We start from the raw sequence: 126,982 nt of genomic DNA, 5'->3' as shown, positions 1-126,982 counted from the left end.
CCCTGCAGGACACAGAGCCAGAACCTACTTGGCCCTTACTGTTGGCTTTTAACCCTGGAGAACACAGGCCTCTGAGGACCCAAGAGGGAATGGCCTTATTTACAACATGCTTTTGCTATCTTTCCCTCCTAATCTGAAAGAAAAGGGGACCGCAAAAATACCAGCCTGGTTATTAGTGTCTGGCTCCATCTGAGGGGTATATTTTAATTCTTAGTTCAGTTAGTCAGGAAGTTCAACACCGGTGGGAACTGAATCCATAATTATCATAAATTGTGCCTAACTCCCATGGGATTAGGCTGAGGAAAATCAGCTTTCAAAAGATCTGAAGAGCATGTGATTGTGCACTCTGCCAAGCACCCAGTCACCCTGGTAGAAAAAATTAAAAAAAAAAAAGGAAAAGAAAAGAAAAGCAGCTGGCATCTGAGTTAACTTTATTGGTGCTATAATAACCAAACAGTACACATTCCCTTACTCTGGAAGGAGAGAAAGCGCAGGTCAGAAAGCCCGCATGGACCAGTCCGCGGAGAGGCAAGGCCTCTACGACACACATTGGTACTTCTTCCAGCACAACTTCGGCTGCAGGGGCTGGCCGCTTCCTGCTCAAGGGGAGGCCGGATCGGTTCTACCGGCAACCACACTTGGCCAGGAGGGACAAAGGGTCTGCCCGAATCCCACTGGCAGCCCCAAAGCAGGAACTTCACAGCCAGAAACCAAGGCCTGTATGTCCTGTCCAGGACACCTCTCTTGCAGGGTTTAGTAATTTCTCTTTTCCAAGAACCTGGACTAGAAAGGCACAATAGTGTGTTCTGTGTCACCTCCAACTGAAAATGGTGAGCTTAAGTTAAGGGAGAATCTTCACTTCTCTAACTGACTCCATTTGGAAGGCAGGAGCCATTATGCCGTATTTTTTAAAAGTTTCTGTTTACTTTTAAAATAAAAGTGAGAGTTGAGTTGGTCTCTGTTTCCTGGGACCTGACCTTCCCCAACCCATGAACTTGATTTGTTTTTGAGAATACCCTTACCCTCCCTGGCTTTCCCTGATCACTCCCAAATAACATGATGACCACATGAAGGCTTTTAAAGATTTTTTTTTTTTTGTATTTCCTTATTGCCCCCATTGTTTCCCTTCTGTAAAACTACTGTGATTTTACTCCTTAAAATGGGCCCAAGAGATGGTTTTGGGGCTGCTCTCTTCAATCCAACTTAGGAGGCAGTCACTGGCACCCCAACTGAAAAAAAAAATCAAGCTTGCTTCCAATTTGGCTCAAATTGTGGTAGTGGTCTCCTTCTCACCGTTGGGATTAACAGGATCTGCTCTGTCATCCCTTTCCCTATCACAAGCAACAAAAGAACAGAAATAGACACATGGTTCAATAATAACTCAATATGAATTATCTCAACTCCTCAATAAAGAGACGTATGTACAGATGGCATCAGAAAATAGGATCCATCTTTTCACTGTCTCCAAGAAACACACCTCATGACCAATGATCTGAGAGCTATCACCTGAAGGTAAAGGATGAAAAAACAGACTATTCTAATATCTGAATAGACTTCAAATTAAAACTAATCAAAAGAGATACAGAAGAATACTTATAGGCATTAAAGGAAAATTTGTAACATATGTACTATACTGACCAGTTTTATGTCTACTTGACACAAACTAGAGTCATCAGAGAGGATATGGAGCCTTAATTGAAAAAATGCCTTCATAAGATCTGGCTGGAAGGCATTTTCTTAATAAGTGATCAATATGGGAGATCCTAGTCCATTGTGGATGCTACCATCCTTGGGCTGGTGGTCCTGGGTTCTGTAAGAAAGCAGGCTGACCAAGCAAACCAGAAAGAGAAAGCCAGTAAGCAGCATCCCTCCTGCCCCATGGTCTCTGCATCAGCTCCTGCCTCCAGGTTCCTGCCCTCACTGCTTTTGATGCTGAACTGTTATAGGAAACTGTGGGCAGAATAAACCCCTTCCTCTTCAGGTTGCTTCTGGTCATGGTGTTTCATCACAGCAATAGTAACCCTAACTGACAGACTGACCCCAGCACAGTGATAGAGGGTGATTCTAATACCCAGCCTCACCAATAAACAGGTCATCTGGGGGAAAAAAAAACTAAATTAGAAACTGAAGTTAAATGGTATCATACCTCAAATGGATCTCACAGACATTTACAAAATATTCCACCCAAACACTAAAAATGCACTTTCTTCTCAGAAGACCATGGAACTTTCTGCAAAACTGATCATATATTAGGTAACAAAGCAAGTCAGAACCAATCTGGAAAATTTGAATAGCAACCTGCATTTGATCAGACCACAGTGGACTAAAACTGAATATGAACAACAGGAAGGGCAGGATGCACAAATTCATGGGAGCTAAACAACACATTACTGAATGGAAATCTGGTCAAGAGGGAATGAAGAAGGAAATCCAAAATTCCCTAGAACTGAATGAAAATGAAAACACAACATGCTGGTATCTATGGGACACAATGAAAGCAGTCCTAAGAGGAGTATCTACAGTACCAAGTATCTCACATCACAACATTTGGAGTAACTTCATGATGCACCTGAGGGACTTGAAAAATCAAAAACAAACAACACTTAAGATGGCAAGAGATAATAAAAATCTGGGCCAAAATTAATAAAAACAATTAAAATAATAAATTACTAAAAAACGAGAAAAGAAATGCAGATAATCAGTTAAGAGCTGGTTCTTTGAAAAGATTAACAAGATTGCCAAACTTCAGGCAAATTCTTGCTGGCCCAAATTAATAAAATCAGAGATGAAAAATGCTGTGGGATGGTCTGTATGTCAAATTGCTCTGGTTGGTCAATAAATAAAACACTGATTGGCCAGTGGCTAGGCAGGAAGTATAGGCGGGACTAACAGAGAGAAGAAAGGAGAGAACAGGAAGGCGGAGGGAGAGACTGCCAGCCACCACCATGACAAGCAGCATGTGAAGATGCCGGTAAGCCACGAGCCACGTGGCAAGATATAGATTTATGGAAATGGATTAATTTAAGCTATAAGAACAGTTAGTAAGAAGCCTGCCACGGTCATACAGTTTGTAAGCAATATAAGTCTCTGTGTTTACTTGGTTGGGTCTGAGCGGCTGTGGGACTAGTGGGTGACAGGATTTGTCCTGACTGTGGGCAAGGTAGGAAAACTCTAGCTACAGAGAGAGATACTACAACAGATACTGAAGAAACTCAGGGAATTTTAAGGACACACTTTAAAAACCAATATTCCACTAAACTAAAAAATCTAAAAGAAATGGATGAATCTTTAGATATACATGGACTATTAAAATCAAACTAAGATGAAGAAAGTAATTTAATAGAACCATAACCACCAATTCAAAACAATAATTAAAAATCATCCAACTTAAAAATCCAAGGACTAGATAGACAAAGCACTGAATTCTATTCGACCTTCAGAGAAGAACTAACAACAATACACCTAAAATTATTTCATACAATAGAAAGGGAAAGAACATTTCCAAATTCTTTATGTGATCCAGAATCAGGCAAAGATCTAAAAAGAAAAAAAAAAAAAAAGAAAAGAAAAGAAGGGAGAGAAGGAGGGAGGAAGGGAGGAAGGAAAAGAAAGAAAATTACGGCCATCATCTAAGGTGAACATAGACACAAAAACTCTCAATAAAATATCTGCAAACTGAATTCAAGAGCAAATAAAAAAAGACTTTCTACCATGATTAAGCCAGCTTTATGCCCCCAGAAATGCAGGTGGTTCGACATCTGTAAATCAGTAACTAAACTCATCACATAAACATACTTGGACAGAAAAAAACATGATCATCTCATTAGATGTAGAAAAGGCTTTTGACAAAATAACAACATCCTTTCACAGTAAAAGTTCCAGACAAACTAGAGATACAGGCAACAGACCTCAATATAATATGGAGACATACAAATTCACAGCCAACATCATGCTAAGTGGAGAAAAACTCATAGGCATTTCCTCTAAAACCAGGAACAAAACAAGGGTGTTCACTCTCTCCATTTCTGCTCAACACAGTACAAGTTAGAGTAATAAGACAACAGAAGGAGATTTAATCAGGAAAGGAAGAAGTCCAAGTATCTTTATTTGTAGATAATATGATTCTACACTTAAAAAGACCTCAAAAACTCCAACAAAAAAAACCCTAAAACTGTAAAGTAGCAGAATACAAAATTAACACGCAAAAATCAGTAGCCTTTCTGTATTCACACCACAAACAACAACATCAAAACATGTCTTAGAATAAGTCTAACTAAGGAACAGAAAGACTTGTATAATAAAAATCCATTGAAGAAGATACCAGATGGATTAGTAGGAACAGCAGTCCCAAACAATAAAAGAACTGTTGGAGTTATCATCATCTCTGGTTTTAAGTTACATTTTGGAGGTACAATAATAAAACCAGCATGGTATTGGCATAAAAAGACCAGACACATCTATCAATGGATGGGAATTGAAGGTGCAGACATAAGACACCAAAACTAACACTGAAGAAAACACAGTCTCTTCAAACTGTTCTGGTCAAGCTAGATAGCTGTAGGTGAGAAAACAAAAGTCGATGTTACCTACCAACCTGCACAAAACTCAACTCCAAATGGATCAAGGACCTCCACAACAAGACCTGATACCCCAAATCTGACAGAGGAGAAATGGAATACACTTGAACTCTTTGGCACAGGGAAGGACTTTCTGAACAGGACCAGAGAAGTACAGGCATAAGACCTACAACTGGCAGATAGGACCTCATGAAACTACAAGCATCTGCACAGCAAAGAACATTCGAGTGAGGATGAAAAGTACAGACTGAGAAAAATCTTCACTAGCTATATATCTAGTACAGACAGAGGACTGGGTCCAGAAAACACAAAGAACTAAAACTAAACCTCAAGAAAATAACGGAATAGAAAAATAAGGCATGGCACTAAACAGGGCTCTCAAATTTTGAAATATAAATGGCTGAGAAACAGTTTCCAGTATTTAATACCCTTAGCCATCAGAGAAATGCAAATTTAAACTACTTCGAGATTTCATCTTGCCCTAGCCAAAATTGCTAAGTTAAACAAACAAACACAAATTCTGGTGTGGATGTGGGGAAAAGGAGACACTAATTCATGGCTAGTAGGAGTGTAAACTGGTACAGCTCCTATGGAAATCAGTGTGGAGTTTCCAAAAGAGGGAGGGAGGGAGGGAGAGAATATTGATCTACCACAGTCCAGCTATACTACTTTTGGGCATATACCCTAAGGACTGTACATCTTATTATAAAATACTTGCTCGTTCATATTAATTGATGCTTATTCACAATAGGCACAATATGGAAACAGCGTAGATGTCCATCAAGTGATGAATGGATAATGAAACTGTGGTATAATTTATACAATGGAGTGTTAGTCAGCTTTTAAGATAAGTGAAATTTGCAGGTAAATAGATGGAGCCCCAGGGAATCCTCCTGAGTGAGGTAGCCTGGACCTAGAAAACCAAACATGACATTTCCTCTCCTATGTGGATGTTGGCCCTAAATCTTTAACTATGTGTAGTTCATTTGGAATACACCTAGAGGTTAGAAAACTAGTAAGAGGCCATGGGGAGAGATATGAAATGGAGTTACCTTAGAACAGGGGACAATACTCAATCAGATACCACAAATAAAAAGCCCAGGCACCAAAACTAACACTGAAGAAAACACAGTCTCTGTGAATGTAGCCATGAATGGGCTACCTCTTTTTGAGTTATTAGCCAATGGAATCACTTTGATTCCCCCCAAATATAACAGACTATTGCCAAATCTCTCGGCTACCCTCCAGAACTTGTTAATAAGACCCTATTGCTAAATCATGATTTGAGTCATAGAACATGGACAGATCAAGCTGTGCTGACCTGAAGTTTCATCCCTACTGGCTAGCTTTCATAGTGCTGAAAGGTGCTATGCAAACTACTGGAAAAAAAAATAATCATCATTCCTATCCAGCTATGAACCCTGCAAGCTATCATAATGATTGTTCTACCAGATTTGCCTACTGGCCAACAATGCCATGAATGTTGTGGGAGTAACTAACTTCTGATTGGATATAAGATTCACTCCATGAGACAGAACCCATGCATAGCACTGTTGATGGAGCCAAGAACCTGTGGCTGGTTAGGTTACAGGGCCTAGGGTAGAACCTACTACTATTATTCTGATAGTATTAGAACAACTCCTTATGACTCAGTGCTATGCCCATTGATTAGTGCATCCCTCAACCCTCATCAGAGAACCTTCCTCTTGCAGCGGATGGCAGTTTAATTTACTTAGCGATCCACAACTCGTCATTGTGCAGAAAAGAAAAGATTTCTCACTCTTCAGCCCTAAACGACATGTCTATATTCTACCCCTCCTCTCAAGGCCCAGGGGTCATTCTGGAGGACAGACTGTAAGAGTCAGGTGTGTTAGACGGCAACAAGTACACTGTGTTTTCCAGATATAATGGGACAAGCGTACACACAAACTAACTGGGATTGTAACAGCATGTACAAGACCTGTGTCCCAACTCAAGCTAGGTACAATCAGAATAGAGTAGGGGGGTGGGCAAAATCCCCACCCTTCGCTGAGGAGCCGTGGACATTTGACAGTTGCTTTGACAGGAAGAGTTGTGGTCTTTAAGTTGATGATCATTCCCCAGGGCAGGTGCACCCTAGAGTATCTGAGCAACACAAACCGCACTCCCCGGCTTTAAAACAAAGGAAATGGAAAGCTAAGAGGGTAGGGAAGAAGGGTAGATGGGGGAAAACTATGATCAAAATGCATTGTATGAAATTCTCAAAGACTTAATACCCATATTTGAAAAGCAAAACAAACACTACTTGAAGATGAAATATTTCAAGCACACGTTAGTTGGGCTGTGCCCTGGGAGGTCTCTGAAGAGTCAGTTTGAGAACTTAAGATTGCTTTCCTTACCTTGTGAGGTGCTCCAAGAGGGTGACATCAACTGGAGAACTATTATGTGCTATGCACATTCCCTGGGCACAGGTTTTGTCATTTGTTTTCTTTATAAAGGTCAAATGATTCAAATAAAAGTTAATCTCCAAAAGGTTTCAAAAAACATTTTTTTCTCAAATATCTTCTTTAGTTACTTAACCCATGAGCAATTAATTAGAAAGCATGTTTTTAAGCAGTTCCATCTGTGAGCTTGTAGAGTTATTGTTTACATGGATAAAAATGTCAATCCACTTTTATCAGTTTTGGAAATGTGAAAATCTGAATGCTGAAGTCCAAAAGTACTAGAGTTTGTGACATAAATGTTTATTAGGAAAAAGATGTTACTTGCACGAGTGGAATGATCTAAAACTGGAAAAACTAAAAACACGAAAAACACTGAAGAAATAAATTTTGCAATAAAAAATTGAAACAGCTTGACTATTTGTGTTCTAAATTTAATACACAAGGAAAATATTTCCCTTACACTTAGCACTTATGTACGTTACTAAATGTTTATTGAATGGATCTAAGCATTAAAAAGCTACTGTTCTCCTTACTACTTGTATTTTATTTTTTATTATATATATTGGTGTGTGTGTGTGTGTGTGTGTGTGTGTGTGTGTGTGTGTGTGTGTGTGTAGGCATGCACATGCCATGTCACACAAGCAGAAGTCAAAGGACAACTTTCGGGAGTTGGTTCTTTCCTTCCACCAGGTGGGTCCTGAGACTGAATCAGGCTGCCAGGCTTGCTGGCAAGTGCCTTTACCCACTGAGTCATCTCACCAATTATTACTTCTAAACCATCTATTTAACTCTGTCAAAAATGCATCATACTTATATTAAATTGATTGAAAATACTTTCCAGATGGGCTCCACACCCAGATTGTGTACGTGGGCTAATACTACTCATTTGAATGAGATGACCAAGTCTGACTCACTTCTGTGTCCCTTCCTCCCACTCTCTGCTATTCAAATGTCTTCTCCTGTCTCCACTGTTACTTCCTCAGTGTTGTGAGCTGCTGACTCACATTCTAACTCCTCTAAATCACAACATCCGCATCTCACATTTTCCAAGTTCATGTCACATCACTCCAGTTCCAGATCCTTGGACACATCTTAGGGAGCCACTCACAAAAGCTCACTCCCAACTCTAGGCCCTGAGGTCCTCCTTCCCTCTCAGTTCTTTTTGCCATTATTCTCTTCCCTCTGATGTACCACTCAAACTCTCCCAGGCTCATCCCTAAGTATTCTCCCATGTCTGAGCATTTGCCAACTCCTCTCCCTCTCTGGGAAATGTTATTTGACCATTAACAACCTTTCTCTGTTCCCATTCGCCCCATGGCTTTCCTAGCTTGGAGAGCACTTGGCTCCACCCGCTTTCGGCAGGCATCATTCAATTCCCACAAATACAATACAAAACTGTTTTAAGTTAAAACACCAAATTTATTGGATAATATTGAACTATATGCACACACATAGAAAATAAACATTTCATATAGTTGTGTATCTTTTTTAAATGTATTTATAAGGACTGAAAAACTACCAATTTAGCAATTGGAATAACTTTTAAAAACAAAAAGAAAAAAGCTAAAATCTACATTCCTTCCATCAAGACTCAATGCTGCATCACAATCTATATGTACTTCATTTTATATAAATAAATCTTTTCTCTAGCTACCACATATTTAAAATTAGAATTACATGAGTTCTTTGATCATGTAGAATTTTTTATCCAATGATAAGCGGTTAAACACATAATTTTTGAGACACATGTATGAACATTTACACTGAAGTGAACATTTCAAATGTGATAAACAAAAACTCTACCATAAAGAATGTCTTCATATTTTAACAGTTAGAGACAGAGGTTAAAAAAAAAATCTTACAAAATTTAAAATAAGAAAGACAGCATGCATCCACTAGAGGGGAACCGATTTAAGTAGGAAAGACAAGGAAGAATAAGAGAGCAGAGGAAAGGAAGGGATGGGAAACACAGGAAAGAAATGCAAGAAAGAGGAAGTAATAAATATAAAGTAATAAAGAAAGGTACAGAAGTTTACTAATTATACCATTCTTGGGCAATATGTAGACAAGAAAATGCAACTTGCTTCAAAAGCAAGGTAAAGGGGTCTACTAATTCATTGTCTATCCAGGTGTGATGGCTAACAATACACATGCAGCCCACCTGCAACCTGAGGCTGTTGTATGTGCCTTTCGGGAGGCCTAGGCAGTGGGCAGTCACAGAAGGCTGCTATTCCTTCATGACCTATTTTCTTTAAGCGGGGTGTGTTCACAAAGGCTCCCATATAGTCTGGAGAGCTATGACAAGTAATGGACCCAGACTCAGCGCTTTGGTTGGAAGTTCTGAAGAAGCCTATTCCGTCTGTGGGTTGGAGTGGGCTGCAAGAAGCCATGCATTTCCAAAGCTGCAGAGAAAGGGAATGCTCTGCATGGCAGGCAGGAAGGGTTATGCCAGTCCGCCATCTCTGCAGAGGAGAGAGAAGCTAGGAAAAGAGCAGGGAATCATGGAGAAGAAACATCAGGGTTGAGTCACATTTGGGAAACAAAAGCTTAAAAACCTACTGCCATTTAATCCAGCAGATCACAACACATTCACAGACGAAGGAACATTAGGTACCTTGGTTTAAAACAAAAAAGACAAAACAAAATCCAATTCACCTCCCATACTAAAGCCAATGTTTTGGCCAATCCCCAATCTCTGATTTTTCAAAAAGACTATTTACTACTGAACCCCAGAAACATATTGACTGGGATTTAGGATTCAAAAGTCTCAATCCATTAGACAATAAAAAAATAGAAATCACTCCCCATGATATTTTGTACCAGCTGCAATGTGGCCACTGAGAAAGGGAAGGGTGTCTTGGGTAAGCTGGGGAACCTTAGGCCAAACTGAAACCCTCATAATTGTCAAGGGCCTGGGTCAGCCGAGCCTTCATAATCTCTTTGCTGCTATATTTAGGGAGGTCAAGAAGGTTGTAGCAGGTGTGGGCCACAGGTAAGTACTCCTCCCCAGTGGTTGTGGACTGGATGATAATCTGCAGGCTGGCCATGCCGTAGATGGGAATCCGGTCACTGCCTGTCAAGAACACTGAAGAAAAGAAAATGGCATCAATGACTAAGCAAACAGTCTTCCAGGTCACAGATGAAGGCATGACACCCTGTGGCTTCCACGGGAACTACACTATTGTTTATGGACCAAAATGGCTGCACCAGGAGAGGGGATGCTCAGGCACGCTCTAGGGCCTCTATAGGACACATGTCCTCATGGAGGAGCCTTCACAGAAGCAAAGCAGAAAAGAACTGTCATAAGAAAAGAGGGCCTTCCTGTACAAGAAAACGGCAAAGAACTCAAGTCTCTGTGACCTCAAGGTCTCCTCTTACCTCCGATGTCTGAGAACAGAGCCACTCAGGCTGCTGTTTCCCTCCAGGGATCTACTTCATTTCCACCCCCCCTTTCAGAAACCAGAAGACCTGACTTACACGTTCTTTAACAGTTCACTCTTGTCATACACTGTTACTTGGCAGAAATAATTAAATTCTCCTGCACAAAGTAGACAAGCACAGCCGTCCTCCCCTGTGTCCTAGTATTGCAGAGTGCTCTCTGTCGCTGTTTCTGTTTTGTTTTGTTTTTTCACTGTGGACTTGCCAGAAATTACCACAATGAAATCATTAACTATTTCTTTTCCATTTCTTTCTTTCTTTTTTTTTTCTTCTCTTCTTTTTGTGGTGGTGTTGGGGTTCGAATCCAGGGCCTTTTAGGTGCTAGGCAAGGACTCTGCCACTGTACACTGTACTATCTGGTAGCCCTCATCAGCCATTCCAAACAACCTTCCATGGCTAAGGCATATAAACATATAACCATTCTTGCCAAGCTTCCAGAATTAATAACACAACAACAATGAACAGACAACAAATGCCATAAATTGAATGCTCTCTAGAACTAGAAATGTCCTTTTTCTAAGGAAACTCCCAGGACCAGAAGGAATGCTTCACCTGAAAGTAACAGCTTTCCACATTCACTTGGCAGCCCACACCCTTCATCAACGTGCATGGCTCTGCTTCTCAACAGCTTATGAACACGAGCAGGAGCTCTAGTGTGAGATACCGTTTTTTTTTTTTTTTTTTTTTTTTTTTTTCTCATCTTTACTCCATGCGAGCAGGTGAGTAGCAGAATCTGGAGCTAAGTCTTGCATTAATATTAATATCTGCTCGTTCTTAGAAAGCAAAGAAGTTGCTTGTTAAGCCCCTTTCTTGTTTCATGCAGATAAAAATTGTATTCTATTCACTGATTTATGAGCATGATTTCACAGATGTAGACAGGGAGATCCAACCATTTCTAAAAGGCTGGATTTGATCATGGAAACTACCTCCACTTGACTCTCTAAAGCTAATGACCTACTCAGATGTCATGCAGCCATTTACAAAGGGCTACATATGGTATAGTTCTATTTCCAAGAATGTCTGTAACAGATAAACTTAAGATGGGATGGGTGTGGGGAAGAAATGAGGAACGATCCCGACAAGTATGGAGCTTGTTATTTCTGAGGTGCTGAACTTATTCCCAAACTGTTCTGTGATAGGTTTACACTAAAGATTGTCTACACTAAAGCCTGCTTACACTACCCATGCCTGGACACTGTAAAGAGGGAAACGGCATGTTAGGTTATTCATATCACAACAAAGCTTTTATAATCAAATCTTCTCAGTTTTATCTAGAATCTTTCCATATTAATTTTTTTAGATTTGGGAGGGCAGGCTATCAATATGTTGCTCAGGCTGATCTTAATCTCTTGGGCCAAAGTGATCCTCCTGTCTCAACCTCCCAAGTAGCTGGGGCTATAAGCATGAATCAATGCTTCCACCTAAAGTGACTATTATTTTTAGAGAAAGTGAAGATCAGCGAAATGACTCTTCAGTTACTTTTATCTTCTTGTTTCACATATGTGTACTAACAGCCTACAATACATTTTAATTAATATACTGCAAATATATTGAAGCTTAATTTTATTATCTAGCCATTTTAGAAGTTAATTTTTACCAGTGAAATATACCATCCTACATGATGTCACGCTAAAATAGGGACAACTCACTGACGTGATGAATACTTACAGAGAAACTTTTTCTTCTTCTCTAGTGGGAACTCATGGAATGTTTCCCAAAATAGTTTCACAGTGGGATGCGTGCCTGAATAATCACCTCGGTAGACGGCAGTCTGTCCAAAAGAGGAAAACAAAACAAACAAACAAACGAAACATGTATCTTACAGAATCAGGACAATGTCACAGTGCACATCATATACCACTTGTATTTGAGATGGAAATGGCCGGGAGGCACAAGACCCCTATCAACTGTTCAACAGCAGCACATCTGAAGTGAAGCAAACAGATCCCTGGCACACCTACCCGGCTGCTGGTGCTCTCCAGAACTCACCTCTTCCAGTTCTTCCCAGTTGTAGTTACTGTTCCCCACCATCATGGCCCTCAGCTCCGCAGGCTGGAAGAGCTCCAGGACTTTGCCCCCACACACCTTTAGGAAGCCACTGGAAAAGGCTGTGTACCACTCGTGAATGGAGACGTGGAACACATAATTCACATACGCATCCACGAATTCTTGCCTGCAGGAGGACCAGAGAAATAGGATGCATTGTAGAGGTGGCACAGAGTCTCACAGGCTTTCTGAAGCCACCTTGCGATCCTGAAGTTGAAAGTGGTGACAATGACCTTTCTTCTTCATCAGGTGAGGGCCTATCGTGGTGATCTGGGGCAGGGGAGGCAACGGCATAAAACCAAACTTCAGACCTTACCTGAGGAACTCCAATTGTCATCTCTTTAAGGTCTTGCTTAGAGTTTAGTTTAAGAGAAAGAAAAACACTGTTTAAAAGATGCCCAAGGTTACAGTCACCAACTAACTGCCCTGTCACTGAAGTTGCCTGGTATTTATATCCTTGTGTGTGTTTTTTTTTCTTTAATTTTTAGGTTTTTATTTTTATTTTCTTTATTTTTATTTAAGTGCATTGGTGTTTTGCCTGCATGTACATCTGTATGAGGGTGTCAGGTACCCTGGAACTTACAAACATTTGTGAGCTGCCATGTGGGTGCTGGGACTTGAACCCAGGTCCTCTGGAAGAACAGCCAGTGCTCTTAACCACTGAGCCATCTCTCCAGTCCCCCCCATTGTGTATTTCTTTTGTTTGAGTTTTTATGTACGTATGTGTACATGCACGTGCATGTAGAAGTCAAAGGACTATCCCTGGTATCATTTCTCAAATGACATCACCTTATTTTATGACTCAGAGTTTATCCTTGCCTGGGACTCTCAGAGTAGGACGGTTTGCCTGACCAACAAGCCCTGTGGCTCCACCTGCTTCCATCTCCCCAGCACTGGGCTGCAAGGGCGCTCTCATGCCCAGTATTTTTATGTGGGTTCTGGGGATCAAACTCAGGCTGCCATGTTGTGAAGCAAACACTTTGCGGACCGAGCCAGCCTCCCAGGCCTACCTCCTCGTGTATTTTAAAATATAATGTGCTTTATAAATAGAAGTTTATTCAACATTTTAAAATCTACCAGAATAAAGATTATTTTGCATTTGGGAGTAAAAAGTAACTACTAAAGGGCTAGAGGGACAGTTCAGTTAGCAAAGTATTGGTTGTCCAAGCAAGAAAATCCAAATTCAATCTGAGCAACCAAATGGAAAGCCAGCTGGGGTATCCCCAGCAGAGACTAGCATTTGCCAAACAACAGGCTGACTGGTGAGCTTAGATCCCAGTGAGAGAGCTAAGCCCCAAAAGCAAGGTAGACAGTGCCTGAGAAGGACGCTTAAAAGTATCCTTTAGCATGTCTCTCTCTCTCTCTCTCTCTCTCTCTCTCTCTCTCTCTCTCTCTCTCTCTCTCTCTCACACACACACACACACACACACATGATGGGGAGGGGAAAAAAAAGAAAACGACACAAATCCTACAGTATGCTTGGCCCAGGAACACAATTCTGTAACTGTTTTCTTTCATTTTGTTTTTGCTTTGCTTTAGACTAATTACGAATTTGTGCCACCACATCTGGCTGTACCTCCTTTCCTAACAAGTCTTTTCCGTACCTCAGGAAACAACTACTCTATCTCCCAATAATTAGGCCAATGCAAATGAAAACGGCAGTGAATTACCATCTACATGCGTAGTAAGCTTCAAAATGAGATACCATCAGTGGGAAAATGGAGCCTCAGAGCGGAGCCACGGCGGGGAGAAACTGCGGAATGTCAGGAACCACACATGGTTACTCGGGAAATGAATGAGGAGCAGCCACAGGAGAAGAGCAAAGGCTATTTAATCAAATCTTCTGTAGCAAAGGAGCCAGCCGCTGTTACCTGTGTGACTCAAAAGCAGGCATGGGAGGGAGCATCTCACAGCAGAAAAAGGGACCGCTTCAAGAACAACCCGATTAAGAGGAGGCCTTTGTCACATGCAAGCTGTGGCTGCCTGAACAGATGTGTGGCACCCTAAGCAAGTATTTAGGTGTGCACATTTGGTTTTTCTCTGTTTAGTACTAAATTGGTAGTTGGGACAAAAATTAGGAAGACTGTCAAATGTTCAAAATCCTGGCCATTTTGATCTGGTTGTTATCAAGTTACCGAGAAAAACAGAAAGCCCACAGAGCAGGCAGGCCTCCCGCATGGCTTACTGTATAAAGTTAGATTTCCTCTGCAAATTATGGAACAAAATTCTATTTTATAGATTGGCAGGCCACTGCGCATGTGTTTATTTTAATCTCTCACAAACAGGGGCATAAACTAAGAAGTGAGACATAAATCCTCAAAGGGAGAATTTGTCGGTATCTGGAAGAGTTGAAAATATAGATTCCTTTCCCGCCTGCCCCTCTACGAGCTTTCAAAGAGACCTGGAGATACTGGAGGAACAGGAAAAGGAGCTGGGGATGTCTGCTGCAGCACGTCCCTGTTACCAAGAGAATTGAGAGAAACAAAACCAATGATCCACTAGCATAAGAATGACCAAAGAAAAGACGGTACAGCCACAGAACAGAAATCCTAAAGCAGAACAGCTTTAGAGAACTAACTAGATCTGCATTTCTCCAAATAAACACAACTCAGGAATGCCAAGCTTCTCAGTGTGTGGTAAACCACGCCAGCTTTCATGCAAATTGCTTCCTTCGCCTCCAATGAAAAGCAAGAGCATGGTTACTTACAGCCCCCACCCAGGCAAATTACTTATTTTGTCTTTGCCTCAGTCTTCCAGTCTGAGAAAGGAGTTAATAACTATAAAGGTACTTAGGACCAAGACTAGTTTAAAACAATTTGGGAATAAAAAGATAAAAAGCTCACTAAATTAAACAAAAACCTGCATGGATAGTATCATCAATTAATATGCCAGGCAGAACAAAGAAATCCGGATGGACAACAAGGCTGAAGAATGACTAATTCAGAGAGCAATCATGGCTACAGTATGTAAAGACCTCTGGGTCACAACCAAGAGATCAAAACTACAAATCTGTGATGCGGAAGAAGGAGAGAGATACGGAGTGAATTACTGAATCATTTTTTTTTCCCATACAATTCTCCAAATCTAGGGAAAGAAACAGACACCCAAGTGCCGCAGGTATTTACAAACCACAGACAGACAGGAAGCTCTTTGTGTTATATTATGGCGTAACTGCCGCAATACAGGACAGAAAAAGATCACCGAAAGCTGAAGGGGAAATCTCAACGACTTGTGAAGACCAACCTATCCAAATAACACTCTCAGAATAAGACCTCTCAGAAGACACTCTAAGGCCTGTAGAAAATGAAATGAAGTAACTGCCTATCATTACTGTATCAAGCAAGGCGATCCTTTGTACTAGAAGGAGGAATAAGGACTTTTCTGGACAACCACTAAAGCTAGCATTTCAAAAGACACTTAAAGGAATACTTTACACCACCCAGGCGAATGGTATTCACAAGCTTAAGAGCTCAGGAAGGAATCCCATAAGTCAGTAAACCAGCAAACCTCGAAGATGAAGAAGGGAGATGTTATTACATACTTTGCAACATTAACCACACGTGTAAATGGTCTTAACTTGTCAATTAAAAGACAAGATAGATTGAAAAAAAAGATTCGCCTATTTTCTCCTTAGCATAAACAGACTGGATGTGAAAGGAGGGAAAATAACACCCCTGGCGAAAAATCTGAAAGCAAGTAGAAGCAGCTGTATTTACATCCAGCCTATCATACCTCAAGTGAGAACTGGTCAGAAGGGATAAATAAGTTAACTCTATACCAATAAAGAGAGCACTCCTTCAAGAGATAACAATTAAAAGTACATGTGTGCTGAACAAAAAACAAACAGTATTGAAAGCAAAGGGACCCAGAAATTCAGATAAAATGCAAGTGGATGAATGCAGTACTCACTACCATCAACACATAGGTCATCCAGACAAAAGCATGAGCAATGAAACACCAGTTACACTGTACCACGGAACACATGAACTTAACATTAGCACCTACAGAACAGTCCATCCAACAGCTGTGGAATATACATTCTTCATAGCAGCCCACAGAACTTCTTCTAAAATCAAATAATTTGAGGCCATAAAGCAAATTAATAAATATAGAAGAAATTGAAAGTTTTTCTTGTATCTCATCAGATAACAGAAGAAACTCAGAAATCAGTAGTAAGAACTTAAACTATAGAAATTAAGCCAGTGCATGGAGATTGAACAATACACTTTGAATGATCAGTGGGTTATAGAAATCAGAGAGAAAATTAATAAATTAACAAATTTAAAGGAAAACCAAAATACAACTTACCACAACCTGAGGGACACAGCAAAACTAGTTCTAAGAAGGAACTTTGGAGCCATGAGTGCCTACATTAAACTTCAGAGATCTTGCTAGGCTGCGGTGGCACACACCTTTAATCCCAGCATTCGGGGCGGCAGAAGCAGGTGGATCTCTGAGTTCAAGGTCAGCCTGATCTACATAGTGAGTTCCAGGACAGCCAGAGCTATTACACAGAGAAACCCTATCTTGAAAAACCAAAACAAACCAAACCAAAATAAACAAACAAACAAAAACAAAACAAAACAAAACATTTCAGAGATCTCAAGTAAATAATCTAACATTGTAGGAAAATAAGAACAAGACAAATCCGAAATTAGCAGATAGGAAAAAACCAGTAAAAATCAAAACAGAAATCAATGAAGTGAAGACTAAAAACAGCAGAAAAGGTCCCGTTGTGTGTGTGTGTGTATGTGTGTATGTAACAGAACTATAGCCAATATTATGTGGAATGGGGAAAAATGAAAGTATTTATTCTATATAATCAGGCATGAACCAAGGTTGGCCACACTCCTCACCTTTATTCAATATAGTCTGAAATCATAGAGCAAAAGGCAAGAAGGGAAATAAAAGGACTATAAATAGGAAAGGACAAAGTATCCCTATTTTCAGACAATATGATCCTATCCTTAAAATGTTATAACTCCACTACAAAGCTCAGATCTGATAAATACTTTCATCAAAGCAGTAATATACAAAATCAATGCACAAAAGTCAGAGGCTTCTCTATATACCAATAATAGACATATTGGAAAATAAATCCAACGGAAATGAAATTGTCAAAGAAATGCCTGCATTGCCATATTGACTGTGGCACCACCCAAAAAAGCCCGGTTACAGATTCAGCCTTTGCCTATGATTACTTTCCTTGCCTATTGCTGTGATAAAATTCCCCAACAAAAGCAATAATAGACATGAGAGCAGAAAAAGCACTATTTGGGAATAGAAAAGGACACGTGGGAGTGAGTGGAGAAAGTAATGGGGTACTGAATATCACCAGAATTCACTACAGACAAGCCTGAAAATGTTACCTTAAAATCCATTCATTAAAATGTACAAGAAAAACATGTTTACTAGAGGTTGTAAATATAAATACAGTTGCTGTATTATTCCTTGAATATTTGCATTTTTTAATTTTAAAATGTAACAATGGTAGCACTATCTCATCATGAAGGTAGGTGTTGTCCACTGGATCACCTGCACTCTCCTGAGTCCTCAGAGCTATTCCAGGTCACAAACCCCGTGCTTCTGTCTAGTCTGAGTATTTGCTTACACCATTCCCCCGCAAGGCTTGGCTCCTTTTGCAAACCCACCAGCTGATTCTTATCAGCCCCAAACACACTGTTCCAAATTCCTAAGCCTTACTTCAGTTTGTACAGAGTCCTAGACCGGTGATGTCCAAGAACTCAGCCCACCCACAGCACCACCTCAGTCCTAGGCACAGGTTGGGGAGCAATGACTGAAAACCGACCTAGGCAGATCCAGCTACTTGTGCCATTTCCTCCCTCCCTCCTTCTTTCTTTCTCTTTTTCAAATGTTTTCTCAACCTAAAGCTTCCCTCCCCCGTTCCTTTTAGAAATTATTATTTTATGGGTATGGGTATTTTGCCTCCATGTGTGTCTGAATACTTGCACACCTGGTGTCCAAACACAAAAAGAAGGCATCAAATCTCCATGGAACTGGAGATGTTACAGATGTTACAGGAACTCCATGGATGTTACAGGTGGTGTCAGCCACAATGTGGGTGCTGGAAATCAAGCCTGGGGGCATCTGAAGGAGCTGCTGGTGCCCTTAACCACCGAGGTGTCTCTCTAGCCTGGACCATGATTTTTGGCTGACCACTGACTTGGAATCACTCCCATTCAGCTAATCCATAGGCAATACTAAGCATCAACACTAACTCCTCATACCTGACTTCAAGTCGGTCAAACTTGGGCAACAACACAACAAGCTTCCTCTAAACAGGCGGCCTAGAAACTCACATTAGACACACAACTGATGAGAGAGGTCTACATGCCCAGGTCTCATAGCAACATCACAAATATGGAAGGCCAAGGCAGTAACTCCCCTCTCAATTCCACCTGTCCTGTAGAAGCGTTCTCTACCGAAAAGTGTCTAGATGAACCCCAGGACACAGAGTGTAAAAGAAAAATCATAAACTTCATGAAATAATTCAAAGAGAGACCGAATGACACCACACACAAATGGAGAGGAGAGAGAGAGAGGAGAGGGAGGGCACCCATGCTAACTGGGAATGCTCTGGGCTTCAAAGTCCACACCCAGTGATATGTCTCCTCTTCCTCCTTGTCATTTTGCTGTTGTTAGAAATGGTAATGTAAATTTTTTGGAGACAGAGGTTTGTCTTGGGGGTCATGACCCACAAGTTGAGATCCTCTGTTCTAGAGGCCCGGAACTGATCGAATGAATGAATATCCATGAAAGAGGGACTTATTAGAGTAGTTCACAGGCTGTGATGCCACTAATCAAACAATGGCTATCTCCAAATGGAAAGAACACAGGAGTCATTCAAGTCTGCAGTCCTAACATGGTGCTGGTGTCCCAGAGGATTCCTAGAGAACCACTGAGCAGTCTACATTGGAATACCATCAACAAGATGCCACTAAAGCAGGAGAGATGAACTTGCCAGAGAGAGAAAGAGAGAGAGAGAGAAAGAGAGAGAGAGAGAGAGAGAGAGAGAGAGAGAGAGAGAGAGAGAGAAAGCAGGCAAAAAGCAAAACCTTCCTTCCTCCATGTCCTTTTATGTGGACTGGCACCAGAACGTATGGCCCGGATTAAGGGTATCATCCCATGTCAAATGATCCAATCCAGGAAAATCCCTCACAGACATGCCCAGCTCCTTGGATTTTCATTGATTCTAGATATTATCAGGTTGACATCCAAAATTAGCCATCACAATAACCAGTTAAACTGAGGTCATTATGATGAGCCACATAGAGAATGGAACCTTAGAGAAAGGACCTATCTGTATCTATAACACATGGAAAAGTTGCTATGAAGAGATGAGAAGGCATCCAGCACAAGCCAAAAAAGAGAACCGCTCTTTCCCTCACAGCCCTCAAAAGGAACAAACCCTGCCAAGACCTGTGTGGACTTTGCCTCCTTAACTATTAAGCAATGGACTGCTGTTGTTTAAACTGCCTGGTCTGTTAGACTTCACTGCAGCATCCTAGCAAACTAACACATACACTCAAATCCTGACATGCCAATTCTAATAGCATTACTATCAATACTCTTAAAATAATGATCCTCAAATTGTTTCAGGGTACTTACTAATGAAGAAGTTCCAGGATACACATTAACTCAATGAATACTTTGAGCAAACTGCATAATAAAGAATTATATGTCAATAAAAATTAACATACCAAAAAAGCCTTTGAAGTAGACATAATTATTTGGAATTAAAAACGGAGATTAAAAGGAACAATTAACATATGGGTAAGGCAGGAATTGAAACTCGGCTCTAGCATGGACTGGAGAACACAACCATTTCACCTAGCTGCTGCCTGTCCCTCCCCCCCTCCCCCTTTCCTGTATGAAGCTTCATGAGAGGTCAGACAAGAGCTCATCACATACCATCTCATCTATACTATTCCTCACTATGTGTTACTGTATTCCCAATTGAGTACCAGAGTGGGTAAAGCCCACCAAAAGAGACATGCTTATACAAGTACTATATGTACTGTCCACACTTTTTAGAAGTCTTAATCTAAATCATATTAAGGGTCATTTTTAAAGCATGTCAAAGGCAATGTGGCAGATAAAGTAGTATTGTCCATAAAAGTCCATAAAAGAATATCAAATGCATTTGCTTGTGAAAATGACAGACTCCAAAAGGCTACATGTGATTTCATTCATGACAACTTAAAAAACACAGAATTATTAAGACTCTAAACGCTCAATGTATCCTATGCATTGCAGGAGAAGGGGCCCCAGGGTATTTTAGGGTACTGAAGTTACTGTATCTTGATTACCATGAGGCTTACATGAATGCATTTATTTGGGGAAGCTCTCTCCAAATGCTGAATTTTATTACTAGCCTAGCCTGAGTTTTAGGATCTTTTGAGTGAAAAAGAAAAAGTCTTAAAAGAGGGCCAGCAAGATGGCTCAGCAGGTGAGTGAGTCATTTGCTCCTAAGCCTGAAGATCTCAGTTAGGTCCCCAGAAAGCATATGGTGCAAGACAAAACCAACACACCATAGAAAACGTAACTACTCCATCAAAACATAAATACATAAATGTAATGTAAAAAAAAAAAGAGGGAAGTAAAAAAAAAAAAATCAAAGGACTCATGAGTACATTAAAATACATTTTGTAAATATTTACTTCCTTTGATCAGAGGCACAAAGATGTTTGCTTTTTAAAGACATAGTGCATAATTATCATTTGCATATTAATGCAATAACTTTATAAAAATTATTCAGTGTTTACTATGGACCAGCACTAAGTGATTTACATATAATTAATTGACTAAATATAACCAAAAATTTAGAAATTCCTTTCAGCATAAAACTCTGGCAAGACCCAACATAAAGAAAAACACCTAAATCATTAACAAATGCATCCTCTACAAACTACTTAAGATTTGTGCCCTGCCCTCTATTCAAGAAGCTCTAAGGAGGCAGGAAGGACCCAGAGTTTAAGGTCATCATGATCAGGAGTTAGAAGGTATCCTGGGCTGGTTAAAAAAAAAAAATACAAAAAGAAAAACAACAACAACAACAACAAAAACCCCAAAAAACTCTAATTCTGGCTTGAATGGGTAAGAAATTAAAGTGTCCAATCACTTCATTATCAGAAAACAAGCGTTTGATGTTTATCATCTTTCCCAACGCTCTCACAAGCAGATCCGAAGAGCAGATGGTTAACTGTGAAGTGTTTAGTGATGAATGGTTGTATGTGCATCTGTCGGTCTGGAAGGAAGAGTAAGACTGAACACATGCTTTTCAAGATGTATTAAAAGAATCTCTTTCCTTATGAAAAGAATCCCCGATCCTTACGAGCATGTCTAACCTGCCACCCAGAGGCTTCATGCCTCCCAAGGTAACGATGAATTGGGCCCTACATATTTGGAGATGATGGCGTCTTTTCATTAAATCACAAGACCGGACACTCCCGGGTTGTTTTTTTCCCCCCTCTTCACTCCCGCTTTATTCCTTTTCATAGTTGCCTGAGTGGACCCTTCGGCAACATTACCAGGATGCTTACGGCGCTGAGATTTCCCACACAAACACTTCTAGAACTAATTCCAAAGTCCCTCCTGTGACAATTTGCCACCAGGATATATGTAACTAGATTTAACAGTGCTGGCTGGCTGGGGTCTCTAAGACCCCAAGAGGGCTTGCGCAGATACACGCAGATACTGCGGGTCTGCAAAAGAGCGGGAGGGAAAATGGTTCTCCCGCATTTCCGTTCTCTGAAAGTGAATTTTTAAAGACGCAATCAAGATTTGGAAAAGAAGGTACCCATAACCAAGGCTGACTAACATCAGCTATGGCGCACTTCCGACAGAGGTCGACAGGTGCTCAGCGGATTCAAAGAGCTGAGATGGGAGGGGGGCACCCAGTAAACAGACTGAGGCTGTACAAACAGGTATGGAAAAATACAGCCTCAGCTTCGAGCTGGTTCCAGCCAGTTCTGCGGGGGTGGGGGCGGAAGTTGGGGGCTGGGTGTCTAAGTGGCTTTGAAGACCTCAGAGATAGGAGCATAGCAACAATTTGGTGCAGTATGTGCGCACAACCATCAGCTGATAGCGGGCAGCCATTCACTTGCCGCGAGCCACGAAGCGGCGGCGCGGACGTCACCGCAGCCGTCAGCGCTTGCCGCATCTTTAGGCTCACTCTGGACCAGCCGCAGACACAGCTGCAGGACCTCTCTGGACCAGCTCAGTCGCAGACTGCGCCATCACCGGACCACTGCGGCAAACCAGCCCAGCCGAGCCGAGCACTAGCCATGGCCGACCCCGAGAAGCAGGGACCCGCTGAGAGCCGCGCCGAAGACGAGGTAATGGAGGGTGCCCAGGGTGGCGAGGATGCGGCAACCGGCGCCGACGGTGCCGCTGCGCCCGCGGCCGAGGAGCCCCAGGCCCCCGCGGAGAACGCGCCCAAGCCCAAGAACGAATTTATCGAGAGCCTGCCCAATTCTGTCAAGTGCCGGGTCCTGGCGCTCAAAAAGCTGCAGAAGCGCTGCGATAAGATCGAGGCCAAATTTGACAAGGAGTTCCAGGCTCTGGAGAAGAAGTACAACGACATCTACAAGCCTCTTCTCGCCAAGATCCAGGAGCTCACCGGGGAGATGGAGGGCTGCGCGTGGACCCTGGAGGAGGAAGATGATGATGACGACGACGAGGAAGACGACACCGAGGACGAGGAAGAGGAGGCAGCGGCTGGCGCAACCGGGGGTCCCGACGACCTCAAGAAGTGAACACAGCAGCTGACAGGTGATAAATCCCCTGCCCCTTTCATTTCCGATGTCGGCAGACTTTAAAAGGCTCAGGTTTTGCCCAAAAATTAAAATGTGAATCTATTCTGACATTCCTAAATTTAAATTGAATCAAGTAGATTTTGGCTAGCCCGTTTCTAATCTGACTTTTACTTGTGTAAAAACAGATGCCAAAAGACGTTTTTAAGAAAAAAAGCCTAATTAAGCTTAATTTTTTTTTCTCCCTGCTCTTCTGTGAGAACTGGACTTGAGACTGATGACAGGTTGTCAGATAAATGTGAAGTGCGTCACACGTTGAAATCCATTCATCACACTACACCTGAACACCTAAGCTAAGACTGAACTCTTCTCAATGCTTAATTCTTCAGTTTCTTTACATTTCTCAGCGCAGAGGAAAAGGATCCCAAGAAAGACGTCATCTTTTAAGACTTTTGCGTTTGCAAACCCAGACATCAGCTTTACACTCCGGAGGAGACGTGGCATGGAGGAAGCCTGGACTGATGGCATGACACTACTGTTTATGAGGCTAGGGAAACTGCCATTTAAAATTATGGAAAATGTTTTGAATATTTGAGTTTACAGAAAGAACACGGTTCCAAGACAGAGGGTGTATTACATGTACAATATTGTCAACACGTGTTCATTTATTGTGGTCTCATGTTGCCTGTTTTCTTGGTAGTGTTGTTTACAAAATTGTGAAAATTACCCCCAAGTGTTTTAAGTATTAAATCACCCTATAGCATTTTAGAAATATAATTTACTTGAAGAGATGTAGAATGTAGCAATCCTGTAAAGCATGTGTATCCAGTGTTGCGTAGTTTGACCTTTGTGAAGTCTTTTTTGTCTTGTAGCTTTTAGCAAGCAGCTGTGAAAACCATCAGAACTCCTCAATGAAGCTAATGTTTGGGAAAAATGTATACTTGAAGAATAAAACCAAGTGTGTATCCCCACCCCCAGCTCAGAAATAGAAAGGGTTTAAGTTTGCTTGTATTAGCTGTGCCTTCATTATTTTGCTATGTAAATGTGACATTAAATGGTGCACAATCAAATTTTATTGCTTAAGGAAGAATGGCATACAGGAAGGACTTCTGGGAAAGACATTTAATGTAAAGGCCTTTAGCTTCTTTGTGAGTTTTGAATTATCTGTGAACCAATGTTCTGTAAAGAGTACAAACATAACATTGTTTACCACTGTGGTGTTATCAAAACAGTATTTTCAAAAAATAAAAAGACTTGTTATTCTGACTGCCTGTATTCTCATCTATAAAAGTGGGTGGTAACAGTCCCTACCTCACAGGTATTATGAAGAGAAAATGAGTTATTATACTTATAGCCCACACAGCAGTGTCTGACACTTAAGAGTAATTTCCAGCTATTATTGTTATAATAAAGACAAAAGACCCTGATAGAAAATTCAACTCTCTTCCTCTCCTGCTACGCAAGAAAAAAAAAAAAAAAAAAAAAAAAGGTACCTTTATTAATCTTTACCTTGGTGATTCCTTATTATCAACAAAAAAAATATGGCTTTTAATTCAGAAATACAGGACATTCAAAAACTATCTTGTTTTGGTTTCCTTCATATAAAATCTGGTTTTAGTTTCCTCTAATAAAAGGTAAGACTTTAATGAGGCATTATGAATCACACACACACATCAGACGCCATTTTCTTCCACTTGCTGCAAGGGTTAATCACACTGCAGCAAAACCTGATGACGACGTTGGAAATGGAGGGCGACGCTAACCTGTTGCTAATGACAACAGCTGACCATGAACAACTCTAAGATAGTGGTAACCTTCCTTATGGCCTGACTAACCCAACAAAAGGAGTATATTACATACATTATGATTATCATAATCATATGATTACTTTAATAAGTAAAAGGGGTAATGAAAACATTCACTCATCTTTAGAAATGGAGGAACTGCCATTTAATATTTCCCTAGGTCTAGTAAAAATTAAAAAATAAATAATAAAGGGTCTAATCATTTGGAAATTTATTTTATAATTATATAGTTACTTATATATAGAAAACCCAAGAGAATAAACTAAAAAAACCCATTAGATACAAGTTTGATAAACTGATTGGTTATCAGACAAATGTAGTAAATCAATAATTATTTCAAGGCATTAAAATATATAAGAAAGGTTTCTCTTATACTAGAAATAATATATACATACATAACCATCAACTAGCCTATAATAAAAAGTGTATAATGTATATGACAAGAGGGGGTTGCACAAAAATAAGCCCCTGACTTAGAAGATATCACTAAAATAGTAATTCTTCAAAAATTAACTTATAATTTATCAGAATTCAATTCAAAGCCCAAGTGGGGTTTGGAACTTAATACTATTTCTGTGTTGTTCACCTATAAGAATAGCTGAGACTGCCTTCAATAATTTAGAGACAAATCAGACTTTAATAGACTCAAGGAAACATTTTTAATGAAGAAAATACACAAAGTATTTATCAATTATTAGGTACAGAAAGGCTAAGATTAGGACACATACAGTCAAAATAAATAAACAAACATGACAAGACAAAAGTCAGAAAACAATCAAGTTCTGAGTATATAATTCATTTCAAATGCAAACAGGAACTCTGAATTATATCTACAATAGATACAGACAACAAAAGGTTCATGGTCTTAATAGTTTGACAAATCATATGGAAATTAGTCCTTTTAGAGATATACATGAAGATCCTGAGCTGATTATTTTAAAAAGAAAAAATACTGGGGAGGGAGGTGTGTTCCTATGCCCAGCACTAGGTAAAGCAGGGCTCTGGCAAGGCTGGAGACACACATGTCCCAGCTGCGTGCTCGGGCCAACAGGCATTACTTTATAATATATATATGACTAGCAGTTTTTTTCTGGCCAGCAGCCACACCACCATGCCACGGCTGGTTACTTGTTTTAAGAACTCAGGGATGTTTGGGATGGATGTCAATTTCCTTTCCTCACTGAGCTGATCCTAACCGTGCGTCTCCTGAACTGCTTATTTGATAGTGCGTCACAGCTGCACTGTCATGTCGGCAGGACACCATCTCCTCCGGGCAAGAAAAATACTGCTCTGCGGCAAACCATCTTAACCCATGAAAGGCCAGATTCAGCAGAGCCTGAAGTAACCAGCAGCCCGCATTACACATTCAGGGCACACTCTCAAGAGTGTGACGCAGAAATCCGCAGCGCTTCAAGGCTCCTAGTGTAAGCTCAGGGCTGCAGCTCTGCTCATCTGAAGGTTCCCACACATGCACACACAGGCACTTCTTCATTGTACGTACATGTAAACAAATGCTGTTTTTATTGAGCTGAAACTTACATAACATGAAACATATTCTCATACACAAATAGAGATGAATAACCTAACAAAATTACTTGTTAACAGATTCAAAATGTCACACTTTTATCCTTGGAATTTTATCATTAAAAAAGCAATTTTAAAGGCAAAAAAAGAATCCCTTTTTATACAAAACACATTTGAGACACTTTTAATAAAAATGGGGGAGGCTGAAAGAATACAGAAGGGTGGTAAAAAAGAACATAGAAACCAACCAAATACCCAAAGAAAACACACATTTACATAGCAGACTACATAGTATTACAGGTATCCAAGAGAGGTTCTTGTTGTTATAATTTTCGTGGTTTTTTTCTATACAGGGCCTCAGTATATAGCTCTGGCCTATCTTGGAACTCATTATATAGTCTGGCCTCAAACTCACAGAGATCTGCCTGACTCTACCTCCTGAGTCCTGGGGTCAAAGGAGCCACTATGCCCTACCCTACTCATGAGGGTTTTTTTTTTTTTAAATCACATCTTAAATATTGCATACACACTGTACTCCCTGGTTCAAAATTTAGGCATTCAATTTCACACATTTATAGTACACTTTTAACTATGCCAGCTTTCCTTTTTAGAAAATTATACAATCTGCCTGAAAGGAGAAACAGTAAACTCTTCAGTCACTTTCTTCCCCTGGGGGACAGGACAGGAACCCTCAAGCACCGCTGGAGGCTCTCAGTGGCAGGATGCACTGGTGGAGCACAGGCCTGGATCAAGTCCTTTTCTTCTAGCTGTCTAGCTGGGCCAAATGATATAATTCCCTGGGTGTCAATTCCATCATCTGCAAAGCGGTACGGTTTGCATGTCAAGGCCTTAGGAGAGTGCCTGACACATGGTAAGCACTCTGGAAACACGACTAGTGTTTTCTTTATCTTTTTGACCCTGTAACAACCCAGTACAAATATAATGTGGATCTTGAAGCCTGCATGCACCCCTCACCAATGTTCATGAGGGGTCAACAGAAGTCATTTAGAGTCACGGCTCCATTCTTGAGTTCTCTCTATGGATTTCGATGACCTTTAGAACAAAACTGGAATTTAACTGCATCAATTTAAGATCTTTTTCCATTTTGTGGTAATAACATGCTATGGAATATAAAAAATACTTCATTATAAGGAGTGAAGCAGTACAGTGTAATCCAGATGTGACTACCGCTATGGAGAGACTCAGCAGACAGCTGTTCTCATCCCTGGATGCATTTAACTCATCTGAGTGGGATCTGTAGTCCTCTGGTTCTCTCATCCAAAGCAGTCACAACAGCAAATATCTTATTATTGACAGAACCCAGAGTTCCAATCCCAACACTAAAAAAATCACAACAACCCATAATTCTTTGACCAGGTCCCATAATGGGTCACAAGAACTCCATTTCAAAGGTGTTCTGCCCTATACTCTAGAGCAGTGGTTCTCAGGGTGTGAGTCATGATCCCTTTGGGGGTCGAATGACCTTTTCACAGAGGTCTAAGACCATCGGAAAACACAGATATTTACAAGTCATAACAGTAGCAAAACTACAGTTATGAAATAGCAATGAAAATAATTTATGGTTGGGGGTCACCACAACATGAGGAACTATATTAAAGGGTCACAGCATTTGGGAGGTTGAGAATCACTGCTTGAAAGGAAGAAATTCTACGTAGTCCAGGAAAAAACTGAACAGGCCTCAATTGGGTTTCTCCACTCAGTATGCTAGCATTAGATTGTACCCTCTTCTTCTTGTTCTTCTTCTTTTTTTTTTTGAGACAGTGTTTCTCTGTGTAGTTTTGGTGCCTGTCCTGAATCTTGCTCTTTGGACCAGGCAGGCCTCGAACTCACAGAGATCTGCCTGGCTTTGCCTCCCGAGTACTGGGATTAAAGGCGTGCACTACCACCACCCGGCAAGATTTGTACCCACTAAATTTTCTACACAGTTGGCTAGGCATTCGTGGCTATAAAATAAATACTCCATTAGACCCCAAAAGGATAGGGTTTGGATAGCTATGGGATGGCTGAACACGTGGGAGTTCCTGGAAAGAGATGCAACCTGAGAAGAGGCACATGCTTCTTCCATACCTTACCTCTCACATCCCTCACCCGAGGCATCAATCTCATGTGTACCCGTGTAATGTCTTTTACAATGATTAGTAGAGGTAACTATTTCCCTGAAATTTGTGAAACATACCAATAGAAGGGGGGGGGGGCAGGGCTATGAGAACACTGATTTACAAGCCAGTCAATCAGAAGCCAACCAAGGTAAAAGAACTTGAGGCTGACAACTGGCACCAGATAGGGGCCAGGGGAATCTTGAAGCGTGAGTCCTCAGCCCGTGGGATATACTAGTATTGCCCATCAAACGGTGAAAGAAATGAGCTGGGTTAGAGGGCTGCCAGTCATGTTTGCTCTGGAGCCGACGGCTTGCTAACTCCTGCAACTTTAGGAGCCACTAAAGTAACCTGCATTATGAGAATGCACAAGACGAAACAGAATTTGTGTGTGTCGTCTTGTAACTGCTCTTACCTAGGTTTATGCCCTCTCTTTCTGGTCCCGTCCGCGTACCCCACAGCGGCCATTTTGGGAGAGCAGCACGGACGGACGTCAAAGGGAGGCCAGCAAGAGAGAAAGAGAGCAGGCATGCCTTTGAAACAAACAAGCTCCCCTCAAAGGGCCAGTGGTCACTGACCCTGAGAAGCACCGGGCTCAGCAAGGCTCATTAGGACACCTGGCCAGCAACAGAAATAAACAGTGGATGGAGAAGGTAAGGCACAGTAAATAGTGTATCCTGGACACGCTTCTGTAACGCAGCTGCTCTGCTAACAAAACACCAGTGACTCTCATGGCCTGCAAACGGAAACCTAGCTTCTCTGCTTTTGCAAGCCTTTTACAATGTAATCCCCTACCTGAGCCACGTGAGCTGTGCAAGCGAGGCTTCCCCAGCAATGCCTCTCGCCTCTTTTCCGGAACAAACAACCCAGGTTTATCCATCACTGTACAAAATGCACTTTCATGCCTAAGTGACCTCTTCTCCACTTTCCAGTATCCCAGAGTGAACAGGTCTCCTACCAGATCTGCCCCCCACCCCACCCCATATGTGTGTGTTTAAGATGACCTCTCTGACTGTCTTCAGATGAAACCACGGCAATGCAGTCTTCCCTCGCCTAGTTAGAGTGGCACGGGAGAACGCACCTCTCCCTAAATAAACAGTTCTATTTCAGTGTTCCCACACAGTTTATCCTGCAGTTGTTGACTCAACTGGATTGCTGATTCAGAAAAAAAATGTCTGCTAACTAAGGAAATTGCGAGAGAAATAATTTAATAACAGTATAAAAAGGATTTATAAATGCCTAAAACTGCCTCAACTACAGACTATATTGCAGAACTGCCTGTACTTACTGCACTGGACTGTTTTTGTCCTTCAAGTGCACCCAACACAAAGTGCACTTGGAAGACTCACCAGAGTGTGAGATATTCCAATGCCCCTTTCCAGGCTTCTTGTCTTCTTGTTGTTAATTTCCAACAAATCACACACACACATTTTCTTGTCTGAAGCCAAGTTAATACAAAAAGTAAGACATCTTGTAGAAAGACTATCTAGCCATGCATTTGGGGATGCCTCGATGGAACACATTACATGTTACTTCATCAGTGGGTGAGCTTCAAAGTGTGTCCTTATACAGGCCAAGTCACACACACACCTGATGACTGAGGTAGCTGCCCATGCAAAGGAGAATCAGAATTTCCAGAGAGAAGCTGTGTCTGCAAAATCTGACTCACTGGTTTGAACAGCAGTGATGTGGAGAGGTTAGAATATGGTAAGTCCAGAGCCCGATTACAGTTTATCTTGGGCTAGACTTAAGCCCTTATCCCATTCTGTGATTAACGTTGGGTCTACCATCCTGTGATTAAACGATAAAAACCCTTGGAGTAAAATAACTTAGCAGACAGCATCAGAGGCCTACAGAAGAGATTTCTCCATCTTGCTGCAACCTGCCTCTCTAAGGTTTCCACCAATGTATTTATAAATTGCCGTGTGGGAACATGGAACCTGGGATGACTGAGTTCCATGCTTCCCATGCCTTGGTCACTCATTTGGCTCTATAATAAACTATCTCTTACTCCCTTTGAGGTGAAACCAGTGGTTTTATTTTTTATTTTTTATTTTTTTTTTTTTGTGCGTGTGTGTTTCTTTTTTTTTTTTGGTATGTCAGTAACACTCTAAAATAATTACATAAAACGGTAACATGCTTGGTTACTATCATGAATTATTTCTGCAGGTGTCATTCCTGCATGCAACTTAGACTCACAAATATAGCATAAATAGGATATTTTCTCTGAATTTGCCAAATATAAATAAGCTAGATATTGTAACTATAATTCTTGCTTGATAACTGTTTTGTTATAAATAATTATACTATGTTAAAGTCAAAACTCTGTGTGTGTATGTGTGTGTGTGTACACTTACAAATACAATCTTGTGACTCTACAACCTTACTCAGAGCCTAATTGAAGGCCAGCTTCCCTGTGTCCAGGCTTCCCTCATCCACAGCCTTCCCCGTGGAGACAAGCATTTTCTCACCCCCACTTCCTCTGCTCTTCGCCTACAAGCTTTACTGCTAGCCAGTGTGGGAGGTAGCAATGCTCAAATTCCCATCTCAATGGCTTGCAATGCACTCTAATTATACAGCTCCACCTAGGAATGCACATTCCCTTTATTCTTGTTTTTTAGCATTTCTATTGAACACTTCAAGTGACTTCAGTCTCACTGGTGACTAAGGCTGGCATGCATAACCAAAGGAAAGACTTCTAATGAGATTTCTTTCCTGAGACCCACATAAATCTCCTGCTTTAAATAATTGCCTGGGTATCAAAGTAACAGAACTTCCCTCAATGAACTGGCTCTATTTATAGTCTGTTACATGTTATACAGCTACCCATATGAGAAACTGTTACCAATTCAAGCCTTGCTCCCACATAATCAGACACCTGCTGACTGTGCCACTCACACATAACCAACTTGATATTCCTACAGCTTCCATCCTGGCCCTTGCCATTCTTTACCAGATTAGACTCAACGGCCACCTCTCAGGTCTTTGTGAACACTATCTATTTCCATAAGTTATCGTTCTAAAACTAAGATCGATTATCTTTCAATCCAAGCACTATTCAAGGCTATGCTAATCTTCATTCTAAAATTCTTGCACCCACCATGTCCTGGCCCACTCACAAATCCTTGCCAATTTCTATTATCTATCAAGCCTGAATATTCTGACTCACATATCCACTCTGCCTAAAATGTGCCCCCACATTTACATTCTTAAATATCTTATAAAAACCCTGTTGCTTCTCTCCTAGCTCTATGACACATGATATAACATATACTATAATCTGTTACATATTCGTGTACATTCCCAAAACACAGATAGAAGGATATTAAATAGTCATCTATTACAGTCTGTAATATGCCTGGCACACAGTAAACACTCAGTGTCTGTAAAATGAATAAATGTCTGTGCAGATTATCATAGTTCAATGCAAAACTAAACAAAATCTAATCACTTGTTACCTTCCTCTAACAAGTGAACTCAAGGACTGAGATTCATCCTGACAACTCTGCTAAATCTTTAAACTTGAATCATAAATCTCACCTTAAATATACTAAGCCATCATTGTGATATTCTGAAATGTGTGTGTACCATTTTATTTTGTCCCAAGATCCCTGGTTACAGTCCCTGTCTTACTGTGACCTACCTTGGCTTATAATAGATAATAAGATACCCATTTCAAAAGGAAGTCTGATCCACACTAAGAATGCAACACAGGCTAAGAAGAACCATACAGTCAGGCACTGCTGGGTTTCCCCATGCACTCTACTAGCATTAGAGACACTAAGAAAGTCTCTCTCTACAAACCCCTGACCAGACATGATTTAGAGGCAAGTCACTGGAAGGTGACCCAGAAACAGCACAAAAGTTTGTTTCCCCATACCTGACCTTATGCAGCTGTTTATCTGTATCCCACCATAAGTGAGCATTTCTCTGAGTTCTGTGACCCATTCAATTAAACTAATCAACATTGGGGAGGGCATATTGAAAATCTGATTTATAAGCCAGTTAGTCAGAGGCACAGGTAAAGTAACCTGAGGCTTGGGGTGAGTGTAGGATGGTGTGAGCTTTGAGGATTAAGCCCCAAGATAAGTTTGATACTGTCCCTCAGATAGAGATGTTTGAATGATGAACTGTCCCTTCAGAAGGCACATGTATTGAGGCTCAGTCCCTAGCCTGTGGAATTCCTAAGACATGAGTGTGCTATGGGATGTCTTTCTGTATGCTGTGAATATGTGAATATGCAAGAAACCTTCCGACTACATGAGTGGGTCACAACAGTACTAACTTTATCCATGGGTTAGTTAACCCATTAAAGAGTTCGTATTAAGTGGGCGATGAGGAGGTAGCCCTAAGGGAGGAAGAAGGCCAGTAGGGCTTATCACTGAAGGATGTATTTTTCTCCTGGCCTCTCCCAGCCTTGTTGCAAAATATTTGTTTACACTGTGTGAAGATGCGTCACTGTAATCGGTTTAAAAAAAAGAGTTGAGTGGCCAACAGCTAGGCAGGAGAGCACAGGCAGGACTTCTGAGCAGAGAGAAAAACTCAGGATGAATCTAGGCGTGCGAGAGACACAAACAATACAATGAAAAAGTTGGATGTGCCATGCTGAGGAAAGGTAAAAAGCCACATGACAGAAGATACATTAAAAAATATGGATTAATTAAGTTATAAGAGCTAGTTGGAAACAAGCCTAGCTTAAGGCCAAGCTTTCATAATTAATAATAAGTCCCCATGCCATTATTTGCAGGCTGGTGGTCCTGACAAGAAAGTACTACCTATACAGCCTCTTTGCATGCTTGGCTACTATGGCAGAGACAGTTTTTCTCTACCATACCATGCTACCACAGTGCTCTACCAGCTCAGGTTCCACTGTGAGCCAAAAATATTTACTCTTTGTTATTTTTCTCAGGTTATTTGTAGTGATAGCAATAACAAGTCTGACTATCAGTACAGTGCAAATCAGAACTGAGCTGGATCAGTGAGCACAGAGGAGCTACTGTCTAAAATGGAGTTAAAGATGCCATTCCCCCACCCCTAAGACAAGAGAAAGCAGTCTAGAAAACACGATGTCCACATTCCCAAGAGGTGGAGTGGGTAGTTTTGGGTCATTCAATGGGTTATGGATGTTTGTCATCATTTAGAGGATTGGTTACAAATTGTTACTGGTCTTGTTCAGGTAGAAAACTAAACAAAGGAGATTAGATTCAGGATCTCTTTCTGAAGGGAAAAAGGGGGATATAGTATAGAAATGATAGGATAAAAGGGTGGATTGTTGAGTCTACTTTTGAACAGCCATTAGTCTTAAATATTTTATATTGGCATGGATTTATGTATATTGATACAAATTTAAGGTTATTTTTATTATACTGTATATAAGTTTCCACTCTTATTTAAGGTAATGTATCTATGCAGCTCATTTAAAAATGTAAATTTCTAGTCCTTAAAAGTTATTTATAGCCATGTTAGGTATGTTTTCAAGGTCAAACAGAGATATATTTTAATAGACAGACACTCTTCAAACACTTCAGAGATGTACAGAATATGGAATTTCAGCACCAATCTACTCCAGAGAAGATGATGGGCATCGAAGAACCTCCATATGGAGTTTGTTTTCTTTGTGGCAAAAGCTAGCTACTGGGCAAAAAAAACTGCCCTTGTCTCAACTGCTGACAGTATGCTGACCAACTTGTTCAAGCAGGACACAAAAGAAGGCAACTGCAAAACTCTGTCAAGACAAAGTGGGATAGTTTTTCAAAATTCCTGCTTCACAGAAATGTCTGTCAGATATTCTAGGCCTGTAGGCCAAAGATGGACGCCCCAATGTTACAGAGTACTTCCTGTTTACTTAGGTAATACTATTTTTTATTGTATATAATTTTTTTTAACTGTGTTAGAGTTAAAACATTTCTTTTTTAATTTAGACAAAAAGGAGAGAATGTTGTGGAATATTCCTTTGCATTGTGTGAAGATGTGTCACTGTGATTGGTTTAATAAAAACCTAAACGGCCAATAGCTAGGCAGGAGGTATAGGTGGGGCTTCTGGGAAGAGAGAGCTCTGGGAGGAAGAAAGGGGGAGTTGCTAGCAGGACACGGAGGAAGCAGGACATACAGGTGGAGAGGTAAAAGCCATGAGCCACGTGACAGCACACAGATGAATAGCAATGGGTTAATTTATGAAAGCTTGCGAGAAACAAGGTCAAGCTTTCACAATTAATAAAAAGTCTCCATGTGGCTATCTGGGAGCTGGCAGGCGAGACAGAGAAGAAGCCATTACATCCATGTCTTGCCCTGCTATTAAAAATTCTCTGTAGTCTTCCAGTTCTTGCTCTACTGCCCTTGCCTTCTCCGTAGAGAGATTAAAATATCACTTCAATCCTGGCCTAAAACGTCAAACTTCAGGAAAATAAAGCAGCCAAATCTCCATCCAGCAGCCCAAGCTCGGGACTAACCTGTTGTCCTTGCGCACGGCAACTCTGTCTCCCCCGGGTATCAGCTTCTTCTGTTTGATCACCCCGTAGCTTTCCCGGCACACCTTAACACAGAAAAAGATGTGTTTTCATTTTTGTTAACTAATTTGCCTTTCTAGAACCCAAATGATGCAGAGAAACTGGGAGTAAATGTAATTTCATGACGTTTACAGGAAACGGGGGTGTAGAATAAAAATCGGGGTCAGAAGACCTCAAAAACACCTTAAGTCATGGAGTTACCAATAAATGGGATCCAGGGGAAAGCAACATGAACTGTAGAAAACAGTAGCTTGTACATGTCAAAAGTAAAGAAGATTCATGTTTTGGCAACTTTCCTAAGTACACAGATAAACACAGACTCTCCCATACAACACATTTACTGAATTCAAGATATGAAGGCTAAAGTAGTCTGACTCAAGTCTCTGACTGGGTTGTTCTGTAGGAAATCTAACGTCAATTACAAATTGTAATCACCATGAGGTACAACCTCCATCATAAATACAGGAATGCGTACCGTGAAGTTGAGGCAGAAAGTCTCCTCCACATCTTCCCCCGGGTAATCCAGAAGCTCTTGAAGACTCCTAGTCACAGAAGAACAGGAAAAGAGGCAAATCAAATGTTGCAATGGTGTTTCTCCCTTAATTACATCTTTGCCAAGAAAACTAAAGAAGAAAAGTCTAGAGAATTTAAATTCAGAAAACAGAAAGCCATGCGCCTAAACCTTAGAGAATTATGGGAGCAGACTATACAGACTCCCTTCCCTGCTGACACATATTCCTAAACTGATGATGAAATTCAGATGGATTTACGTCTGATGGGCTTGTGTTTGCACCTCCTTAGCATTGCTCAGTGTGTGTGTATGTATATATATATATACATACATGAGAACATGGTGTTGTAAGGACTCCATAGACTGGTTTTACCCATACATATTCGTAAAATAATCCTTTTGCCATTAAAAAAACAAAAACAAAAACAAAAAACAGGGCCACAAAGTCACTGTGGTGGCATAAATGAGCCTGGCCTCCATGGGCTCATGTGTTTGAATACTTGGTCCCCACTTGGTACTGTTTGGGAAGGTCTAGAAGGTGTGGCCTTGCTAGAGGAGGTGCCACTGGGGGCAAGCTCTGAGGTTCCAAAAGCGCTCTCATTCCCAGCTTGCTCTCTCCCGTTCCTGGCTGAGGCTGGAGAAAGGAGCACTCTGTTCAGTTCCTGCTGGCTGCCATGACTGCTGGCTGCCTCTGCTTCCCTGCCACAAGGGACTGTTAGCCCTCTGAAACTGTAGGCCCAAATAAATTCCTCTTGGCTTTATATCACGGCAACAGAAAAGTTATTCAGACAGTCTCCTTACCCGGATAGGAATCTAAAGGGTGGGCGAGGACCTAATCTCTCAAACCACAATTCCAAATCTTGAAATCCTCAAATATCAGAATCCCTAATGTCTAAAATCCCCCAAGTCCAAAATCTCAAATTCAATTCTAGAAAAACTAATTTAAAAGACTCTTTGGGGGGTGGGTGGGTGTAGCTCACCCACTTAGCAGAGTTCCTGGTTCGATACCAATTCCTAAAAAATAAAAAAAAAAATAAAAAAGAACAAAACATCCTTCTCAAGCAAACCTCAGCAAACAGAAAAGTCTCTTAAAGCTATTTGGAAAACATAACAACACAAGATATAACTTATGATACCACTTCAAAACACAAAATAGGCAACTAATACAGAAATTTTCAGAAGCATAAACACTCAGAAACACAAATCACAGTTATAAAGATACAACAGTTAAGAGCCACACGAACAATAGTCACAAATGAATACATCAAGAAACTGATTGTAGAAACAGACAGCACTGCTTGGTAGGCGTGAGCAGCAGCTTTAGCAGTCTGGTTGTCTGAAATAAAGAATAGCCCAAATCCTTCAAAACGATGGTCAAACTTCACAATGGCTCACCACCAGATATACAGTCACCCAAAGAACTAAGATCTTGAGAAATTTTACCTTTTATAAAAAATGCATTTGTATAAAAAGGAAATATCATTCCTATTGAGCAAGTTTTAACATTTTTATACACATGCACAAAGCCAGCGGTAGTATAACAGACTCTCACTACGGCAGATTTACAAAAGTTCGACAAGATTAAAAACAAAGAGACAAAACCAACCAAAGAAAAAACTTTGGAAGGCTTCAAGTAATTTATGTCCAGTATTGGAAACTATGCAAAGATCCACTCAAACTCACACTAGCCTATGAAAACACCGTCATAGACACAGTTCTCTGGGTCCTCACTGTACCTATGACAAGGCACCTTCACCACATATGATCACAAAAGTACCAGCCCTTCTCCAGAGTCCTTCTTTCTGGCCCTTTGTAGCTTTAATCTCTGGAGGCTGAAATTTTCAGAATTTTAGACTTTGGAGATTTTGATTTTATCAAATTTGGCTATTCAGCATCATGATGTTTAGGATTCTTTATAGCATCAATTCCTTTGTCACTTACAAATGCAGATATTTTATTATCTGTCATGCTGAGGAAACATATTCTTCAGAACGCATTTATGGTGGTTTGAAAGAAAATGACCCCCAAAGAGAGTGGCACTATTAGGAGGTGTGGCCTTGCTCGAGTAAGTATGGTCTTGTTGGAGGAAGTGCGTCACTGTGGAGGCAGGCTTTGTGGTCTCATAGATGCTCAAGCCACGTCCAGTGAGACACACCACTTCCTGTTGCTTGCACAAGATGTAGAATTCTCGGCTACCTCTCCAGCACCATATATGCCTACATGCCTCCATGTCCCACCATGATGACAATGGATTGAACTTCTGAAAACGTAAGCCACCCCAATTAAATGTTTTCCTTCATAATAGTTGCCATGGTCATAGCGTCTCTTCATAGCAATAAAAACCCTAAGACAGTACTTATATAAACAATCATCGTATGTTAGCTCCAAATAGAACATACTATTATAACTAGACTGCTTCACACTTTTTTCTTCAGAGAATCTAGCCCTGCAATTCTATCAAGATTTATCAAAGTGACAAGACAGAATGGGTGAAGGCACCGATACTAGAAGAGTCAGGTGTTGGGAAACGTTCGCTAGTCCATTTTCTATACCAAAATCAAGTCCCAGGAACTCCCTCCCTGAGTATAGGCTGCTCAGTTCATGACTACAAAGAAGAAACCTCCAAAGATCTACTACTTAGAAACAGGGGATGTTTGGGGCAGCGCCAGCATATGAAAGTCATCACTGTACAAATGGCATAATTTTAGTACAAGACATGAAAAAAGACGTTATCCTTAAAACTCCTGATGCTGGAAGCTCTCAAAAGGGACACACCACACGGGCAGTCTGAGTGATTAAGGGAACGATGATGGGAGACAGTTTAAGTTCTAACTAGGATAGCTTTCTTGGCTGAAGACTTCAATGTAGAGACTGATTTAGGTTGTCCAAATCCATGTACATAGCTGCTGGTTCTTCCAACGATGTCAAGCTCAGTAGGTTTAAAAAAACATATTCATTCATTCATTCATTCATTCATTTATTTATTTATTAGCACGCATATGCCATAGCATATGTGGAGGTCAGTGGACAACTCTGAGAGTAGGTTCTTCCCTACCGGGGATCAAACTCACGTTGTCAGGTCTGCTCACAAGTACCTTTACCTGCTGAGCCATCTTGGCAGCCCCCCCCTTTTTTTTTTTTTAAAGATTACTTTTAATTTTACTTATGTACTTATTTTTTAGGGTATGTGTGCGTCTGTTCAGCAGGTTTCTCTGATAAGGTCAAAGAGAAGAGATAATCTCTAAGAGAAAGTAATCAGATTCTAAGTGTTCCTGATCAAAAAACAGCAGGACAGATTTAAAAAAAAAAAAAAAAAACTGGGGCAGACATTAACAATCTTCATGATGACAGAACCGCACTCATCCTCCGTAAGACTGGCTGCACCATGGCAGTTTTCACGCTTTCCTTGTGCTGGGTCAAATCATTCACACGCCAGCCTTTTGAGAAACATATCATCAAATGCTACCTTCCAGCCTCAGCCTCCCCAGGTAAAAGGTAAGAAACGACAATGCAAGCTCTGGACTTCATGCCTGCGGTGCCCTGTGCCTTCCTGCCCCTGCTCACAGACTAAGCCAAAGTCTCCTGGAAGTGTGAGCTAATGTCAAATTGATGGGGCATCAGCGGACAGAGCGCTCTAGGGAAGACAAACAAAAGTACCACTGAGCTATACTGCCAGCCCATGCCCCATCTGAAAACCAGCACCTTTTCCCATTAAAAAAAAGAAGCCACTCCCTTCCTCTCAAGCCAGCTGTGTTTAACTGTTTGCTGCCCCAAATCAACACAGAAAAAACTCAAGAAAAGGGGGACTCCTAAGAGCTCACTACCCCCAAAATGAGAGTAACATAAAAAAATGTGGCTTGAGTCGGGCTGTGATGGTGTACACCTTTAATCCCAGCACTTGGGAAGCAGCGACAGGTAGATCTCGAGTTCGAGGCCAGCCTGGTCTACAGAGCTAGTTCCAGGACAGTTCTCTGTTACACAGAAAAACCCTATCTCGAAAAACAAAACAAAAAATGTGTCTTAACTACTGCAAAAAAGCACTCTGATAGTTCCTCAAAAAGCTAAACATGGAATTAGCATATGAATCAGCAATTCTGCTCCTAGGCATACATCAGAGTAACAAAAGTTTGTGTCTACACAAAAATTTGCATGCAAATGTTCTCAGCAACACTATTCATAGTACTTCCAAAGCAGAAAAGCTCCAACTGTCCATCAACGGAAGAATGGAGAAACAAAATGTGATGTATGTGTACACAGGAGTATTACACAGTGGCCTATCATAGAACGGTATGGCAGACAACAGAATGTTACACAATGGAATATTACCGGCCAGTGTGAAAAATGAAACACTGATTCATGTTATAACAGAGCAAATCTGGAAAACATACCAAGTGAAACAGACAAAATGAACCACACTGTAAGATTCCACTTTTTAAAAAATATCCAGAGTAGGTAGCATGGGGTGGCACATAATTTTAGTTCCAGCACTCAGGAGGCAAAGATTGTGAGTTGAAGGACAGCTGGTTCCGGGCTACAGAATGGCACCTTATCTCAAAAAAAAGAAAAAAAAAAAATCCAGACTAGGCAAACTGATGGGGGCAAAGGAAGGCAGACGAGTGTTCACCTAGGACTAAGAGTATGGAGAGCAGGGATAAGATAACCAACTGCCCGGCTGTTCTTTAGGTGGTGAAAATGTTCTAAAAATTGACTACGGCAACAGTCACACAACTTTAAACACACTCAAGTGTATTTTAAGTATTCTTTACGTGGGTCAGTTGTGTAGTATAGGAACTATTTATCACTCTATCAATGAACTTTTTGAAAATCTCTCATTTCAGTAATCTCCCCCACTGTTATCTCTGGACCCTGACAAGGCTCAAAGTTCCCTTTTGGTAGGTGGGCACATGATAATGAAAGCAGAGATTATTCCTGAGGAGCTGTGCTCCCTCCCCTTTTATTTTCTAAAGATTTCTTTCTTTATTTTAGGTGTATGGTTGTTTTTGCTGGCATGTTTGTCTGTGCATGCCTGGTGCCTGTAGAGGCCAGAAGAAGGCATTAGACCCCCTGAAACTGGAGTTACAGATGGTTGTGAGCCGCCACATGGGTCCTGGGTACCAAAGCCAGGTCCTCTGAAAGAGCAACCAATGCTCTTAACCGTTGAGCCACATTTCCAGCCCCAGGCTGCTCTTTTAATTTCCTCTCTTGTCCATGCAGTAACATGCTGTGGGATGTTCTGTATGTCCTGTGGGAGCCAGTTCTTGGGTTCCTTGTGGCTTTACTCAGCAGGTCCGCATAGAGGATGATTAGGACCACGGGTCTGAGTGCAGGTGTCTGAGATGGTCTGCACTTGACTGTGCTGGGGGATGGTCTGTACGGCAAATGTGTTGCTCTGATTGGTCAATAAATAAAACACTGATGGGTCCCTGGCTAGGCAGGAAGTATAGGCGGGACTAACAGAGAGGAGAAATAAAAGAACAAGAAGGCAGAGGGAGTCACTGCCAGCTGCCCGCCAGGACAAGCAGCATGTGAGGATGCCGGTAAGCCACTAGGCAAGGTATAGCTTTGTGGAAATGGATTAATTTAAGCTATAAGAACAGTTAGCAAGAAGCCTGCCACGGCCATACAGTGTGTAAGCAATATAAGTCTCTGTGTTTACTTGGTTGGGTCTGAGTGGCTGTGGGACTGGCGGGTGACAACGATTTGTCCTGACTGTGGGCCAGGCAGGAAAACTCTAGCTACAGTAACACAGGCAGTGATTCAAGCAAGTGCTGTACAATCTACCAAGCTTCAGTACAACCAAACTTGCACATAGGTTGCTCTCCATCTTAGATCCCTGTGAGAGAGCAATGAGAACGGGTCCCCACATCAGCAGCCTAACTTTTAGCTCTTTACCTTCCTTCAGCTGGTGACAGCTCCTTTAAATCTTCCAAGCCAGGTTTTACATTCAGCAACTTCTTGTAGAGAGCCAATGGGAAGTGGAGATCAACCACAGTGGAGTTGTAGATAGCTAGTCCACATGTTATGCCAATCAAGTGAAACCAGTTGCGCTCTACAAAACACTGTGGGGGGGCACGCAAATGTATTAGAAAGAAATGGTGTTGGAAGACCTTGAAATACTCTACCACCTACTCAAAATGATTCAGTATATTAGAATGAAGCCCATATTTATATTTATGCTCTGAGGCAGAGAAACTTCCTGATCCAAGTTAGTTACTGTTAACAGATGCAATGCAAAGTGAAGTACCCGTAACTCTTTGGATGGTACAGAAACAGCTTCCTATGGTCTCCAGCAGGGCTCTTCAGAGACCGTTCTGTGATGATGGAACCCTTCGATTCTGCACCAGCCCTGACCGTAGCCACTGGCTGCTACATGTGTTGACTAAATGCACATGAAGTGAATCTTTATTAGTGAATTTTAACTTCAATCATCAGATGTGACTAGCTACTACCATTGAGGACAATAAATCTAAGGAGAAAACTCTAGGAGCCCCAAATCCCTAAATTATAGGCTGGATGAAATAAGAGCCCCTGAAATGCAAGAAATCTAAACCAGGTACTACTGCATGCTAGATTAGTGCTCTACCATGGAGCCACACCCCCAACTCTAGCAATAGCATCTAAAACTTAGCTCTCCTATTGATTTTTTTTAAAGTAAAAGTCTATGTGTACATATCCAAACACAAACTACCATATGCCTTTAATCCCAGCACTTGAGAGGCAGAGGCAGGCAGATCTCTGAGAGTTTGAGGCCAGCATGGTTCACAAAGCAAGTTCCAGGACAACCAAGACTGTTACAGAGAGAAACCTTGTCTCAAAAAAAAAAAAAAAAAAGAATATATATAGTACTACCAATGCCCAACACAATATAAAACCATTTTTTCTCTCTCTTTTTAAACTTTTCACTAAAGCATTTTCCTGGCCTTTTAGATAGAAATTATTAGTTGTAAAGGATGATCCCATCATGCCATCATACTCTGATTAGGATCATCCCATCACTTCCATTTCACTGACTCTTAGTTTGGTTCCAGACCAGCCTATCCTGTGCTTCTTATCTGTGTTATTGAAACCTGGTTTACCCAGCACTATAGAGATGTCCAGGCAATGGACACCAATGCTCAGGTCTATTTGATACCCAGATCAATATGTTTCTGGGTCTCTGTGGTCTCTGTGATGATGAATCTTGTTAACCTGGCTGGAATTAACTAAGAGACATACCTCAGGGTGGGTTTATGAGGGCATTTCTAGGAAGGATTAGCTGAGAGCAAAGACCCTCCCACAGAGCTGGTAGAATCTTTCAGAGTTCTGGGGGAAAAACAAGCTGTCTTGTTGCTTTTCTGTCTTGTTGAGATTGCCTACTGCTGCTGCTGTTGCTGCTACCATCAAACTCCAGCTTCTTTGGGTTCTACTGTAGACTAAAAAGCAGTGGTCTCCAAGAATCCTCCAGGCCTTCCCACCAAACTAGAACAGCTGAAGCATCCAGTCTCAAGGACTGACCAGCTGTTCTACCGTACAGACATCCACTGTTGACTACTCAGTCTAATAAAACCTTTTATACAATCCATATTCATCTTGTTGGTGGTGGTCCTCTAGAGAAGTCTGACTTCTTCAATCCCTAGGCCAAAGTTTCCAGTACCCAAGGGTTGCTTTTTCCTAACTCATTCTCTGGAATCTACAATTCAGGACTTCTTCTGCCTTGGCCCACAGACCATATAGTAGGTGGTATTTTTTTTTTTTTTTTTCATTTATCTTAATGCTCAAAGAACCCATAATATATCTAGCATGGGAAAACACTAGTGTCTGGCCTGTGAGCTGCTCTAATACCTGAGCTGACCAGGTCAGTGTGCATCCACTGCCCAAACATGTGGAGTTCCATGTGGGTTCCCCCTCTCACCTGGATCCTGTGCTATTACAGAGAACAGGAAGAGCTAAACTAATCTTTTAAATTATTTTGGTTTGTTATGTGTATGAGTGTTTTGCCTACATGCATGTCTGTGTATACATGCATGCTTGATGCCCGAAGAGCCCGGAGAGAGCATCCCCTAGAATTGGGGTTACAGATGGCTGTGAAGCATCATGTGGATGTTTGGAACCAAAACTGGATCCTATGTAAGAGTACCCAGTCCTTTTAATCACTGAGCCATCTCTCCAGCCCCTAAAACTAATTTCTTTATCAGACTTTTCCTTTTGCCCTTCATGGATACTATGGACTGGACCTTCCCTACTAGAAATGGCATGGCAGCTCATGGCTAACAAAATGTACTATGAGTCTCGAAAGCAGGTCCAGTCTGAAGGATGGACGTGTTAGGCATTTTAATGGTTAATTTTGCAATGTTAGAAACCAACAACAACCTGACAACAAACAGGAAGTTTAGTGCAAACAGTGTCCTGAATTGTGACGTTATGAACTTACTGTATCTGAAAACCACAAGAGATGTGATTCTTGATAGTAGGTAAACATCCCATAGATGGGATTCAAAAGTTCTTTTAACAGCAAAAGAAAGAACTCCTTTGTAACACCACCAGCATCGACTGCTTCTTCCCCATCAAAGACCACCTTGAAACATGAAAACAGAAATGAATACTTCAGGGAAAGCAATGGCCAGCCTAAGACTCAACTATGCTACCAAGCAACAGCCCTGTTTGAATAACTGACTGAAAACAGGGGCTGTGTGTAATAAAACCTGGAAGTTCTGGGGAGAACAACCAGACAGACTGGTAGGATTATTAGGGCTTTTTAAAAGTATTTGTGTGTGTGTGTGATTCTAGTAGTTGAACAGAAGCTATACACATGGCAAGCAAGTGCTCAACAGTGCTCTTTCACGGGAACACACACAAGTGAATCCAGCACTCTCCCACTGAGCTACACGTCCAGTCCTTGTTACACTTTATGCTGAGATCAAATCTATCCAAGCTGTCAGGAATGCTTGTGAACGTCCCATTCCCTGACTGCAGCCTCCTGATTAGCTGGGATTAGAGTTGTATGTATGTGTCCTTATAAGAACATTCTGGAGACCGTAACAACATGAGATAATCAGTTCAATCTGTTGCCGACTATGGTTCCAAAACTTCTGAAACCAGCATTTATGAAGTGATTTGCAACAGACATAGAAGTCATTTAATCTTCAACAACTTCAAGTAATTCCTTATTTATTTCTCAGGATACCTGTCATAGAACCAAGTTTCACACAGAGCCTAGAGCCTAGTAAGCAGTCTTATGCACTAATGCACAGTCTATGGGAAGAGATACTTTATCACTAATTACATACTGCTAAACTTGCTTATACTAGGAAGCCAACAGCTTCGTAGATGACTTCACACATTTCCATCTCTCCATTTCTTCTTGACCTTCTGTCTCTTAGATCCTGGGCATCCTAATCTTCCTAGGTGAGATCTTAGTTGTTGTGTTTTGTCAAAGTTACATCTTATATGACTGTTTTTGGTAGTCTAGAGCAGGCACACTCCAGACAGCAGAAGCACAGCCTAATTATCTCTCAACAACCCAAGATCATTTAATCTGATGCTCCAATGAAATGTTCCTCCTGGTGATTTGACAAAAGGAGGTGATTAGATTCTTGTAAAAATAGTTGGAGCCAACGATGAATGGCTGCCCTCTGCATCTTAATAAGATCTCCGTTGCCATATGCTCACGAAGGAACAAGAGGAGTACATTTAAATTGGCTCACTTTGAGAGGTTTCTTCAGGTCAATGTCAGAATGAATGCTCAGCTCTCTCAGAGCATCTCCAACAAGGTGGTTCCTGCGGACATGAAGGACCAGGAAGGGGCTTCTGGCCAGCAGAGGCTCCAGGGTGAGAAGCATGAAGACATTCTGCAGGTTGGCTCCATTGACTGCCACCTGGAACAGAATAATCAAACCACTCTGAAAACAGCACACGGCCTGGATGGACAATCTCGGAACCACAGATACTGACTAAATTTCCATTTGGCCTTTTCTCCAAAACCTTAACTTTTTCACTACTTATATTTACAGGTCACATAAATCTTTCTAATATGGACACAACAAGATTACCTCAAGTAATTTATGAGTCATATGATCAAAATAACTAGGCTCAGAAAAGTAATTTCAACTCATCAAGAATAAAGTAACAATGTGCTTGAAGAATCATGGCAGAATACATGAAAACACGATTCTCAAAACAGCAGAAAAAGATACCAATAGTCACTGAAAAATGTCCATTTCACTAGAAAACCAGCAACTCAACAATGTCATAGCTGTATTCATATGAAAGCAGACATACATAGACACAAAAGTGGAGAAAGATATAAAGAAATGGAGAGACAGAAAGACAAATGAAAACATATCCATTAACAGGAGGGTTTAGTAGACCTGCATTGCTAATTCACCAATATCTTTACATACATTCAAACAAAATATATTTTATAATAAAATCAAACTATTAAACAAACCTTTCTGGATTCATTAAAGACCACCAGGTTCCATTTGATTATTCCCTTTGCATCAGGTCTGCAAATTGTGGCCCCACAGCCTGGGGCCTGTTTTTGCATAACTCTTGTGCTAATAATGGTTTTCTAATATTTTAAATGCTTGAGGGGTAATATTTACAATACAAAAAATTATATAAAATTCAAGCTTTTGCTGGGTGGTAGTGGCACACGCCTTTAATCCCAGCACTTGGGAGGCAGAGCCAGGCGGATCTCTGTGAGTTTGAGGCCAGCCTGGGCTACAGAGCAAGACCCAAGACAGACTCCAAAGCTACACAGAGAAACCCTGTCTCGGAAAAATAAATAAATAAATAAAATAAAATAAATAAAAAATAAAATAAAAATAAAAATCAAGCTTTTAAATATACATAAAGTTTTGCTTTGATTTTGGGGTGTTTTGATGTTCTTAGATTTGTTTAACTCCTTTTTCCTTTTTTGAATCTGCCATCTACAAAAGAGTTAAATGGCTCTTAATGGAGACACAGGCCTCAAGTGTTTACTACCTGGCAGAAACAGAAAATAGCTATGACTTCAAGTCTATAATAAATATGCATTGAACATAAAATTACTGAACCTGGCTTGATGGTACACACCTGTAATCTAAGCAACAGGGGCCTGGAGAAAGTCCAGTATTCAAAGTAACCTTGATTACATAGTGAACACAAAACTAGCATGGAAAGAAACTCAACTCAGGAGGTGAAAGACCTTGACAAAGAAATGTTTAAGGTAATGGGGAAAAAATGAAAACTATTCCAGAAGATAAACAGAACTGATACAACAAAAACACCAATCTCTCAAAGCAATATTGAGATTCAATACAATCTACATCAAAATTATTTTTCAAAATCACATTTTGTTTTCTGTATATTAATACAATTTGCATATTAAACAACCCTGTAACAGTATGATTTAATATAGCTTGTGCAGAAGAATAAAGAAAAAAAATTTCAGATTACCGAAATAAACCCACATAGCTACTGACTCCTCATCTTTGACAAAGATGTCAAAAACATACATTACAAAAAAAGATAGCCTCTTCAAATGGTATTGGGAAAGCTGGATATTCACATGAAAAGAAAAACAAAAAACAAAAAACAAAAAAGACCCTAGATCTAAATCTTTCATCCCTGTACAAAAATCAACTCAAAATAGATCAAAGTAACTTTAATATAAGACTTGAAAAACACTAGAGGAAAAGGTAGGTTAAAAACTACTTCAACATGGAGATACTGTCAACAGCTTTCACAAAGAATAATCCCAAGAATTCACTGATGGAGCTGCATGAAAAAGGCTTTTGCACGGCAAAGCAACCAGCAGACAGCCAAAGGACTAGAGAGAGGGTTCAGTGGTTCAGAACACAGGTTGCTCTTTCCAGGGGACCCATGTTTAATCCCCAGCATCCTCATGACTCTGGTCCCAGGGGATCTGACGCCCTCTTCTGGGCCCATTGGGCACCAAATATGCATGTGGTGCACAGACACACAGTCAGGCAAAGACTCATGTACACATAAAATTAAAATAAAATAGCTGGAAAAAAATGGGAGAAAAATCCTTGTCAATTACACATTCCACAGGAATATCTCGTATTAGTTTTTTGGCTGTTGTTTATTGTTGATTTGTTTCTTTCTTTATTTTGACATGAACTAGAGTCACCTGGGAAGAGGGAGCCTCAACTTCAATTGTTTCTATCAGACCGGCCTAAGGCCATGTCTGGAGCATTTTGACTAATGATTGATGTGGGTGGGCCCAGTCTACTGTGGGTGATACTATCCCTGGGCAGGTGGCCCTGGCTCATTTAAGAAAGTAGGGAGGAAAGGGAAGAGGGGGAATAATAAAATTGCATTTTAATTAAAATTTAATACAAGTAATTTTTATATACAAATAACTATTAGAACTAAAAACACAAAAAAGAAAGAAGCCGAGTAGGCCACGGACAGCAAACCAGTAAGCAGTGTTCCTGCCCTGACTTTCCTCACTGATAGACTGTGACCCGGGAGTTGCATATACATAAAACAACTGAGTGTGGACCATGAGAAGAAGTAAAAGGAGGAAAGGACCCTGAAAACGCGACTGCTACCTGCATCTGTAACTCCGCATCGGTCTGAAGCATTTTGGTTTTGGCTTGCGCATCGAAGACGAAAGGGTAGGCGCAAAGGGTTACAGTATCCTGGAAGAAAACATGTCGGAACATATGATTACAGAAATCTACAGAGAACACTGGAGAAACATCAGTATGTCCAAAAGGCATCATTTACCTGTATGATAGACGCTCTGTTCTTCTGTGGAAACAAAAAACAAAAAAAAGACAGACTCTTACTTGAATTATAAAAGCACAATTTTAACACCCTCCCCCCAAATATAAAATATATATAACAAATCTTTTCACATTATCTGTTTTTTCAGTCATCAACCTAATACTGTTTCAATAGCTGACAATGTTTTGATAAGAAAAAAAAAAAAGATGTTTTGATGGACACAGACTGAAAAAAAAGGAGCAAAAATCTTAAAAAAGAGCAAAACCTCTTTTTTTCTTTTAAAATTGTTGAACATTTTCTTTCTTTATTTTACACATTGGCCACAGTTTCTCTGAGCAAAAATTTCTTAAAGATATGAGATGTTTAAAGCAAGTTACTGGTTCTTCATAATTCACAGAACCGATTGAATTCTCTCTGTAAGAAATCTAACCCCAGTTGGCAGAGTGGCGCGTACCTATGTTCCTAGCGCCTGTGAGGCTCAGGTGGGAGAACTGCCAACTGGAGGCTAGCCTGGGCTACATGGCAAATGTGAGGATAACACTTGAACTCCAGCCACAGCTGCTCAACCTGGCATACAGGAAATGCGTTCTCATGCTCCTGCACACGTGCTTAGGGGAAGCCCACAGTAATGCTCATACTAGATAAAAGCATTTTGCCCATAAAAGCTGCTCTATAAGGCCAGGCGGTGGTGGCGCACGCCTTTAATCCCAGCATTTGGGAGGCAGAGCCAGGAAGATCTCTGAGTTCGAGGCCAGCCTGGTCTACAGAGTGAGATCCAGGACAGGCACCAAAACTGCACAGAGAAACCCTGTCTTGAAAAACAAAAAACAAACAAACAACAACAAAAAAAAAAAAGCTGGTCTATAAATTTGGAGATGATTCTATGATTCTGAGTTATAGTAAACAAATTCAGCGATGATGAAATGTATGTAACAGGTACATTATTGTTTTTCTGTCAGGAAAAGTGTGATTTGTGGAGATCAGGCTGTACTGCACTAAATTCCTCCACACTGTGAGCAGCAGCGGCTGTCAGTTTTGTCTTGCCTGGGGGGACTCCATTTTACAAAGCATCAGCTGGCTTCATTCTGAGTGTAAACACAGGGCAGGAAAACAAGGACGCTGCCATCACCTGTCCGGCACGGTCCACGGTGTAGACTGATAAATGATTTATACGAGTAGACAGCACTTATCAACACAGGTTATGAACGTAAGCACATGGTGGAATAAAAACTTTATGCACAAAATCAGGCCCAAGAACTTATTAAACATGACAGATCAACAAAAGTATAACATACTTCCCTGGACCCCACAAAAAGAAGGGTATCTAACAATAAAGTGACAGGATCCCACTCACAGAGCACCCTGTGAGCATTTCAAGGGACTGCCAGACAAGAGAACTCCCAGCTATCCCTGGGGCTTCAGCGCAGCTCAGCCATAGCCCGCGTCATCTCAGCTGAGTCCCAACTGTTTGCCATGGCCCACTTTGAGTTGCTAACTGTCCATCCAACCATCTGTCCACTTGTCTGTTTACCCATCTATCTGGACCAGGTCCTGTGCCTCACCTTAATGATCCTATAACCCTGCAGCTGGGCTCCATGCTATGACTCATTTTCAACCCTATGGCTCAGTTCTGCTGGCCTCCAGCAACAATCCAGTTGGGTTCAGCAACCCTGGAGGCACCTGTAATACAGTTCTCTGCATCTGCTTCCCATAACGCCTCTGAACTCTGTGACTTTTTGAACTCTTTTGTAGCCATTATGTAACCTGCATGCATACTGTGTAAAATGTAATCTGGGATTTCGAAAGGAATACTAGTAATTAGATTAGAATAAAAGAACTTGTAATTTGCTAATAATGATCTGCTATCACGTGAGAGCTAGCTCTTTTGGTCAATTTACAATCTTCAGAAAGGCAGACCTTTGAATATATTGGTAAGGGTGTTAAGAGGGGCAATGACCCACCCTAGAAGTGGACGGCATCGTTCTATGTGGTGGGATCCTGGCCAGATCAAAAATGAGAATTTCAGACTAGAGGTACATATAGCTCAGTAGAGTGCATGTCTTGCACATATAAAGCCTTGAGTTTGATTCCCAGCATTGCATAGAGAGAGCTGGTGGTGCATGCTTATAATCCTGGCACTCAGAGGTGGAAACAGGGTGATATATATGAGTTCAAGGTCATTCTCTGATACATAGTGAGTTCCAGCCCAGCCTGGGCTACAGAAAACCCATCTCACAAAAAGAAAGCCATCTATGACAGAATTCCTGAAAGATGCTGTGGACCCAGCTGTTCCCACAGCGTGCCTCCGCCACCATGAGGGACTGCATCCCTCTGAACTCCTTTAAGTTGCTTTTTTCAGGCATTTAGTCACAGCAATGTGGAAAATAACCATAAAAGGGGATCTATTGCTTATCAATAAATGGACACTGTGGAAAGACACAAACATATCCATCTATGTTTCTAGCATGGTATGTTCATGATAGTTATGCAATAAATATTATTAACAGAAATGCAAAAACCAGCAATAAAGATCATCTTGATCTCCAACATTTGTCAAAACAATGAACACATTATTCATGCTTAGAGATCCCACATGCTGCTGATACTTTAATGTCTTCTAGAATGTCCTGTGTTTTTAAATGATTTTCTAAACAAAAACACAATCTGAAAGATCTCTTCTTATTGTGTGTTATCACCCAATCTACACTTATCTGTTAATAACGGCACAGGTGGGTTGTAAACTCTTAACTGTGTAAGCACAGTGAGAAAAGAAAGAGCCTTTTTTTTGCCTGGTAGATGCTCTGTTTACTAAGGAAAAAGCCAATACTTCCCTAGTTTGCTGCATGAATAAGATTTAACAGCGCAGGGAGAAAAAAAGCCGAGTCATCCCTGAAGGCCTGTGAGAGAACTCGAGCTGGGCTTGGGCCTGGTGGCTGTAGTCCTCATCTACAATGCTGGAACATTCATTTCTGGGGGGCACACGCCAGCTCACCACACTGAGTCCATGATACTCATAAGCATGTGATTGACTATAATATTTCCTTATTTAATATGTACATTTAATTTGGCTTATGTATATTGTATGAATAAGAACTATACTTCCTTTTGCGTTTATGCGTATTTAAATGAAATCATTTAACTGCAACAATAATTAAAATCCATCCTATTGATCCCTTAGAACTATATTCCTTTAGGGATCTTGTAACATTTCTCTACACTAAGAAACACAAGAGACAATCCCAGCCCGGTGGAAGCAAGTCTGGAACATATAATGCAGGTCAGTGCACACATACGCAGGTGGGTCTGACTCACTCTCATGCTAATATAGCAAACTATTTTGAATTTACCATTGAATTGATCACCTTTTATAACACTGTTTATCCCGGGATACCCATTCCCCAAAAATGAGTCTCACAAACTACAGGTTCCATGCTACCAGTGAACAGTATTTCAAGGTCTCTGCCTGCAACAGACTTGCATCTATGGCATAAATTCATTTTTCAGAGTATATGAAACAGCAAGATTTCTCAGATTTTGTCTCTGAAGGCCTTTTGCAAACCACTGAATGCCTCACTTGCACTGCCCTCTATGGGAGCCTACAGGGACATTCATCTGAATGCTTTTTTAGTTTTCAAATGAAGACGAGGGTACATTATTAGCAAATAAAATAATCCATTATTGCTGCTTCTTAAAATGAACCAAGTCAGTCACTTCAGAACCATCTTTGTCTGTGCTTTCCCCGTCAAGGTAGATAAACATAAGGCTGTGTTCCATCCCAGTGGCTAGTCAGGTAATAATATGTGTAGGTGTTCAAGAACTGCTTGTGAAAAAAAGTCGCTCCTGATGTGCCAGGCACAGCAGTGGCCCCACTAATCCTCACATACTGTCACAACTCCCACTGCCAAATGAGAATGCCAGGCCTAAAGAAATTAACTGACTAGTCGAAGGCCAAAGGCAGCAGATCAAAGCTGGAAATTTAATCCAGTCCTTTTTGTCTCTCTCTCTTTTTTTTTTTTTAATGGATAAAGTTTTGTTATATAGCCCCACTCCCTCTATGGACCAGGCAGGTCTTGAACTCACAAAGATCTGCCTGCCTCTGCCTCCCAAAGAGCTGGGATTAAAGGTGTGCTCTACCATGCCTGTGGAAGGCCTACTGCTCACAGATAAACCCCGGAAAAACCAGGAATGCTACTCACACAGGGCTGTCTCAAGGGAGGAATTACACACCTGCTTTCCACCCAGAAGGCTGGGAGTGGTGTTAATGACCTTCACTTTTGCTATCTGTAGAGCCTGACCTCACCCAAATCCCCCTGAATGGTTTTCTCAGACTCTCCCTCCCTAGACCTCTACCCTTAGCTTTGTTTCTCAGGCAACAGAACCCATCCTTAGAGGAGATGTCACGTGTACTTTATAGCCTGCTGACCTACACGCTATCTAGGTGAGAGACCACACCACACCCTTAAGCTATAGAACCCATCTTCATGGTCACATGCACTTTGCAAAGGAGTTTCGGATGCAGTCATGACTTAAACTTATTATGCACATGGGACTGAGATAATTGTTACCAGGAAACCTTTTTTCCAAAATTGTACTGCATGTACTTAAGTGTGTCTAAAAAAAAAGTGCCCTGGCATCAGACTACAGAAGTTTGACCCAGCCAGGCCAAGGTGTGCTGAACTGAGTTTCTTTGTTGCCTCTCCAGGGTCCATTTCTCCGCAGGCATTAGCATTTGCAGGGATCCCCACAAGTGCCGGTTCTCTTAGAATGTGCTTTATCTTATATGCTATGCTAGCACTAGGTTAAAATATTAATACAGCAAACCAATTACTCACTATTTTTAAAGTAATTAAAATAAAAACTATATGAAATACCATTTTAGTATTTAAAGCAAAACTTCAAGACATCAAGAAACTTAAACTTCAATTTCTATTTACACTGTACCTTATACAACAGAAAAATTTCCACAGAAAGCATAAAAAGTCACACACTAACTCTAGCTAACTTTCTACCCTGTTGTAGTAATGGCATTAATTACCAAAGAGGAGATGAATATTGAGATCTGGTAAGATGTGTGTTTACCACATCACCTTTGTTTATCACAGAAAAAAACTGGTAAAATCGTTCATTTAAGCACCTCTACTCAGAGACCACGGTCATGACCATCGAAACTCTAATATGAACAGTTTCCTTCTTAGGTCCAGAAATGAGAACTGAATGTCAGAGCAAACCGAGCTACAGAAAACCTGTTCAATGTCCCCAGGTCTCTGTGTTCTACCTAGGTACAAAGTAGTAATTACCTGAAATAACTCATTCAGACTCATTTCTACCTCTAACATTTTATAATTTATGAACCGACCTTTCATAATTTCTAAATTAAGTAAAACTAGAGCCCATTAATGCCCCTATGTTAAAATTCCAGTATGAACTCTTTAAAAACACTTCTGTTGAAAAGCATTTTGCTTTTCAAAACAATAACAAAATCTCGCAAAACAAATACAAGTGTCTCAATTTTTTAAATTTTCCATGAGAAAAATATTTCCATTACTTTGACCTTCTACCATTTGACAAACGAAACTACCTTTGCTATTTCGTTAAATACACTAATGTAAATAATTTGCCCTTAGAGACGACTGCAAAGCAGCTCACAAACCATACAGGGAAAATGCTATCCTGATGCTGGTGATGAACTCTGTGCCAGTGGTAAAGGACTCACCTCAGATGTATCTGCTATACCAGCTGCATTAAAAACAAGTACCAAATGACTGCCTGTTCTCTGCATTCAAATTTGCATAAATCCTACAACCCTCCCATAGATCCAGGCCAGTCTGCTATTGCTGAGCAATTGCTGCCTTGCCTAGGGTAGCAGACAGGAATCCATAGTCCCTAGAGTGCTATGTCAAACATCATCAGAGTTGGGTCAGGAATGTGTGACATCCTTATTGAGTTATCCTCAAAGAGAGGTGGCCACAGGGTCTGGGTAGCTCATGTAAGAAGAGTGAAGTAGGCTATCTGTCAGAAAACGATGAATAGCAAATGATTCCCCAATGCCAGGGGTAAATCAGTAGGGATGGTAGCACATAGAAAGCCTCATCTAGAAGATGCTCTTCCACCCAGGCAGCTGGTGACTTCTGGAAGGCAGCTGTGTGCTGGATCTTCCAAGATCCAAGAGATGCCAAAAGTTTATATATTAATGTCCAGTTATCTAATTTGTGGTTCAAAAAATAAGTATATAATATACAATATACCATCCTCACTCTTTTCAAATGTACAGATCAGCAGTATTAAGAATATTTGCATGTACTGGGGACACAGTTCATTAGGCAGGGGTTTGTCTAGTTGAATGCAGTCCTGAGTTTGATACCCAACAATACACAAAGAACAGGTACAGAAGCACACACTAGTAATTCCAGAACATGGGAAGAGGTAGGGAGGCCGGATGACCATGGTCATCTTTGGTTATATAACGAGTCTGAAGCTAGTCTGGGATACATGAGATCTTATCTCAGAAACAAAACAAGGTCCTGGAGAGATGGCTCAGCAGTTAGGAGCCCTGGCTGCTCTTGAAGAGGACACAGGTTCAATTCCCAGGACTTATACGGCAGCTCACTGCAGTCTGTAACTCCAGAAGATCCAATGGCCTTGCCTGGCTTCTGTGGGCACCAGGCATGCACATGATGCACAGACACACATGCAGATAAAACATCCAAACACTTACAATAAAATATTTAAAAAATAAAATTAAAAACAACCCCTGAAATAGTCACACTGTTTTACAACAGAATTCCAGAACTGTCGCACCTTGTGGAACTGGAGCCTAAAATGCATTAAAAGACAACCTGAATTTCCCACTGCCTCCAGACCGCCTCTGCCAACCACCAATCTACTGCTTTAGATATTTTGGTCTTCCTTCCTTCCTCCCTTCCTTTTTAATATAGCACTGGGGATCACACCTAGAGCCTGAGCATGCTAAGCACACAATTCCCCACTAAGCTAATCCCAGCCCCAGGTACCCTATGAACCCTTATGACACTTAGGGTTACCTAAAATATTTCAGAGTTTCAAGATCGCAGAAGTTAACTGAGTGCAAGACAGGTGTGGCGCCAGCATTAGCGTCCAAGAGAAGGTATGTGGCTCAAGTGTACATTTTACAAACAAAACCACAAAAAGGCCAAAGCTGTTTTAACATGGGCTTTACATGAATTCTTACCATCCCCGCTTGATGCAGAAACCACAGGAGGTAGTCTTCCTGAATGTCCACAAGACTAGAGATCTCGGGAATATAAAACGCATCGTATTCCACATGCTTCACTCTCAGATTGACCTGATGAAAGCACAAAGAACGCACAACTAAAACCAAAGAACTGAAAAGTCTCCCAGAGAAAGAAAGCCCCGGCAGGCTTTTCCTCCTAGCAGCCCCTCCGTGTCCCCTAGTCCCCAAGAGTTACCCTGTACAGTTTCTTCAGAAGTTTGAGAGCCGCAGTCACGTAATTGTTAAACAGTACAGGGATGAGGAACGTCTTCCTTCCCTTTAGGAGATAAAGGACCGCATCTTTATAGAGGTTTATCAGCTTCAGGAAATATTTCGGGCATGACTGAGACCACCAGTTATCTTAAGAAAGAAAGAAACAAGACATGTGTTAACACATAATCTCGGGCAGGGGTTCTTGTCTTCTTCCTGATAGCTAAAACTCCTACGGCTAGAAGATAAATTATTATTAGTCTACAATACAGCTTCCCAAAACTGATTTTTTAAAAGGAACCATTGAAACACGTCTGGAGAAAACAGCTGTACAAGAAGCCCTAAAACTCAACTCCTTTCTTTGTTCCTTCCCCCGCTCCTGCCCTCTCCCCAGCCGATAAGACAAAGACAGTAAGTCCACAACCAGTGGTATTCAGTTTGATGAATTCACCTAATACTTTGCTAGGGTTTATATCCAGACGCAGAATGGCCATCGCCAGGGGAATAGTCAGCGTGATGTAGTACTTAGAATCCTGAAGCAGGGGAAACTCTGGCAGTATTAAATAGATTCTCATAGCTTCAACATCTGGGGGTGAACTTGACAACTGGGGAATGAGGCAACTTTCAAAGCTGTTTAATATCTGTAAGAGAGGAGAAAAAAAGCAGTGAGAAATGGAAACACATCCGAGACTTAAATAACTCGTCTCCAAATTCCTAAGTCATCGGATGAGCTCACAACTCTTGCTCACTCAGTGAGCACTGAGCAAATAGGAAGAGTCAGGCTCTGGTTCAGACTCCTGGCTTCCCACCCACAAAGACCTGGTACTTCAGAGAGGCCACTCCTTAGGATCTAAGATATAAGCAAAAGACAGCCAACCCCCAACACTAATATTTACAAGATTAATAAGAGTTGTACAAGACTCTCATTTCATCTTGCTGTTCCTGTTGTCTTAGAAGCTGAACTCAAAGGAAACAGCATTTTATAATAAATACAAACAACATACCTGTTCTAGAATCATGGAGTGCTGAGAGTGCATTAACTTCTCAAATAAAACCCTAGTTGAGTTCAGGTCAATCCCAGGGAATCTGGAGCTGGTTTTAAAATGTTCATCAATTCTAAACAGACAAACAAACAAAAATTCATATGTAATAAAAGAAAACAAAAAGCAAACACTTATCCATTCTCAGCAGATTTAAATTGGTCCCAGTAGAGAAAATATTACAGAACACTAATTTGGGAAAAACCAGCAGAATAAGCCTTACAATGATTCTTCCCACCCCAGTTTGGTTTGGTTTGGTTTGGTTTTGAGAAATGGTCTTAGAAGGTAGCCCTTGCCAGCCTAGAACTCTCTATGTAGACCAGGCTGGCCTTAAACACAGAGGTCCACCTGCCTCTCTCTGCCTCCTGAGCACTGAGAGCAATTCCACTTTTAAACAGGGCTTAAAATTTTCAAATCTGCCCACCGCTCCAAGTCAAAATATGAAGACCACCATTTCAAGCTAAGCCTTTTACAAAGCATAAAAGCAGGTCCCTTGACTGATCCACTTCAGTATCTTTTTGCTAGATGTGGATGTTGCAGCTGGTTGCAAGCAAACACGCAAACACACACACACACACACACACACACACACACACACACACACACACACACACACACAAACACACACACACACATTCTTCCCTTATGCAAAGGGGCCCACTTATGAACAAATGGTACATAGACTCTCTTATTCCAAGCCTTCCTCAAAAAAGTACTTAAAATAAAAGTTAGATCTAGACAACCCTGACTAAGACATCCAGACTTAGAAAGGAAACTCCAGCACGTTTTCTCTTATATATGGATCACAGCTTTGACTCTTTAGATCTGTGTGTTTAATCTTGGAATACCTGTAGATGCCAAGAAACTAGAAAGGGATCATTTCTGAGAAAGAAATATCTTTTTTTTGTTGTTGTCTTTTTGGTTTTTCGAGACAGAGTTTCCCTGTGTGACAGCCCTGGCTGTTCTGGAACTCTGCTTTGTAGACCAGGCTGGCCTAGAACTCACAGAACTTCCTCCCTCTGCCTCTGTCACCCTAGACCTCCTGAGAGGCAGTTTCTCTCTGCAAATCTGCCAGTGAGAGGTTGGTAAACACTGCCACCCTGGGGTCCTCTAATTCACCATTACTGGATATTTCAATTGTATGCAAATGTCAGCTTTTCCCCTTCAATCAAAACCAACTACTACCCAAAAGAAGTCTTTCACGGCCTTTGTATTTATGTTACACACGGGTTTGTAAGCTTCTAGGTCACTTACTTTTTTTCCAGAAAGCTTCCATTCCAACAAGCTGCAGAAGACAGTATCTGAACAACACCACTATGAAAGACAGAAAAGGAGAGAGAAGAATTACAATCAGTACTTCTATAAAGCTCCAGCAGCAAGCCAGTCATCTGACCAGCCAGGCCCTTAGGTCATTGGAGCAGCTAAGTTCCTCCAGCAGGTGCATACCCGGTCTAGAGAACAATATGCTGCCCACAAAGGGACAAGAACAACTGTCCCACAAGTTACTTTTTTTTTTTTTTCAAGTGTAAAAACCCATAAAAGAAAAACTGCCTCTAACAAAAAGCTTGGACATTTTCTCACTACCATTTCTAACAAACAAAAACAACAACAACAACAAAAAAAAACAAAACAAAAAGTGAGCTGTTATTTCCCAAGTACAAAAGTTAATAAATGCTCCATCACATCTTCCTATTCAATTGACCTTCTGAGAAAGATGGGTAAAGACTAACTCCTATTACCTAAATTTTGCAGAATCTATAGAGGTGCCTGCTTTCTGAGGACCCAGGATTGCCATGAAAGTCAAGGAATAAAACAAGCAAATGACTAGAAGGAAACTATGGTGGTTCAGGGAGGAATGGTCCCCAGACTCACGTGTGTGAATGCTTTGCACATAGGGAAGGGCACTATTAGGAGGTGTGGCCTTGTTGGAGCAAGTGTGTCACAGAAAGGAAACTATTTTCCTTTAAAAACTAAAACAAATTCAACAAAAGCTTCACATTTTATTGTGCCTTTCCCCCAGAAGACTCTGAATTATCACTAATCACATTAAATGAAAAAAGTGTAGAAGCTATACAAATTAACTAAAAATAAAAGGCTGTTAAAACTCAAGATTCTTACTGGGTGGTGGTGGTGGCATATGCCTTTAATCCCAGTACTCTGGAGGAAGAGGCAGGTGGATGGATCTCTGTGAGTTTGAGACCAGCCAGAGTGAGTTCCAGGACAGCCAGGGCTATACAGAAAAACCCTGTCTGGGAAAAAAAAAAAAAAAAAAAGATTCAAAATTCTTTGACATATCAGTGTGAAGAGAACCCTTCTACAGGTAACAAAATACAGAGAGCTCTCAGCTGGAAGACCAACCTGGGCCTTCCTCCATGAGATTTCAAAGATCTTGCAATGAGGAAGCCAAGATGAGTGAGAATTGGCAAGGAAACCACTGTGTTAACGGGGGCTAATGAGATGAGTCTCCAAATAAATTTACAAGAATGATTCCATAAATGCAAAACTCCGTTTATATTCACAGCCTCTGTAGTTGCAGAGAATATCAGCTACTAAGCTAGAAAATTCCAGCACATTTTGGAAGAGGTGAAATGAAGCACATACTTGACTGTGTTTGCGTTGTTGTGTTCTGAGAGTTTTTGTCTCCAAATTGCTATGGTTTCCTCATTTATCAACTTGGTATAACATGCTTGATTCACAGTCCTGAAGTCAACAGCAGGAGAAGAATTCTGGAGAAATAACAAGAGAAAAGAGAGATGATAGACACCAATCTTCTCCCCTCTCTTTCCCCAGGGTGGTCTCCACATTGGACTTCATGAACTGAAGGCACTCATAACTTCCGGGAGTTCTCCCTTGGAGCAGAGACATGTACCACTACTGCATCTAGGAGGAGCTTCCCTAGGCCACTGATCCACTCTACTGTACTTGGGAGTAGGTAGCTATGGTACCAAAGTTCCGCTCCCCTGCCTCAACTTCAGGGCACCACACCGGACTGGGTGAGACATCTTTTGCAACTGATCGAAGCCCAGCATTTCACTCCATCAAGCCCTGTCTCCTTCACCCTTGAGGAGGTGTTCTTTAGAGAGCCGGTTTCAACCCAATGACAAGTTTTCTAGGTCTCCTTTCCCTTGCTGAGTCACCACAACATGGTACCAAGAGGTACCAGTTATTTGCTGTAATTGTTCCCTCAATTCCAGTAAAATGTAGCATAAAATGTTTAAGCCAGACATGATGGTACATGCCTGTAATCCCGGCACTTGGGAGGTGAGGAGAGGGAGGAGAAATCAATAGTTCAAGATCATCCCTAGCTACAGAGTGAGTTCTCAAGGCCAGCCTGGGCTACATAATACTCTCTTTAAGTAAGTTTTTTTTTTTTTTTTTTAAAGCAGAATTAGTTATAATCTATAGTGTAAGCAATTTCTGAAAATTCAGTGTCATGTGATTTCCCCCCCCCCCAACCGTCTGTGTGTGCTGTGCATCCCTCTATGGGTGTATTTTCACATGTGTAGGTATAAGTGTATGTACAAGGTGTGCACACATGTGCAAGTACAACCCTGTGTTGGCCAGAGGTTGACTTGGTCACTCTCCTGATCACTCTCCACCTTGCTTAGTGAAACAAAGTCTCTCTCTCAAGTGAACCTAGATCTCACCGCGTGGCTAGTCCAGCTAGCCAGCTTGCTCCCGGGAGCCTCTGCCTCCACCTCCCAATGATGGGATTAATGCCACACCCACCTGGCTTTTACAAGGGTTCTGGGGATCTGAACTCTTGTCCGCACACTTGCAGGGCAAGCATTTTCACTACTGAGCCATCTCCTCAGCCCCAGGGACTCTTAATTTCTGGCTCCAAGTATATACCTATAAACTTATGAAAGAAAGTATCGAAAAGGATGTTAATAATAGCCTTGAAAATCCCAAACAACGCCCACACTGTACATTCTTTCTCTAGTGATACATATTTTTTGACTTTTATTTTTTATATGTATAAGTGTTTTGTCAGCATGTATGTCCATGTACCACTTGCATGCCCACTGCCCACAGAGTCCAGGAGGCGGCAATGAATCCCCTGGAAATGGAGTTGCAAATGATTGTGAGACACCCTGTGGGTGCTGGGAATTGAACCTGGGTCCTCCTGCAAAGCAGCCAAGGAAGGTTCTTCACCACAGAGCCATCTCTCCAACCCCAAGCCCAGTGATATTGTTTTAATTACAATGATCTGTTAATTTGTGTGTATGCGCACGCACGCACGCACGCAACGGTACATGTGTGAGGGTGAGAGCACACCTTACAGGAGTTGGTTCTTTCCATCCACCATGCTGGTTCCAGGGATGGAACTCGGATTGCCCACTTAGTGGCCACACCCTTACTCTCCGGGCTGTCTTACCAACCCACTTAGTGGTATTTTTGTAGAAACATTCTCTAAACCTGCTGGTTTTCAACCTTCTTTCTCCAACAGCTATTTCTAATCCAGAACTAAGAAAAAGTTGACAGTGCTTTTTGCCTTCTAAAGGAGGGAAAGTAACATCCAAGCGGTCAAAACATCAATTCATAAAGCATTGTTTTCTCCTCTGTACTTGTACATTAAATAGCTTTCAAAGGGAACTTGATGGTTCTCCTCTACAGTTGTGAGTTAGCATTATATAAAGAAAAGCCCTTGTAGCACACAGCAGATCATCTTGTTCTTGATAACTATTCTAAAAAAAAAAAAAAAAAAAAAAAAAAAAAAAAGGACTACAGACATATACAAAAAAAGAGCATATGTAATATTGAATTACATCAAAGAAACTCTTAAATCAACATGGACAACTTAGACACACACCCAGCTGCCTTTCCCCCTGTCACGGTTGTAAAGCACTATTACTATTAAACTTGAATTGCTTCCTAAAAGGGACAAATGCACACCAACAGTACCACACACTTACAGAAAATATGTAGGTTTCAAACTGTTTTTCTCGTTCTTCATTATATATTCAGTAACCCACAGATACAAGGAAAAGCATAATTTTCCCCTCTGTGGGTATGGGAACCAAACATGAAAATTACATTTTTTGAGTCACCTGGGGGATGTTAAAAGCTCACCTGCTGCTGGTGGTCTAACTAAATTGGCCTAGAGTATGCATTGGCAATTAGCCTGGAATGTGTGCTGGCCACTGGGATTTTCTAAGTTCCCTTAGGTAGTCCAAAGCCCAGCGACATTTGAGAAGCACTGACCTCGAACAGTATTTTTCTTTTTTAGCCTGTATATAATCAGCAAGTATGGAGGCCTGGGAGTATAGCTCAGTGATTCAGTACTTCTCAGCATGTACTGAGCTTTGACGTCCCCCCAGGCAACTCTAATGGACATCTAAAGTTGGGATCAGCATATCACCATTCAGTTTCACACACACACACACACACACACACACACACACACACACACACACACACACACCAGAGAGACAGAGACAGAGAGACAGAGACACAGAGAGACAGAGACACAGAGAGAGACAGAGAATATTATAGCTAACAGGCTTGAAGCAAACACACTCATCTAAGGATTCCACCCACATTCCCTCTTCAGCCCTATCCTGAGAACAAGGTAAAAGGGAAGGGAAGGCTGTGATTTACACTCAGAACCCCTGACTAACACAGCAAAGGACTATGTGAGTATAGGTGGAACATTCAAAACCTGAAAGCTTCGAAAATCCTAAACTGACATGACACCAGAAGTGGAAAACTCCTAGCAAGAAGCTTTATTCACGCACACAGTGATTTAAGATGTCCTGTTAACACACCTTCGTGGTGTGTCTGAGCTGTGGTATGTTACACGGTTCTGCAAACAGTGACTTAAGATGCCGTATAACGTGCCTTCAGTGTGTTTGAGTTCTAGTGAGCTTCATGTTCATGTACACAGTGACTTAAGATGCCATTTGGCATTACCTCCATGATGCACTGGAGTTGATGCAGTGAGTTTCTTGTGTAGACTCGGGTTCCATCTTCAAGATACTGTATGTACATGCAACTATTTCAAAATCCAAACGAATGTGAAACATTGTTTTTCTAGCTGACATTTCACACATTAAAGTAGTGATACATTAAGCAGGTAAGCATATAATTTTCAATCTCTGGATCTAAACTAGTGTGTGTGTGTGTGTGTGTGTGTGTGTGTGTATAATATAACATATGTAAATCTGTATGGCTTTGCACTTGGAAAGGCAGGTGTACCAGAGCTGCAAGGATGGCACTTGGGAGCCCAAGACAAAGGGCAGTCGGCAGGGAGCCGCTTAGGTAAGCCTGGCTATTGTCTTAAAGTGGGTGGGAGGAACATTCCACTGTGAACTTGAAACTTTAAATAGAGGACACCTCTCCCCAGTTGAAACTCTAACTTACTGGCTAGCACTATCATATAACTTACTTCCTTTTATCAGTGGGTTGTTTTCCATACCCAACACGATTAATACATTTGAAACTCTGCTACATAGATCGTATTGTATATTTATTCAAGGAGGGAAATTTAAGTTTTATGTTTAATTCTCAGAAAAAAAAAAAAAGTCAGTTTCTTACACAAATGAATTCCTCTAAGTCTACTACTTGAAAACAGAAAAGTTACTGATAAGACCCTGTGTTTTTACCGTTTGTGTTACTGGCATAACCTCAACTTCCTCTAAGGTTTCTCTGTGAAGTTATAAAGCTGAACCTAAAATAGGTCCGAGGCAGCAGCAATTCCACATCATCCCTGGGAGGGCTAGGGTACACAGCCTTCCGCAGGCTCCTGACCTGAAACATGGCTGACCAATCGCAGCTTCCAGCCTGGCCAGGACCTTTTCTATAGGATCACAGAATGGTAATCGGGAGACAGGGCTTACATATGGCAGCATCAGAGCGATGGAGAGACTTTCCCAAGGGAAAAGGCCTCTGTTTTTCTTCCCAACCAAGTCTCCCGCTTTTATAATTACTACCTTGAGTTTATCCCCATACAGGGCTGGTTAAATAGGAGTGTGAGAAAGAAAAAAGAAGAAACCATAGCTCGGCACTCTTTTCAGATGACTGTCCTTGGCCATGAAAATTAGAATGAATTAGATAAATGCCATAGATTCTTGTATCTATACCAGGCCTTGAACCCTGAAAGACAAAATGTGCTGTCTCCTTCCCCCTTTCCTTTCTTTTCCTTTGAGACAGGGTCTCGTGTAGCTCAGGCTGGCCCAAACTGGCCACGTAGGCAAGGATAACCTTGAACCGCTGTCTCTACCTGACCAGTACTAGAGTTACAGGTGTGCACTGTGGGCCCATGTATGCCACTGTTCTTATGGCTTCTTTGGCAGAGTGAAGGAGCAAGAGAAGGGGAAATCTTGGTGTGCTGTCATGAGCAGGTGATGAATAATAAAAGATCTGAACTTTTTTGTATCTCACCTATATGTTTATTATACACTCAGTCAGATCAAACAAGAAAACCAACCCCCTATGTCAGCAAACATCTAGAAGGCATTTGGTACAACACTTAACAGTGACGAAACAGAAAAATAGTAACACAAATGCTCCAAGCCTCCTTAAATTTCTTTTAGAACAAATATAGATATAAATAAGTAATTCTACACTATAAATTAGAACGATGTTCTTGACAATGTTAAGAACAGGGTAATTATTAGCAATTTGAAGGAGCTAAGTGGAGATAACGTCAAGGCTTAGATTGTTTCTTTTGGTAAGATAAAATCAGTAGAAACAAAGAGCCACAAAGCTTTTGTGTAACTATTAAAATAAACATTGACTACCATCATTCTACTGTGAATGTGAAAATTAAAAGAAAATTTTACCTCATACGTGGAGAAAAGCACAAACGTCTGGTCCCCCCCAGAGAAGATCTGCTTAACGACACGATACTTAAAGCGATCTGTCAAAAAAAAAAAAAAATTTTTTTTTTTAAAATTTCAGTTTGTTTTTCAATGGTTGCTCCCTTCCATATTCCTCTGATTTTCCAAATTATGCTTCAGAGAGGGGGAGGGGATCTTATCTGTTTTAATTGTGTGCAGAGAAGAGGCCTTCTCTCCTGGTTTGTTTGCCCAGGATTGTTTCTAGATCAGTTAAAAATAAATATAAGAACCAGTGCCCATACCCTTCCCTCCTGCCTCCCTCACAGCCAGCTAACTCTGACCTTGTCTCTACTTCTCATGCTAATTCGGTCATGCCACTGGCCTAAATTCTAAAACGGGCACCACTATAAATGGTAACGTGCACGGCAATCCCACATCTGCATGTGGCCCTCTCCATCCCCGCAGGATGATGCTAGCAATGCAAAGACCTCTTTTTCCAGTCCCAGGTAGACACCCCATCACATAGCTTTTTTACTTATTTAAAATGTAATTGCTTCATTTCCCCCTTTTGCTCTCCTCCCCTGACCCATCATATTCACCCCTACCCTCTCCCTTTTGAAAGCATGGCCTCTTTTTAATTGCGACTGTTACATGCACACACATAGAGACACCTACACATACACAAACCTTCCCAGTTTGTTTAATGCTACATACATACTCACACATCCCCTTCACACACTCCAACCCCCAGCTCTAACCTCCTCCCTTCCCCTGTGGACTCATAGTACCCCAAAGGGCCCTAAGTCTATAGCATATGACATGGACATTGGAAATTTCCTTATTTCTACCATATTTTGTCAAAAACATGGGCATAAATTTACAACCACTTAAGTCAAGCCAGATTGTGATTCAATTTCAAAAAACTTGTGGTTTCAAATTAAACTTGAGTTTCTTGATTCGATTTTTGTTGTCTAGGAGGAGGAAGGGATTGAGACAAGGGTAACTACATAGTCCATGCTGGCCTAGGACTTGTGATCCTGGAGGTCTGTATCACAGGAGTGCACTACCAGATCCAGGAGCACACTTGCTAAGCACATGTATTCCAAGTATGAGAAGAACACCTAGAGAAAGATATTTACAAATGACCAAGAAGACGCCAGGCTATTTTTTTTTTTTTTTTTTTTTTTTTTTTTTGCTTTGGAAAATATTAATGCAGACAGTCCCGTTTATTTTATATTTTCAGCTTCCTACATCTCATAGATATCTGTCCCATAACTGTTTGCTGAGTGACAGGCTTGTAGCAGCTCTGTGCTGTACGTACGCTAGGTTTACAAGGATTATTCATTCCCTGGCCTTCAGTTTCTTAGCATGCAGGAAGGAGGGGGATGAACTCAGGAGTCACTGGACTCTTTAACTGTTCCTCTTCCCAATGTGGCCAACTGAATCAACCTCTTTCCTCTGCTTTTCCACAAAAACAGTTACAGTAAGGGCACTTATAAGTGTTATTTTTAAATCCATACCAAGTTCTCACTTATAAGTGTTATTTTTAAATCCATATCAAGTTCTAAGTTTGTCAGTTTAAAATTCAAAATTAAATTTGATTATTAAATTACATTTCTATTTAATAACTTGGCAGTTCAATTTCTAGCTCTGGATACATTATTTCAGGGTGAAGAAGTTGGTCAATATGAATGACTGTCTTACTTTAGTCTCCAATAAAATAGTCTGCTAACCCAATCTCCTCAAGAGAATCTTCAGAAAGAAGTCTCATCCCACCGTCACCAGACAGCAGAAGCAGAGCACAGGCACACAGAGCACAGGCTTTAGGCCGAGGCAGATCTGGGTTCAAATCCTACCTCTAGAATTTTTTTTTATCTTGAGGGATCAGCTCTTTGCTTCTGACAAGGGAGTGATGGCCAATAGTCCTGTGCTTGCTTTTTAGTGCTTACCATGGTAATGGAATTTGTTAAACAATCAGTTATACCTTAAGATTAACTTCTTCGCTACTAACAACAATAAGATATAATCCTCAAGACCCAATAATTGTTCTCTAGACTCCGGATGACAGAGCTTCATGCAGAGCAAGTGCTCAAAGGATTTGATGATAAATATCCAAAAAGGCAAAGAAAAAAAAAAAAAACAACTCATGTTTATCACCTCCAAAATAGTTCAAGACAAGTAACAAATACATATTGAAATAATAGTCATGATTACTTAAAAATATAATTAAGTGCAACAAAAATCACTCTTACCGGCCGTAGCTGAAAGCTGACTACTGTGGGCAGCCCAGTACCCCTTCACTGGAGATGGGGACTTAACGTTACACGTGTGTCCGGTTCCTAGCTGACCTCTAGCTCCACAACCAAACGCATAGATGAGTCCGGAAGAAGGCACAAAGGCTAGGGTGTGCTGTCTGTAGGGAAAGAATTCACGCATTAGCAAACTTTCTCCTGATCAGGAGGATGCATACTCAATCTGATTTTTAACTTCCACATGAGATCACAGCAAGTCCCACAGATTCCTCTGGAGCCTCCCTCTGTTCTTGTGTTTTTTACAACAGACTCCTAACCTCTGACACACAATCAGGCATGGCTAACCTATGGCCGAGACCCAGGACAGCTATGAATGTAGTCTAACACTAGAGCATCAACTTGCTTAAAACATCATGAGAAGTTTTGATTTTTGTGGTTCTCTTTGGTGTGTGTGTGTGTGTGTGTGTGTATGTGTGTGTGTGTGATAATTGCTCATGTATGAGTCTATGCATGTGTATGTACATATGGACATGCATGTGTGTGAATGTGTGCAGGCCAGAAATAATTTTCTCCTTATTTTTTAAAGATAGTCTTTCACTGAGCCTTTAAGACAGTCTCTTGGTAAACTAGGCTGGCTTGGGGAATGTGCCTGTCTCGGCCTGTCACAGCACTGGGGTTACAGATGGACACTGCCAATCTGGCTTTTTAATGTGCTTGGTGTGTCCTTGTAATTGCAGGACAGGCTTGTTAACTAACTAACCCGTAGATGACAGCACCGTATTGCTGTGACAAAGGATCACAAATGTGCCTACTGATCTTGGCGAGGAAGGCAACGTGTAGAAAGAGATGAACAACCTGCCGCATCCTCCCTTTAGGACGAAACAAAAACAGACTAGGTACGGCAAGGAACTGCCAGATTCCTTCTTCGTTTCGTCTGTACATTGTGCTGCTCAGCCTCTACGCCATGCGGCCCAGTGTCCCCCTGCTGGTCGGCTTACCTAAAGCCCTTCCTCACCATGCCTACTACAGTTCCCTGTGCAGGTGATCATGCAGTTGAGATTTCCTACACCAAGCTGTGAACTGTGGCACGTGCCAATAATCCCTTCGCTCAGGAGGTAAGAGCAGGAGGAAGCCCGAGCTACATATCCACAAGTGTAAGAGTTTGAGACCAGCGTAGGGTGCACAGACCAGTACTGTCTTATAAAAGAAAAAAAAAAAAAAAATAAGGAATACAAACCAAAAAGATTTCCTAAACCGACAGTGGTTCAGTGAGCCCACGGGCTTTCCCGCTGCCAGACCCGCTTCGGCGCCTCGGAGGCACTCACCGGCCACAAGCAATCTGAGTTACTTCGCTGCCCATCAGCTCCAGAACTCTTCGTGGGTTAACTTCATCATTCATGGAGTTATGTCCAAGCTGTCCACAGGAACCAGCACCGAAGGTAAACACGCCTCCACTCTAGCAAGGGACAGGGAGGGGTAGGGTGACTTTGGAACCTGAGATTGCGGGCCGTCCTCTAAAAACTGCACATGCCTTCCATCTCACCGGCCTGTAGGAGGCACCGCACTCACCTGGTACTTGGCCATCGTCATTTCTTGAGAACGTTTATGAAGTAGAAAAAGAATGAAGGAATGTAAGACTATAGCTTTAGGGAACAAAATCCACACCGCTTAAAGGACTGAGTGCCATTTGGGGATTTTAGAGATGATTTAAGAGTGCAGTGAGGTAGGGCTGGAGAGTTAGCTCAGCAGTTTAGGAACAGCACCTGCTGCTGTTTCAGAGGACCTGAGTTCTGTTTGCAGCCCTCACTGCCCGGACCTCTCAACCAGACAGAACTCTGGTTCCAGGTGATCCAACGACCTGCTCTGGACTCCACAAGCACCAGGCATGTACATGATACACATACAAAAGCAGAACGCTGGCACAAAATAATTTTTGAAGTGCAGTAATGTGTTAGGAGGCAGACATTTTTTAAAGCTAATGCAAATGAAATTGAGAGGATTCTTCAGGGTCACTCATATGTAAGGAACCGAGGCCTCATAAACTCCATAATAAAGATCTTAAATTTGTACTTGAATAAATGCTAAGCAATCTATGATAGCAAGTCCTCAATATGAAAAGGCATTTTCAATCTAGATATGGTGGCCCAAGCTTAAAATTGTGGAGGTGGAGGCAGGGAGTGGGAGAGTTCAAAACCATACTAATACGTGCTGTATGGCAGAATAAACAGCAGCCTGATACATGAGACCTTGACTCAAAACCACAAAAAAAAAAAAAAAAGGGGGGGGGGAAGGAAAGAAGAATTTTCATTCTTTCTAGCATGTAAATGTTTTTAGAAGCAACAGACACCACCCAATGATTTTAAAATAGTAATTAAGTTACTATTTTTTATATGTTCAAATGGATTATTTAAAAAGAACAAAGGATGGGTGTTGTTTTGCATATGTATAATACTTTTATTATTTATATTGAACTATTTTAAAATGTTACCTGGAGAACCTATAAAGTTATCCAAGAGGAGAGCACAGGTATATTGTTAAAAAGCCGTATTCCCTCTGCTCCTCCCGGGACAATCACAACAGAGCTAAAGAGAAAATCCAAGCCCAAGCCCAAAAATTCACCACCAGAGCTACTCTGCAACACTTGAAACTGCCTGTCACACCCTCCTCCACAGCCAAGGCCCCTGAGCCCCTCACCTTTGTGAGAACCGCTGTGTGCTCCTCTCCACAACTAATGTAGACGACTTTCTGTGTTCGTAAAAGCTTCACATGGCACGGAGACTCTCGATCTAAGACAAATTAAGCATCAGCATGTGACTACCATTGGCCGTTTAAATGAGATATATACAACTGTCGACGTGGATTTTATATCCCCTGACTCACATTCAGGTCTCTGCCTCCAACTCTACTTGGAAAGCCCAACGAAATTTCAGTTTAATATATCAAGACCTTAACTTGTAATTTCCTACACTCTCTCTGTCCACTCCAACTCACAACATCTCCCCTTGCCCCACACATTATGACCTGATCCTTCCAGCCTTCCCTTTGTTTCCAACTACACATCCTAGGAACAGAAGCATCCTCACCAAGCACCACAAAATCCTGACGACAGCTTCTCCCTGCGAAAAGATCCCTGCCCTCTTGACCCACCACAGCTACACAAACTGGGCCACTCCGCTCCTTAAAACCCTTCATATTTCTTCTCCCCTCACTGAGGAAGTCAAACTCCTCGCTGTACCTTTTGGGGTCCTTGGTGGCGGCGCCTCTAGAGGCTCCCCGATCTCCATCTCTACTTCCCCATTACTCACCTTCATGTTGGTTGGTGCCTGTTCCCTTTGACTGGAATATTCTTCACCAAGTCCCACTTCCCACCTGGTCTCCTACAGAGCTCTGCTCAAATATGCCCTCATCAGAGAGCTCCTTCCTGACCAACTTGTGATGAACCAGGGAGCTTATTCTAAAGCCATGGGACCCACTATATATCGACAGGTGTGTTCTTAGCATCCACCCACCAGCATGTGGCTTCCGCTAAGCCACAGGTGTCCTCTCTTGTTCGCTGCTGCTCCCTCTGTACCTAGCACCAGGCCAGCACACAGTAGGTCCACAGAAACATTTGTTACATGCACAAATGTGTTTTTGAACCGGAGAACGTACACGGTGGCTTTACATACCTTTTTCATCACTGAGTCCGAGCTGCCCCGCATTGTTCATTCCCCAGCCAAAAACAGCTCCTGACAGAGACAGGGCAAAGCTGTGGGCCCCTCCTGCAGCCACCTGAGCCAGCGGGATCCCTTCCAAAGCCCTCACCCTCTGTGGGCTGGTCTGAGAAGGGAACTCCTTCCCCAGGCCCAGCTGTCCGTGGCTGTTCTTGCCCCATGTGAAGAACTGGCCATCTGCAATAACAACAGGACAACTGATGTTATGAACAAAATGATACAGGCTCCATGCACAAAGATAATCTAGCAGTTACACTCTCCGTTAGTTGCCCTATACACACCAAATCCACGCAAGAGAAAGGGAAGAGACCCTGTGTGTTTTAAGATTTCCAAAGCCTAAATTAGCATTAGACAACAGAAAAGCAAACTCAAGCCTTAGTGCCCTTCAAAGGCTGTCAACACTTATCTAAAGAAAACACTGAAGCTTCAAGGCAATTCAGTTCCGAACAGGCTGGTTACCAGGCACACATCTGAGCAAGGTGAACTCAGCTCTGACCACACTGACAGGAGCTGCAGGTGTGACCCAGGACTGCTCTGGGGTGGCGGCCTGAGCAGGACATGTGGCAGGAGGAACATGTCCTTGCACCCCATCACACTTCTCTTACTGCGGACTTGACATTTCTCTGGAATCCTGACGGTAGAATGGGGCCTGAAAACGGACTGTAGCTTTTTAGAGACAATGTCCACAAACACTTCTGCATTCTCAAAAACCCCTGGCTGTCCTGGCCCCTTGCTTCTCTTTTGTGTAAGAACTGAAACAGCAATGATGCATCCTACATCATCCACATCACCAACAGGGGATGAGTGCTACACAAAGACCGTTGGATAAATGTCACTGTTCAGTCAAAGCTTTCAAGTTAGATAACACAGGACAGAGACGAGGAGTGCTTTTTAAATTAACATAGCATTAGCATATATGTATATAAATTACCAGCTGCCAGGGCCAGGCAGTGCCAGTTGCCACAGGAAACTTGTAATATGGTCTGCTGGTTCAGCTTCTGTATTAACCTAAAACAGAGAAGCGTTTTCTTAAATGTGCATCCACACAGAATTATCAGAAACATTCTCAACTTAGCATCTTCATTAAAAATATCACCTTGTGCAAAAGACCTTTTCAAAATCAAGCATGTGACCTTGTCTGATTAAGCATGTGATCTTGTCTCATAAAATTCTATTAGGGCTTTCACTAGGTTCACTCTTAGGAATTCACTGTTTAAAACAAACAGAAATTCTCCCACACCTGGACCCATTCCTAAAACCCTACAACCTACCATCCCTACTTCAGGAAGTGATTATTGTGGCACACAAAACCTTTAGGATCTCTAATGTATTTACTGTCTTCATAAATGCTAATGAGCAGACTATGGCTGACAGTGCCCAGGAAGCTACAACTGGGAAGTACGGGCAAGGGGTCAGCCTCTGCTACATAGTGAGTTCAAGGCTAACCTGGGTTAAATGAGACCCTGTCTCAAAAAAAAAAAAAAAGAAAAAAAGAAAAGTAATTAAAAACTTCCTGATCAGTTTGAGGTAAGTAAGTACAAGAGATAAAAGGGGTATCCTTTTTAGTCAACATATCTGTCAATTGCTAGGGACCCAGCCAGTAGCTAGTACCAGAAGAAATTCAGTTCTGAACCAACTCACATGTTTATACTTTAAGGCAGACATTTCTAAAAAAAAAAAAAAAAAAACAACTGGGCTTTGTTTGTTTGTGAATCACAATTGTTACCAGGCATATCAGTAGCATAAAGGAAATAGCAATGGCATGAAGAAAACAGTACAAAATCAAGAACCTTTTGGGTAACATTCTCACCTGGGCACTGCCACAGAATCCTCAGTAGTCATGAGTCCCAGTTGGCCATCACTTCCTGCACCCCAAGAAAACAGCTGGCCCTGGTCACTAAGAGCCAAACTGTGGGACTCTCCACATGCCACATGTATGATGTGCTGATCGGCCAATGCTCCAATTTGTTCTGAAAGAGATCCAAAGAAAGGAAGAAAATATAGAGCCTGGAAACAGAAATGCTGTTCCCTTTCATTAGCCACCTTCCGCTGTGTGACCAGCACCCAACCAGGAGGGGACAGCAAAGAGGGCACGGTGCATCGGGAAAGGAGCCAACAGTTCTGACTCCTCACGTGGACACCTGGGAAAAGAGCCTGGAATGCTGTCACTCTGCTAGCTTTCTCCCTTATCGCTTGTTACTGAGTCCAGGACCCCAGACTACAGGATGGTATCACCCACACGTAGGGTAGGTCTTCCATCCTCAGTTAAACCTCAGAAACACCCCCAAAATATTCCCAGATGTCTCTCTCTTAGGTGATCCTAGACCCAGTGAAGATGAGCCACAGCGAGCATCATCCCAGGCAATTTTACAGAGAACCATGAAACCTGCAAGTTTACAGAAATACTGAACTTTGGGGATTCATCAGTAGACAACTGGCATTTTCATACCTGTATATAAGATCTTTTTTTTTTTTATCATATTTACTCTCATTATGTGTACTTATCATCTCTCTCCCTACATCCCCTTCCAATTCTCTAAAGTCCTCCTTCACTTTTCAGGTCCTTTTTTTTTTTTTTACTGAGAGTCCACATATGAAAGAAAACATATTCTACTTGTCTCTCTGAGTTTGGCATATTTCACTTAACATGAGACTTTCCAGTTCCATTTTTTTCTACATGGCTAATCCATCCTAGATATAGACAGATATAGATAATACGGATCCATAATATATATACATGTATGGACCTATATACATGTATGGACCCATCTCTCATATATATATATGAACCCATTATGCATACATTTGTAGACCAAAAAAAGCAATAGTGAAAGTTCTGTAGCATCTGACATCAAATTATGCTGCTGAGTTATAATTATAGAACCACTGATACAGAAAACAGACATGTGTAGCAATGTAGAATAGAAGCTTCAGAAATAAACCACACTACTGCCATTTGAGTTTTCAATAAAGGTGCTGAGAACATATAGTGGAGGACAGGGTTTCTTTAACAAGTGGTAGAAGATTGAAACTATGTCTCTACCTTACCACTTATTAAAAAAAATGGCTTACTCTAGGTGGAGTGGCACACAGCCCTTAGGAAGAGGAGGTAGACAAATCAGGAGTTCAAGGTCTTTTCTGCTATATAGTGAGTTCAAGGGCCAGCTATCGGTGACCTTGACTCAAAAAAAAAAAAATTAACTAAAAAACGGTTCAAAGATCTTCATGGGAGACCATCATGATACTACTACAGGTAAACGTGGGGGGAGAGGTACTTTATGATGTAAGCATGGGCAGTGACTTTCTCATTAGGACTGAAGTTCTTCAGGACACAGTAAGAATTGACAGGTGGGATTTCGTCTACCAGCAAAGCTTCTGTGAACGGAGCAAACCATTAACAGCAAAGGCACACCCAGAGAACAAGGAAAATCCATTACCATGTGTTCATCACCAAAATACATGACAAACTGTAAAAATTAAATGCCAGAAGAATAAATAATGCAATTAATAGATGGATGAATGAATCCATTTCTCAAAGAAGTAGTTCAAGTGACCAATGAGTAAATGAAACAGTTTCATCTTTAGACATCAGGAAACAGTTTCATCTTTGAGAATGAGTCATTTCTCAAAGCAGTTGTTCAAGTGACCAGTGAGTAAATGAAACAGTTTCATCTTTGGACATCAGGAAATTGTAAATCACTTCTACATTGCGACCATTACAACATTGTCAGAATGGCTGGCATTAAGAGAACAATAAGCCAGAGAGGCCAGGCCAGGACATTTAGATACTATTGGTGGGAATGCCAGTTTGTACAGCAATTGAGAAGGCTGCTCAAAAAACTAAAACTAGAACTTCCACAGGATCTAGCTGTACCACTTTGGATGTACATCTAAAACAATCAAGGACAGCATGTAATAGAGATAACCTGCATGTCTACATTAATCGAAGTACTATTCACAATAGCCAGGTCCTGGAACCATCTTGATACCCATCAGTCAATAAACAGCTGTGAAAATGTGGCACACATTGTACATGTTTATGTACATGTGTGTCATACACACACACACACACACACACACACACACACACACACACACACACACACGGCAGAAAGATTGTAAAAGCCAGGGGTTTAGGGACTTTGCTGTGAGATTGTTGTTGGTTATGCCTCGGCGCTGCTCCTCCTGGCTGGTCGCCGCCTGCCGAGGCCATGCCGGCGGAGGTGCTGATCAAAAGAATCATAGCCATGGTTACCTTTTTAGAGCTTTATTGGGGGGGGGGGGTGCAGAGAGAGAAAGACAGAGAGAGAGACAGAGACACAGAAGGGGGAAGGCCGACGGGAGGAAGGAGCAGAAAGGAGAGGGGACAGAGAGCCCACCCGCTTTTTAGGCTGGGAAGCCGGCAAAGGCTGATGACGTAATTAAGGACCAAATCCTTACAATTGTATCTCCTAAGAACTTCAGAAGCCACAACCATGAAGTCTAACATGACCGTCCAAACACAAGCCAAGCAATGATGACCAAGGAACTTGCCAAACTGGATAGAGAAAAGCCTACAAGGCCTCAACACTACAGAAAAAAACCACAGGCAACTGAGTAAATCTGGGAGCAGAAGTTTTCCCCAGGGAAGAGCACACCAACTGGTTATCCAGTGCCAACGGTCAGCCCTGAAAACATACATACAAGTAACATTATACAGACTCAATAGGTCGTATTTAGGAAGATATACGTATATACATATATATGCATGCAATAATAATAGATTTTAAAGAAGGCCATGAATTTGAGGGAGAGCAGGCAGGAATATATGGGAGGGTGTAGAGGGAGAAAAAGGAAGGGAGAAATGTTGTAATTAAAATATAATCTTAAAAATACAACCAAAAAAAAGTCTTCTACATCTCTGGTTGGCAGGGGTAGGGGGTTAGGTGGCTGTTGCAAATGAGATTGTTTTCCTAATTCTGCCTTATTTGTTGTTTGTGTAGAAAAAAAGATACCTAACTGTATGTTGATTTTTTTGAAACTTTTCTAAACCTGTTGATCAAAAGAATTCTGGTGAAATCATTAGAGTCTTTGGAGTGTAGGGCCATAACACCAGCAAATATGTACTGTTTGATATCTTTTCTGTCTTCTTGAGGGCTGCAAGAATATATTAGAGATTCAGCTGTGTATTAAAGTTATACTTTGACCAGCCAAGGGTCTGTCAAAAGGCAAGCCATTTATTATGAATATTTGGTGTTTTCCAGCCTTTAATATTTCTCTGTATGAAATTCTTGCATGCCAAAATATTTCCAGACCATTTGGCTAAAAATTCAGCTCCCCAGATCTGCTGAACTTCCCTGTTGCAGCCAGTACTTGGATAAGGTCACACAAGCAAAAACAAGCTGGGGGAGATGCATAGCTTTGTTCCTTGTGCAAATGAAGCTCAGACCATCTCTTTGCCTTGAGGCCGGGTGGCTCTGCAGAGCAATTGACTGAGAACAAAACAGGTTTTTACATATCAAGGCAGAAGGTAGGGTGGAGGAACATTCCTGAGAAGACAGAGAACCATGTGCCCAGGGAAAGAAAGGGCAGGCATTTTCTGTAGAAATGGACAGAACGACATGGCTAGAGAGAAGAGAGGAAGCAGAGGTTCTATAGAGGGTAAGAGTTTTCTGTGTGCCAGGAGTAGAGAGTAATGGAAATGGAGGAGGAGGAAATGGAGGACGAATATGAGGCTGGAAGCTTAGGAGTATAGTCCTTAGCAGAACTATGAGCTAGGGAACTGGATGGAACTGATGCTATGTAGACAGGATTTCATCCCAGAGAAATAAAGTAGACGGATAAAGAGTTAGGTGTATCTATATTTATTCTTGTCCTGAATGCCTGATGGAGCTATAGCTGTATTGATAGAATTTTGTCTTAGAGGAATAAAGTTAACAGACATATGAGCATAGTGTAAATTTTTTTCCCTCATAAATCCCGCCCCGGATGTAGTGAGATCCCATGGACCCTGGGTATTCCATACTGTCTGTTTTTTGCCTCTGTCTTGCTTTGTTGCTCCAGTTAAGATTTTAAGCATTGTACAGAAGAATGGTGACAGACCCCTTGCCTTGTGACTGATTTTGGAGAAAGCACTCCATTTCCCCATTCCATGGCCTTATGAGTCTTTTATTCATAGTCTCTTCAGAGCTACCATCATGAGATGTTGAATGTCCAAAGGAGTCTACTCTAGCTACTGAAATGATCATGTACTGTTTTGTCCTTGACATAGTTATGTACTCTGCTGCATTTATTATGTTTGTTGTGCTGCTGAAATCAGTTTGCAGGTATTTTACTGATGATTTTGGCATTTATGTTGATCAGAAATATCAGTCTGTGGTTTCCTTTTTTGTTGCTGTGATCTTATCCAGTCTGGACCCCAAAATAATACTGGCTTCATGAATGAGTTTGGAAGTTTTTACTTCCTCTGTATTTTGTGGGATTTTTTAAAAAGAACAGCTGTGTCCATAATCTGGTAGAAACCAGCAGTGAATCAAGCTAGGCCAGGCTTTTCTTCGCTGATAGATTTCCTTATTAGCAGTTTAATATCTTTGCTTGTTATTTTTTTCTATACTCTTGGTTTAATTTGGCAAGTCCTACACATCTAGAAACTTCTAGATTTTCTCATTTATTGAAATATAAGTTTTCAAAATGCCCCCAGTTGATCCTGGGTTTCAGTTGTATCTTAGTCACCTTCTTTATAATTGTCTGGTGTCTTCATCCGTCTTTTGGTTAGTAGTATGGCTATGGGTTTGATAATCTGGTCTATTCTTTCCAAGGATTCACTCTGTTACACTAATTCTTTGTATTGTTCCTTTTCTTTCTGTTTCACTGAATTCACTTATCCTACTCTTCCCTCATAGGTTATTATTTGAGTCTGTAAGGATTATGTCCTTATTACATCATCAGCCTGCAACAGCGTCCCAGCCTAAAAAGTGGGCGTGCTCTCCCATGGGCTCTCTTTTTCCTTATTCCCTCTGTACTTCCCCTCCACGCGCTCTCTTTCCATCTCTGTCTCTCTGTCTGTCTCTCTCTCTCCTTCCTCCTAATAAAGCTCTAAAAAGGTAACCATGGTTCATGATTCTTCTGCAACCATGGCATCCAGCGCTCTCTTCCGCTGCGACTGACAGCCATGGGCGGCAGCCTGCCACAAGTGCCACAAGCACCACAGTAACACCCCTTCCCCTTCAGAGTCATGCTGACTGCCTCAGGCCTATAGCTATAAACTCTTCTCTCTGGCTACTTTCACTGTGTTCCACAGGTTCTGTTATGTTGTTTTCATTTTATCTGATTCTAGGACTTTTTTTTTTTAAGTTTTTCAGTCTCTTCAATGACCAACTAATCATTCAAATGCTTAATTCAATCTCTATGTTCATATATTTTACAGTTTCTATTGTTGATTTCTAATTTTATTTCATTATGTGACAAAATGTAAGATGCTTTAATTTTCTTCGATTTATTCAGACTTGTGTCTAAAATATGACCTGTTTTGGAGAAAATTCTATGAATTGCTGAGAAGAATGTATATTCTGAAGTCCCAGATGTAACTTAAGCCCACTTAATCCACATCATTGTGCTGTTTAACCCCAAAAGGTTTATTTGATGATTTGGGGGTGTATTCTAGGTAACCTAGTTAAAGTGGGATATTGAAGTGATCCTCTATTACTGCATAGGGGTCCATATGAACCTTTAAATTCAGTAGCGTTTGTTTTAGAAACTTGGAGTACCAATGTTCAGTACACATGGTTATAAAACTTGGGTCACCTTGATGGATCATTCCCTCCACCAACCTTAAGTGATCTTTGTTGTTCTTTTCCAACAATGGACTAGAGTCCGCCTCACCAGAAAATCCAGTATACCTGTTTGCTTTCAGACTCCACTGACTTGTAATCTTTTTTTTTTTTCCCACCCTATCCCTTTCATGCTGGGCTTATCTTTGCCAACAATGTGAGTTTGCTACAGACAGAAAACAATTGAGTGTTGTTTTTACATCCAAATCCCATATGGGTATACTGTATACCTGTGTTTACTCTGTCTTCTGGAGCTCAGGCTTAATGACTGAATTATTGTAACTCAGGATTATGAAGAAAGGTCTTTACTCCTCCTTCAGTTCTGAGGGACAGCTTCGCTGCACACAGTAACAGATGTTGGCAGCTATTTTCTTTCAGGGCCCAAAGTAGATTAGTCCATGCCCTCCTGCTTTTGGGTTCCTAAGAGAACTCTGCTGTTCTTGATGGGTTTGTCTCTCCCATGTGTGTGTCTGTCTGTCTGTCTCTGTCTCGGAGTGGGAGGGGCCTTTGTATGTGACTCCTCATCTTCCTCTTGTAGCTTTCAAGAGTTATTGATGGTGTGATCTATATAATTGATGTTTTACTACACTGACATTCTTTCATGGTCTTGTCTTTTTGAAGTTCTAAAAATCTCCCCTAAGTGTCTACTTCTTTCTCACGAATTGGTAATTTTTATCTATAACTTTATGCAATGTTTTCTGTGCCTTTAAATTGTGCATCTTCTCCTTGTAGATCCACGGCTCACAAATCTGACCTTCTAATGGTCTTTCAGAGGTCTTATAGGTTTGGTACATCCTTCATTGTGTCCCTGCTCTGTGGATGTTCTGATGCCTCTCTGCCATTGCTGTTCCCTTATATTCTACCTCCACTTGATCTAGTGGCTCAGTGAGACTTCCAATTGAGCTTCTTATTTGACTGACTGAACTTCTCATTTCCAAATTTTCAATTTGATTTTTTTCCAGGAGTTTTAGTTCCTTTGAATTGCTTAATACTTAAAATAATAGTAATATTGAGACAGTGTCTCTAGTCCTGGCCCTGAACTCCCTACATGCCCAAGGATGACCTTGAACTTCTAATCCTCCTACTTCTACCTCCCAAGTGCTTGGATTACAGATGTGCATTATCCCACCTGGCTTATACAATGCTACAGATTGAACCAAGGGCCTTGTGCAGGATAGTCAAGGACTTCACCAACTAAACTATATCTCCTGCCCTTTAATCACTTTAAATTTTTTAATTGTATGTATATGGTGTTTGCCTGTACATATGTCTGTTTATTCTGTGTGTACAGTAACTGTGGAGGCCAGAAGAAGGCAAAAGATGCCCTGGAACAGGAGTTAAGGAGGTTGTCAACTGCCATGTGGGTGCTGGGAATCTAATCAGGTCCTCTGGAATAGCAGCAAGTGATCTTAATCCTGAGCCAACTCTCCAGCCAACCCCCAACCACTTTTACATCTTACATCATCTTCCCAGTTTCCATTCAGCTGTTCACTCGTATTTGCTTTGAGTCTGTTCTGATGCTTGCTTGTTCACGCTCTTCTTGAATTTGCTGATCAGCTTCATCATGAATCTTGAGTTATTTTGAACATCATCAGCTTGACTATCATTGGATTCGACTGCTACAGAATTTTGAACTTTTGGAGGACGACTCACATTACTTTGGTCCTTCATCCCCATATTTCTTGTGTTTCTAAACTGGGATTTAGGCCTCTGGGGCCAAGTTACTGGTTTGAAGTTCTAAGTTCCCAGATTCTGTCACGTGAAGTATTTTCCAAAATTCAGGAAGACCTACACTGTAGCAGCTTTGGGGTGTGACTTCTCACAACTGTTCTTCAACAGATAACCTCTCAGCCAGTGTCCTCAGTGCCCCAGGTGTGCATTATCCCACCTGACTACTAACTGAGGAAGTGACCTGGTTACAACTCCAATAACATGGGGGCGGGGCAAGACAACACTACATGAAGTAAGAAGACACTAGTTAGTAAGAATAGGAATATGAAAAAAAAAACAATATCGAGAACAATACTAAAAAACATACAAAATAAAAATAAGAGGGAAATGTAATCGGAAGAGGAAGCAAGGAACAGAAAAGAGAGGAGATCTAAGAAAATGAAACAAACAAAAATGATAGAAAAAATTAAAATCAGGAAACATGAGGGGGAAAGAAACAGAAACCTGTCTAATTGAAGAATGGAATAATAAAACCAAAAAAAAAAAAAAAAAAAAAAGGAGACAGAATTTAAAAGTAAATATTAAAGCTAGGTGCGGTGTTTCAGACCTAAAGTCCCAGCACTCTGGAGGCTGAGGCCAGACTAGGCTCTGTGGGGGAAACCTGTCTCGAGAAAATAAACAGCAAAACAGAGAAATCAGATATTACAAGAAGAAATGGAAGAAGAATATAAAGGACAAAGAGAAATGAAAATGCAAAAATGGAGAATTCGTATGTAAATATTTAAAGTAACTGGTCTAATCAATAGCAAAACAGTCTCTACAGAAAAATAATTCTTTAATGGCGGCATCATAAGGAGGAGAGGGTAGTTAAAAAGAGGGCAGGTTTCCTCTAAGGAGGTCAGTCACGTGGCTGCTTTGGCCATGCACCAACCGTTCAGAGCAGGGTCTGGGTGTCATTGCAAGTCGTCTTTTTGCCTTTGTGGTATAGCAACCACAGGCTATGTCCTGTGGCCAGAAAGTCATAGCTATCCTGAGCTGTCTTGTTCAAGACTGGATGGGGTAGGCCACAAGCTTCAGCCAGCTGGTCCCAGTCTCCTGCACCTTGAATGTTCGATGATGGGACAGCACAACCCTATGGGGATGCTGTGACCCACACCTGAAGTAGAAGGCATGCATGCTGCACTTTGGGTTTGCTGATGTTCCACAACTTGGGATCCATACATGATCACCTGTGGGCTCATTCCCCTCCTCCCAGAACTCCAATAACCACCTCCCTGCTGGAGTTTTCAGAGCAAGCTTCCCTACTGACACTTGTTAGTTTTAGTATGAACTGTGCTCATAGGCCCAGAGATATGAGCAGGTGGACCCTAATGATGATGTTGCCTCAAGGGCTTATGCAAGTGTTTGGTAGTGAGGCCTTGACAGAGGAAGAGGATGTGGATTACCAAGGGGTAGGCACTGAGGGTCATACTTCTGACCTTCTGGCCTGGGCTCTCTTTCTGTTTGTTCTGCTGAGATGTAAGTAAGCTGTCTCAGTATGCTCCGGGTGCAGAGACCCTGTCTCAAAACAGTGAGATGGAGAGTGATAGAGGACTCACGTGTCAACGTCTGGCCTGCACATGCATATGCATACACACACACACACACACATCTGCTCTTAACTGATATTATATGCCTTCTAAGACGCTTTCTCCTTCCCTCGGTCTGTGACCTCTGTTGCTCACTCTTTTCTGCAGTGTGCCGAGGTCGTCTTTTCCTTATCCTCTGCTCTCCAGATTTTTCCATTCTTGAAATTTGTGTTACATTTAATGAGAACTAGAACTTGCCAATATTCAGGAAGGACAAGTGCATCACAACTCCAATTAGATTTAACTTAGTCGAAAGTCAAAGACAAAGGGAAACTTCTAAAAGAAGTAAGAACAATTTTCAAGCCACATATAACAGAATTAGAGTGACTGACAGACAGGCAGGTCAGGCGACAAGGGGATGATATATCTAGAGACACACAACAGCCAAGGTATGGGTCTAACCGAGCATCCAACAATGGTTGAGCAGATAGTGGAAATTTGGAATTTTTGCATAATACGATATTATTCAGCCATAAAAAGGGATGGAATTCTGTGGTACAAGGAAATAGGGATGAGCTTAGAAGATATTATGTTAGGTGAATAAATCAGGCACAAAACAAACATTTCAGGTTCTCACTTAAATATGGTAGCTGTGCAAGTTGATTTGACAGAAATAGGGCAGAGTAGTGGGGGCCAGAGACAATGAGGGGATCACTAGAGGGAATGGAGAGAGAGAGGTTAACAGCAGAAAGGTGCAGTTGGATAGAGGAAATAAACACTATGCAGGGTGCTGGGGAAGAAAAGGTACCAACCACGGTCTTAGCTTTCATCCTGCAATACAAACCTACCAGGCAAAATCACCCACTGGCATCATAGTGGCATGCATGCTAAACAACCACACTCTAAATGAGATCTGAGGCCTGCGCCACAAAAGAGCATTCATGCCTGGCACTATAAACATGGTCAAAACACATGATTAGGCAAGCCAGAGGCCCTAGGGCAGAATCTACAGATGCTGTTTTGCTTTCAATGTTGTCAAACTGCCATCTAAATATTTATGTTATGTCCATATATTTGGCTGTTTTTACCTTGGTCAGAGAAGCTTCTCACTGCAGTGGGTAGTGGTAAACGCAGAGACTACTAACTGTTCAAAATGCTGAGGATGAGAGACTGTGAGTGCTCAGCTATAGGCAAGACATCTCTATGAAGTGTGACCTACACACATACCTCTAAGGCTGAGGGACCATCCTAGAGAAAAGGGCAGAAAGAACGTAAGACCCAGAAAATGGTTAGCTCTGCACCTCACATGAATATTGAATGCATGAACTCAAAGCGACTGTGGTTACTACATGCACAAGATCAAACGAGTTAAAAATCCCAGCATGGGAGCAGGGAGAGGATCCTGACATACTGACCGAGGAGCTTGTAGCAGCTGATAGCTGCTGAGAGAGGGAAAGTCACTGAGCAGACATTCCCTGAGTAACCAGACTAGTGGTCTCACTGATATTGTTGGAGCACAACAAATTTACTTCAGTCCTACCCTTCAGAAGTTTACAGACTAGGTGGGGATGGAATTTATACCTGTAAAGATTATCATCTAAGGCAGTTCACCACATGCTACATGATAAAGCCCTAAACATACCAAATTAAGTTGCCCCATAGTTAAGTAGGTCTAAGACAGGCCATTCTAAGTACTGAATTCTTTTCTTTAATAAGCTTAATAGCTATAGGACGCACGCACTCACTCTAGCAGCTCTGCGAAGCTGCAGCTTCGGCCTTTGGTCAATACATTGTCAATGTTCCTTAACTTCAGTCAGTAAAAATACCACCTAATTCGGAAGTTTCGTGTTGCCGTAGTGATGTTGTAGCTTGGCAATTTTGATAATCTCTCATTTATTGGAGAGGGTAAGAGGTCCTTCTGCACACAGATAGCCACTAGGGTGCTGATGGCCATGTCAGAAAAGCAGCAGGTGGCAACTGACTTCAGGAGATTTCCGCCAGAATGAAAGGCACTGTGGGTGAATCTCGGATAGGCAAGGCTTTGGCTCGAGAATACCACTTGCTATTTCTGTGCCTTTATATGTTTGCTGCTGCCATTTTTCTCTGGTACCTGGCATGGTGTGAATGGGTGTGAGGATCCCCATTAATGTAGTGTGATTATCTCATGGAAATATCCTGTTCTACTGGGCATTTTTACTGTGGATTATTATGAAGATGATTTCCTCTTAAGCTGAACTGTTTAAAGTGCTATCCCTGCCCCAATAAAGCAGGGGCTGTAGAGGATAAAAAATAAAAACAAGGAAGTGTCACACAGCTAGGATTTACAAGTTTCTCTAGAGGAAGAGTAAAGACTATGGTTTAGGTTAATGATTAAGGAAAACAACTGAGTCCCAGGAGTTAACTCAAGTTCTTTTTGATATTGGGAAATGTCATGGGTTTTGGTGCATCATAGCTAAAGCAAAACTTTAAACAATTGACTTCACGTAACTAGAAACAGAGAATTGAATGGTTAGTTAAGATAACTAGACAGAACTCTAAAATATGAAAAGCGAAACTAGTAACCTGTGTTTCTGGCAATTACAAAAACTACTGCCTATGTAAACGGTTATGACTGAAAGGCTCCTGATCTAAGAGAAGTCTTCTTTTTCGCCAAAATGTTTAATCATGTAAGGAATATGAAAAACATGCTGTTTTATACTTGTATTCATTGTAATTATTCACTTAAAAAACAAAACGTAACTACTCTGTAACTTTTATAATGCTTGAAAGATTCTTCTGGAGTATATAAACTGTAAAGGAAAAAATAAAAAGAAAAGAGAAGGAAAACACACACCAGGAAAGATGAAGAAGGAAGCACAAAAAAGGAAGACATCAGGAAGTAGTGTAGAAGGAAGTCATCAGGGAAGCAGAAGGGAAACATCAGGGTAGAAGAACAGAACAAACAAGAATACAGTAGACCAAGGACAAAAAGACTAACACATTAAAAAAAAAAAAAAAAAAAGCTTTTATCCCTTAGAAAAAAAAGTCTATGTTTTTCTCACCAACTCTGCGTCTTGTTTCCAGTCTCTCTGACCTGCAGAAGGCTGACCCTCTGCACGAGGGAAACCAGAAAAAGTTAAACATGCATGTTTATCTCTTTAAAGGTAGGAGATATTTACCTGTCTTCCACCTGGGATTCTGGGAATTAATGTAGTTTATTACTTGATGACTTTTTGCTGTCTGTAGGGCCAAGCTTCATCCAAATCCCCTTGAATATAATATTTGCTTATCCCAGACCTTCCTGCCCTGCATCTTGGGTTTTGCTTCTCAGTCTATAAAACCCATCCTTATGAGATATATCATATGTACTTTACAACAACCTAAGTAACTTCTGTTATCTTATGACCAGGTCAATCCTGACTCCCATAGGCATTACGTTTACCACAGTCATTCTCCCTAAACCCTTATCTTGAGCATTGTTTGTGAGCCAACAGAACCCAGTTTTATGGAAGAAGCCATGTGTACTTTCTAAAGAGTTTCAATGGGGGGCTGGAGAGATGGCTCAGAGGTTAAGAGCACTGGCTACTCTTCCAGAGGTCCTGAGTTCAATTCCCAGCAACCACATGGTGGCTCACAACCATCCATAAGGAGATCTGGTGCCCTCTTCTGACCTGCAGGCGTATATGCAGACAGAGCACTGTATACATAATAAATAAATAAATCTTAAAAAAAAAAAAAGATGTCTTAAGCTTTGTTGTACACATGGTACTGAATTAACTGTCATCAGCAAATTTATCCAAAATTGCACTGCACTTAAATACAGCTAAAACAAATGCCTGGTATTAGACTTTAGAAGTTTGAACCAGCACTGGCTAACTAAATCATGTTGAACCAGATTTCCTTCTTGCCTCTTGACGATCATTTCCCTAATGGCCATAAGTGTTTGCAGGGACCCCCAAAATTTATGATGACAAACTCTTGATTCTGATAAATCTAGGTTGTTTCTTAATATATCAGCCTGCATATTTAGTTGGCAGATAGTCTGCAGCAATTTGAAATTCTTTGTAAACTATTCTAAGTAAATGTTCCTATTTTGAAATATTATTTTAGCTAGGCAAAGATGTGTTACATTTGTTTATGCTGCAGAATATTACTTTAGCTATGTGAAGGTGTGTTACATTTGTTTGTGCTGTGTTTGTAATTATGTAAAGATCTGTTGCATTTGTTTCACCTTGCCTGCCTAAGGCACTTGATTGGTCTAATAAAAAAATTAACACCCAATAGTTAAGCAGAAGAAGGATAGGCGGGGCTAGTGGTCAGGGAGAAAGAGGAGGAAAGAAAGAAGGAGAAGGAGAGGGCCATTCCTGGGGCTAGAAGCCAAGCAGCTGCCAGCCAGACACGGGAAGCAGCAAAAGTAGGATATATAGAAATAAAGAAAGGTTAAAAAGCCCTGAGGCAAAACTCAGATAAAGAGAAACAGATTAAAATAAGAGCTAAGATAAGGCCGAGCATTCATAACTAGTCATAAGTCACCATGTCATGATTTGGGAGCTGGATGGTGGCCCCAAAGAAAGCCTATTACATGTACCAACATTTGACAAATTATCTAACATTAAAATATACGTTGAAATTTCTACTGTATAATACAACTGTCTTATAGTTTCATGATGCTACAACAAAGTGTTTAAAGTTGGGTAACTTATAAAGTAAAAAGGTTTATGATTCTAATGGTTGGGGTACCCAAACAATGTCTGAATAATGACCTCCTTGACTACATCACAGGAGGATCCCTGGGCTTGCGGACCAGCCAGCTGGGCTCTATGGATGGGCTCCAGACAAATGAAAGATCCAGTGCTAAAGGGAAAAAAGCAGTGTCTCTGAGGATAACACGTGACATTGACCTCCACATGCATGTGTGCACACATATGCCAATGTACATTGTTCAAGAAGCATGCAGCTGACAACAGTTGTCTAATGATGCTATCAATGGAAGGAGAATTGTCTCTCCCTGCCTTTTAACGAAGTACCGTATTTATAGTTAGTGTTTAGCTAGTAGGTTAAAAAACGCAAGCTCCTTTGTGGTCAGGCTCATATCCTTTTTCTTTTTTTCCAGGAGAATGAACAGAAAGTAAATCTAAACAAGAGAAACAACTTGAGAATAAAATCCTATCAGGAAGGCCTATTCAGCCTGAGACGTTTGTGTGGGGGCTGGAGAGGTGGCTCAGCGGTTAGGAGCACTGGCTGTTCTTGCAGAGGGACCCTGGTTCCTTCCCAGCACCCACATGGTGGTTTGCAACCGCCTGTAACTCCAGCACCACAGGATCTGACACCTTCCTCTGATCACTGTGGACACCAGACACACAAGTGGTACGTAAACACACAGGCCAACACTTAACTCTTACATAAAATAAAAATAAATAAATCTTTTGTTAAAGGTGTCTAAGAACAAACATCCCATAATGATTAAAACCCAACTGTCATCTCAAACTCAACTCTTTTGTCCTTTACATATACTTTATACTTAGACCGGAATACTGACCTAATTTAGAGCCGTCATGAGGATTAATGTGCTTTAAAAAGCTAATCATAACACAGATGACAGCTAGGAATAGGTAAAACACTCTTGCAATGACAAGCACGCAGAGTCTCTTCAATGCAAGCCACTGTTTATTTTCTAAAATAATGCTGATTACAAAACACCAATAACTCTTCACATAAAGAAGTATGCTAATTAATAAGTATTATTTTCTAAAACCTCAACTGTATTTAAAGACAGTAGAATGACTTTCACAGGCAGAAGTTAGTAAATTTTGATCAACCCCACCAGAAGGTGGTTCACCCCCCTACTAACGATGAGAGCACTGGGTTGATTACCATCATCATCTCCCATCAGAGAGGATTATGCAGCTTCCCGGGCCACCTGCCACTCAAGTGGGAAGCAAGAGGAGCCCAGCGAGTGCAGTGTGGAATCCAGACATTTCCTATGATTTACACCAGAGTCACACACTTCAATAACATGGAGTCAGTATAGGATCGTTTCTGTCTCCTTTCAGCTCAGCTAGCATGCTTTTCACCAAGAACTGTCACATCCTTCAAATGCCAAGAAAAACCAAACACCCCAGCTGAAAGTCTAACAGCAGCAGTAGTCACAGTTCTGGGAATTGAGGCCTTCGAACATTCTTCTTTATAAACCTCATTCATCAAACAGCAGAGTCATTCCATTCAGTGATGGCATTACGGAAGTGCTCAGATGGAATACAAAATGTGTGTGAATTGGCTTAAATTCCCTACAGGAAAGGAAGAAACTAACCAGGAAGTGCAAAGAAAGAATCCTAGCTATGACTCAAACATGGCATTAGAGACTTGTTATAAACTGTCACCCTTGGGGTTCCCTATAAAAGGTTCCCAGACTGTCTACATAATTAGAAGTCTAACAGAGTCAAATTCAATCAAACGCATTGCACCCACCACAGTTCCTGCCTATTCAAGACAGGAAGAAAGGTTAAAAGATATTTATACAAATTCAGACATCCCTAACTAACACGAGGATTGGCTTATGCCAAAATCGCATCTGTGGACATCAGTGTGTGTGAAAGAAGGAAAGGGTGGGATGCTGACAGCTGAAGCAACAGTTAATGGGCACAAACAACATGGACTCATGAAAAAGTTTCAATATTCACTTATTCTTCACTTACAAATTAAGTTGCTTATAAAATATAATTTGAGCAGGGAGAACTCATCTTGATTGTTTGCTTTACTACGAAGGCCAGGGAACACACACGTCTCCCGATACCACCAGTTCTGTAACTCTATGTCTTCTGAAATTATGAATAAACCATGGACAAGGACATAAAGGGATTAGTAATAATCCTACTATGCCTCTAATCAGTAGAGCTATCTCAATGGGGAGGGGAGGGGGAAGCCAATATGAGAATGCAGGCTGGAGAAAGAACGGAAAGGCACAATGCAGAAGAAGCCAGTCCCAGGATAGTTGGACAATGGGTTTGGATGAAACTTAGTAAGCTGTAAGGGAAATACTTCAGTTATCCCAGGCCTGCATGCCCTTGGCCTATTTGCAAAAGGATGTGTCTCACACACAAACACACACACCTAAGCAATAACCCTCCACTCCTTAGACAGTTAGACAGATTTCTGGCATAGCCATATTTAGCCTATCCTTGAGATACCCACGTGTTGCAGTTTGAATGCTGGCTCAGAGGTTACTAGCATGTACTTATCTTGCAGAAGACCTGAGTTAGGTTCCCAACACTTACACTGGGCAGTTCACAACCACCTGTAACTCCATTCTAGGGCCTCCAATGCCTTCTTCTGGCCTCAATGGACAGCTTCACTCATGGGCACATACCCCTGTACATATACACACGTACACATAATAATTCTTCAAAAAGAAATCACCCCTTCTGGTCACATACAGAGACAGAGGTGCATTACTGATCTGAGAAGTTGAAAAATGACAGTCTGAGGAAAACATGGATCCTCAGGGGCATCTACAGCCAAACATAATCTCAAGGAGGAAAAAAACCATCAGGGAGTATCTGTAGAATATATCAAAAAGCCAAGTCCATGTGCCATTCCAGTTAAAGACAAAGTGGTAAACAACCTTGACAATCAGCTAGATGGGCTGAAGGCACAATGCCAAACCAAGGACCTCCATCCTGACACCACCCAACTTCCCTCCCTGACAGGTCAGAGTCAATAGCTCCTTGAGTCACTGGATTTTCAAGACATAAAATTTTAAGGCAAAGCAAAGAGTCTTCCATGGCTACACCAAACATCTGCATCTTCACTGCTGTAGATAATGTGAGTGTAATGAATAGCGGAAAAAAAAAAAAAAAAAAAAAAAGACTCCATTCTCACATCCTTTGCAGCCCAGAAAAGGGCACATTAACTATTTCTGTAGCTAAGATATTAGTACCCATAGAATAACTCCACCTCACTTCTCATCACGTTTTCAAAGCCTTGATGTACATCATCACATACTCATTTCTGAGACAACTTCGTATTCCGAAGGCAATTGATCTGTGTAATGAGAGCTAAGATCTCTACCTGGCCCTCACAAGAACACCCTCTTGGCAAAGGGCTTCCTCACAGCTTCCTCCCCGGTGCCACTTGAAGGACCATTCTGATGCCAGGACAACAAGGTCCCTCCCTGTTGTCCCCCCTTTTTTTCTTTCTTTCTTTCTTTTTTCAAATGGCTGCTGCCTTTTAAGCCACAGCTGTCTGAATCAGCAACTGCAACTCCACCACTACCCGCAGGGGTGAGGCCGCAAGGGCCTAACAGAATTCCCTACAGCTCCAACTCTCGCAAAGCTACGAAGGGAACTTAACTAAACCTGTCTCCCTCCGAAGAACTCAAGATTCAAAGGTTAAGGTGGAATTCTGCTCTTCAGAGAGGCTGAATAGCAAACAGCTCACCTCCTCTCCTTGTTCGTGTCCTCCAAAAAGCCCTCCTGCTTCTCCTCACCCCTCCTTATAAACCCTTTCTCACTCGTCTCCCCACCACCACTTCTGGCAGCCTCCTGACCGCAGGTGAATTTTATTTAACCAAACACATCTTCGCATCATTAAACAAACGTTCCAGAGCATATACAAAAGTAACACACCTTGAAATGATATTCTACAACACCTCCCCTTCATTTCTTTCCCCCAGTACAGGGGACTGGATCCAGACTCTGTGCATGCTCGTCGAGTGTTCTATGTACCAATGTGCATCCGCAGCCCCCTGCTGCCCTTCTCTGTCTAGTAGCTCTCCATGTAAAGATTCCCAACCAGCACAGAGAGCAGGCAAGCTCAATCTCTTTCTTTCACTCATTAAAAATAAATCCCATGGGACCCAGATTTAGAACACCATGAAAAAGTTCAAGCAAGAGAGGGAGGCGCCCACCCACACGTCTCTCCATTCAGGGCACTATTCCACAGTTGCTGTGGGGTTTATAATTAACATACTAGCTTAACTTGGAGCAGAAGTCTCCGGATTCGCTTGCAATTTACACAGGAGTCTGACTTACCATGAAGTTAGCTCACCGGCAGGCCCAGCACCCCTGGCTGACTCCTAGGGCCTTCTTGGTGTTCCTCTCTGTTCTTCTGCCACCACCCCGCCATGGCTATGGCAGGTGCTGGCCCAGCTCCAACACAAGCAGACAGAAGGTTGCTCCATGCTGTCCACTTACTTCCAGAGGCCCGGCTGGTTGCCACTAGCTCCACGAACCGTATCCAGAGGCTCTCCAGGAACATGAGACCATACTCCCACCCATTCACTGTAGCGTCTTCTAAAGATGGCTGCCACTAACTCGGCTTCTGTTTCTTTTCCCACCTGCTGCCACCCCAGCATTTACGACGTGCAGGGAGAGATGTGTGCACCCCCACCTCTACAGAGAAGACAGCTGCCAGAGGCAGGGCCATGAACAACGATGAGGGTGGCACAAAGATGTAATGCCAGCACTTGGGAGGCAGACAGGACCTCAGTTGTTCTAGGTCATCTTTGGTTTCACAGAGAAGTTACAACCAGCCGGAAGATGTGTCAAAAACAAACAATACCCCCCTTCACCCCCCACCCCCCCAAAAAAAACCCTACAATACCAAAACAAGAAGTCTCCTCCTTTAACAGAAAAGGGAACTGAAGCTCAGAAAGAATCCTGTCTAGGGCTACACTAACTTCCTGATGGTAAAAAGACCAGGCCAGTTCTCAAACCCTCAGCTCAGGCAGAGTCCAGAGACAGGTTAGTTTTTCAACTGCTCGAGAGAACTGCAAACAACATGCATGACTCATGATACTGCTGGTGATACTGCATTCAACAACAGCAGCACAGGGCACGTCCAGCATGGACACGTGCATCAGACAGGGCAAGCAATACCCGTACTAGGTTACCTAGCTTGAAATTGCCCAGCTTTGCTATCTTTAGTATTGGAATGATCATCCAGTTCCCAGAATACTCTCCTGCAAGGGCTGGCCAGGAGAGCACAGTCCTTCAAGGCGAGCATGGGGCCAATGAGATGAAAAGCACTTGCTGAAGAACCTGACAGCTCAAGTTCAAGCTCACATAAAAGAAGGAAGGAACTGACTCTACAAAGCTGTACTTGGGCTTCCAGACATGTGCCCCCATAGGTATGGCCCTCCACACCCCTACCCCCAACCCCACACAAATACACACAAATGTAAAAAAAAAAAGAAATCACTAGAGTAAGGTGAGTCCAAGGGACCTAATTCCTGTCTGAACACGAACATTCCCTAAGAAGGGCAGGCTTCCATGGGTAGGCATTCACTCTGCCTCTCGCCTGAAGAAATGGGATGTTAATGAGCTTAATGTGAGACAGTGAGTTGTAAGAAGAAGTAGAAAAAGGTCTGCGTTTTTAATGTTTTCCACCAAGAAGTCCTTCAGTAAAAATAAAAAATCTCCCACTGCCTTCAAGGTAGATATCTATATGTATATATCTACCAACTGGTATATATATTACTGCATAGTAATATATATGTATTATATATAGTACCTATATTACTATATATACTAATTAGTAAAAGATAATAAATATGATTTACTCATTTATTAATTATTGACACTTCTCACTGTATTATACTGCACAGAACAATCAGTCATTTGAACACTTCATATTAGATGCATTGCACAAAAGGACATTGGTCGATAGGTAAGTCTACAAACTCATTCCCTAAAATCCCAAGAATCAGGGCAATGTGTTAGGAAAGCTGCAATTACATCCACATGGGCACACATAGTGGACGCTTTCCAAGTGGGAATTCAGGTGCAAACAGTGAACAAGAGGAAGGCCACTGAGCATTCTCATACACCTCATAATTTGGGGCAGGGGACAGAGTTTCCAACATGCTTCACAGCTGAGCACAGCCTTGAAGTCTGGGTCCTCTTGCCTCTACCTCTCAAGTGCTAAGATTACAAGCATTCACTGTCAAACCCCACAAACTTCCCAATTCTTCTAAAACCAATCCTGGAGTCTGTTGTTTTCGTATGTTCAACATGAAGTCACGATTAAAGACTGGCATTTGGGCAGAGAAACTGTGAGGCGTAGCCACGTGCCACAGCCTAGAGTACATACAGAGGAAACAACTTTGGTCAGGTCATCTGATGCAATTCCCCTTAACACAGATGGGCACTCCTGATCCTCCAGGCCCACAGATGCTGGGGTTACAGGACACCATCCCTGGTCTTTTCTCTTTTAAAAAATTATGTGAATTTATGTTCGTCTGTGTGAGTGCCTGGAGACCAGAAAAAGGCCTTGGGTCCCCTAGAGCTGGAGTTACAGGAGGTTCTGAGCCAAGTGGTACAGGTGCTGGGGAAAGCGGCCATTCTCTTTGCACCATCTCTCCAGGCCCCACGGCTGCTCTTTAGTGAAGCTGCTGTCTAGACTTGATCTGGACTGAGTGAACGGGACGGCAAGGAGCAAAGAACCTGGCTCCCAAGCGTGCCAATGGACCCTGAGCACAGTCCAGGAGGCTCACCTCAGCACTGCCTCTCTAAGGTCACAAGTCTACACTATACGTCCACTGAGTGTCAAACCTAGTTCTATAATGATAAAGTGAAAGGAAAAAAGAGGTAACCTGACAGCCTGGAAAATGCACCCTGGTTGTCAGAAATAAATGAAAAGCACTAACGTAAGGACACTGATGAGCTCCTGCCTTTTCAGCTTAGCCTTTCCTACCCCCTTATTATGAGAGTCAGCACGGCGGCACTGGTGCACCTGTCCACCCACACCCGGCGTACACTCTGTACTCAGTAACACACACACACACACACACACACACACACTCACCTGTCTACCTACACCACTGAGTACACTCAGTACTCAGGAACACACACACACACACACACACACACTCACACACACACACACACACACACACACACACACACACACACACACACCTGTCCACCCACACCCCGGCGTACACTCAGTACTCAGGAACACACACACACACACACACACACACACACACACACACACACCTGTCTACCTATACCTACCTCAGTAACATACAGGTACACAGGCACACTACACACGGACACAAATGCTCAAGGGTCAAACATCTACTCATCCCTCCTGCTCTGCCCACCTCACCTCTCCATTTCACCCCAGCCTACTTGGCACCCAAAGATCCACGTAGCCCTTGCCACAAGGACCACAGGCTTAGCTCATCCCAGCATCCCTCCTCTCACCGTCCCGAACAGTGCTCAGCACCAAAGGCTTTGGAAAAGCATGTTGCCGAAATGAAAGAAGGAAGAGGTAATCGGGGAGGAAAACCTCTGATACTGATCACGTGAGGACTCCCTGTTTAAAAGTGTCACGGCTTAGCTTTCAATTACTAGGGAAAATCACCTCTCAAGCCTGATTTGCATGTTGTATAATAAGTTTAAAAGAAGCAACTCTATTTTTCCATTCCATCGCTTAAATTAGACGCAGCTCCGTGGGGAATACTGTGCTGCGCTGCGCTGCACTGCGCTGCACTGCGCTGCACTGCACTGCACTGCACCGCACGAGGGAGCCAGAGCTTCCCCGAAGCAGAGGGCTTGGCCAGGAAGGACCCACTACCTTTTGCCTTAGCAAGGTCCTGACCACCGAGGCAGGAGCGGCACTCACCTGGCTTGTTGCCTTCCCTCTCGTGGCCAAGCTGCCCCTTGGTGTTGACGCCGCACGTGTAAACCTCTCCGCCCTCCAGCAGGAACACTGAGTGGTTTCCACCACATGCCACTTCCTTGATGGTTCTGTCGGATATGAAGCGGCAGACCTGGGGTTCGGCTACGATTCCGCCGGGGCGCAGGTTGGAGCTGAGGCCTGGTTGGCCCAGAGACCAATACCCCCAGCACAGCATGGTTCTTATCCTTCAGGGAGTCATAGAGCCTAGAAGACAGTTTTGTTTTGTTTTTTTTTAAAAAAAAAAAAAAAAAAAAAAAAAAGTGGGGGGAGGAAAAAAATGATTAAAAAAAAAAACAAGTTTTAAAAAATGTCAGAAGAAATCAAGTAGCAAATTCAACCAATTAAAATAACCCTCTCATGTTAGCAAAGGATGTAACAGCTGATGAAAACTTTGTAACACAATCCATTACTTTTGTGATAATTAAAACCGGTGCTCTCCTAATAATCATGTCTTGCATCTAATACACTTTAGTTGTCAAAAGTAGCTACAAGTAATAAAGATGTTGTTTGGGGTTTTACTAACACTTAAAATGCAAGATTTAAATAAATCTTCCTTATGTTACTAAATGAACACAGGGAAAAAAAAAAAAGCATGGTTCACTTGTCGATGATGGGGAGCAGAGTCCAGGCTGAGTCACTGCACACATCACTAGGCAGAGATGGGGGTGAACTCACCTCGGATTTTCTCAATGTTCCTTCCTTTTGCATGCTTTCTGCCTTTTTTAAAAATTGTTTTTATTTGAACCAACCACTAGGTAGACCTATTATTAGCTCCATTGACAGCATGCTGCCACTTGAAGCAAAGTGAGAAATTAGGAAACAGTATGCTCTCCCCCACATCCATCACCAATACTTGGGTCACACTTCCTGCCTGGAAGAAGGCTCCCTACATCCCTCGGGGCCTGTCTCCCATGATATGGTACTAACCTAACTGAAGGGGTAGTTTCTTCTTTCCACTCACCAAATTCTATCAGATTTGTAACACCCTTCAACAGAAACTGTAAAGGAACGCAGGCTTCTTCCATACAGCAGGGCATCAACTTTGGCTGACTGACTACTGTTGACATTAGATCCACAAGCTTTTAAAAATATGTCCTCACAAAAGTATGCTTTTTCAAACGAATAAAGACAAAAATCTCCCTCCTCTCTACCATTCATACACACCAAGGCCAGATAAGGTGGAGTCCTTCTATTGCTAAGAGGAACATAAAAGGGTGGGCCTGTTTTAGAGAATGGTAGGGCTGCTCTAGAAAAGGGTGGGCCTGCTCTAGAGAATGGTGGGGCTGCTCTAGGGTATGGTGGAGCTGCTCAAGGGTATGGTGGAGCTGCTCAAGGGCATGGTGGAGCTGCTCTAGGCTATGGTGGAGCTGCTCTAGGGTATGGTAGGGTTGCTCTAGGGTATGGTAGAGCTGCTCTAGGGTATGGTGGAGCTGCTCTAGGGCATGGTGGAGCTGCTCTAGGCTATGGTGGAACTGCTCTAGGGTATGGTGGAGCTGCTCTAGGGTATGGTGGAGCTGCTCAAGGGTATGATGGAGCTGCTCTAGGGTATGGTAGAGCTGCTCTAGGGTATGGTGGAGCTGCTCTAGGGTATGGTAGGGTTGCTCTAGGGTATGGTGGGGTTGCTCTAGGGTATGGTGGAGCTGCTCTAGGGTATGGTGGAGCTGCTCAAGGGTATGATGGAGCTGCTCTAGGGTATGGTGGAGCTGCTCTAGGGTATGGTGGAGCTGCTCTAGGGTATGGTAGGGTTGCTCTAGGGTATGGTGGGGTTGCTCTAGGGTATGGTGGGGTTGCTCTAGGGTATGGTGGAGCTGCTCTAGGGTATGGTGGAGCTGCTTTAGAGAAGGGTGGAGCTGCTTTAGAGAAGGGTGGAGCTACTCTATGGAATGGTGGAGCTGTTCTAGAGAGTGCTGGGGCTGCTCTGGAAAATGATGAGGCAGTTCTTCAAAAGTTCTTTTTGCTCTTACTGTCACTCCAGTTGGAAATATCAAGCAGGTGGCTCCCCACTGAAGAAAACACCTAGTGAGCCTCTCTAGTTCTGAGAAAAATGTTCAGGCTTCAGAAAAGAAAGGCAGGAAATCCCAAGCATGTCATAAAAAGCAGACGAGGGCATGCCACAAGACCCTGGATTCAATCCCCAGCACTGTAAGCACAAAGCAAGGGAGGGTTCCTCCTCTTTTGAGATGCCAGATGAAGAGGATGACTGAAGCCTGTGACATGGTCACATGCTTGGCCAGTACAGAGTGGGAAGCAGCAGATTTGAAAATAGCGATGCCTGGCATTCAGTGTGATGCTGCCTGTAAATACCTTTCAGAATCCCAAACTGTCAAAGTAAAAACACGGCATCCTTACAATAAGTACTTTACCAGTATGGGGAAATTTCAGAACGTTGGCAGGGATGGGGAATTACAGAGTACATCATGAAGACTGAAAGAAGATTACAGACTGTGTAAAATTACCAAGAATTTTAGGTAAATGACAGATAAGTTTAAACACTGTTTCTTGCCCTAGGAATTCTTGACAATTGGAGAAGATATCTAGTCATTTAAATCACTTTATTTGGATATTAAAGGGAATCTCCCAAAGACTGGCTAGCCTTAGGAACATTTAGATTACATTTCAATTTTCATATATGTTTAATTATAATATTAAATTTTCTTTTCTAACTACTTAAAGCTGAACTGCCCCCAACTGAGAGTCACTTTCAGATTCTCAGGAAAGCATCAGGACATCTGAACTGTACTACATACATTACAGGTGTCCTACTTAATCATTGCCAGATCCTAAGGAAATGTCAATCTCACTATGGATTATAGGGCTAGGCACAACATGTCAAGAACACACCACCAACCAATCCACAGGAAGAATTCTGGCTACCATCTGAGGGGCTAAGGGCACAAAACAGACAGCCTTTCTGTGCAAATGCAGATTTTAAGATGGGCAACTCCTTTCTCCTAAAACCAATGGCTACAAACAGAATGTAATCCAATGAAGTCAACTGTTTCAACCCTTCCTGACAACAGATACAGTACTGTATCCATGATGATGTTCAATTGTATGTATACCATAATTCCACAACTGCACTATAGTAATTCTAATTTAGGCTTTGAATTTTTGAAGCTTTCAACAAAGGCATGAAAATATAAAACTGAATTTATTTCGATGTCTTAACCAGGTTAAGTAAGTATTGCTTCTTCCCAAGAGTTTAGTATGGTACGGTGTCTAGATGCTAGACTAAAAAATATTAAGCTTAAGTTTTGAAGGTTTTGTTTGTCTGTTTGCTTGCTTGCTTGCTTTTTTGGTTTTTTGAGACAGGGTTTCTCTATGTAGCCCTGGATGTCCTCCTGAGTGCTGGGAATAAAGGTGTGTGCTACCACTACCGGGCAAGTATTGTTCTTTGATGAACTGCAAAGATTAAGGAAGAAAATCTAAAGTAGAAAACAGGCAGAGAGGGTACAAGGATAAGAACATCATTTGTTTATAATGGAACTTCCCCGGGTTGCTCAATTGCTAATCCACAATCATTTCTTTCTTCATTTTAGTATTTTATGGTTTTGTTTTCTCTGTCCTATCAATAATTGCATTAACACCACAATACTACACTGTCTATCAACCACTGTAATCATACACAATTTATTATTACCTCCTGTCATCATCGTAACAACCACTTTTGGATAAAGCATCACTCACAGAGCTCAAGAATAGCTTGAGCTGGTCACAGAGCTGGAGGCAGCAGAGCCGTGCTCCAGATCCAAGATCGACACCAAGGTCCACACAGATCCACAGGTTAACCCTGCCACGCATGTAACATGTCACCTACAATAGCACAACACAAAAATACTTTTGGAATGACTACACTGTAGTCCGGATACCAAATATCATGTAAAATTTAAAATAAATCCACCCTCTGAGCAACTACAGTATTAGCCAATATAAGAAAACGCGTCTGGGGCGAGAGATGACTCAGCAGTTAAGAGTGTTTCCCTGTGCAATCCAGAGGACCACAGTTGAGATCCTGCTCAGAAGTCTGCAGGAATTCTTCTTACACACTGCTTGATGGTGTGGCCTGGACATGTCAGTGATCTTGCTGTTCAAAATGGCCCTCAAGCTTAGAGCTCAAGTGCCTTGTAGTGACACTGGGTGCAAGAAGGCTGTTTGCACAAAGAAAATGTGTGTCTTGGGTGAGTTTTCCCCATGAATAACGTAAAATGTCATTTGTAAGTCCGTTAACTATCAGTAATAGGACCAAAAAAAAAAAGGGAAAATTCTTGAATCTTTCCATCAAGCCGCCTCCAAAAGGTGCCAGAGCAATATCTAGTGTGCAGAACAATGACACAGAGAGCTTGGGAAAGCAGCTGTATCTGAGTGTTCACACGGGACAGCACTTACAGGGGCTTACCGTTAAAATACGTACATCACATTACCCAGAGCAAGAAAACACGCGCCCTTCCTCAGTCGTGTAGACAGAGACAGTTAGTTCTAATACATACTGACTAGCACACATAAAGCAAGATTACACACTGGCGGGGACAAAAACACTGTACCCCCTTCTGTATCTGCCAGGAAATAAGGCTGCCATGAGTCACTGATGTGGTGATCACGGCAGCTTTATAAAATGTAATTATTGGAAATAATGAGAGTCAACTATTTATTTATAACCAAATAAACTGTGCTTTTTAAAGTTTGTTGTTCCAGGCACCTACTTTTGTTGGAATTGGGTTTCTTTTGCTTGTAATAAAAGAAATCCTGACTGATAATATTAATAACTATATCATTAAGAACATCAAGAGGTAAGACAATTTGAGCTTATCCTGAGTCAAAGTCATAGGTCTTAGTCTATCACACACACACACACACACACACACACACACACACACACGGGAAAAAAAATCTGAGACAGAGTGCTGACAGAAGCAATCACTACGACCACATTCACACTCCAGCACAGGAAGGGTTTGAATTCAGACTCCACACTCCAGACCTTCCAATAAGGAGCCTACAATGGACTGCTGACTGTTCAGCATCCCCAAGAGTCCCCAGAACTGTCCACAAAGAATGAGTACCCTGACCGATGCTCCATCTGACTGTTGGTTGTACTGAAGAATTGCTTCCTAACAGTGTAGTGGAGTAGCTAGGGCTCCATCACACCAGTCACTAAATTCACCCAGCCATTAGTCTTGCTTGGGTTCATGATTAACAAACAACCTAATCACTGTTTCCTGCCAGGGACAATTCTACAACAATGATAAAACATGTTGACCAATGGGGTCCAAGAATCCCAACCTGCATGACATCGCCCTTCATTATTATGCTGGCATCCTGAGTCAATCAGCTTTGGAGGAGTTTGTTTTTGAGACACAGCTGAACTCTCAGTGCTGGGGGAGTATCATCCTACTCGAGAAGCCTGAAGCATGACCTCCGGTTGACCAGTAGAAAAAAATAATAATAATAAAAGAACAAGAAAACCGTCAAAACTTCACCTCCCTTGAATTAAAGAAATCTTCAAGTAGTCAAGTAAAATCTTCTTGCCAAGAGAATTAAACAGTAGCCACAAACCAGAGGCACCTCTGTAGATGAGTTAGTTACTTCCTAATTGGGAATATGGTTAAGGTCATCAGAATGTCTCAAAATGGCAGAAGGGGGCACTGCAATCATCCAGTGGTCAGGAAAGAAGTTCAGTGTGTTTAAAAAAAACGCTAGGTAACTGGGCATGATGGCACATGCCTGCAAATCCCAGCATTTGGGTGACTGAAGCAGGAGGATCACGAGTTTGAGACCACCCTAGGTAACACAGTGAGATTCTGTTTCAAAAGGGGGAGGACCACCACCACCACCCCAACCATTAATTCAGCTTTGATCTACAGGCATCCTCTGGTTCAATCCCTAAAGCTGGCTACTGCCAGTGTCCACAAACTTAACATCTCGCTCAGCCATGGTCTGTGCATCACTGAGCATTTTGATTTCCCGGCTTCACGCATCCCTTTTTCTACATTTACTGCCTCTCCCTTGCTCTTAGGGAAGATTCTTTTATTTCCCTTCAAAATACACAATTAGAGAGCCTGCGGCAGAAGACAATAGATTATACCTCCTCCGTCTCAGCCTTCACCTCCTGCCTCTCATTCCTTCCATCACAACACAAATGCAGGACGGCTTTCAAAGGACAACTTGCCCTGGGCGTCACACACGGCATATTCTCCTTTTCCTCATCTAGTCTTGGTAAAAGATTGATACTCTGAATGGTCAAACGGGCCCACTCGGCTCAAGTCCTGAGTTAACCGCACACTAACTGGAAATCCTGGAGGAGGAAGTCCTGAGACCCAGGTCTATTTCCTTTCTCTCCCTCCCATGGAGAGGAGGAACGGAGTTCTATGGCGATGTGTGTAGGAAGGACTCAGCACTGTCCTAGCTTAAGGTAGTAAGTGACCATCAACGTCACGGCGATGCCTCCAGGGCCTGGTGCTCTCTCTGCTTTGAGGCCTCTCTCTGCAGACAAGACAGTTCCAGAAGAGGCTGAGGTGTCACTCATCTCCTTGGCTGGGGCCAGCATTAGTCATGTCCTGCCAAGTCTGCACCACAGCAAGGCCAAGCTGCCAACACACCCCCATTTCACCAGGGCACTTGAGGCTACTAGAGAGCTTTCCGGGCTCGCTTTAAAATCTGGATGGAAAAGGTAGACAGATCTCTGCGTACCAGTCCTTGTGAGTGAGCTGAACATGGAATGGCCACCTCCCTCTCCTAAACGGTCTTAACATCATGTCCACAGCAGCCTGACAAGTGACTCCCACTCCTCTGAAAGTCACTGACACCTAAAGAACATGCAGGAAGGACTCGTAATCTCACTTAAAATACTGACAGACTTCCTTTCAAATAGGCTCAGCAGTAGCTACAGGAGCAGTGATCCATATGCAGGAAAGGCCGTGTACAAAGAAGGATGCAGTCATTGCAGGTATGCCCCAAATCCAAGCTGCAAATAAATTTTGAGGCAAAACTCAAACACCAGTAACAAAATTCACTCTAATGGCATGCTTTATTATTAAAAGGTTTGCCACCAGCAAGAGTAGCATAAAAGGCAAGCAAATGTTCAACAAGGCATCCACTCCCTTCTGCGTCCTCCGGATCCTTTACTTTAGTGGGACTCGGGTCCTCTGACCCTTTCAGCCATCATACAAAGCATTTCCCGCCCCTGCCCATCGCCTTCTTACCGGGATGCCTCCTTCGCGACCTGGCGCCAGGCTTTGTGAAGCTGGACGAACGAGAGGCTCTCTCTCAGTGGGAGCTGTGGTCTGACTTCAAAAGACACCCAGCCAGCCTGGCGAGAATTGGAAAGTCTGGTAACACCAGAACAGCCAGAGCGCTGACTCACAGCTAATAAGTGTGAACTGCCATTAGCAGCTTTGGAAAGCAAGTTGGCATTTTCTAATGAAGCTCTCTCTGGAGGTGTGAATGTGGCACAGCACAGCCGTTTTATTCCTGAGCCGTGGACCAGACTGTCAACTCGTTAAGGATCTACGGCCCTCCTGCAAGAGCAGAGCCGCAGGGACAGTGAACCCCGGCAACCTGGAACTTGCAGCAGTACCGAAATGCTGTGTGCTGGCACTGTCTACTACAGTGGCTGTGTGTCCAGAGTGTGGCCAATACAACTGAAGAACTGAAATTTCAATACTATGAGACTATTTGATTTTCATTTTAATATAAGTCAGCACACTGGCTACTGGACACCTTACCATACAATGCAGTGAGAAATTCACTAATCCAGGCATCATGATATATGTATAAGAATTTCATAATTATTAGAAACAGGCTGGGGGGGGTGGATTATGGTGGTGCATACCTATAAGGCATCACCTGAGAAGATGCTCAGGGCAGAGACAAGAATGCTGTGTGTGATGGCTAAAAGGTAATCTACAGAGGCAGGAGGTTGAGGGGTTCAAGTCCAGCCTGGACTTGTCTCAAAGGAAACATAAACTATACCACATGCATAAAATAGAATACTGTAGAGCAGTTAAAAAATAAACTAACAGTATAACTGGGTCTTAGAAACAGTTTTGAGTTACAGAAGAAATCAGAATATGATAAATTTTTACAGAGTTTAAATACACAAACGCATTGTGGTGGTAAAGGTATAAATTTAAAAAAAAAAAAAAAAAAACCTTCACAAACACAGAACCTTCTGTGTAGTGCTTTATGGAGGCATCACGGGCAGGGGTCACAACCCAGAAGGACCACACGGGAGGAGCTCCAAAGCAGGATGATGTTCTGCCTCTGTCCTTCTACTTCTCAACATACGCATCACCTGCACTGCTTTACAAGTATTTCACAGTTTAGAAAAAGCACTGTGGCGGCATGTTCCACTTCCCAGAGCCTCCCTCTGCACCCTATGCCCACACAGACACCCAGCGTCTGCGGAGGACCCAGGCCGTGTCCATCTTTAATGTCTCCTGTTCTCAGCAGAATACAAGAGCACAGAGTGCCCAGTGAGCTGACTCTTGATCTGAGAAGACCACTTGCCAGTTTTAACCTATGCGCAGTTATGCTTCCATGCTGGAAATGGCTGATTGAGTCTCTATTCCTAACAAAAATAACAATGCGTTTCTCCATTTAAAATGGACCCCCTTGTTTCAGCAGACTGAAAGTGAAATGCCTTTTACAATGAAGCTGTTATTAAACAGAGAGGATCAGGATCCCCTGCTTGGGTAAGCAGGCTTTTATTTCCCCCGTCAATTGAAATTATACATGTGTACATATGCGCATATACATGCACAGGAACATGTGCACACATACCGATACACTTTTACACACAGGAACTGGTGTCAACAGACTGTCCAGAGGATTGGCTTTTTATCTGGAAACGACCAGAGGCCCCAGAATCACAGGTGTGTGATAACATACCCGGCATTTTTGTTTCATTTTGCTTTTTGAAGACAGGGTCACTCTGTAGCCCAAGCTGGAATGACTGTGGAGAACAAGTTGGCATTTGCTAGTGAAGATTGAGATGTGAATACTCCACAGCACAGGAATTTTCTTCCTAAGCCTACAGCCAGACTGTCTAGCTCATTAAGAATCTAATTCATTAAACCCAAGCTGGCAAGGCACTCAATATATGGGTCAGACTGGCCTCAAGCTCATGTTAATTCTCCTGCCTCAGCCTCCTAAGCACTAAAATTAAAGACATGAACTACCGCAGCCAGAAAATGGTGTTTTTTGTTTATTTGGTTTTTCCAGTATTGGAGACTGAACTTGGGGCTATACCATGAGCTACACTGCCATCTAGATCTTCTCCATGGTTCTGTTTTTTGAGTCTTGCATGTAGTCCAGAGTAGTCTCAAACCCATGACAATCATCCTGCCCTAGGAGGGGTGTGTGATCACCATGCCCAGCAAGGCCTTATCATCACTCACTCATACACACACACACACACACACACACACACACACACACACACACACACACACCCCACAGGGGAGAGACTGACAGAGACAGACAGAGAGGTAGCAAGCACACCCATATGCTACACTTGAGAGAATGGTAATCTGGCTCTCCATGGTAGCTACAAGCCTGAGACTCTTTCGTCCATTTCTCCTACTTTAGAGACCAGCTGGGGCCCTGTACATACATAAGAGGGGCCTGTGCTGGATAGTTTTTACATCAGCCTTGACACAAGCTAAAATTCCCTCATCAGAGAAGAGGGAATCTCAATTAAGAAAATGCCTCCGTAAGATCAGGCTGTAGGCAAGCCTGTAGGGCACTTTCTTAATTATTGATTGATGGAGGAGGGAACAGCCCATGATAGGTGGTGCCACCCTGGGCAACTGGTCCTGGATGCTATGAGAAAGCAGGCTGAATGAGTCGCAAAGCAGCACCCCTCCACGGCCTCTGCATCAGATCCTGCCTCCAGGTTCCTGCCCCATTTGAGTCCCTGTCCTGACTTCCTTTCAAGATGACCTGTGTGTGATATGGAGGCATAAACCGAACAAACCCTCACCTCCTCAAATTGCTTTTGGTCATGGTGTTTCATCACAGCAATAGTCACCCTAACTAGGACAGGGCTCAGAAATAATTTCTGAACAGAGAAAAACCGATGCTAGCTGTGGCTGCAAACCTAGCCTGGGTCCAGATCTAAATAAACACTTGGTTTAATTTACCCTCTGACAGTTCAAGGACCTAGACAGGCCAGCAGTCTTATTATGCACAGCTGGTGGGAGGGTAAGTTGGCAAAACCACTTTAGAAACCTCAAGATTAGCAAGATTAAATCACTTGCCCAAGAACATGTAAATAAGTAGCTGAAATAGAAACTTCCTAAGTCAAAAGGCAAAATTCAAATCTCCTCTAGTAGACTACAAGCCATACTCTTTAACATGACTCTGAACTGTGTCTCCCACAAAAGGAGACCAAAACCCAACAGCCAGACACTCCAATTCTGTAAATATGAGTTTAAAGACAAAGCTGCAGATGATCAAAATACATCACAGATCTATGAAACTGTGAAAATGAAACCATTATTATGCATAATTACTATACGCTAACAAAACATTTCCAAAGAAAATGTAAAAAGACAAAAATGTGTGCAATAAGTTACCTCGTGTTCCCTAAATCATCAGTGATTACACAACCAGAACTTCAGCCAGCCAGAGGGAGAGGGGGAGTGAACAAGTCTCCATAGAATTAACCAGACTGCCCTCCACAACCTTGACTCATGATAAAACCAGCTCACTTATACAGAAACGCGGTTAACACCAGCAAGTATCATTTCTGAATGTTCTAAACGTTTCAGAGAGCAGGGCTGTCTTGTCAAAGGGGCCATCTTACGGAAACAGGCTTACCAGCCCGTCAGAAATGGCAGCTGAGAGCTTCAAGACCAAGTGACTACGGTTAGGTGGCTACAGAGCAAGGTGCAGCCTGTAGTCCAGCACTTAAGAGCGTGGAGGCAGGGGGATCAGTTTGAGGTTGTCACCAGCTACCTGGGGAGTTCAAAGTCAGCCTCAGCTACATGAAACCCCCTCTTAGAACGAAGGGGAAGGAAGAAGAAGGGGAAGGAGAAGCCGTTGACTCGGAGCTCAGAAACTAGGTCCCCTGCTTTCTGGACTCACCTTCTTCTCTTCACTACCTCAAAGCAAAGGGAAAGAATAAAGATACGTTACTGTCCCACACCAAGCAGCTGTATCAATCCGAGCCTTCACATAATTTTGTTTAATCCTCTTATCAGCTCTGTGCGTTCGGTATTATCTCCATTTACAAGACTGGGGGGAAAAAACCAAGGCTCCGAGGACTTAAGTTAACTCACCCCTAATCATACTCTAGGCACCTGGACCAGACGCCAGAACTGTCCCACCTCAACATGGGTGTTATATAAAGACATAACAAAAGAATAGGACTCTGCAGAGTGCTTAAAAATACGTAGGCCTAGAGTGGTATTGTACACCTGCAATCCCAGTTGCTTACGAGGCTGAGGCAGGAGGATTACTGAGAGTTCAGTACATATCTGGGCTATAGTCAATTAGACACCAGTCTACACCGTATAGCATGACTCCATCTCCAAAAGAAAAGAAAGAGTAGACATCTGAAAATAAGAATTCCTTTAACCGCTCAAGACTGAAGGTTCTCCAGTGTATCTCAAGACAGGGGTTTGGTTAAGATAACCTCAAATCACCCTTGATGAAGTTAGTCCTCTTTAATGGGAATGAGAGTCTTAAAGAGGACCTTAGAAAATTCTGGCCATTTAATAGGAGCAGTAAAAAAATTTAAAAAAAAAAAATACTTTCAAATAATCTCTCGTTTAGACTGGACAAAAATTATGAAAAAAATAACTCCATTTTGCTGTTCATTTCCCCAGGTATCTCTCACAGCTAGCTAGTTTACAGTAACTGCTACAGTACTCTCGTGTCTCCCTGTTACTATATCCTCTACATGCAATACAAGAAGTCACAGACAGGCACCTCCAGTTACCCAAATAAAGCGAAGAGAAGCATGAAGATGTGTTAAGGTCCCCCACCTCACAGCTTTATTGGTCTGAGTCACCACACAGTCTGTGGCCCTGAATGAGTTTCCGACGTCATTCCTCCTTCTTACGCAGAGACTCCCGTTCGATTAGGAGACCATCACTTTTATTTCTGAAACGGGTGCAAAGCTATCTTCTGTCTCCAGCAGGGGTGCTACTTTCATTATGTACAAAGATGTTTTTAAGTGATTATACAAATCTTAAAGAGATTCAGATTTGTCCCGCAGCACGAAATGCAAGACCCAATGACTTCTCCAACACTGTTTGGAACATTTTTCGACCCCTACTTCTTTTTTAACACAACAAGCGACAACTTACTGAACAAGTCCCACTGGCTAGTTAGTAACTGTGAGCCATGCTTTTTTTCCATGACAAAGGAGTTTTGCATATAATTTGACTCCTGCAATTTAACTTCTCCAATAGGGTCAATACTGGAGTATGTAATCCACCTATTTTGCTTTCCTCATTTATAACGCTCTCCTTCTCCAAGAAAAGGAAATACCAAAAAGAGCTGCACTGTAATGTGCCTCTGAGCTTACCATATTGCTCTCGCTGCATTTAAAAAGGCTAATCCTCGTTTTGCTCCGCTTTCCTTCCTTTCCAGACTAAAGCTAAAAACCAGTTCACTTCATCAAATTATCAAACGAAAGGGTCTAGAAATAGCTTCCTATTTGTGGAAAGAGCCAGAAGGCACATAAAAATGGAAGATATCACTTGAATCGTCCTCCCCCCCCCCAAAGCACCCACAAATCCCAGCAAAATCCTTAGACGTCTTAAGTAAGAATTTAATGTACTTCCTAATGGGGCCAATATGAACTCTAAAGTAATACAGAATCAGAAAACAGCCTGGAACAGCAAAGTTCAAGCACTCGTCCCCGGGGGCCCGGGCTGCACACGCTCGCAGCCGCCGCCGGGGCGAGTCTCCCCAGGTTCAACCCTTCAATCCACACACCTGCTCCTGGGTCCAGCCGTCGGGTCGGCCGCAGCACGCCTGCACCAGAGATCTGGTCCCCGGAGCTCCGCCCGCCAGCTGGGTGGGAGGAGCCCGCGGCCAGCCGCAACGCGAATTCCCCTGCCGCCGCGCCGCTCGGCACGCAGGAGGTCACCCACGGCCCGCGTCCAAGCTGGGGCGGAGAGGCGCGCCTCCGCCCCCGGGAGCTGCGGACAGCCCAGCCCCCTTCCCCGCGGGCGCAGCCGGCTCCGGGCACCGGAGATCGCCGCCGCGCCCCCGCACCCCGCGTCCGCAGCGCAGGCAGCGCCGACCCTGCGACCGCAGCCCTCAGGCAGCTCAGGCCTCCCCAACCTCCCGCGTCACAGTATTAATGAAGTTTCCCCGCACTCCCGCGGCCGCAGAACGAGCAGGGGGAACGACTTCCCGCCCGGCCAATGGTGGCGGCGGCAGCGGGGCGGGGCGCGGCGGGTGCGGAGAGGGCGGGGCGACGTCGGGACGGGAGGTGACCGGAGGGGGCGGGGAGATGGCGGGACTCGCGGCGAGGAGGTTACCGGGAGGGGGCGGGACCTAGGGCAGGGGCGGAGCGGGGGTGACCGAGAGGTGGCCGGCAGGTAGTGGGGTCCGCTGCTGGGAGGTTGTGGGACCGACAGCCGGGAGGTCGTAGGGAGAGGGGCTAGTGGTGGAGTAACCTTTCCAGGCGTGAAATTGCTTTTTCGCCGGCTGGGATGCAAAGGAGCAATGTCCATTGAAGGAGATGGGGGGTTGCAGGTTGCTTGGTTGCTTTTTTTTGGGGGGGGGGAGCGATGGTGGGATGGTGGGGTTTTGGTTCTCGACTCAGGTTCTTATTCATGCAGAGGTGAGAGATGGGTGACTGGCATCCTGAGCTGGATGGAGGATGACTGCATCCAGGTGGTGGGTGGTTCCGAACCGTGACACACAGGGACCAAGATCTGCTGGCCTGCAGTGGCGCACAGAGAGAGGGGGGACCAGAGAGGAAAGCACTCTGCGGAAAACAGCATGAAAGTCACCAGTTGTGAAATCATAAAACACCACCTTTGGTCTAAAATCCCAGAAATGGCGGAGGAAAAAAAATGAAGTTTCAGCTCCACTTTCCCAGGCCTCGAAGATAACCTACAAGCTTCTTCCTCTCCCAAGGCTACAAATGCTCCCAGACTTGCGCTGGGGCTGCTATCATCCTCAAATAATCTTTTCAAGAAAATTACATGACAACATTGAATTCATGTTTCTGTCTGCCTTTAACTTGAAACTCTGAACATGGGGCTTTAACCCAAAAGAATGTACTAAATTCTCAAAGAACTAATAAAAAATTAAGGCATGAGCCCCCTAAATGGTTATCAACACCAGCTGGTCAGTCCTAAAAGCATATACCAAAAAGGAACACAAAACAGATCCCCCGGTACAACCTGGCTTATTTACACAAATGTAACAATAATAAGGAGGCTGTGAATTTGAGGGGGACACATGAGAGAGGTATGAGGGAGGGTAATGATGTAATTTTATTTTGATTAAATTTTTTTGTTTTGTTTTGTTTTGTTTTTCGAGACTGGGTTTCTCTGTGTTGTTTTGGTGCCTGTCCTAGATCTCTCAGTAGACCAGGCTGGCCTCTAACTCACACACACAAAAAAAAATAGGTGTATCCTAGACTCAGGGACATCTGGCCACCTTACCTAATGGTTGGAATGTTTGGGATGTTAGGCACCCATCCCTGGGTGGATCCCTGGGTGGTCTCCTGGATCTGGGTGTTGCGTGCCAGTAAGCCTCTCACAGAAGCTGTGTCTAGACCCCTGAGCCTCTCATGGCAGCTGTGTGGTCAAGCTGTTTTGGGGCCCCTCCACAACCCCCAAATTTTTTACATATAGATATGTAAAGAAGGTATTGAAATCTTAAGGAATTTTACTTCAAAATGATTCCTTGTTATACAGTTTTACCATTTGTTAAAGAGGACAGAAAATTAGCATACTAGAGACACAGGTGTGCTCATTTATTTTATTCGAGGAATTAAATCTTGATGAATACCTTTTACTTCAGGACAGAGAACAACTTCAACGTTTTTTCAGAATTAGACAACTTAATTCTATAAGCCTCCATGCTGAGAAAGCTACTTCACATAAATACATAGTAAAAAAAAATGGCAAAAGTATGTTTAAGGTCATTTCTGAAATGATGAGACATTCTAATCTCAAGTCAAAATTCATTGAATGATTTTTTTTTAAATGAGCCTCAAGTCAGCAACTCAGTTTCTTAAACATTCTCCCACAATCCATGCCAGAGGCACCCTAACTTAACACCAACCTGCCCACGAATGGCAGTAAGTAGATAGTGTGTCTTTGTTCCCCATAATTAAACCATTATGTTTCTATAAGAGCAGAAGACTGTATGCACAGTAAAAACACAGTTCATTGCACAGTAGTCTCAAGCCCGAGTTTTTGGTATTTAAGGTGTTTAAGGCAGTGATGAGCTAGGTATGACATCATGCTTAGTGGTATGACCATGTGTGCAGTGCAAAGTACATTACTGTGTGTTCAAAACAAGAATTCAGTGAGGTATGAAATTGCTATGGGGGGGGGGGAATGTGCTGCCAGGAATGTCTCTTACTCATTGGCTTTTGACTTAATTCCTGGTCACCTCACATCCAGAAACAACAACATTTTCATGACCCTTACATTCAGAGATGTCACTCCATATGAGGATGTGATTCATGGTTTAAAAACCTACGGCCTAAAAGAAAAAAAAAATTACAAACCTTTGAAATTTGAATCACAAAAGCTGCTTTTAGAAACGCTGGAAGCAAAAGTCATCACTCATTCTCCAGATGGGTAGCACTGTTGGAAAAGCTTAGTCTGCTACAAAGATATAAAAGCAATTTGGAAATGATATCACTAGTGAGAATCAGGTAGACGGCTAAAGACAACTTAAGGTAGACAAGAGTATGATCCTATTTCTTGTGTCAAATATAAAATTCATAATCTCAGTTTTAGTTGGTATGTTTTGCCTTTGGATCTAGTCAGTTTTGGGTCAAGTTCCACATTGAAGAGAAAGGTTGGTTATCAAGACTCAAGCCTAGAGGAGAGGTGGAAATGATATCTGAATAACCTAAAGACCGCCGTAAACTTCCTATAAAATGGCCAAAACTCTAAGGAATTTATTACATGTGGGACAGTGAAGAGACTTTATTGTCACTTCTTTTCAAAAGAAATTACTTTCTTTTTATTTATTTATTTATTTATTTATTTATTTATTTATTTTTGGTTTTTCAAGACAGGGTTTCTCTGTATAGCTTTGTGCTTTTCTTGGATCTCGCTCTGTAGACCAGGCTGGCCTTGAACTCACAAAGATCTGCCTGCCTCTGCCTCCTGAGTGCTGGAATTAAAGGCGTGAGCCACCACCGCCCGGACAAGAAATTATTTTCTTATTTTTAATTTTGTGTGTGTGTGTGTGTGTGTAATTTTCCCATAATTTTCTTCTTTTTTTTCTGTCTACTTAATTATATATATATATATATATATATATATATATATATATATATATATATATATTAAAAAAAAAAAAAGCCCAGAAAGACAAATGCTACATGATGCTTACATGATCTTCCTTACATGTGGATCCTAGCTCTGTGGAGGCCAGAAATTTTGAAGGCCCATGAGAGGCCTTAAGTGGGGGAGCAATGAAACATGAAACATGAAAGTAAAAGAGAATACTGGGAGGTGGGATGATCTGAATGGAGAAGGAGGAAAGGAAAATGCAGGAGAGAGGGCTAATAAAGGCTAAGATGGCTAAGATGCATGAAAAAACTTTATGGAAATCCACTTCTTTCTAAGCTAATTAGAATTATAATATAACATAACATAGCATAATATAACATAACATAATATAACATAACATAACATAATATAATATAACATAATAATAAAGGGAGTTTGAATAGAGGTACCCTGCAAGTGTGGATAATGCTGCTCCCAGAAGCCATAGGTTATTCAGTGAAAATCCAAGGCATGGGATACTTCCTCAGAGAGGCTCCAGAAGACCCCAAAACAGTACAGGTTATTGTCGTTGCTCTTGGTTGCCACAGAACTGGGTGATAATACCATGTTGCTGAATATACCACACATTTTAGTGTCAGGGAATACAGAAATCAAATGGGGAGCTTCCTTCCTGCTGGTTAGTTTTCAGAGTGCCAGATGGTGCTATGTAGGCTGTGGGGGTCAGGAGAGTCATCCATGATCTTAACCAGGAGAAGACCCTGCATGCTGCAATACCAATGTCCAAGCAAGATGTGCCCGCTGATACAGGAGTGACGTGAATGTTATGGGGGTAACCAACAACTTTCACATGAGATATGGGGCCTACCTCACAGGAAGAAATTTATTCCTGCTATTGTAAACCTGGTCAAGAACTCAAGCTGGAGAAGTCATAGGCCTTCAGGGGAACCTACTGTTACTGTTTCCAAGTGATCATGTCAAATTGTGTTATAGATGTTCTGGTTGAAATGAGAAGTGTCCCTATAGTCTCAGGTATTTGAATACTTGGTCCTCAGTTAGTGCCACTCTTTGGGGAGGTTTAGAAGATGTAATCTTTCTGGAGGAAGTATATCATGTGGGGTGGGCTTTGAAAGCTTAAGACCTCACCTACTTCCAGTTCCTTCTGTATGCTTTGATGTTGGGAGCACAGTACAAAGGTCCTTGGACCCACAAATCTCCAGGGAAACAAGGAATGTTAAGCACACAGGAGAGTCTTTCCAAGGGCAAAGATGGAAAACCTGTTCTTCTATCCAGAAAACTGGTAATTAGAAGTGATTAATTACTTAATGTGGCCTGGTGATCTGCATTATCTGTTGGACCAGGCCATATTAAGCTCCTACAACCAGAACTAGAGGTAGTCAATAATCTAAATGACCCTGATAGCCAGAGGTTCCCCTAAGTTCCAACAACCAGGACCAGAGGTGGGTAATAGCCCAAATGATCTCTGTGCTATCTGGATGGTCAAGGCCAAGCCAGATTCTTCACTAGACCCTAGCTATACAAAACAGCTTACCTCTATAACCCATCTTCTTGGAAGAAATGACCTGTACCCTGGGTCAGGTTTCAATGTAAAACAAGGAAACTTTTTTTTTTCTAAATTATACTGGGCTTAAATATATCGGGAATAAACCACCTGATATCAGACTCCCTGAAGTCTTGATCCAGGTTGATGAATTTTATCTGAACTGAGTTTTCATTCTCATCTCTCATCTCTTCGTGGGTCACTACTTTGCCATAAACACCTTTAGGGTTCCCCTCACTTTGTGACTGCAGTAAAGGATGTGAATTCTCAGCGTGCTGCTCCAGCCACCATGACAGCCACTTGCTGCCATGTTTCCACACCATGAACTCTAACCCTGCCTTAGGGTTTCTATTGCTGTGAAGAGACACCATGACCACAGCAACTCTTATACAGGAAAACATTTGATTGGGTGGCTTATAGTTCAGAAGTTCAGTCCATTATCATCACAGTGGGACATGGTGGCATGTAGGCTGGAGAGGTAGCTGAGAGTTCTGTATCTTGCACAGACAACAGGAAGTAAACTGAAACACTGGGCATACCTTAAGTATATATGAGGCCTCAACGCCCGCCCCCACAATGGCACATTTCCTCCAACAAGGTCATACCTATTCCAACAAAGCCACATCTCCTAATAGTGCCACTCCCTGTGGGGGCCATTTTCTTTCAAACTATCACAAACCCTCTGGAACCATAAGCCCAAATAAACTCTTCTATAAATTGCTTTTGATCATAGTGTTTTATCACAGCAATAGAAACTCTGAGACACTTGTGCAGCCTAGTTTTTAAGTCAACTTGATATAAACTACAGACAGCTGAGAGGAGAGAACCTCAACTGAGGAAATGCTTCCCTAAGAACAGGCTGTAGACAACCCTGTAGGGCATTTTCTTAATTGGTGATTGACAAGGGGAAGGCCCAATCCATTGTGGATGGTGCCACCCCTGGGCTGGTGGTCCTGGGTTCTGTAAAATGCAGGCTGAGCAAGTCATAAAGAGAGAGCCAGTAAGCAGCACTCCTCTATGGACTCTGACTCAGCTTCTGTCACCAGGTTACTATTCAGTTGACTTTCTGTCTTGGCATCCTTCAATAGACTGTGACTCAATATAGTTAAGCCAAATAAACCTAAACCTGTCAGGTCCAATGGAAACTCCATTTCCCCAAATTCTGGCAGTTGAACAAAAGGTAACATTCCTTAGGAGCTTGTGAAGCCAGTTCTCCTCTATCAAAGGAGCCACTTAGCTTACCCATGGCACTGTCTGTGGTGCCTATTAGTATATCAAAGCACATGCTGGCCTCCAGGCATCCTCAGTATCACAAGTACCTGTTACAAATTACAGAGACCATGCTGGGCATCCTGACTCTTCCCAGGTCTTCTCATTACTGCCTCCCAAGCTTCCCCCAGCTCAAGAGATTCCCTCCCCCACCTCAGTTGTTCATTTCTCCTTATAACCCTGCTATTTTAGCTATGTTCTCCCTTGATCCTCCTGGTCCCTCTCTTGGTCCTTTCTTTCTCTTCATCTCTCACTCTCCCCAACCCTCTTTCCTCTCATGGACAGTCAAGTTTGCTGACCATATTCAGTCTATTTCTTTTCATCTCTGCTCTGGACTCTTCCAGATGCCTTGGGCAGTTCTTCCTGCCCACCCATATCTACAATAAAAACCTTCTTCTTAACCATACCATGGAACAGTCATGTTGTCAATTTCAACAAATCCTTTCCTTCTTAAGTTCCTTTTTGATCACAGTGTTTTATATAGAAAGAGAAACCTAACTAAGATGTAACCAGAGAGTGGACTGTTGCTATGAAGAACCATGCTGCTTTATTTTTGAGGAATGTAGAAGAGTTTGGAACTTTAGACCAGAAAAGTAGTTGAGCACTGTACTCAGAGCCATTCTAGTATGAGCTTGGAAGACCATAGTGGAAAGATAGCATTGAGGTCTGTGGAGGCCCAGCTCAAGAGGATTCAGAGGGGAGCACATAAGCAACTGGCCTAGAGGCCATTCTTGTGTTATGTTGGCAAAGAATGTGTTTGCTTTCATCCTCATTCTAAGAATGTGCCTGGGGCTAAATTAAAAAGTCATGAACTAACTTACTTGTGGGAAGAGATTTCAAGAAAGCCTAATTGACCCTGTCAAGCTGTTCTTGTGATGGCTAAAGTTATTTTTTTTTTAATTTTAAATTACTGTGCTTAAGAGATCTATAAAACAAAAAACGTCTCCAACCTGTTAACATCATTTGCTCAATGACAGATAACTTCTTGGAATGCTGGAACTGTTGTTCATGTAAGATAGCAAGCCTGGTGTTTAAGCTTGGTTGCCCTAAGTGTGAGAGCCTCAATGATATATGAATTTATTAAGGGGTTCTATGGGGAAAACAGATCCACTGACACAGGATAAGGTAAATCCAGTTGCAGAGTCCTTGGAAAACTGGGGACTTATCACAGGCTGCTTTACACTGCCTGATCCCGTCTTTACCACCCCAAAGCATGACCCCCTTTCTCCTCCCTTTTAAGTGGTCACATAGGCAGATAAGAAGCACTGCCTCTATCAGGCCAGATAGCCCAAAGACATGGATGGAGTGAGTGAATTCCCACTACACTTCCCCTTTTTGTCTGAATAATAAGGTTCTAAACTTAATACAAAACTATATACAGTAAGAACGATTATTGAGTATTGTCCAAAAGAAAGAAAGGGTAATAACATAAGCAAAAATGGAACCACAAACAGCAAGAACAGCATCAAGCAGGAAACACATACCAAATGTCCAGACTATAGGTAAATGACAAATTACAGAGATTACTCCAATAGCTGTCCTATCCTGAAGAATCTAAATTTAGTACCTGATATGCTCTTAGCTAAGATACCAGAAGAAAGTAACTCTAACCATATAGTCTTCAATCCCATCAAAGACCTGAGAAGGAAAACAATATTAGCTGAGTTGCTGTGGATATCACTCTGTATAAATAAAATGCTGATTGGCCAGTAGCCAGGCAGGAAGTATAGGCAGGACAAGCAGAGAAGAGAATTCTGGGAACAGGAAGGCTGAGTCAGGAAACACTACCAGCCACCACCATGAGTACCAACATGTAAGATCCTGGTAAGCCACAAGGCATGTGGCAAAATATAGATTTATAGAAATGGGTTAATTTATGATAGAAGAACTAGATAATAAGAAGCCTGCCATGGCCATACAGTTTGTAAGCAATATAAGTCTTTGTGTGTTTACTCGGTTGTGTCTGAGCAGCTACAGGACTTGTGGGTGAGAGAGATTTGTCCTGACCATGGACCAGGCAGGATTGGAGAAAACTCCAGCTACAAATGGCACCCAATGGGTTGGCAAGAGTTTCCACCTAAAACCTGAGAAAAAAAGATTCTAAAACGAAGCTAAAAACAGCATCCTAGTTGTCTCTCTCAAGTTAGTGGCAGCCTGCAGGTTTGAGCTACTCCATGGCGGGTTCATAGGGTGCGTGAGGGCTTGACCTAAGCTGTGTTACACAGAGGTGTCTCCAAGCTGTGCACTATGCTGTGTGTTGGATATAGTTTTTATAGTTTTTGCTAGTCAAAGAAATAAATAAATAAAATAATAAAAGAGGTTTCTAGGCTACACGCTGCTTTGATAAAAGCATAGACCCACTGTTTCTAAGAGTTGATGGCTCCCAGAGCTGGTGGTAAACTTACTACCACCATGTTGGGAAGCTGAGGTGGGTGGAGCCAGCAGCCAAAGCTGCTATTTTAGCCCTAGTAATGCTGCAGTTTAAAACAATAAATTCACAATAAGACAGATTCAGATGGAAAAAGACTTTAAATGCTTTATGAAGTATATAAAAATGTACGTAGGCTTGAAAGAAAGAAAAAAGAAATATATGCAGTTATATAAAGAAATAGTTTTTAAAAATAAAGTCTTTAAGGAGACACTAAAGGTAGTATGAAAAATAAGACACGTAAAGATGGTTATTGCAAAGAGAATCTGGATTGTGTTGTATTTGGGATTCTTAACTGCAGAAACATATTTGATTGTAAAAGCTGTTGAGTTAAACCAATATGTATATTTTAAAGATACCTTGATTTCAAAATTTGGATTTAAGGATATGTTGCTTTGGAAAGGAGGCTCTGCTTTTAGTTCCACAGAAAGCCAGAGGCTATGGATTTGTTCCATATTAAGATACATCATGTTTGACCAGCCAAGACCCCCGAAAGGTCTCCGATGACACCATGGCCCAGATGATCCAACATCCGGAATGGTTTCAGGGCAACTGACTCAGATGATATACCCTCACAGACTACTCCATAATCCTGAAATTTTCTTTGTGTCCCCATAAGATACAGCACCCCCTTCCAGCAGGAAGTAGTAAGAGAAGCTATGCCCAAATTCCCAAATATACCAAGCTGGCTTTGGAGATGAATTGGCTCACTCCTTCTCTAAACCCAAACATATTGCTAAAAAAAAAAAAAAAAAAAAAAAAAAGGATGAAAGGATGAGAGAGATTCTTTTGTCTCATATCAGAAGAACCCTTCTGGTGTGGGACAGAGAAAAACCAATATTTTTATTTAAATCAAGTTGATTATAAATGCAATCTCTTTCTAAAGAAAAAAAGGGGATAGTATAGATATGATAGGATAAAAGGGTAGATTAATGAACCTACTTTTAGAGATCAACAACTTGTTCGAAATGATTTATTTTGGTATAGATTTTAGTTTATTGATACAAATTTAAAGTTAATTTTGTAATACTGTATGTGTATTTTTACTCTTGTTTAAGGTATTATGTTTATACAACTCATTTAAATTGTAATGGAACAATTAGTCTTCTGTGATAGTCAAACTTATAGTCATGTTAAGTTTTCTAGTTATACATAGATTTATTTCAGATAGATAGGTAATCTTCAAACACTTCAAAGACCTGCAGAATATAGCATTTAAAATGTTTAAAAAATTTAGACTTTCTAGACTGTGAGACATGTCTGCTCCTGGCAGCACTGATTTACTTCGGAGAGGAGGATGGGCATTGAAGACACTCTATATGGAGTTTATCCTCTTGGCAAAAGTAGCCATTTGGGCAAGAAACTGTTCTTGCCTGGACTGCTTGATCGACTGGACATGCAGGACCCATAGAAAGGTGACCACTGTACTTTGCTTGGCAAAATGGTCCTTCAGGTTCCTGCTTCGCAGAGGAAACTGCCAGACATTCTACAGGACACAGAAAACATTGACTGGGACACTCTAGGCCTATGGGGTAAAGACAGATGCCCCAACTTTACAAGAGAATTTTGGATGACTGTCCAGGCTACCAGCTATCTGTGTCTACTCTTGCAAGACTCCCGAAAGTTGCTTGCATCTTTCTCCCATTTCTCAGGTAATATTATATCCTTCTGAGGTTTTTGATGTAGTTAAAGACTAGATAGTTATAATTTCCTTAGTTATGATAAGAGATAAGTTAGATATGAAACCTTAGACTCACAAATATAAGATAGGATATCTTCTTTAATTTTGCCAAATACAAATAGACTACATATTGTAATTGTAATTCTTGCTCGATAACTGTTTTGTTATATGTAATTTTACTATGTTAAAGTTAAAATCTTCCTTAAAAAAAAACAGAAAAGGGGAAGTGCTGTGGGATGTCCTGTATGTTGTGAATAAATAAAACGCTGATTGGCCAGTAGCTAGGCAGAAGTATGGGATAGGCAGACAAACAGAGAGGAGAGGCTGGGAAGTGGAAGTCTGGAGGAGACACCAACTTGCCATCCAGGGAGCATTATGTAAAGGCAGCAGGTAAAGCCACAGAAAACGTGGTGACATATAGATTAACAGAAATGGGCTGAGTATAAGAATAAGAGCTAGACAATGGTAGGCCTGAGCTAATGGCCAAGCAGTTTAAATAATATAAGCATCTGTATATTTATTTTATAAGTGGGCTACAGGACTGCCAGGGCTTGGCTGGACCCGGAGAGAAATTCTCTGGCTACACCAAGTAAACAGGAAGTACAAGCAACCAACTTTAAAAAAAAAGATGCAAGAAAAGGCAGAAACAGCTGGCTGCCTAGACAGTCACCCAGCATTTCTCTGCAACTATGGGGCATCTACTTTTGGCTATAGGCCTAAAATCTCTGATAGACCATTTTCAGAAGCAGGATATTTGAAAGACCATCTTACCCTGTCTTGGCAAATTTCAGCAGACACTTTTCCTTGTGTCCTGCTTGTCCAGAATGGACAGTGTGCTTACTGTCAGCAGCCAAGGTAAGGGCAGTTCTTTGCCCAACAGGCCATTTTTTTCCCAAGAAGAAGACAAACTCTATATGTAGTATCTTCAATGCCCAACATCCTCTCAGGAGTAGATCAGTGCTGCCAGGAGCAATTGTGCCTCATGTCAACAGAATTCTATGTTATTAAAACATTTAAATGCCATACTCTAGATATGAAGTATTTGAAGATTACCTATCCATCTGACATATATTTCTGTATATCTAGAAAACCTAACTAACATGACTATGAATATGACAAGCATGGGTGACTATTAACTTGTAATTCTTATCAACCTAAATAACTTAAAAACTAAGGTTTCACATTATAAAAATAAACAATCTGTAAACAGATGTACAGTATAGGGACAATGACCTTGAAGTTGTGACAATACACAAAAATATCTCAATCAGAGGTAGAAATGTATAGTGCGATATGACAACAATATCCTTAATATGTATCAATATACAAAATATCCTAAACAGAGGTAGAACATACATATAGTATGACAAATATAATTTTTCATTTGTATCAATATACAAAATATTTCAAACAGGAGTAGGAACGTATGTACAATATGACAAATGTAGTTTTGTATTTGTATCAATATACAAATTATCTTAAATAGAAATAGAAGAATAATTTTACATTTGTATCAATATACAAGAATCCATACCAATGCAAATTATCTAAAGCTCATAGTTACTGATTTAGTTTACAAGTAGATACAATAATCTACCTTATTATCCTATCCTATCTATTCCCCATTTTTCTTTCCCAAAAGAGAACCCTGAGTCTAAACTTTATTGTTCCACCCCGAATCCCATTACAATTTATAACCAACTCCCAACAGATGACAATTATCCATAACCCTGAGGAAACAAAACCTTTTGGGAGAGGGGGTGTCATTTTTTTTAAAATTGTTTCCTGCTGTCTAGGGGGTGACAGTATCTCTGTGGGATCCTGTAAAAAACTAAAATAATGGTTAAGTCTCATAAGGGCTAGCTGTAATGTTTGTAGCCAGTCTCAGAGTAATGGGTAAAACTTATGTGAAGTTCTAACTAGAGGTGTAAGAAGATGGATTATCTTACTCAGCCACATTGGAACTGTCCTGAACAGTTTGTAGTCCAGAGCCAATCTTTGAGTGGTGGTTATGGCTCAGTGGCATCATTATGAACCAGGTAGAAACATTGTTGTGGGGCCCCATCTTCCTTCTGGAGACTTCAGAGATCGATGTTAGAAAACTTTATTGTTCACTGTAGAAAACTTAAACATTATTAACATCAAGAGTGAAAGTTTAAATTTGAGGATAGCACTATATCTAACGAAAGGTTCCAAAGAGTATGGGGAGAAATAGAATTTTGACAACAATAGTCCCTAGACTTTTGGTTTTCTTCTGTCCCACACCAGGTGGCTCTTCTGATATGAGACAGAAACTCTTTCGTGTTTTCTTCTAACAACATGCTTGAATTTAGAGGAGAGAGTCATGTTCCTACTCTGAAGCCAGCTTTGATTTTTAATTGGATTGGGACTACAACTTTTCTGAGAAGTAAAGAGATATCAATGTTTAGGTAGTGAGATTTTACCCTGCAGAGAATATTGGTACCAACAGATCCTCTTTTTCTTTGCTTGTAAATGTTTTCTGGATTGCTGTCCCTTATGCTTTAGACATCTAGATGTCCAGATCTTTGACTTCTTGAAGATGAGTATTTCTATTTTCCTGTAAAGACAAAAACAGAACCCTGCCCCGACCCTTGTTTGGTGAGTTTTCCTTACAACTTGTAGAATTGTCACATTGGTGGATGAGCATCATTTCTCCTTATCAAGAGGTTTCTCCTGTTCAAATTTGGATCTTTATTAATTTTGATGGTATCCATAGTTTTTTTTTTCTCTTGTGGAAACAAAAGAGAAACCCCTTCCCCAACATAGCACAATATCCTGGTTTCCATTCTGAGGTCAACACATCTTTAAAGTACCCAGGCTGATTTAACTCAGTAGTTTTTTCTATTATCCAGTGTCTCTACTCAGCTGTTGTTCCTTTCTCATCAACATTAAAAAATTAAGATGAATAAGGCATTATGCAATCTGTCTTTGGCGGTTTTGTTTTCCCCTTTCTGTTTATTAAACATTTCTTTTAAAGTGCAATTGGATCTTCCTACATCCACTTGTCCTGTAGGATTGTGTGGTGTACCTGTAATATGCTTTATATTATAATATGCAAAAATCTGTTTCATTTTACTAAAGATATATGCTGGAGCATTGATCCCTATTTCTGATTATTTCCTGTAATTGTATAAATAGCGAAATTAATTCTGTTTTCTCAAAAATAAATCCAGCAGTTTCAGTATGTAACACAACTCTTTCTGCATATTGTGAGACAGTAACTACATTGAGAGATTCTGTAAAGTCCATTAGTACCATAAGAATGGCATACAATTCTAACGTTTATACAGAATTGTAAGGGCTTTGAACTACTTTACTTAAATCTCCTGATTTATATTCTGCCTTCCTGATTTATTTCCATCCATATAGAATGAAGGTACACCAGAGATTGGTGTTCTCTGTACAATGAGAAGAAGGATCCAACTGGTTCTTTTTATGAATTTGATTCTCTTGCTTCTCGGATGGCCTCAAACTCCTTATGTAGCTAAGGCTGGTCTTGAACTTCAATCCTCCAGTCTGTCTCCCAAGTGTTAGAATCACAGACACACACCACCATGCTTGGCTTGAAACTTTTTAATAAAATTAAGTAATAATCTATGATATATGCTAAACAACAGCATGCTATCTGGCAAAATGAATATAATGTCATTTCTCCCTGGCACATGTTTAAATTGTTATTAGTTATTTGTCATTATAAACAATTGTGTAACAGAGACAAATGTTTATTCTCAAGAATAACTTCCTCAAAGCAGAATGGTTGGGTTAGGCAGAATGTGGGCTCTAAGTTCTCTTAATTTGTCAAGTTTTAAAGGATGGCAACAACCAAATTCAGCACCTGAGTAGTTTCTGTTTATTCCTACCCTTGCCCCCAGCAGTAATTAAAAAAAAAATACCTTCTGTTATAGTAATTTCATAGATCAGTTAAAGTCTTTATAAAAATATATGTGGAATAAACAAAAATAAACCCCAAAAATCTTACTGTAAAAATTAATATGGCAACACTTAATCATTAGTTTAGGCAATATATTTCTACCTATTTTTTAAAAATTAGCTACAAACTTAAACTTCTATGATTATATTTGTCAGTACAAAATTCACGTTTTTTTTCTGTTGTTTTTCCCAGTCCTCCCACACATTTGCCAAAAATAAAAGCTCCAGAAAGGAAGTTCTGTGCAAATTCAGACGGTTGTTAGTCTTTTAATTTTTAGTACATATGCACCAGGCAGTACCAATGAGCTGGTGGTTCACCAAGTTCCAGACAAAGCATCAGCATTTGTCATCAGCAATAGAATGACAGCCAGAGAAGAAAGCATTTCACACTCCATTTCTAAGAAAAAAAGGATAAATAAATAAATAAACCTTTAGGAAGCAAGAGAACCCCACAGTCATGAGTCAAATGTCCATTGTGGGCTAATCACCTTCATCCATCACCTTGCTGTGTGAGTCAGTGCTTCCTCAGTTCTGCAGGAAAGCAGCTTTGCTGGCCAGCCATAGGTAGACACAGTCTTTGAGCCTGCTACAGTCTTGACGCTTGTTCTTCTCAGATTCATGCTGAGATCCTAAGGCCCAGAGGGATGGTGATAGAAAGGAGCATCTTTGGAAGGTGGTTAGGTGATGAGAGTGGAGCCCTCACAGCTGGAATTAGTGCCCTTTTGAAAGAAACCCCGGGGAAGCTAGCTACTCCCTCCTCCATGAGAGGGTGCAAGAAGGCACCACCTGGAAGCCAGGAAACAGGTCCTCACCCATCCCCAAATCTGCTGAAATCTTTGGACTTTCCAACTCTAGAACTATGAAAAAAAGATTTCTATTTTTAAGCTACCTAGAATGCGGTATTTTGTTAAAGCTCACTAAAGAAATTAAAAACCTACCTGTTAGGTGCAAATTTGTACTATTTCATCCAAGTATCTTGCCAAGTATCTTGAGGTAACTAGAAAAAAAAACCATAGGTGTCTTAGTCCACCATGTGACTCTTTAGTAAGAATTTCACAGACTGGTTAATTAGGAATGAACAAAAATTTATTGACTCACATTGCTGGAGCCAAGGAAGTCTTGTCTCCACATACTGGCATTTGACAATGGCCCTTGCTATATGGTAGAAAAATAGGAGGAAGTGTTGTATAACATAATACAGAGCAAAGAAGCAAAGCAAGGCCCAAACTCTTGTAGTTAACTCAAAGTCTCTCTCTCTCTCTCTCTCTCTCTCTCTCTCTCTCTTTCTCTCCCCCTCCCCTATCTATCTTGTAGGTCACAAAGGGTGACACCAGATGTCTCCCTCAATCACTACCTGTGGTGGTTTGAAGGAAAATGACCCCCAAAGGGAGTGGCATTATTAGGAAGTGTGGCCTTGTTGGAGGAAGTGTGTCACTGTGGGGATGGGCTTTGAGGTCTTTTTTGATGGAGCTTCCCTCAGTGTGACTGAAAGTCAACTTCCTATTGCCTGCAAGATGTAGCACTCTCAGCTCCAGCACTATGTCTGCCTGCACATTGCCATGCTTCTCATCATGATGATAATGAACTGAACATCTGAACTGTAAGTGAGCCACCTCAATTAAATGTTTTCTTTATGAGACTTTCCATGGTCATGGTGTCTCTTCACAGTAATAAAAACTCCAAGACACTGTCCACCTTTTTTTGACTCAGGGTCTCTCACTAAACCTGGAGCTCACCAATGTTGTCAGCAAGCACCAAGTCCTGTGGATATCATTCTGTATAAATAAAACACTGATTGGCCAGTGGCCAGGCAGGAAGTATAGGCAGGACAAGGAGAGAGGAGAATTCTGGGAAGTGGAAGGCTGAGTCAGGGAGACACTGCCAGCTGCTGCCATGACAAGCAGCATGTGAAGATGCTGGTAAGCCACGAGCCACATGGCAAGGTATAGATTTATAGAAATGGGTTAATTTAAGATATAAGAACACTTAGCAAGAAGCCTGCCATGGCCATACAGTTTGTAAATAATATAAGCTTCTGTGTGTTTATTTTATAAGTGGGCTGTCAGACTGCTGGGGCTTGGCGGGACCTGGAGAGAAAACTCCAGCTACAACCAAGGATCCTCCTGTGCCTTCCTTACCAGTTCTAGGATTACAGGAACACACCATTTTTTTTTTTTTTTTTTTTTTGATATTGGTACCAGGAATCTGAACTCAGGTCCTCATCCTGTGTAGCAAGCAGTTTAGCTACTGAGTCCTATCCATGGCCTCCAGATCCCAATTGTTAGTATCAGCAAAATGACAATTAAATTTCAATCTGAGTTTTGAAAGGGACAAACCAAAGGACACGGAGTTGTAAATCCAGAACAGGTTAAAGTGGCTTTTCTAATATCTCATTGAAACACGGACCCTGTACCTCAGCAGCTTTGTCTAAATGCCAATGTTTCAAATGGTAGGTAACTTTGGAGGTATGGTTAGCTAAGCATGTTCCTCCTCAATTTCATGTATTCCTGGAATCTGAGAATGTAAATTTTTTTTGTTTGTTTGTTTGTTTTTCTTTTTTTTTCTTTTTTTCCGAGACAGGGTTTCTCTGTGTAGCTTTGCGCCTTTCCTGGAACTCACTTGGTAGCCCAGGCTGGCCTCGAACTCACAAAGATCTGCCTGCCTCTGCCTCCCAAGTGCTGGGATTAAAGGCGTGCACCACCACGCCCGGCCGAGAATGTAAATTTATTTGGAAATAGAAATTTTGCTGATGTCATTAGTTAAGGTAAGTGGAGCATTTATATACCCAAAACTGAAAAGCTGCCACCAGAAACTGGGGCAAAGTCAGGGAACAGATTCTCAGACCCTCCAGAAGAAGCCAACACTACTATTGCCTCAGTTAATGTGAGGTACTAAATTTTAGTTATTTCAAAACATCTAGTTTGTAGTACTTTGATGGATCTAGAAAACTGTATAAATAATAAGGATGATGCTTCAAAAATCATCTATAACATCCATTAATGTGGTGTGGCTAGGGCATCTGTTGCTAGATAGATACCTCCACTTCACTGACTGTGACCAAGTCTTTGCAGTTTGGCTGGACCTTTTCAGGACCTTGACCTCTAATTCAAAATAAAAGACACAGATCATACAAATTGGAAAGGTAACAGGAAAATTTAATTCTAAACAAAGTGATTATACAAATTAGGAAGGAATACACTGTCAAGATTGACAGTGAGCCTTGCTGGGCGGTGGTGGCACACACCTTTAATCCCAGTACTGGGGAGGTAGAAACAGGTAGATCTCTGTGAGTTTGAGGCCAGCCTGGGCTACAGAGTGAATTCCAGGACAGGCTCCAAAGCTACAGAGAAACCATGTCTCAAAACACCCCCCCCCAAAAAAACCTAACAATAACAACAAAAAAAGACTGACAGTGAGCCATATGAATGACAGTACTCAAAGACTGCAGTTATTATTTGCATCTTCTTTTTATGTTGTTGAAGAGAAAGAAGAGTTTGATTACTATGGCTTTGATGTGGGTGGTTTTCTTTTTTGGTGGATGGTTTTTGAGTATATAGTCATTTTCTTACTTTGCATTCACCTTCTCATAATACATCTGATTTTAATCTTCTGTGTTCAGTTATGTAGAGGTATATGTCCAATTATGCACATTAAATGGGGAAATGTCAATCAGATTTCCTTTTGAGGACACAGTTTGCCTTATTGAATGGGCCTCCAAAACCAGATCAGACTTGATCACCTCCACTACCCTCATACCTAGATGTACTACAAATACATTTGAATAGTAACTGCACAAGTTTGAAGATCATTAAGGAGAAAAGGAATTTATTTGCAGATAGGAGTCCTAGGTTATTCACAGGTTGCTAGTTTCATTGTCTTGGGATAGTAGTATATGTATCATGTGTACAGATAAGGGTCCTTCCTAGGTTGTATTGTTAGAAGAGAGATGCTGTATAGTCCAAGCCTGGTGGAGTCCCGAGTTGCTCAAGTATTTCCTGTGCTTGCCTGCCTCTCTTCAACAACCAGCTGGATTCCCTTTCTGTGAAGGCTTCCTATGAGATCTCCTCAAAGTGTCAGCTCAACAAATTCTGCTTTGAAACTGCTTTGAGACTGACAAAGCCTGTAGATGGAATCTTAGAGAATTTTATTAGTAAAATCAAACCTGTGAGCCAGGTATTGGGGTGAAGCTGGAAGATCAGAGATACAGAACAAGCCACAGCTACCTCACATCGCCAGATCCTCAGCTGCTCTTGTCTCCTCAGACTGGAGGCCTCTGAGTCCTCATCCAGAATGGCTCTCAGCTGAATTGTTGCTCAAAGCCTGAATGCTTAAGCAGCCAAATGCTTGGCCAGACAAATGCTGCTAGTTTCTGATTCTCACACCTTATATACCTTTCTGCTTTCTACCACCACTCCCTGGGATTAAAGGCATGATGAGTCACCATGCCTGTCTGTATCCTTGAACACATGGATTTCTGACCCTGGAATGCTAGGATTAAAGGTGTGTGCTACCACTGCCTATTCTTTATGCTTAATATTGTGGCTGCTCTGTCTCTGATCCCAGATAAGTTTATTAGCATGCACAATATTTGGGGGAATACAATACCACAAAAGCCTCTCCCTACCCAGGGTATTCAAGGAGCTCTAGTCCCTGGCTAGAGCTTATACCCTGCACTTGCATCCCTTCAAGCAAACATGTGAACAAATCTGTCATACATTATACTTTCTCAGTAGATGGTTAAAGCATTCAAATATATCCCCCATCAGTTTCATCGAAGGTGATTTAGGAGGTTCAATTCTGTGCATTTTTACCTTAATGAAATTCTAGTACTATAAAAGACAACAACTTACATACAGCAGAGAAAGTAGCCTTTCTTGTTTGCTAAAGAGCCATACAAATATTTATACATATTTTACTTTTCTCATGGACATAGTATTTGCTCCATAAAGCAAGAATAAGCATTGAGATGAACTGTCACATTTGTGGAGTGAGCCTAGACAGGTGACTCAGACACACATGAAACTCATCAGAGTAAATGACAACCATTACTTCCATAGAAGGAAATGTTGATATATAAAATTTTATTTTAAAAAGTTTCTACATCATATTGCTTTTTGATTTAATTTTTGAGATCATAATATAATTATATTATTTCTCCTCTTTCCTCCTTTCAAGCCCTCCCATATAGTCCTCTTGGCTCTTTTTCAAGTTCATGGCCTCCTTTTTCTTTGTTATTACATGCAAATATGTATA

The 126,982-nt window shown here is 41.7% G+C and overlaps 2 protein-coding genes and 1 long non-coding RNA gene across 7 annotated transcripts; 1 reads left to right on the top strand and 2 right to left on the bottom strand.

Moving 5' to 3' along the window:
- Window positions 1-8,398: 8,398 nt before the first annotated feature.
- On the bottom strand, window positions 8,399-107,559 carry Herc3 (HECT and RLD domain containing E3 ubiquitin protein ligase 3). 5 transcript variants are annotated; one of them, XM_028895257.2, is made up of 25 exons: window positions 107,340-107,559; window positions 94,338-94,598; window positions 72,495-72,654; window positions 71,616-71,692; window positions 70,640-70,861; window positions 69,666-69,757; window positions 68,297-68,427; window positions 66,972-67,132; window positions 64,723-64,799; window positions 59,540-59,664; window positions 58,193-58,252; window positions 56,903-57,014; window positions 56,350-56,539; window positions 55,885-56,048; window positions 55,647-55,760; window positions 48,440-48,463; window positions 48,262-48,351; window positions 45,406-45,576; window positions 44,133-44,276; window positions 41,615-41,781; window positions 35,687-35,753; window positions 35,155-35,237; window positions 12,428-12,611; window positions 12,107-12,209; window positions 8,399-10,085 (listed from the first exon to the last, which is right to left on the bottom strand). In XM_028895257.2, exons 2-25 carry the CDS (start codon window positions 94,567-94,569, stop codon window positions 9,877-9,879), a joined length of 3,159 nt encoding a protein of 1,052 aa, XP_028751090.1. In that variant the 5' UTR covers window positions 94,570-94,598; window positions 107,340-107,559; the 3' UTR covers window positions 8,399-9,876. The 5 variants fall into 5 exon arrangements, 4 of the variants coding, with proteins under 4 accessions (XP_028751090.1, XP_037059677.1, XP_028751091.1 ...); XM_037203782.1 differs by lacking the exon at window positions 107,340-107,559 and adding an exon at window positions 106,382-106,647; XM_028895258.2 differs by lacking the exons at window positions 94,338-94,598; window positions 107,340-107,559 and adding an exon at window positions 90,335-90,526 and having other exon boundaries at window positions 9,644-10,085.
- On the top strand, window positions 22,604-24,526 carry Nap1l5 (nucleosome assembly protein 1 like 5). The gene has a single exon (XM_028895262.2). It carries the CDS (start codon window positions 22,792-22,794, stop codon window positions 23,260-23,262), a length of 471 nt encoding a protein of 156 aa, XP_028751095.1. The 5' UTR covers window positions 22,604-22,791; the 3' UTR covers window positions 23,263-24,526.
- A 14,664-nt stretch (window positions 107,560-122,223) lies between the features above and the next one.
- LOC119087535 lies at window positions 122,224-122,970 on the bottom strand. Its single transcript, XR_005091000.1, has 3 exons — window positions 122,828-122,970; window positions 122,668-122,726; window positions 122,224-122,358 (listed from the first exon to the last, which is right to left on the bottom strand). It is a non-coding gene; the product is annotated as an uncharacterized LOC119087535 (long non-coding RNA).
- Between the last annotated feature and the right edge of the window lie 4,012 nt (window positions 122,971-126,982).

The sequence above is a fragment of the Peromyscus leucopus genome, chromosome 3 (assembly GCF_004664715.2).
Source record: "Peromyscus leucopus breed LL Stock chromosome 3, UCI_PerLeu_2.1, whole genome shotgun sequence".
In the NCBI taxonomy this organism is placed as follows: domain Eukaryota; kingdom Metazoa; phylum Chordata; class Mammalia; order Rodentia; family Cricetidae; genus Peromyscus; species Peromyscus leucopus.
The sequence above is the reverse complement of the archived record's forward strand: the minus strand, read 5'-3'. Positions and strand labels throughout refer to the sequence as shown.

Coding starts and splice junctions, on each gene's coding strand:
- Nap1l5 (XM_028895262.2), top strand. CDS start 22,792: ATGGCCGACCCCGAGAAGCAGGGACCCGCTGAGAGCCGCGCCGAAGAC.
- Herc3 (XM_028895257.2), bottom strand. CDS start 94,569: ATGCTGTGCTGGGGGTATTGGTCTCTGGGCCAACCAGGCCTCAGCTCC. Junction 72,655..94,337: donor GAGGGAAGGCAACAAGCCAG/GTGAGTGCCGCT, acceptor GATCTCTTTCAG/AACAAATTGGAGCATTGGCC. Junction 12,210..12,427: donor ACTGGGAAGAACTGGAAGAG/GTGAGTTCTGGA, acceptor TCTTTTGGACAG/ACTGCCGTCTACCGAGGTGA.